Raw genomic sequence first — 144,179 nt, 5'->3', positions numbered from 1 at the left:
GTGGAGAAGTCCTGCAGTGCTATATGATATGTTTCATGCAGTTTACAAAAAGAATTACCTGCTATTACGCACACAGTAAATCCAGAAGGAGAGCTGATATTGCTCATGCAAAGAATTTTAAAGAACATGTCGCACTGCAATGCAACATACACGGAGCAGGACACTTTGTGCCCTGCTTTCTGGAACCCAATGACGATGCAAGTAGAAAACAGCTTCATAATTAAAACTGAAAATTTACATGAGTATGAAGAAATTCTTGTGGTGTTTCATGTTACCGTTGTTTCAGAGCCAGAACATGCTCATTTATAAAAGTCACATGTGCCGTGTTCAGTCTGATGCGGTTAGATGTTGTTGGCGACCACTTTTCGCATTCATGTTAACAAAATATGAGTCGAGACTGCGGCGCTTTCGTCACCTGTCTTTGTAATGATAAAGAAGGCAATCACAGTTTGTTGACTAGTTTTTGTTGCTAATTATATTAACAATCTTTCCTTGCTAGATGTCAAGGCTTCATATATTTATAGTGTATGTGTGATCCACAAATGAATAATATAAAACACAATTTATTCCACTTAAAGAATAATACCTTTTCGTAACTTGTCATATGCATAGCAGACATGTAGGGCTATGTAATGATGGGTGACATGTACTTTTGCGCAGGCCACCAAAGCTAACTTGTTCACCTTCAACATGAAGTTTTTTGCAAAACATTTGAACGTTACAGTTTCTTTAGGTGATCAGCTGAACCTCCAAGGCTTCAAATATTTTGCAGTTAACCAGGCTGCGATTCTATATTTATTTTGTACCTTCTTTATTTCCCTGCGTTCGAAGAAAGAATTTCAAACTTTGCAATTTGGCCAGTCACAGCACTTCAGTCTCTTGACATAAACACCCCCTCAAGATATCTGGACCATAAACTTTCCTTTTAAAACGAAACACCGAACAGTGCCTTCTAGCTTAGCCGGGCAAGAACACTCAATTTTTGCGAGAATTCTAGAAAATTTTGGGGAAGCAAAATAAATGGGGAGAAAGAATTCCGAGCTTCAACAAACGCATCGAAAATTTTAAAATATGTCGGTGATGGCAAAAAAATACGCTGTTTGGTTGCCCTGGAATCACTCAGGTGTATGGATGAATACAAATTTTTTTCAAGAATTTTCTCATTGCACTTACTTTTGAATATCAAGCAAACTTGAAATGATTTGCCATAATGGAACAGTTCTTGACAAAACTGGGTGGTTTGGCATGAAGTGACTGAAGATACTTAAAAAATATAATAATAAGAAAGCATTATCCTTGCTGGAAATATATCAAAAACTAACATAAGAATGTAGTGAAATATAACAAAGCCCAGCACTTGTGCTCTTGGTTGAACAATCCAATGTAGTCTTCTCAATAGACTAGGTTGATTAACATAAATGAAATTAACTTAAGAATGTCAAGGCATATAAAGGCACAACATTTGTACATTCATTTGGGAAATCTGAATTGGGGTTTTCAGGCGACTAACATAAACATACAAGAACATAAAAATGCAGAGTTACAAAAGCACAAAACTTGTGGTTTGGTTTGAGCTGTCCAACTTGGGCTCTTCAGAGGCTTTTGGTCCCATGCGAGAAGCAAGGCCAGAGTTCTCTACATAGGGCATGTTGGTACGAGAAATATTGTGAGACGTGAAGCCTGCATGAACAACAAAAAGCAAGATCAAGTTTTAAAAAGCAACTTCAACATGCAAGAGTGTAGCATAGTGTATGTTCTCGTTATAATGAAATCGATTTATGTATTTGTCGTGCTTGATTCCAATTTTCCGCGGGTACAGCTTCACAGCATGATCATTTAAATTTATTCGATGTGGCAGAGGATGCCACTAAGTGAAAAATGCAGAAAAAGGCAAACAGGAACAACACACTGTAGCAAAATAAATTTATGAATATCCTCAATGTCGACGATGTGCACTTTGCTTAGAAACAAAATGGTGAAAAAGAAATTGACGTTGTTCCTAAAGAAACCTAAACTACACACAAATAAAATTTTATCTTGTAACATTTATAATTAAAATGTGCAGCGCTTCACTGTGCTTTTCCATGCTCCAAATACAATAATATACAATACTGTCATGTCACTAGAATTGAGTGTGGCTTCATATGAAGTTAGGTTTCACGAGTTCACATGCAATTATACTCCACTTCTCGCCTTACAATGGCTAAGGACTCTCTACTTTAAAGAAAATACCGCTTACAGCGAAGTGTGTTTTCTGGCTCAACGACTGAACGACTGCTATGAGGATTCTCTGTAGTTGTGCACCAAACTGGTCACCATAACACATGCAGAATGTGACAGATACGAAGAAATGCTCAGTCTTCTAAGAACCATACGCCAGAGAACTCACTTGTTTAGCCCTTTGAGGTTCCGTGCCATACATTTGTGGCTGCGCTGGAACATTTGGAAAAAATGTGCCTTTTCTGAACAAAGTGTTGCCTAGCATCACCATGTAAGTGTTGCAACCTCAGGGAGTTCTAGAAAATATTCTTGTTGTGCTGTCGCCCCTTGAGTGTCTCCAAAACTGATTTCTCACTTAGCTCCTGGGTGTCTGTCATTGCAGTAGTTTGGGAGTGTTGCCACTTCACCTAGTTTGCTATAACGCAAGTTTTTGTAAGTTTCATTAGAAAAAGATCATGCGGATATATCCTGTATAGAAAAATAAAACATGTAAAACTGCGAATACTAAAAGGGTTTCCCCGCTTTATTGTCCTTAGAACAATTATTTACCAGTTTCTTTCCGGAAAGTCACTCTGAAGAACTTAAATCTGCAGTAAAAATATTAGAGATGTGCCAATAGTGATTTTTGAGACCGAACATAATAATGCCAGAAGCAAATCGAATATTAGCGAGCTTCTGAATAATGAACAGCTGACATCACAAATAATGTAAAATGATGTTCACATCCTAGTATTATTAAAGTTTGGAAGTTTCTGTAATTGCATACTATGTTATGATAACTCTATATTAAAATCACAAATGGAGCAGCAAAAAGTTTCTTCACATGCACAGGATTCTTCAGTAAGCATGAATGATTGCTGCACAGCCTCTAAAGTAAAGCTGCTTAACTAACGTAGCCTGGTCAGCTATTCTTAGAAGTTCTGGGTTTTTATGTCTATACTATGTTCAAGGACGTGAAAATTTACGGTACTTTGGCTCAAATTTTACGTTTCATTGGTCTTTTGAAATATTAGAATACTATTCGCATTTACATATAGTGATCATTCAAGCACCAAATGGAATAGGACATCATTCAATTCGAAAGTCTCGAGTATTTGCATGTCACTAAAGAATATATAGTTCCTAAATTAGATAGATATTTTCCCCCTAAATGTGATCCTCAACGGGCAATGAACATGAGCGATGGGAAAAGCCGCTCATCTTTTTGGTAAATTTAAGCCCATGATCTGCTTAGCAATGGTTCATAATAACCCTTTAAACAGGCAAGTGAAGTAAGGAAGCAGGAAACAATTCCAACAATTGTATAATGAGAATAGTGGACATGTCCGATGGTCTGCAAGAAGCTTTTTACAGTAGTCGCCAAGGGCCTATTCTCAAATTTATTTAAGCATATCGGGAAAAGCCATATAAATGTATTTTTATTTCAAATCTTAGAATACAAAGTGATAAAGTGGATGTAACTAAGTAGGTTAGGTGCTTAGAATGAGTAAGCGTTCACTAAACGCAGTACTGTTGACAGTGACGCTGGCTACCTTGTGCCTGTTGTTCCTTTGATTGAAACAACCAAAACAAAATTACCCCACAACTCATGTTCTCTCTTTTCAAAGGCTGCTGTCTGGCATCCTATGGACTTCCTTTAATATAGGAGCAACTTTATTTAATGTGGTGAAACATGAAAAATTGAATGTGGTGAAAAATTGGTGAAACTACTGTTTCAGATGACAGAACCTGGAGAGCTGTTTTGATTGCTGAAATTTCGTGAACTTGCTGCTCGTCGAGCTGCGCAGTAACCAAACCTTAGCATAGCTTCGCCGCGATTCGTCTATTAGAATAACACTTTCAGGCTACTCAGATATGTCCTCCACACCACTAGATTTGGAGCGTGCTTCACAGACAACTATTCATTGCAATGACAGCCAAGTAGCACTGCTAATGTGTAAATGCAGCTCATTTGATCTGGTGGGGCCACCAAAAACTTGTTCAAGGCAGCGTTTAAATTTAGAAGCACTTGAGTGGGGTGGCATTAGGCACTTAGATCATATGAACAGTCATTCCAAATGGTAGGCTATTGTAGCACACAACTGCACACACGGGCTACATGAAAAAATTGTTATGCCAATGGCAAGTTGCTAATTTTAGATACAAAGCGTAGATGTAAAAATGCAATGGGAAAGGATATACGGTGCTTGCCGATAACAGCGCTGAGCCTGGTTGGGTCAGGAGCCTCTGTTGCTCCTCGGTTTAATTTCCAAAGAGCAATGTGCTCGTGAGCTGCTCCTCTGTGAACATATGGTGAAGCAAGGCCAACTTTTGTGGCCCAGCATGGCAGGCCATGGTAAGCTGTGCCATATTAACCTTCTCAATGTGCACTCCTCTAACCTATGTGAACATGCATGTTTAAGTACATGTTTACAAAGTAGTTTTAAGCCTTTCAAGCACATTTACACAACATCCCAACTTCAACTAAATCACAACAGTAGGGGTCGCAGATCTACAATGCAAAGTTACTTTACTCCTTACTAGCTTCTTATGCTGTCTGGATGCCACATGTTTCAGAAATAAAAGGAGTTATCCAGCACAAACAATAATAACAAGTAAACCAAAATATCCAATATATACAGTATTAATTAAGAGCATTAGGATTCTTTGGGTACTTCATATTTTGGGGTGTTTGTATCTAGTTTCCAACCCATTTGTGTCAGTGGGTGGCCCATGGTCTAATGGGAAGAGACTCGGCTGCTATGTTGAGGGAAGTGGGTTCATGATCAACCGTCGCGTATCAATGGGTGTGTGACCCTGGGCATGTGCGAGTTTTCAATGAGTCTATTTCACGCCATCCTTGGCTACTGCTGCTGCTTGTCTTGGCGAGCGGCATTAGGAGCTCGAAGAGGGACATGACTGTCGATGGTTTCTAAGATCAACACTACACAACAGGCTCGCTTGCTGTGCTCCAGAAGTAATATGCGAGATTCCACTCTGCTGTATGAAATGTACATAAGTCACAAAGTCAGTATGTGCCAAGCACTACGTCATCAATTAAATTAATCGACTCGCAAAGCACAGACCGCACAAGATCACGGAGTGAACTCAGAAGTTTGTGGACAGTCAGTTGATGTCCATCTCAGGGGCCTCTAGGGATACTCAGTCATTTGCCCGACGTGCGTCATCGTGCCCTCACACACTGTGTTACAATTCGGTCTGCCTCGTTAGTGCCACCGTTCTAGGAATAGGCATCACGTATCTCCACTAATTAAAATTTAAGTAGAGGCTTATATCTATTGTTTATTAAGTCTTTATGGAGAATATTTCGAGCATGAGTTTTTTTCAGAGATAATGAATGCTACAGCTTAAACGAGCACTAAAGAAAAATTAATTAAATTCTGCCGTTTTACGTACCAGAACAACAATCTGATCTTGAGGCACGCCATAGTGGCGAACCCTGGATTAATTTCGGCCAACTCGAGCTGTACGGTACACGGGTAGTTTTGCGTTTCACCTCCATCAAAATGCAGTTGTTTGATCCTGTGACCTCGTGCTTAGCGGCGCTGTGCCAACGCCGCTAAGCAACAATGGCTTGAAAGCACTAAACAGGTAAATAATTTCAGATGTACCTGTAAATGACCTTCCTACAGTTCAACAGATTCACTCGTACCATGACAAGAGGCTGAGTAAACTGAAAGGTGCAAGAGGAAGGATTGGTGGCATTGCTACCTTGAAGTTGCCGCACTAGCTTGCTGTCACGTCATGGAATTTGATGGTGTCTGCTCAGGTGTAGCAATTTTTTTTTACAAATAAGGGTGTTTTTCATTGTAATCCAAAATGCCAAAAAACCCAAATTAAAAAGCTTCAGAAACATTTACTGAACCAAACGACCTAAGTTTGTAAAAATAATTGAAATTCAAGAAGTGACAGTGAGGTATCAACATCAAGATTTTGGGGCGATACTCAGAAAATGGAACTTTGAGCTTTATTTTCTCTAATGATCAACCAAATACTAAGGAATTACCAAAAGTAAAAGTTCAAAACGGTGCTTTTTTATTTCAAATTGGTTTAGCGTTTGATTAGTGTTCATTTAACACAAAACAAGGAGCGCAAGTGGCTGCAAAATAGGATAACAAGCGTCAGTGGTTCTCATTATGGTAGGACTGTCAGTATAGCAGAGGGCATGCACTGGCTTCTCCAGAGGGGAGCCCTGCCACTTTCCCTCAACCTCTCAATTTTCAATTCTTTTATAAGCAGTGATATAAATTCTGCATCCTAAAGATAGGCAATACCAAGGAGATTCATGCAGCACTGGCTACAGCACACGGTGGCCGACACTACACACCGTCTAGTTCGGCATCAATATTTTTAGAATTTGACCCTTGAAATGCCGAAAGCCCCAATCACTGCTCCTTCTTCAACTAACTTTCTCAATGGGTGCTGCTATTTTCGTTTGATACCCCTGGCACTGCACTGCCGTATGACATAGGTGATACGGCAGGACCCAATGAAACATGGGCAGAATCCGAGGAAAAAATAAGAGGTATTGTTCAAAGGAACATGTCCTTAACCTTAGCCGAACTGGACATTGAACGCGCGCACAGGATCGGTAAGGCTGTAACGGGAAAAAAGCGACCAATAATTGTGAAATTCACGCACTACAAAACTAAAGAACAGGTCATGGGCGCAAAAAGCAAGCTAAAAGAGTCCGATTTCTCGATTAATGAAGATTTCGCTCCGGACACCAGGCATGCACGGAAAAAGCTTGCTGAATTCGCAAAGCAAACTGAGCCCGGTGAACCGTTTAGTCTTCGTTTTAACAGGCTTATTCTGAAGAAGAAATGCTATACCTACTGCCCTATAACTGATAGCGTTCAAGAAAAAGATGAAAAACGTGTTGTAACTAACTCTGGTCCTTTGTCTCCTAGATAGCTCAACGAACATGAGCACCGACCTGCGCAAGCACCACATAACGTCTCAGTTCTTTTTACTAATATACGCAGTGTCATTGGCAATCGTGATAGTTTATCTTGCACGGCCGATACTACAGCAGCCGACATCATTGTACTAACAGAAACTTGGCTCAATGAAACTGTACATAATAATGAAATATTTTCAACGGAAAAGTGTTACCGTGTATTTCGCTGTGACCGTTCTTTTGGTGGCGGCGGTGGTGTATTAATCGCTATGTCCGACCATCTAGAATGCTTTGAAGTTAGTGTTGATACTACACTGGAGTTCAAATGTGTACAGGTAACAATTAACCATAAAGCTCTATTATTTTGTGCATGCTACCGCGCACCATCTACGCCCGTCGGCTTTTCTAACGACCTTCATGATATTCTGAACATAATTCAAACAAAGTTTCCTGGTCGTCCTATCTTTATTTTTGGTGATTTCAACTTCCCGAACATTAACTGGTCTAGCCCTGCAGTGGACTGTGACGGATCTTCCGAGTCGGCAGGTTTTTCAGCCCTCTGCTCCTTCTTCTCGCTAACACAAATGGTTACTCAGCCGACAAGGACGACGGCTACCAGTTCTAACGTATTAGACCTTTTGCTAACGAGCGCCCCAGATTTTGTTTCCGAGGTAAAATACTTGCCAGGCTTAAGTGATCATTGTTTACTGCACATCACGTTGAACTTACCGTCGAATAAAACGCCAAATAAAACGAAAACCATTTACAATTATGCTAAAGCAAATTTTTCTGCAATTAATGATGGCCTCCAGTTCTTTCTCGACGATTTCGTCCTGGCATTTGCCGAACGATCTGTTAACGACAACTGGTGCATGTTTAAAGAAAAACTGCATGATTTAATCGAATTGCACGTCCCTCGTAAAATAATCACGACTAATCGTAGGTCCCCATGGTTCACTCGTTCCTTAAAACGCCTCGGGAACAGAAAAAGGCGGTTATATGTCAGGGCGCGGTCGTCCGGAAGATCGGAGCATTGGTCAGCTCTAAGAGCCGCAGTTGGCACTTATAAAAAATCGTTAAAAGATGCTAAACAACATTTCTTTAATGTCACACTGCCATCATTTCTTTTAACTGATACTAAAAAATTCTGGAACGTTGTTAATGGGTCAGATCAGCCATCAATCTCTCTCCTGGATTCTCAATCAAATCCCATCCCTAACAGTGATAGTGCTAATGTACTTAACGAGACTTTTGCTAATGTATTTTCTGTCCCTTTTAGCGCATCACCACCGGACTATACTCCCGATATCACATTTCCTATGGATCCCATTCGTTTTGACTTTGAAGGCATTATAAGTATCATAGATCGTTTAAAGTTATCCTCTTCATGTGGTGCCGATAATATCAGCACTAAAATCCTGAAAAACACTAAAGTATATTCTTCCATCATACTATCGAAAATATTTGAGCAATCCCTCCAAACTTGGGACCTCCCAGACGACTGGAAATTGGCTAAGGTAGTTCCACTCCATAAATCAGGCGACAAGCACCTATCACTCAACTATCGGCCAGTATCACTAACCAGCATTCCTTGCAAGATAATGGAACATGTAATCTTGTCATCCCTAGCAAACTTTCTTGAGTCATCATCCTTTTTTACTCATGCGCAGCATGGATTTAGAAAACACTTTTCTTGTGAAGCACAGCTAATAAATTTTACAAATGATATTAACTTCATACTTGATCGTGGCAGTGAGGTTGACTGCATCTATTTAGATTTTTCCAAAGCATTCGACAAAGTCTCTCACAGCTTGCTTCTTCACAAACTAAGTAAACTTAACATCGACCAAAATGTACTACGATGGATTGAATGCTTTTTGTCTAACAGGTTCCAGTACGTGCACGCTAACGGCATTAACTCATCACCGGTATCTGTGACCTCAGGCGTCCCACAAGGTTCTGTTATCGGTCCCTTGCTCTTTCTGGTATATATTAATGACTTGCCTAACAACGTAACATCCACAGTACGACTTTTTGCGGATGACTGTGTGGTTTACCGGGAAATAAAAAATACTAATGACACTGTACTACTCCAGGAAGACTTAGCTACTATATCTAACTGGTGTTCACAATGGAAGATGACACTTAACGATACTAAATGCAAAGTAATGCGTTTTTCGCGTCGCGTCAATCCGTGCCCCGCTCCCTACACTATTTGTTCTTCCCTGCTAACACCGGTAACATCTTACAAATACCTCGGTGTCATTATAACGTCAAACCTAGCTTGGAAGGCACATATCATTTCTATCATCGCGTCCGCTAACCGCATGCTTGGATATCTGAAACGGAATTTTTCCTTAGCCCCGACACCTATTAAACTTCTTCTGTACAAATCGCTTGTCCGCTCCAAATTAGAATATGCTAACTCAGTATGGGACCCTTTCACTAACTCTCTTATCGACGCCCTCGAAGCCGTACAGAACAGAGCAGCCCGTTTCATCTTTCGTAACTATGATCGTTTGTCTAGCGTCACAGAAATGAAAAACACATTGTCACTAACCCCTCTCTCAACGCGCAGAAAAATATCACGCCTGTGTCTGTTTTTTAAAATTTACCACATGAATTCCACCCTTAAAGATACATTACTCACGCCGCCAACATATGTTTCATCCCGCTTAGATCATCCATGCAAAGTTGGTGTTTCACAGTGCCGTACAACATCCTGCAGGAATTCTTTCATTCCAAAAACAACGTTGGACTGGAATCAGCTACCATGTGATATTGCACTTTCGAAAGATTTTGATGAATTTAAGAAGAAATTATCAACATATTATTGCTTGCCATAGTTTTGGTTCCATTTGCATTTTTCTTGTTATCATGCGCATCCTTCTGTATTTCCCCCCCAGATTGGCTGTGTTCATGTTTGTGCTAATGGTGACGTTTTTCAATTTTTGCAATTTTCGACTTTTCTGTGCGTGACTTAGCGTTTCTTGGTAATTGTATAATTTTGAACTCACTTCATGTTCCGGGCAGTGAATTATGTATTTGTTCCGGTATATATATATATATGTTTTATATATATGCGTTGTCTCCTTTTGTACAAATTTATTGAAATGTGTGTACCACTCCCCTCAATAATGCCCTCTGGGCCATGAGGGTATCTGAAATAAATAAATAAAAATAAATAAATATTACCTTTATTCTGGTAAAACTAGAAATACGTGCACTCATGTGGACGACTAATGTGCACACTAAGTTTCTGAACGCCGCTCTTATATTAGGCATATACACTGAAAAGGCACATGCTACGTATATTAGTTTAGAAGTGACACTGAAATTCACTTCTAGTGCCAGTGCCGTCGAAGAGTCAGCTGAGTGGTCAAAGGCACCATGTCTGCTACGGAAGGCATTCTGCACCAATTGATCACTGCAGGATATGCTTTCAGTTGTATCAGCGATGTTCTTTTGCTGCTCCCTGCATTGCATTTTCACGGCACCACTGCATTTGATCATGGTCACGCTACAGAATGAACGGCCAAAGATTCCCCTTTCGCGTTCCAGTGGGAGTGTCTGCAGCTCATTTTGAATCTGAAAAAACATCAGTATTAAAACGCGAAGCCACGATGCACTAAAAGCAACAATGAAAAGAGCTACATGGACCATTAGGCTGACATAAATGGACGGATATAAAGGACTGATTGAAAACACTAAAGTGTGGCTGCTCTTGCCAATAGCAGCCACACTTTAAAGCAGCTCCTTCATATAAAACTATAGTGTTGCATTTTCGTGCTCCCCGTCTTCCTAATGCTACTGAAGTTTTGCTTACTGTCAAAGAAAGTATGTCACAGAACTGCTCTATAGACAAAGCATTATTCAAGTTTGTGGCAAATCCTCATTTAGTTAACTACAGTGCGCTCCACTTCCAATCTGTTCTCTCTATGATACTCGAATTCAAAGCAAAAGAAAGCTTTATGACATAACTAGATACTTCTATGGACACAAGAAACTTTGCTAATGATGGACGTTTATGTTGCCGATAACCTATACGTGCCGCCTGGAAACACAGTGGGACTACAGGGCAGATATGCCCAGGCATCTCGTTCCTTTGCTGATCTTAAAACTTTGTTGAGTCAATCAGTTACTGAAGTTCGAAAAACTAAAATTTAAAGCTATTACATTATTTTCAATGTTCTATCCCTGTCAAGTAGGACCTAAAGTGCCATGGAATCTGCCTTTTCCCTGAAAGCAAAGAGCGCTTACGTGAAGCCGTTTGCGCGAAGCACTCGATGGCGTCGAACGGAGAAGCATAAAAAAGAAAGTTGAATGTGCGCTAACTGGTGGAAACCAAAACACAAGTCACTTGATCATTTCGCAGCGCTCGGTTGCACCTCCCTTATTTGATCTCGCCTATCACATAGAATGGGATGTGCACCTTTCAAATTCTTTATTATTGTCGTTCCATAACCTCCTATGTGTTTTTGATCGCACGCACGTCGGCCGCACGGCGTGTCAGGGCCTTGCAGCAACGCGGGGGCACTTTATCCTGAAGCGAACAGCGCAGAAGAGTACATTTTCGCCGATCTCACCATCCCTCGTTGCTACAAGCCCGATCACACGTCATGTACTAGACTGCGTGGCACAAGCGAGATATCTTCGATTACAATACAGTTCGGATGGTTTCACGTCGCATTGTTTTGCGCTCAATAATAAGGCTTACTTAATAGGAGCTCGAACACCGTACCAGAAATCGATGCGTAAACATGCCTTGCTGTAGCTAGCACCACAAAGCTGCCTGACGTCACCACAAGCAGAGTGTGAAGTTGAACCAGGGAAACACTCCATGTTCAATACCACAAACCTAATGTTGCATAATAAATTCTCGCAACGGAAGGATAGTGCTAGGAATGAAAATTAGAAAATAGGAGCGCGGCGGACACGCACAGGCGCTGTACGCATTTCCGCGCTTTTGTTGACCGCGTGGCAATGAACAATAGGAATTCGAAACACCCACTCACCTTTGATGTAGCCTAGTCGGAGGCGGTCATGGCGATCTTCGAGGCAACAAGGCAATAAAAAGCGAGCTACACGCAGGAATATTCCAAAGAAGTCACAGCGAAGCACACCAGGCACGTCTGCAGGGGAGGCCGGGGCCCAACCCCCGAAATTAGGCGGCGTACCTCCTCCCTCCTCGCACACGCCACTAATCCTCGCACACATTCCCAAAGCACCGCCAAATCAATGTTGAGACTTGACAGTTATTCAGTGGTCAACATTTGGTGCCTTTTTCACTCCTTTCGCATGACGGTATTTATCGGCATCTCCCGGGGTGTGAAGGCCAGTTTTCTCATTGATTCGGTGCCCGCGCGATCAACTCAATATGTGTTCAGTTGTCACCATCTATTCAATGGTCCCGCGCATGGCTGTTGCTTCGTGAGTTCAACCTTCTTTTTTTAGTCTGATTCAGGGACCAGGAAAGGGATTCGGTTCTTAGTGAGCTGGTCTCTATCCTTGAGGAACGAGTTGCAGCCGGAGAATTAAAACGCCAGTTGCGTTTACCTTTTCTTTTTGCTTCTTTATTTCCTCGAGTGGCGGCTCGCCGCGGCGCTGGCAGATCGTCGGAACCATATACCCGCGATATGGGTTAGATAAAGTGGAAATTAAAATAATGCGAAACAGCGTCCGTCATCAAACCTTACAATCACTCTTAAACCCATAAGCAATATGATTGTCACCCGTTACCTCGTCTGGTTTTTCCTTAATTGTACAGGACGTTTTGTGCGAAATTGGCAACTGGAAACGAGAGTCGCAAGGAATTAAGAAATTAAGCCAAGGCAACAGCCGAACAGGAAGAGGAAGCGAAAATTAACAAATTTAACCGTTGTTTATGGAAATATTTATGGATTAACATCTTTTTATTTAGAAAGAAGTAGAGAAAATGCTGCCGGAAGTGGAGAACAATTCTGTGTATTTTGAGTGACACTTCTATATTTACCAGTCGAGCCGCGTGACGTAGCCACTTCTCTGCTGTGCTTATGCACGTGTTTTTCCAACCTTCCGCGGTGGGTGCAGCACTTCTAGAACCGGAGCGTCTTGCGCTCTACGCGGTTGTACGGGACTGGCGGCCGCGCATCATTACGCAGCTTCCGAAATAACAGTACAAGTCGATTTTGGCACTTCACTTGGTATAGCAGCAAACGAGAAACCCAAAAGGACTGTGATTGTTCCGCAAATATATAGTTCTATATAATTATCTATCGTTAGCGCTAATTTTATACGCTTTCCCTTGCCTATTATAGTGGAATGGCGAAAGCCTAATTCTTATTGAAGTGAAATGAAATGCTGGCTTCGCTGCAACTATTTATTGTCAAGTTTCACTTCGGTTGGCAGTGAAATTTTGAGTGAAACGGGCTCACCCAGTCAAATGAATTGTACCGCACACTTTTTAAGATTTATTTACAATATAGGATTCTATCTGCCAAAACGACGAACTGATAATGAGGCACGCGGTAGTGGGGGACTCCGGAAATTAGGACCACCTAGGGTTTTTTAACGTGCACCTAAATCTAAGTAGCCGCGGGCTTTCGCATTTCGTCCCCATCGAAATGGGGCCGCCGTGGCCGGGATTTGATCCCGCGACCTCTTGCTTAGCAACCGAATAGCATAGCCACTACGCAAGCACGGTGGGTAGAATTTTGAAGAGTGTAATGCTCAGACTCTATACGCTTTGTCCATGTTTGTTGCACAACTGATTGCTTCCGTCGATGAAAAGGCTCTTCAAGAACAGCAGACGCTCCAGAGGTAACTAACGACGCCATTTTGAAAAGGCCGCATGACGATGATATTGTTTGCTTCTGCGATTGGCTGGCGGAGTGACACAATTCCGTGCGGTCCGTGGCACTAAGTTGCCAACTGCTGTTTTTTTTTTTTTTAAGTTGTACGATACTATAGAAATCTAGTATAGAGAGAGGTCTTCGTGCTGCAGTGATCATAAAATAGGCGGCTGCTAATGATGATAGAATTCTTTATTTTGCACTTTCGTTTGTTTACTTCTTCTTGGCAGTGTTCTTCTTGCGCTTGTTTGCTGCACGAGTCCATTTGATGTGGTGCCTTGCTTGCCAAGTAGAGAAGAGTTGTATCTCACAGGCGTACTACGTGTGAGACACACTTCATTTCATTTCTTCTTTGCGGGTTTACCCGTCGTTATGGGGAATGGCGGGCGTTATTTACATTTTACTAGTAAAGATAACGCCCCCCCCCCCCCCCCCCCCCGAAAATAAATCCTGGGTACGTGCCTGAAGCACATAAGGAACGCAGAAAACGCAGGAACCTCTCATGCAAACGGCACGCAAACGGCGGCCACAAACTACCGGAATGCGCCAAAGATTCAAGAGCGCAAACGCGCAATCATAAAAGTACACGCATACAAATACATGCCTATATCATCATGAATTGTAACATTTAATAATAAGTTTTGTCAGGTGCTGTTATTGCTGAACAATTGCTACGATTTGCAAGTGTATGAAAGTTTCCTGCTTCGCTTCTTTCATGAACTACTTTCTTTGTCGCAGTAACGCAGTGCACCAGCCGGAGCTAATGGAGTGCGCGGGAGAAGTGCAAAAGTCGCAAACACCGCGCCATGCGTGCGCGCGCAGTTTTCATCGTTTAAATTAAAAAAAAAAAGTAATGAGTGCAGCAACCAAGCGAACAGAGCTATTGACCAGAATAGTACAGAAATGTCGTTCTTTGTGCTTGTTAGTTCGACATAGTGGCAAACCGCAGACGATTTGTCGTCCCATTCTTTAAACATTAGTGCGTGTGCTTCTGCGCTATACGATTTGTCACTGGAAACATATAGCAGTGCAGACTGTATTTAGTGGCCAAGCAAATTCCCAGCAAATTGACCAGCACCCCGTCTATGTCACAGAGAAGACTTTGGCCACTATGTAAAGTATGAGCGGCATGCCGTAGATATCGGCGAGACTTTTCGCTTCGTTCTATTGTGCGCTAAGGGGTAACATCTAAGCGAAACGCACTCTTTAAACACTACACGTATGTTCACTACTTTCTCCGCGGCACCCGCCGTGGTTGCACCACGGCTCAGGCGCTGCGCTACTAACCCCATAGCACGGGATGGAAAGCCGGCCGTCGCGGCTACATTTCGATGGGGGTGAAATGCAAAAACGCCCGTGTATCGCGCGTTGGGTACAGGTTAAAGAACCCCAGGTGGTCAAAATAAATCCGGAGTCTCTTGCTACGGTATGGCTCATACTCAAAGCGTGGTTTTGGCATGAAAAATGCCAGACATGATTTTTGTTAACTTTCTCTATCACCTTGCCCATATTTAACATGGAGGCAATGCCGTTTGGCAACACACAGCCAGGGCGCTGGTCACTTGCTATGGCCGCCGATACGAATGCAGGATGCGTCCAATCATCGGTTGTTGGTCACTGCTTGTAGGGGCGTTTAATTGTCTGCTTCTCAAGTACGATATATATATATATATATATATATATATATATATTATAAGAAGCCAACAAACAGTGATCAGTGATACCACGGAGAACATAGGGGAATTTACTTATGCTTAATCAATGAAATAAAGAAACGATAAATTAACGAAAATTAAAGTGGGTGAAGAAAGAACTTGCCGCCGGTGGGGAACGACCCTACAACCTTCGCAGTACGCGTGCGATGCTCTACCAATTGAGCTACCGCGGCGCCGTTTGCCTGTCCACTTTCCTAGAATATATATATATATATATATATATATATTTTAGTGACGCTCTTACGTGCACAGTGGTTTCACGCCTCAACAAACAGTATGCGGGGGCACCGAAGAGTGGTGAACGAAGAAGACGACGGGTGGCTGGTTAGCTGAATCTCGACAGGCGCTCAGCTGATCAAGGCCATCGCATCTAACTCTACCCGGCTTCAAAGTAACGCCTTTTGTGGGCGTAACAGAGTGGTGGAGGTGCGGGGTACGACACAATGTACCACGGAGTCGCAACATCTAGAACTTCGCCGGAGTCGTCGTTTTGCCGGTCTCTTGGCAACGACCTTCCCTATGGCTCAGGACGGACGTGGACAAATGCCAGCTCTAGTTTCACTTCTCAAAGGTCAGCGCCAGTTGGACCTTTGCAGCACTACATGGAACCACGCTCGTTCGCGGGAAAAGTGGGCGAACACGTCGACCAGTGGCTGATGCAGTGCGCAAGGGTGAGCCGCTGCAACCGTTGGGATTCTGTCACTCAGCTTGAACATGTCGTACTCTTTCTGAGTGAGACAGCACTGATGTGGTATGAAAACCACGAAGACTCGCTAACAACGTGGGAGCGCTTCGTTGAGGAAATTAAGAAGTGTTTTGGCGACTCCTACGCCAAACAGAAACGCGCCGAGAGTACACTAGCTCAAAGAGCTCAAGCTCCTGCAGAAACATGCACTATATACATAGAGGAAGTCCTCAAGCTGTGCAATATCGTAAATTCGCAGATGTCTGAGGAAGACCGAGTCGGACATGTTTTGAAAGAAATTGCAGAAGATATATACAATTTCCTCATAAGCCGGGAACACGTTGATTCCGTCTCAGGTGTCGTGCGTCACTGCCGTGCGTTTGAGACGTTGAAAACACGTCGCATTGTGCCAAAATTTGGACGCCTGGCGAATGTGACAACCGTTGCCAGCGTCGACGAGAGCCCGTCTGCCGATCTTTTGTCTACCATCCGGCAGATCGTGCGTGAAGAACTGCTGCGGCACCAGGAACTTGCGCGCGACATCATACGACAACCTGATACTTATTACCCGCAACACATGGCGCCTGCCGCACCCTGCGCTTCCTGGCAACCGGCGGTATGTGTCACAGACGTCAACCGCAGAGGAGCTCCATGGCCACGTGAGGGCACATTTACGCCCCAACACCGACCTGCAGAACACCCTCGCCCCAGCAGCGCAGACCGACCGTTGCTCTTGCGCAGCCGCTTCGCTCTGATACACGACACCCCACGGCTGAGTGCTTTGAAGGGCAGTTCATTGATCGTCGTTTAACTGTGTGTTATAGCTGTGGCGACTTGGGTCACATTGCCAGGTACTGCCATCGCCGCCAGCCACCGAGGTTCGACCGATCGACGATGTCTAGGCGGTGCCGCGCTTCTCTGGGCGAAACAGATTCGCCCTCGCACACATATTTAGGAAGTTTGCCTGACCAGCACCCGGAGCCGCTGCGGAACCGTTCTCCAGCATCCGATTGCAGCTTGACACCACCACCCGCTCCTCGTGTAAGCCGATCGCCCTCTCCGCGGCGTCGATACCCGTCGCCACCTCCGGAAAACTAGCCAGCGCGGCCGTTGGAGGTGAGGTCGCTGTACAATCTTCGATGACGACAGAGATACCTCCAACCATTTGTATGTTTAAGAGTAAGGTGTCTGTATTAATTGACGGGGTTTCATCCATGGCCTTAGTGGACACGGGAGCAACCGTTTCAGTGAGGAGTCGCGTTCAAAAGACTCCTAGGACGAAAAGTGATGTTTCGCTGGGACCGTGCCGATACGTTTCGCGGAGTGAGTGGGGAGTGGTTGTATCCTGTGGGCGTGTGTAATGTAGACGTTACCTTGGGTGGTCAAATATTTAACGCGGAGTTCACTGTTCTACCTCACTCTACGCATGACCTAATCCTGGGTTTTGATTTTTTGAAACTGTGTGGTGCCACCGTCGACTGCAAAACGGGTGAAATCAGTGTAGGTACGAGCTTTTCTGCTGCGTTTACGGTAGGCCTACCGTATCGTGAAAGTGTGCTTTGTTTATCCCGGGATACCGTTGTGCCTCCGTTATCCGCAACGTGTGTTTCAGTCGCCTGTTTCCCTACCACCGACGAAACGTTTGACGCTACCGTGGAGCCCGGTCTTCTGAGTTGCATCAAGAGGAATGTACTGATACCGTATTGCACGCTGTCTGTTGTTCAGGGACGCACTAACTTATGGGCCGTAAACTGTTCGAGTGAACCTGCAATACTGCCACAGGGTCTGAAGCTTGCCGCCTACCATGAAGATCAAGTGCTATCGCTCGACATTCTTAGAGACGCTTGATTCTGCGGACGAGCGCCATTTCGTTAATGCCTGTCCAGTGGCGCACTCTTCATTTCTGACTATGGTAAACAAATCACTCAGCACTAAGCAGTGTCACGAAGTGGCGAATATTCTGCTAAAACATGCCCGACTGTTTGACTTTTTCCAGCAAGAGTGGCCACCATTGTTTCCTCCTTCTCGTATACACCATCGCATAGATACGGGATCTGCCCAACCGTTGCGACAGAAACCATACAGAGTCTCACCATCGGAACGCAAGGTGATCAATGACCAAGTGCACGAAATGCTAAATAAGAATGTAATCCAACAATCCTGTAGTCCGTGGGCAGCGCCAGCGATTCTGGTAAGAAAGAAAGATGGTACATGGAGATTTTGTGTTGACTACCGCCGCCTCAACACCATCACTAAAGAGGACGTATATCCTCTTCCGCGTATTGATGATGCTATCGATTGCCTCAGCTTCTTACTTTTCGTTTGTTGACTTGAGGTCGGGGTACTGGCAGATTCCTATTCACAAGCCAGACAAGGAGAAAACGGCATTTGTAACACCAGATGGACTTTTCGAATTTAATGTGATGCCGCTCGGGCTCTGTAATGCGCCTGCAACTTTCGAGCGCTTCATGGACAACATCCTGCGTGGTTTGAAGTGGGGAGTATGCATGTGCTATCTAGACGATGTAGTGATTTTCGGGCGCACATTCAGTGAGCTCAACGCACGTCTCGATCTTGTGCTAGATTGCTTGGACAAAGCGGGTTTGGTGCTCAACTCGAAAAAGTGTCATTATGGAGAGCGGCAAACACTCGTTCTGGGACACCTAGTGGATAAGGACGGTATACGACCTGATCCAGCGAAGACAGCTACGGTGGAAGCCTTCAAGCAACCACGCCATTTAAAAGAGCTACGCAGTTTCCTAGGGCTTTGCTCGTACTTCCGCCGGTTTATTCATGGATTTGCCAACATCGCGTATCCGCTGACATGCCTCCTCCAGAAGGGCGTTCCCTGTGAATGGACTCCTGAATGTGAAGCTAGTTTTCATTAGCTGAAGTCTCGTCTGACGTCACATCCCATTCACCGGCACTTCGACCATGGGGCTCCCACAGAAGTTCATATGGACGCTAGCGGTATTGGCATCGGCGCTGTCCTTATTCAACGCGTCGACACCAAAGAACACGTCGTCACCTATGCGAGTCGCTCTTTATGTAGGTCCGAGCGTAACTACACCGTTACAGAGCAAGAATGTCTTGCAGTTATTTTCGCAGTACAGCGCTTCCGGTCGTAGCTGTATGGGCGCCCCTTCACTGTGGTGACAGACCATCATTCTTTCTGGTGGCTGGTTAATCTCTGTGATCCGTCGGGCCGGCTGGCGCGTTGGACACTTCGTTTACAGGAATAGAACTTCACCGTTTCTTATAAAAGCGGCCGCCGACACGCCGACGCTGACTGCCTCTCGCGCATGCCGCTTCCAACGATGGAGTGCGACGCGGACAACTTCGACTGCTATATCGCATCACTGGAGCCGGGATTTCTTGATATAAATACCTTCAAGGTCGAGCAACAAAAAGACAGATCTTTAGAACCACTGCTCATTACTGCAAGGCAATCAGCACCATCCACTCGTTTCTGCGTTGGCGATGGGGTTCTTTACAAAAAGAACTACTCTGCTACATGCCCACGATATCTTCTAGTGGTCCCGGAGAGTCTCCGTGTCTCCGTCTTGCGCGCTATGCATGAAGATCCAACATCTGGTCATTTGGGTTCTGCGCGAACTCTCTACCGCCTTCAAGAAAGGTTCTACTGGTATTAAATGCGCCGTATGACCACCCAGTATGTGTCCAGCTGCAGCGAGTGTCAACATTACAAGCGTCCGACGAGTGCTCCTCCTGGTCAACTCCATCCAGTGCCACCCCCCAACACTCTTTTTGAGCAAGTTGGCATCGACCTCCTCGGTCCTTTCCCGCGTTCATCCGACGGGAATCACTGGATTATCGTGTGTGCCGATCACTTAACACGCTACTGTGAGACAGCTGCAATATCATCGCCTACTGCAACCGAAGCGTGTATTTGTCTGCTGCGTTTTTTCATTCCCCGACATGGACCTCCCAGAGTCATCATCAGCGATTGTGGGCGGCAGTTCACTGCTGACGTATCATCCCTAAACAATTGGCCTTACGGAACGCACGAACAGAACTCTTACTAACATGCTGTCCATGTATGTTGCGTCAGATCATAAGAACTGGGACAGCGTGCTACCTTTTATTACGTACGCATTTAAGACCTGAAAGCATGAAGCTACGAGCTACAATCCCTTCTTTACGCTCGTCCGCCTCGTTTTACAATACACACTATCCTCCCGTTCTCCAGCCACGATACTCTTTGTATATCAGAGTCAGTCTGTCTTGCTGAAGAGGGCCGATGACTTGCTGCTTTACGCAATCTTGTTTCACAAGACCGTTCGATGGCACGCTGCGACCGCCGACGCCAACACGTGATATATGACCCTAGTGATTTAGTGCTGCTCCGGAAACCAACCAGGAAACGTGGATTGTGTGAAAAACTGCTGGCCCACTATGATGGACCCTATGTTATTACTGAGCGTATCAGCGAATTAACCTACCGCATAGCACGTCTCACATCAAATGGCCGACGGTCAGCAAAGACTGAACTTTCGCACGTCGTCCGTTTAAAGCCCTTTATTTCTCGACAGCCTGTTTGACTTGCCCGGCGGGCTTAGTCTGCGCGGAGAGAAATGTGACGCTCTTACGTGCATAGTGGGTTCACGCCCCAACAAACAGTATGCGGGGGCACCGAAGAGTGGTGAACGAATAAGACGACGGGTGGCTGGCTAGCTGAATCTCGACAGGCGCTCAGCTCATCAAGGCCATCGCATCTAACTCTACCCGGCTTCAAAGTAACGCCTTTTGTGGGCGTAACAATATATGGGCATGGCGGCACTACTAGCATGCGGTGCACTAATCCTCTCATCTTCGTTGTGCAGCTCACCCTTGGTCTGTGTTTTCATGGCGCCAAGAGCAGCATCCACCATCCCGGGATAACCTTTGCCACCCCACCGGTGAATGAAGCGCTCGTGCACGTGTGGGATACGCTGACGTCATCAGACCATCATCGGCCAAGTCACCTTGGGACGGCAACGTGCGCAGACTGTTCGGCGCATAAGCCGCTACGAGTGCCACCACAGGAGAGGACCATATATATCCCGCACGGGCACTACATCGGCAGTGGGCACGGCGGCACTACTAGCATGCGGTGCACTAATCCTCTCATCTTCGTTGTGCAGGTGAGAAGGCCTTTTGGAAAATGCTTCCGCTCTAGCGACCGTTTTTTGGTAGTGCTGCCGTGCCCGCAGGTATGTCACGGGGTGTTTGATGTGGCTGTATTTCTGTGGAAGTTGTTACTGTTATCAGGAGACGTCGAAACGAACCCCGGCCCTGAACTAAAGGACATCATAAGCAACTGAAGGAAATTGCTGCTGATATCAAAGAATTAAAGGAAGAACGTCTTGCAGCTATAGAGACCAAATTAGATGCCATAGCACTTCTAGAAAGCAAAGTACAATCTTGTCAGACCGAGATTTCCCGCGTGAGTCGCGTAATAGAATAAATGGAACAAAAAATCGATGATCTTGAGAACAGAAGCAGGAGAGCTAACTTAATAGTTTATGCCACACCGGAATCGGAAGAAGAAACGAGCGACAGTCTTTAGCAGATAGTTAGCAGAGATGTCATACAAGATATCCTAGAGCTGGACCCAGTTACGATTGAACGCATACGCCGGTTAGGCAGACCGCAAGCGAAAAAGACTAGGCCGGTAATTTTTAAACTTCTAAATTCCCGCGACAAATCAGCAATATTGAAAAAAAGGTTTTAAACTTAAAGGCTCAAAATTTGCCATTGGGGAAGATTTTTCTCCTAAAATACGGGACATTAGAAAGAAACTGTGGAACAGTGCCAAAGAAAATCGCGACAAACACGAGAAAGTCTCCCTCGTCTTCGGCAAACTGTACATTAACAGTCGCGCCTTTGTATGGGACGACGAAACTAATGACAAAGTACCCCTTAAAAAAACGAAGTGGAATCAAGCAAAACAAACAGCCCGCCAATGACGCGGAGAAGAGCTCGATAAGACAACAATCGTAAATGTGAATGCAAGAAGCTTACTAAACAAAATAGAATCTTTTGAAAACCTGTTAACTGATCGCGAACCTGATATAGTCACCGTCACAGAAACGTGGCTTTCACGGGATGTTTCCAACCGTGAAATCATTCCACCGAATTATTCAGTCATTCGAAAAGATAGGGGTTCCCGTGGGGGGTGGCGTGGCTCTTGTGATAAAGAAAAACCTTCCATTTGTTTTACTGCCAGATGTATCAGGTGCTGAAAGCGTGTTTTGCAGGATTCTTTGTAACAATACTACTATTTGTGTGGGTTGCTTCTATAGAAGCCCCTCTTCGGGTGATGGGAGCATTTCTGCCATTCATGAGTTTCTACACCGATATGCTGACAGCTGTAGAATTATCCTTATGGGAGACTTTAACCTTCAAGACGTAGACTGGGTAACTATGCATCACACATCATCTTCTTCAGAAATTCTGTTTGACCTAATGTTATCATTTAAGCTTCACCAAATAATCCTAGAACCGACGCGTAAACAAGGTTTAGCAAACAATATCCTTGACCTTATACTAATCAGTGATCATTTTTCAGGGCACCAAGCACAGACAGAAATTATTCGAGGCATTTCAGATCACAACATACCGCTATGCTTGTTGCCTCTGGAGTGCTCGATAAGAACGCGTTGTAGTACGTCTATAGTACCCAACTTCGAGAAGGTGGATGACGCCAGCATACTAACCCACCTTGCGCACGAATTTCAAGCCTTTACTGAAATAACCTCCGACCCGTCAGTCGATGCGAACACAGCCTGGCTTCATTTTAAGAGTATGGTTTGCTACTGTGTAACTAACTATGTTCCGTTACAAAACAAGCGACCACAAAGAACAAGCCCATGGATAACTCGGGAAGTCATCCACGCAAAACGTCATGTAAAAAGGATACGTAACTCTGTTAAAAAATCATGGACCATGCCCGTCCAAAACTAGTAAACTAGCATGCGCACTAGCACATTTTCGACAGACAGCCAAAGAAGCTAAGGAACATTATTTTCATGTAACGCTGCCTAACTTTCTGACAAACAACCCTCAGCGATTCTGGAACCACTTCCGCCCTACTAAAGACACGTTATCGGACTTGTCTCCTGAGGAAAAAACTTACAACGCTAATGCGTACAATAACTATTTTCACTCCAACTTCACAAAAGATGACGGTAACCTATCAGACTTGAATAGCAGTTCAACATCGCGCATCGATCCTTTAATCATATCTGACGCGGGTATCCTTAAAATGTTGCTCACCCTTGACCCTAAAAAATCATGCGGACAAGACGACATTCCAAACCTTTTTTTAAAGAGATACGCAGAGTGGTGCAGCCGATACTTGGGCCTCATATTTTGAAAATCCCTATCACAATCATCCTTACCCGACGACTTGAAAAATGCGAAAATCATCCCAATACGCAAAACACTAGACACCTCATTGCCCTCTAATTATCGGCCAATATCTCTTACTAGCACCGCTGCCAAGATGCTCGAGCAAAACATCCTTAACCACCTAACAAACTTTCTTGACACTCACAACTTATTAACGCCACACCAGCACGGATTCCGCCAGGGATTGTCAACCGTCACGCAGCTAAAGGCCGATCCACACGACGGACCAAATTGCTCTTTTCGGACCACGGTCCGCGCATCACGTGATACGACGTCACCAGTTCGTGCGTACCGTCGTTAGCCCGCGCAAGACCGCGGCCCTCGCGGTCCAACAAATCGCCGAGGCTTTTCCCGCTTCCGTTTTGGCGGCGGACCGCAGCAAACCGCAACAATTTTGGCTTAGCCAACGAATGTTGTCCGGCAACAGAGTGTCTTCAGCCAAATCCAATCTAGTTTTCGGCTCAGCAAAAGCCAGTCAAGCCAGTCGTTTCATGTCCGCCGTTCCGCCCACACGTTCGTGCAGCAGATATATTTTTTAAACACCGTGTCCTCTTGGAGTGACGAGGAGGTTTCTTTCATTTTGTATGCCTCGTTGAGCAGTTCCCGGCTTTGTTGGACTCGAGTCGGAATGATAACAATGATAACACTCTGGCCGGGAATGTAGCTGGTTGGTCTGCTCTGCCGTCTGCTATGGCGGTCCGCCGTGTGGATGTGCTCTGCGCCGGACCAGATCGCGCCGGGCCGTGACGTCGCATCAGGTGACCGAGCGGCCCGCGGACTTGGTCCTTCGTATGGATCGGCCTTTACGGAAGCTGTGCATGACCTCGCATTTAACATCAACTGTAGCCAGACTGACATATTATTAGACCTTTCCAAAGCATTTGATCGCGTATGCCACAGTAAATTATTAACAAAATTGCGCGGGTTTATTGGGGGTGGGGAAATTTTAGACTGGGTAACATATTTCTTTAAAAAACCGGACACAATTCGTACTATTTCAGCATGTGGAATGTGCGACAGTGCCTGTCACATCAGGCGTGCCCCAAGGATCCGTGTTGGGGCCACTGTTATTTTTATTTTTCGTTAACGACATAACCAGAAATATTGACTGTAACATCAAACTGTTTGCTGATGACTGCATCCTCTACCAAACAATTAACACCTACGAAGATCATGTTTCGCTTAGCAACTCACTAGACCAGCTAAAGGAATGGTGCAAAAAATGTCAAATGACGATAAACACAACTAAATCAGTTTGCATGACGGTAACAAGAAAAAAACAACCTTACGACTTTCCATACTTTATTAACGGCACAATGCTAACGAAAGTTTGCCAGCATAAATACTTAGGCATCACTCTAACTTCTGACCTGAGATGGGACGCGCACATTGCCAACGTGACCTCGAAGGCATTACGCAAGCTACTTTATCTCCGAAGATGTGTCCGCCTTGCACCAACGTCGACTAAGCTTCTCGCGTATACTACTTTCGTTAGACCGGTTTTGGAGTACGCTAACACAGTTTGGTTTCCCCACTCAGTAACTAACATAACGAAACTGGAAAAAGTACAGCGAAAAGCGCTGCGGTTTATTCACAACTAGTATAAGCGTACAGATTCACCCAATAACCTAGCGGCTATATCGGGTTTAGCGACGCTCCCATCAAGGGCGAAGCAAGCACGGCTAAAATTTTTATTTAACTTGATTCACAACTATTATAAGATCACCCGCCGTGGTTGCTCAATGGCTATGGCGTTAGGCTGCTGAGCACGAGTTCGCGGGATCGAATCCCGGCCACGGCGGCCGCATTTCGATGGGGGCGAAATGCGAAAACACCCGTGTACTTAGATTTAGGCGCACGTTAAAGAACCCCAGGTGGTCGAAATTTCCGGAGTCCCCCACTACGGCGTGCCTCATAATCAGAAAGTGGTTTTGGCACGTAAAACCCCATACATTATTGTTAACTATTGTAACATTGACCTAACAAAATACATATGTTTTTCGCAGTCATGATCATCGAGACATAAACATGCACACGCTTTAACAGAATATTCATGTCATAATGACACATTCAGACAGGCCGGACAGGCCGCCATTGGAATATGAACCTGGCAACGTTTAACGCAAGAACATTATCTAGTGAGGCGAGTCTAGCAGTGCTATTGGAAGAATTAGAGGGCAGTAAATGGGATATAATAGGGCTCAGTGAAGTTAGGAGGCCAAAAGAAGCATATACAGTGTTAAGGAGCGGGCACGTCCTGTGCTACCGGGGCTTAGCGGAGAGACGAGAACTAGGAGTCGGATTCCTGATTAATAAGAATATAGCTGGTAACATACAGGAATTCTATAGCATTAACGAGAGGGTGGCATGTCTTGTTGTGAAACTTAATAAGAGGTACAAAATGAAGGTTGTACAGGTCTACGCCCCTACATCCAGTCATGATGACCAGGAAGTCGAAAGCTTCTACGAAGACGTGGAATCGGCGATGGGTAGAGTGAAAACAAAATACACTATACTGATGGGCGATTTCAATGCCAAGGTAGGCAAGAAGCATGCTGGAGACAAGGCAGTGGGGGAATATGGCATAGGCACTAGGAATAGCAGGGGGGAGGTATTAGTAGAGTTTGCAGAACAGAATAATATGAGGATAATGAATACCTTCTTCCGCAAGCGGAATAACAGAAAGTGGACATGGAGGAGCCCGAACGGCGAGACTAGAAATGAAATAGATTTCATACTCTGCGCTAGCCCTGGCATCATACAAGATGTGGACGTGCTCGGTAAGGTGCGCTGCAGTGACCACAGGATGGTAAGAACTCGAATTAGCCTAGACCTGAGGAGGGAACGGAGGAAACTGGTACATAAGAAGCCGATCAATGAGTTAGCGCTAAGAGGGAAAATAGAGGAATTCCAGATCAAGCTACAGAACAGGTATTCGGCTTTAAGTCACGAAGAGGACCTTAGTGTTGAAGCAATGAACGACAATCTTGTGGGCATCATTAAGGAGTGTGCAATAGAAGTCGGTGGTAACTCCGTTAGACAGGATACCAGTAAGCTATCGCAGGAGACGAAAGATCTGATCAAGAAACGCCAATGTATGAAAGCCTCTAACCCTACAGCTAGAATAGAACTGGCAGAACTTTCGAAGTTAATCAACAAGCGTAAGACAGCTGACATAAGGAAGTATAACATGGATAGAATTGAACAAGCTCTCAGGAACGGAGGAAGCCTAAAAGCAGTGAAGAAGAAACTAGGAATTGGCAAGAATCAGATGTATGCGCTAAGAGACAAAGCCGGCAATATCATTACTAATATGGATGAGATAGTTCAAGTGGCTGAGGAGTTCTATAGAGATTTATACAGTACGAGTGGCACCCACGATGATAATGGAAGAGAGAATAATCTAGAGGAATTCGATATCCCAGAAGTAACGCCGGAAGAAGTAAAGAAAGCCTTGGGAGCTATACAAAGGGGGAAGGCAGCTGGGGAGGATCAGGTAACAGGAGATTTGCTGAAGGATGGTGGGCAGATTGTTCTAGAAAAACTGGCCACCCTGTATACACAATGCCTCAAGACCTCGAGCGTACCGGAATCTTGGAAGAACGCTAACATAATCCTAATCCATAAGAAAGGCGACGCCAAAGACTTGAAAAATTATAGACCGATCAGCTTACTGTCCGTTGCCTACAAAGTATTTACTAAGGTAATTGCAAATAGAATCCGGAACACCTTAGACTTCCGTCAACCAAAGGACCAGGCAGGATTCCGTAAAGGCTACTCAACAATAGATCATATTCACACTATCAATCAGGTGATAGAGAAATGTGCGGAATATAACCAACCATTATATATAGCTTTCATTGATTACGAGAAAGCGTTTGATTCAGTCGAAACCTCAGCAGTCATGGAGGCATTGCGGAATCAGGGTGTAGACGAGCCGTATGTAAAAATACTGAAAGATATCTATAGCGGCTCCACAGCCACTGTACTCCTCCATAAAGAAAGCAACAAAATCCCAATAAAGAAAGGCGTCAGGCAGGGAGATACGATCTCTCCAATGCTATTCACAGCGTGTTTACAGGAGGTATTCAGAGACCTGGATTGGGAAGAATTGGGGATAAGAGTAAATGGAGAATACCTTAGTAACTTGCGCTTCGCTGATGATATTGCCTTGCTTAGTAACTCAGGGGACCAACTGCAATGCATGCTCACTGATCTGGAGAGGCAGAGCAGAAGGGTGGGACTAAAAATGAATCTGCAGAAAACTAAAGTAATGTTTAACGGTCTCGGAAGGGAACAGCAGTTTACGATAGGTAGCGAGGCACTGGAAGTGGTAAGAGAATACATCTACTTAGGACAGGTAGTGACTGCTGATCCAGATCATGAGAGTGAAGTAATCAGAAGAATAAGAATGGGCTGGGGTGCGTTTGGCAGGCATTCGTAGATCATGAACAGCAGGTTGCCATTATCCCTCAAGAGAAAAGTGTATAACAGCTGTGTCTTACCAGTACTCACGTACGGGGCAGAAACCTGGAGGCTTACGAAAAGGGTTCTACTTAAATTGAGGACGACGCAACGAGCTATGGAAAGAAGAATGATAGGTGTAACGTTAAGGGATAAGAAAAGAGCAGATTGGGTGAGGGAACAAACGCGCGTTAATGACATCTTAGTTGAAATCAAGAAAAAGAAATGGGCATGGGCAGGGCATGTAATGAGGAGGGAAGATAACCGATGGTCATTAAGGGTTACGGACTGGATTCCGAGGGAAGGGAAGCGTAGCAGGGGGCGACAGAAAGTTAGGTGGGCAGATGAGATTAGGAAGTTTGGAGGGTCAACATGGCCACAATTAGTACATGACCGGGGTAGTTGGAGAAGTATGGGAGAGGCCTTTGCCCTGCAGTGGGCGCACTCAGGCTGATGATGATGATGATGATGAATGACACATTCATGTACTCTTATTTCCCCCTCGTGATAAGAGAATGGAATCGCCTCGATCCGTCAGTCATTTCTGCAGACTCATTATCTCAGTTCACATCTCGGTTAGAATCCACATCTAGTATTCAGTAACGCAGTCTTATTCACATAAAATGCTTTGCAATTCTTGTAAGCCATGCTGATTATCGTGAAGGTGTTTACTGTTATTTTTGTTCCCTTTTGTTGTTCTTTTCATGTATGATCTGTATTGCTGCGCATGTCTCCTAGAAATGCGATATCTATATTTGTTTTTTTATGTATTCTTACCTTGTTCCTTCGCGTTCCTTGTTTGGCTTATTGACACGCAATTTCTATGCGCACGTTTATTATCATGTCTTTCAATTCTGTGTGTCCACCTGCTATGGTCCCTGATGGAACTGGCAGTATATACATACATATATATATATATATATATATATATATATATATATATATATATATATATATATATATATATATATTAATATATATACATATATATACATATATATAAGTTGATTTAGACTAGAGGAAGACGAAGTCTGGCAGTTGCCTGACCGCCATATACCTTAGTTATAAATATACCTTCTTTTACACTCGTGGGCCTGCTTTCTTCCTTCCACATTTTGGTGGAAGGTGTGGGGTGCAATCACGGAACTTCGCAGCGGACGTCATCTACGTGCCGCCACAATGGCAAATCAACCGACACAAGCTACAACACCTCAGCAGCCCGTGCCGACGGTCATCCTCACTCATCCACGGGACCCAGGGACATTTTGTGGCACGGAAAACGCCGATGTCGAGGACTGGCTTACGCTGTACAGGCGAGTGTGCGACAACAACAAGTGGGATCCAACAATTATGGTCGCAAACGGGATATTTTTTCTAAGAGGAACTGCGAATCAGTGGTGCGACACACGACGCTGACCTAACGAGCTGGGATACCTGCAAAGAGAAAAATTCGTGACCTGTTTAGCAGACCTGTCGGCCGGCAGCTGGCAGCAAAAAAAAAAAGAACTTGCGTGCCGTGCTCAGACGACCACAGAATCCTATGTCACCTACATACAGGATGTGCTGACTCTCTGCCGCAAGGCTGATAACAACATGACCAAGGCAGACAAGATTTGTCACATACTGAAGGGTATTCCAGACGATGCCTTCAATCTACTGATGTGCAAGGATTGTGCCACTGTGGATGCAATCATAAAGGAGTGCCGGCGCTTCGAACAAGCTAAGGGCCGCCGCGTCGCTCAAACTTTCGACCGATTGCCCAATACCGGCGCGACATGTTCTTGCGAAGACCCGCTGCGGTTCGTTCAGCCCACAGGCGCGGAGGATATCACGCACATCGTTCGCCGTGAGCTTGAGGCCATGGCTCCAGCTCCAGCTCGTTCCGATTGTCGGGAAAGCGTGCCCGCTATCTCCCTTATACAAGCGTCGTTCGGGAGGAAATGGCAAGTTTGGGCATTCCGTCTCTCTGCTCGGTCCGCCATACAAACACCTGCTATGGCGAAGAAATCCGACACGGCTGTGGGCGACACGAAGGACGCGGACAAGAAGACGCAACAGCGTAGGCTTAGCCAGTCTAAAACCAGGAACAGCGTCTAGTCCGAGCCCCACTTCAGTAGCGCTGGCGATCCGGCTGCGGAGCTCGGCACGGCGCACTTCTTTTCCTTACATCTTCCCCCCTCGCTGAAGACGGAGCCGCACAGGAGGCCTAAGGCGTCGTGAGGACGAAGGGCTCGTGATATGGCTTGAGCCGATCTACGTGCACAATTTCGCGGCCTCGGCGGCGCAGGTCCGTAGGGGGCGTCAGAGGTTCGATAACGTAGTTCACCGGAGAAGTTTGGCGTAGAACCCGGTAAGGTCCATGGTATCGGGATACAAATTTGGAGGAGACACCTTGTGTCGAAGTAGGAGGCACCCACAACCAAACAAGAGCGTCAGGCGAAAACTGGTGGTGGGGGCGCACGTCGTCATGACGAAATTTCTGTAGCGCTTGTTCTTGCGTTGTAAGGGAGCGAGCTAGTTGCCGACAATCTTCTGCATACCAGGCGGCTTCGGAAGCCGGTGTACCCTCTGATAAATCGGGACGCTAAGGGAGAATAGTGTCAATGGAAAATGATGGTTCGCGGCCATATAGAAGAAAAAAGGGAGAAAAGCCCGTCGTTTACAGGGGTGCCGTGTTGTAGGCGTATGTGACATAGGGAAGGATGAGGTCCCACTTGGTGTGGTTGGAGGCGACATACATCGAAAGCATGTCGCCAAGAGATCGGTTAAAGCGCTCTGTCAATCCGTTTGTTTGCGGGTGATATGCGGTAGTACAGCGATGAATGACGCGGCAGCCAGCGAGAAGTTCTTGAATGACGTCGGCGAGAAAGACGCGACCTCGGTCACTCAGGAGTTCGCGGGGAGCGCCGTGCCGTAGAACGAAACGGTGAAGCAGGAAGGAAGCAACGTCACGAGCCGTCGCGGCTGGTAGAGCGGCCGTTTCTGCATACCTCGTGAGGTGGTCTACAGCTAGAATGACCCAGCGATTGCCAGCAGCTGTGTATGGCAGAGGTCCGTATAAGTCTATCCCAACCCGGTCAAAGGGCCGCGAAGGGCATGACAAAGTTGCATTGGTCCAGAAGGGCGGAAAGAATCAGGCTTGCGGCGTTAAAATTCTGAGCAAGAGCGAATGTACTTTTGCACAAATGTGTACATACCACGACAATAAAACCTATCACCTAGTCTGGTGTAGGTCTTGAAGAGACCAGCGTGTGCGCACTGAGGGTCGGCGTGGAAAGCGGCGCATACATCAATGCGGAGCTGCCGAGGTATTACAAGCAGCCATTTGCGGCAGTCGGGACTGTAGTTACGGCGATAGACAATTCCGTCGCGGATGGCGAAGTGCGAAGCTTGTCGGCGTAACGCTCGGGATGGTGGGCGTGTAGGTGAATTAGAGATGTAATCTATCAAAGATGAAATCCAGGAGTCCTTGCGCTGCTCCAAAGCCATGTCGACAGAAGCGAATGGGAGAAGTGGGTTGTCTAGGACAGACACACTGACAATGTCGGCGTAGACAGGCGAGCGCGAAAGAGCATCGGCATCGACGTGCTTCTTGCGTGAGCGGTAGACCACCCGGATATCGCACTCTTGGAGCCTCAGTGCCCACCGGGCTAGGTGGCCGCAGGGATCCTTGAGAGACGACAACCAGCAAAGTGCGTGGTGATTGGTCAAGACATCGAAGGACCGGCCGTACAGGCATGGGAGAAATTTTGTGATGGCCCAGATGATCGCGAGACATTCTTTTTCCGTGACGGAGTACGCTTCAGCTTTCGTCAGAGTACGGCTTGCGTAAGCAACAACATATTCTTGGCAGCCGGGCTTTCGCTGGGCGAGCACAGCGCCAAGACCAACACCACTAGCATCTGTATGGATTTCCGTGGGAGCACTTGGATCGAAATGGCGCAGTATCGGTGGTGTTGTGAGCAGGCGACGTAGCGTCGCGAAGGCATCATCGCAAGTCGGAGACCACGCGGAAAGATTGGGGTCTCCCCGAAGAAGCTGTGTCAGAGGTGCCATAATCGAAGCGAAATTTCGAATAAAGTGGCGGAAGTACGAGCAGAGGCCAATGATACTGCGCAAGTCTTTTAGAGACGTTGGCTTCGGGAATTCTTTAACAGCACGGAGCTTAGCGGCATCAGGGAGAACGCCGTTTTTCGACACGACATGTCCGAGAATTGTCAGCTTGTGTGCCCCAAAGTGACATTTTTTCAGATTTAGTTGGAGGCCAGCGTCACTGAGACAGCGTAAAACCTGAGTGATGAAGGTGAGTAGGAAAATCTGGTGCGAACACTACTACATCATCCAAATAACACAAGGACGTGTTTCATTTGAGACCTCAAAGAATAGTGTCCATCATCCGCTCAAAAGTCGCGGGCGCGTTGCAAAGTCCGAATGGCATCACGCGAAATTCGTATAAGCCATCTGGTGGGATGAAAGCAGTTTTAGGCTTATCTTCTGCAGCCATAGGTACCTGCCAATAACCAGAGCGTAGATCGAGGGAGGAAAAGAACTCTGCACCTTGTAAGCTCTCGAGGGCGTCGTTGATCCGCGGCAATGGATAAATATCCTTTCGGATTATCTTGTTTAGGCGACGGTAATCCACGCAAAAGCGGATCGAGCCATCCGTCTTTTTAACTAAAACAACTGGCGATGCCCATGGGCTGTCGGACGGTTCAATGACACTACGCTTTAGCATGTCACCTACTTGCTCATCAATGACGCGTCGTTCTGTCGACGAGACGCGGTAGGCTCGCTGCCGTAGCGGTGAGTGAGAACCGGTGTCAATACGGTGACGTAGAGTCGTCGTTCGGCCCAGATAAGTGCTGTGGCTGTCAAAAGCAGGGCGAAATTTCTCGAGGAGACGTAGAAGGTCATGGCGTTGCGTGGGGCTTAAGGCGTTGCCGATGAAGTGGCTGAAAACGTCTTCAGGCGATGTGGCAGGTACGGGACTACAGTAGAGGGTGTTGACCTCTGACGATCCAACAGGAAGTTCCGACGTGGTAATGGTGTCGTAAGGCTCCACAGAGCCGAGAGATTCACCGCGAAGCAACGCAATCGGGAATGGGAAGTGGTTGTGTATAGGAAGGTGAGTAGCACCAGCTTGAAGGCTAAGCAACACAGTTGGGAGTGGTGAGAGGTGGCGGTGAACGAAAGCAGTGCAAGGCGTGAAGAGTACGGTAGAGTCGGAAGCAACGGAACAGGATGCAGGTGCCAGAACGGATGCGTGCGGAGGTATGTCGATGTCGTCAGTGAGGGACAACTTTGTGCAGGAAAGCGAAACGTCATCAGATATGGCATTGCCAAGTGAAGAGAAGGCGACTTCTGCACGGGACCAATCAATAACAGCTTGGTGACGGGAGAGAAAGTCCCAACCTAAAATATCCTGGGAACAGTGGGAAGGAACGGCGAACTCGACTGTGTAGAGCACTCCTTGAATTTCAAGTCTGGCGGTGCGCGCAGCCATCGGCTGGACGTGCTGTGCTGTGGCCGTGCTGACCGAAGAAAGGCGTCGTGACTTTTCGTATTGAGCGGCATAGTTTTTCGGCAATTATAGATATGGCGGCACCTGTGTCAATGAGGGCAAGCACAGAGACTCCTCCAACAGCGACATCAATACCGTTGGGCGGCGAAAGAAGAGGGCTTGAGCTTTGTGACGATGACGCAGCTCTTGCCTCGGGAACTGCGCCACTTAGTTTTCCGTGTCAGCGGCAGAGGGAGGTCGACGCATCGGGGAGAGCGAGCGATGACGAGGACAAGGAGAACGGCGGTCGGAAACTGGGCGAAGGCTTGGGCGGGGAAGGGGTAAATCGCGGTCTGGAGCGTAAGACGACGGATGGTCGTACGTGGCTTTGCGTGGGTCGTCCCGTGGATGAAGTGGATGGCGGTGGCGCAGGCATGCGACGTGTCCGGGAATACCGCACGAATAGCAGATGGGCCGATTGTCCAGTGTGCGCCAGGGATTAATTACTCGATGGGCTGGAGGTCGTGGCGGCGTGGAGGTAAAAACAGGGCTATGCATCGGAGGCGAAGCCCGGAAGGTCGGTGGTCGTGGTCGTGCGACGGCGTCGGCGTAAGTCAATGGGGCGGTGAGTTGAGGCGCCCGTTCCAGAGGAAGGACCTCGGACACTTGTTTTTCTATAACGTGTCGTAGGGTCGGACTAAGGGACGAACTTGACTCCGGTGGGTTGGAGATGAGGGAATGCTGGCGAGCAACTTCTTCCCGGAAGAAAGCCTTGATTTGCGAAAGGAGGTGGCATCTGGAAAAGGAGAGGTCAAGCCGGACAACAATTCATGGTGGGGAATAGGACGGCGGGTGAGGAGGCGTTGACGGTGGAGCTCGTCATAGCTTTGGCACAGTTCAATAACTTGGGCAACAGTAGAGGGGCTCTTTGAAATGAGCATCTGAAACGCGTCCTCGTCGATACCCTTCATGATATGCTTGATTTTATTGCCCTCAGTCATGGATGCATCGACGCGTTTACAGAGATCGATGACATCTTCGATGTAGCTGGTAAAGTTCTCACGAGGCTGCTGAGAGCGCGAGTGCAGACGCTGTTCGGCACGAAGCTTTTGCACAGCAGGGCGGCCGAAGACCTCGCTGAACTTTGTCTTGAACACCATCCAGCTTGGGACTTCGCTTTCGTGGTTCCGAAACCACAAGTGGGCTATTCCGGTGAGGTAGAAAGGGACGGTGGTCAATTTCGGGATGTCATCCTATTTGTTGTTCCGACTGACGCGTTCGTATGATGAGAGCCAGTCATCAACGTCTTGGTCGTCAGTGCAGCTAAATATAGGAGGGTCCCGCTTGGGGAACGTGCCGGGGCATACGGTAGACTGGGGAGCAGCTGGTGGTAAGCTCGTGGCGCTTTCGGTGGTCATGATGGCAGGGAGCGTCCGGCTGCGCAATTCCAGGATTGCAGGAGAGCCAGCAAACCTCCACCAATTATGGCAAAGTAGTCCGACACGGCTGTAGACGACATGAAGGACGCGGACAAGAAGACGCAACAGCGTAGGCTGAGCCAGTCCAATACAGGAACAGCGTCTAGCCCGAGCCGCACTTCAGTAGCGCTGGCAATCCGGCTGAGGAGCTCGGCACGGCGCACTTCTTCTTCCTTACACTACCAGATTTTCCTTGCCGCTGGCTCCCAGACGCAAAGCTTTCCGCCACTCCATCGCAACCCAGCTGACCGGCGCACAGCGGATGATAAACCCATCTCTTTTAATTGCTCCGGTATTGGGCACATCGCCCGTCATTGCCGCAGCCACTGGTCGTCGCCTCCTCGGTGATCGTCTCCGAGTCACTACCGCCAAGTACCAGACAATCGTACTTTCTCGCCCAATACGCCGAGTAGGAACATCAACGCCGACAGTGATCCACCAAGATCCAGCCACTCCCTGTCTCCGCAAGATCTTAGGTCCCGTTCGCCTCTCGTTCACTGCTCTTCGTGCCCATCTGCAACCGTTTGCTTCGCATCGGGAAACTAGGCGGTGCAGCTCCCGGAGGTGAAGCTGCAACTCCAAACCGGCCCACAAATCCTCTGTTGACCTTGCCTACACGTGGAAACTTACTGGACATTGAAGTTGATGGCGTTCCTGTTAGATCTATCGTTGATACAGGAGCGCAGCTTTCAGTTATGAGCGCTGCTCTCCGCCGAAGGCCCAAAAAGGTTCTGACACCCGCCGTACCGGGCACTGTGCGAGTCGCCGATGGGAGTACTTCACCTGTCCTTGGAATGTGCACAGCACGTGTAACCATTGGGGATCATTCTACAGTTGTTCTCTTTATCGTCCTTGAACACTGTCCGCACGACCTAATTCTCGGCCTCGACTTCCTTTCGAAACACTCTGCCCAAATTGACTGCTCCGCAGGTGTTGTACAGTTGGATCTGCCGCTTCCTGCCGACGCAACAACCTGTGCTTCACACCGCTTATGTTCTGCCGAGTTTGCAAGGCTGTTTCCACAGGCGGCTACAAATGTCCTTCTGACGCCCTTGTCCTCCCGTACCTGATGGCGAGTATGTCGTGTCGCTGCGCAATATTGCCCTACCGAACACCTTAATCCGGATCCGCGAGAACTGCGCTGGCGTGCCTATCCTCAATGTTCGATTTTCATCGCATGTGCTGCCACAGGGTATTGTCATAGCGCATATCACTCCTTTGGAAGAATTTGAGATTTATTCTTTGACCTGTGAATCCTTCCTCAGTAGCAACGGACCTTTGTCACCCACTCCTCCATACTCGACGCCTGCAGATGATGCGTCTAAGATGATCGTTCCTGACCTTCCGAGCAAACAGCAGCTCTTCGTCACCTCCTGTCATCTTATCGGGACATCTTTGATTTGGATGACCATCCACTTGGTCAGACATCTGTTGTCACGCATCGCATCAACACCGGTGACGCCAGCCCCATTCATAGGCGGCCCTATTGTGTCTCCGCAACAGAAAGGGCCATCATACAAAAGAGGTAGACAGGATGATGGACAAGGACGTCATTGAACCTTCCAGTAGCGCGTGGGCATCACCGGTTGTCTTAGCAGAGAAAAAAGACAACTCGTGGCACTTCTGCGTTGACTACCGTCACCTCAGCAGGATAAGAAAGGATGTTTATCCCCTGCCTCACATTGATGACGCTCTTGACTGCCTTCACGGATCCCAATACTTTTCATCAATTGACCTCCGCTCCGGCTAAAGGCAGATTAGCGTCGATGAGATAGACCGCGAGAAAACCGCCTTCGTCACACCGGATAGTCTGCACCAATTTAAAGTTATGCCCTTTGCATTATGCAATGCGTCAGCTACATTCGAGCGCATGATGGACTCTCTCTTGCGCGGCTTGAAGTGGTGTACATGTCTCTGTTAGCTCGACAATGTGATTGTGTTTTCGCCACCTGCGGCGCCTCACAACCATACTCTCCGTGTTTCGCAGGGCTGGCCTTCAGCTAAACTTCTGCAAGCGCCATTTCGGTCGCCGTGAAATTAACATGCTCGACCATCTCGTAAACGCCGCCGGAATTCAACCTGATCCACAGAAAGTTCACGCACTGCGAAATTTTCCTGTACCGTGTTCAACAAACGATGTCCGCAGTTTTCTTGGCTTATGCTCTTATTTCCGGCGATTTGTGAAAAAGTTGGCCGAAATCGCTCACCCTCTCCCTGACTTTAAGAAGGACGTCTCTTTCTCTTGGGTGGTCATGGCATCGGCGCTGTCCTCGCTCAGCGTCAACAGGCCAAGACCGTGCCATCGCTTACTCTAGCCGCCTTCTTTCCACGCCCGAGCGAAATTACTCCATTACTGAGAGAGAATGTCTGGCGCTCGTATGGGCGCTAGCGAAATTTCGGCCGTACCTTTTCAGTCGGAGCTTCTGCGTCGTAACCGATCATCATGCCCTCTGCTGGCTTTCTCCTCTGTGAAGGACCCAACTGGACGACTTGCACGTTGTGCATTGCGTCTACAAGAATATACATTTTCTATTATGTATAAGTCAGGGCACCTGCATAAAGACGCTGACTGCCTGTCCCGCAATCCCGTGGATCAATCGGACGATACCGATGCAGAGTCGGACATCGGTGCTCTATCCCTCTCCGGCTTCCTCCATATTGGCAAGGAGCAGCGCAAAGATCTTGTTCTTCGAATACTTATGGAACGCCTGAGCTCCTCGCCCAATGACCCGTCCCTCCGGATGTTCACCTTGCGCGATCGAACTTTATACCGTCATAGCGTTCGTCCTGACGGCCCGGAGCTCCTCCTAGTCGTTCCCAAGCACCTTCGACTCGCCGTGCTCCAGCAACTTCACGACACTTCTACTGCGGCCATCTGGGCATCATTCGTAGATACGACCGCCTGTGGCGCCGCTTCTTCTTGCCCGGCATTGATCGCTCTGTGCACCGTTATGTTGCTTCTTGTGACCTGTGTCAGCGCCGCAAGACGCCTGCTATGCCTCCCGCTGGTTAGCTGCAACCGGTTGATATCCCTACAGAGCCTTTCTTCCCTGTGGGCCTAGACCTCCTTGGCCCCTTTCCAATTTCCATCAAAGGAAATAAATGGATTACTAGAAACCGATTATGCCACGAAATATGCCATCGCACGAGCGCTGCCAACCAGCTACGCTACAAATCTCGCCGACTTCTTACTATACTACGTCATCCTGCACCACGGCGCCCTTCGCCAGTTGCTGATGGATCGCGGCCGCTACTTTCTATCGAAGGTCGTCGATGATCTGTTCCGCTTGTGTTCCCTTAAACAAACGGCCTCACCGGGAGACTCAACCGCACGCTAACTGAATGCTGGCCATGTACGTTTCCGACGATCACCGAGACTGCGACGTCGCTTTACCATACATCACTTTCGCATACAACTCGTCCCGTCGCGACACTGCCGGATTTTCTCCATTTTACCTGTTGTATGGCGGCGACCCCACCTTTCCCTTTGACTCGTTGCTACCTTTTGCAGTGCAATCATCCAGCACTGGCTACGGTCGCGATGCTATTGACTTAGCCGCCCAGGCCCGAGAAGTCGCCCGTCATCGCCTTACAGTCTCGCAAGCTTCTCAAAAGCGACGCTACGACCTTCGGCATCGAGACTCCCATTTTTCACCTGGTTCTCTTGTCCTTCTCTGGACGCCTTTGCGTCGCGTCGGCTTGTCGGAAAAACTGCTTTCCCTTTATTCTGGTCCGTACCAGATCTTACGCCAACTGCCTGACATGACATACGAGATCGCCCCAGTCGGTCAGCCTTCAGTGCCTCCCAACGTCACCAGCGATGTGGTTCACGTCGTCAGGCTCAAGCCCTATGTCCCCTCATTAAGTGAGGCTGTATAACTTGCACTGGGACGGAGCTACTCCGCCGGGAGGGGGATGTTACGGTGAAGAGAAGGAAAAAGTTGGTTTAGACTAGAGGAAGATGAAGTCTGGCAGTTGCCTGACCGCCATATACCTCAGTTGTAAATATACATTATTTTACACTCGGGGGCCTGCTTTCTTTCGGCAACAATATATATATATATACTTATATATATATATATATATATATATATATATATATATATATATATATATATATATATATATATATATATATATATATTGTGAGCATTATTCATACGCTTCATATTCTCACCTGTACATACTCATCATCACCGTTTTGGGGCCTGGTGCTGGGGCTCTCTCTCAAGAGAATAAAGAAGAGACTGGCTGCCTAAACCCCGTCTCACAAGTGGTACAGTGTGCTGTCCGGTTCCTTCGCCCTCTCGCTCCCGGTCTCTCTCCAGCTTCACCTACGCTACATCCCTGGAGCTCCGCTCGGTTCGCCGCCTCTACCAACTGCACTCAACCATGTCGCAAGACCAGCAGACCAGTACCATGACATCCACCTTGCCTACTCCTGCGGGAACCCCTTCTTGGACAGTCACCACCCCTCAGAAGGATCCACCGGTATTTGCTGGGCTTCCAGGTGATGACGTTGAAGACTGGTTGGAGCTATACGAGCGCGTGAGCCACTTTAACCACTGGAACGAATCAGCAAAACTTGCTCACGTCGCCTTCTACCTAACCGGAGTTGCGAAAACTTGGTTTTACAATCATGAGCTCGATTTGGCCAACTGGAGCATCTTTAAACACCATCTACGCCAGATTTTCGCGAACTCCTCTGTCCGCTCCGATATCGCTAAGAAGAAGCTTGCAGAGCACGTTCAGCACTCAGGCGAGTCCTACACTTCGTACATAGAGGACGTCCTCGCCCTCTGCCGCCGCGTGAACACCTCGATGGCAGAGAGTGACCGTGTACGCTACCTGCTCAAGGGTATTGGGACTGCGGCATTCAATGCTCTTGTAGTGCTGAATCCCACTACCGTCGCCGACATCATCAGTACGTGTCAGCGTCTCGATGAGCTTCATATGCTCCGCTTGCACCCTGACACTTCTGATTTCAAGGCGTCCAACGACAGCGAGCTACGTGCCTTGATTCGCTCCATCATCCGTGAGGAACTGCACGCCCAAGCTTCGTCAAACCCTCCTGAGGTCCATCTGACGCCTCCTGGTGGCGGCCTACGCCATATCGTGAGGGAAGAGATAGCTGCCGTGACCTGCCTGCGGATGACGAGCCCGCACCCTATCCATACGCCAACGTACGCTCAGGTTGCCTCCATAGTGCCACCCTCCCAGCAGCCACCACAACAGGCACCTGCACCACACATGTCCCTGAATCCTACCACTGCAAGACCATCGCCTGTTCCGTCTTATAACGCATGGTGCCCACCTCGACCGGTTTGTTACTACTGCGACATCCGTGGCCACATTTCCAGGTTTTGCCGACGCCGTCAGCAAGATGAAAGACGTGGCTATGACGGCTTTGAAAGGGATCAGTTTTCTGGCCCTGTACCACGACGCCGGCATTCTGACTACGATTATTATCCACGACGTTCCCCATCTTCACAGGTCTTCAACACTGCCGGTTCATTGCGTTTCCCGCGTCGTCGCTCTCCATCACCGATGCGGCGCTCTTCTTCCCCTCTACGACCGGCTACTTCGTCCTCCGATCACCACCCGGAAAACTAAGTGGTGCAGCTTCAGGAGGGAAAGCTGCATCTGTTAGACAACGTGAAACTCCTCCGGAGCGCCCATCAAATGTACTTTTGGTGTCTGTTGAAGGTGTCCGAATCGAAGCCTTGGTTGACACAGGTGCATCGCTTTCCGTTATTACTGCTGACTTGTGTTCTCGATTGCGAAAAGTGAAGACAACGTACAATGGCCCTCCCCTTCGTTGCGCTAATGCAGTTCTTGTTCAGCCCTCCGGTGTTTGCACTGCGCGCGTTTTCATTGATGGCATCCTTCACCACATTCAGTTCGTCGTGCTGTCTTCGTGCACTTACGCGATGATGTTGGGATGGGACTTCCTGTCCTCCGCCTCAGCTTTCATCTCTTGCCGTCAGCGAACTATTCATATGACGGACACTGAATCTTCGTCCGCTGTCAATGCTCATAGCCTGCGTTTTGTCACGTCTACCGACTGTTTCATTCCCGCGGGCAATGAGCATATTCTGACTCTGACTTCCGACACTATTATTAATGGTGATGTGTTCCTTGCACCGAGCGGTTACTGCATTCCTGGTGGGCTCAGCCTTACTCCTAGCCTAGTACTATTTCAGGACGGTAGAGCGTTAGTCGCTGTTCATATCCCTACTTCTTCGCCAGTTGTGCTCTCCCAGGGCTCTACTGTGACATGCTTTACTGACACCGAACCTCTTTCGCTGGTACCGCTTCACACCGAATCACCACATTTGTCTACCACAACTGATTATCACACTGCTGCCGCTGCTTTAACGGCCGCGATAAATCCCGATTTGACCACTGCGCAGAAAGAAGACCTTCTGGCACTCCTGCACAAACAGAGCCTTATTTGACGTCCACTCCAAGCTTCTGGGGCACACTTCCGTCGCAGTACATCGCATCGAAACCGAAGGCAGTTCGGTTGTACGCCGCCGCCCGTATCGGGTGTCTTCCGCAGAACGGAAAATCATTGCGGATAACGTTGATGACATGCTCAAAAGAGACATCATTCGGCCATCCTCTAGTTCTTGGTCGTCTCCTGTCGTGCTGGTTCGCAAGAAAGACGGCTCTGTACGATTCTGCGTCGATTATCGAGCCCTTAATAAGATCACGCGCAAAGACGTATATCTGATGCCAAGAATTGACGATGCCATTGACTCCCTCCAGGGTGCAGAATATTTCTCTAGTCTAGGCCTCCGATCCGGATACTGGCAAATCCCCATGCACGAAGCGGACAAGGACAAGACAGCGTTTGCAACACCAGACGGACTTTACGAGTTCAATGTCATGCCATTCGGTTTATGTAATGCCCCTGCAACATTTGAACGAATGATCGACACAGTTTTACGTGGCCTTAAGTGGAAGACCTGTCTGTGCTATTTAGATGACATCGTTATTTTTTCTACAACTTTTCGTCAGCACCTTGAGCGCTTGGACGAAGTTTTCACGTGCATTTCCAACGCTGGACTCCAACTCAACAAAAAGAAATGCCATTTTGCCAGAAAGAGCATCAAAGTATTGGGCCATCTTATCAGCAAAGATGGCGTTCGACCAGATCCCGAAAAGGTTGCTGCCGTGCTTCGCTTCCCTCGCCCTGAAAACCAAAAGCAATTAAGAAGTTTCTTGGGCCTGGCATCCTACTTCCGCCGCTTCATCAGTCATTTTGCGGCCGTGGCGTCGCCGCTACACAAGTTGCTCACGTCGGGCACTGCTTTCCCTTGAACAGATGACTGCGAACTTTCTTTTCAAGCCCTCAAGCAGGCATTAACCACCCACCCTGTCCTCTGTCACTTCGATGAGAACGCAGCAACTTGCTTGCACACCGACGCAAGTGGCCATGGGATCGGCTCTGTACTATTACAGCGTGATACCACCTCACGAGAGAGAGTTGTTGCCTATGCCAGTCGCGCACTAAGAGCTGCCGAAACGAATTACTCGATCACAGAACAGGAATGTCTCGCAGTAGTTTGGGTGATCCGAAAATTTCGACCATATCTTTACGGACGCCATTTCACGGTCATAACCGGCCACCACGCCTTATACTGGTTGTCGTCAATCAAAAATTTGTCCGGACGACTTGGTCGCTGGGTGGTACGCTTACAAGAGTACTATTTTGACGTTGTCTACAAGTATGGGAAAAAGCATCAAGATGCCGACGCTCTCTCTCGCTGCCCGCTGCCACTATTAGCTTCGAGTACATCTATCCATTGCTCGCCACTTGATGATGAGACGAAGTCGTCACTCCCGTTATTACCGTTATTACCTCTATCTGTTACTGACACGTTATCTTCCAATCGCGTCACTCACCTCGCCTCGTGTCAACGTTCTGACCCCTACTGCAACAGCATTATCCAACGCCTGTGCGGAACTACATCTGCACCAAATGCCAGATTACGTCGACAACTGCGACTATTTAAGCTTGACAGCAATGTGCTGTACCGCTACATATACAACTCCGACGGACACCGCTGGGTACCTATTCTTCCACGTTCGATGCGCACACAAGTCCTTGAAGCCTTGCACGACGACCCATCTGCTGGCCATTTGGGATTCCACAAAACATACCACCGCATTAGGAGCCGTTTCTTTTGGCCAGGCATGTCTACCTTTGTGGCCAAGTACGTCGCTTCTTGCGTTCAGTGTCAACGGCGGAAACGACCAACTTCGCCTCCTGCTGGGCTTTTACAGCCCATCCCATGTCCCGAGACACCGTTTGCCATCGCTGGGTTAGACCTAGTCGGCCCTCTGCCCATTACGCCAGCGGGTCATCGATGGGTCGTGACAGCTGTTGACCAGCTCACACGTTACGCAGAGACCGCTCCTCTACGCTCTAGTTCGGCCTCCGACGTTGCCACCTTCTTTCTAGATGCCATTGTGCTGCGCCATGGTGCACCTCGGGTACTGTTAAGCGACCGCGGCAAGACTTTCATGTCAACAATGCTGACAGAAGTACTCGGAGCTTGTGGCACAGCTCGTAAGACGACATCCGCATATCACCCACAAACAAATGGCTTAACCGAGCGATTTCATCGCACACTAATAGAAATGATATCAATGTATATCGGGCCAAACCACGACAATTGGGACAAACTTTTACCTTTCGTGACTTTTGCTCACAACACCGCTATCCAACGAACTACGGGATACTCACCTTTCTACCTAGTTTACGGCCGTTCACCGACATTCACCATCGACGCCGCTTTCTTCAATGCCCCAACTAACACCTCGGCCAGTATACTCGAACAGTTCGTCTCGAGACTTGAGGAATGCCGTCAACGTGCTCGCTTCAACACAGAAGTCAGTCAGCTAGATCGCAAGCAACGTTAAGACATCTCTCGTAGCGACGTCTCCTTTCGTCCTGGAGAGGAAGTGCTCCTTTGGAGGCCTATTCGTACACCCGGTTTGTGCGAGAAGTTTGAATCCCGCTTCCTTGGACCCTATATTATTAACGAACAAACATCCCCCGTGAACTATCGCGTTACTCCCGTAGACGTTTCTTCCGACCATCGTTGTCGTGGTTTGGAGATCGTTCACGTTTCGCGCCTAAAACGATTCGTTCGGCGTTCCCCTCCTGGCTAAGTCGCGGCCTGGCTGGCCGCTTGCGCGTGCGGGGAAGTTAGTGTGAGCATTATTCATACGCTCCATATTCTCACCTGTACATACTCATCATCACCGTTTTGGGGCCTGGTGGTGGGGCTCTCTCTCAAGAGAATAAAGAAAAGACTGGCTGCCTAAACCCCGTCTCACAATCTATATATATATATATATATATATATATATATATATATATATATATATATATATTGACACGTCTACTTGTTTGTCTTTATCGGGCGACACGTTTCACCGCCTAACAAATGTTGTCGCACAGAGTAGGACGCGCCTGCATGTATGGAAAGTTTCTGGAATATTATCGATGCTTCCATCCTCTGTCTGTGACCGAATCTTTTGTACTCTGATCACATGTGTGCGCGACGCGAATAATGTAGAACTTTGTGGAAGGCACGCGGGTCCCAGTGGTTACTCTGCAACATTCGACGACTGATGTATAAAAGCCGACACTCTTGACCCGCTGATCAGATTTAGACGACCGTAGATCGTGCTCGCCGCTACCGTTGTTCAAGTTCAAGTTTATTTACCAGACAATATGCTGGAAGGTCCGCTGGGCTAAAAGCCGTAAAAACGGCTTGATGGGGCCCAGGTAACCATTACATGGCAGTAGCTATACAAGGTGCGGAGGAAAAGGACTAAGATACATTGTTACAAAGGCAAAAATGAAAAAGACGCAGATTACAATGCATAATGTAACATTCATAAATCACACAAATACACTTGAAATACGATGCACATGAAAATGCATATGCAAATTTCGACACATAGTACCGCATATTTACACTCACACCAACACACTAAAAATGCTGCAAAAAAATTAACGTTTTTAGCAACCGATTTGCGAGCAGCATATATATTATATATAGTAGATATTTATAGATACTGAATCTTTTACTAGCAAACAATAGAACAAAAGAAAGAACGTAACTGTTTTTTACTGCAACTGGTTGTGTTTTCATGCGGGTTCAGTGTTGTTGGGACGTTGTATGCCAAAGCTTGATATTTATAAGTTGTACGAAATCGGGTAAGGACCATATATGGGTGTTTCTTGTAGGTACTGTAATAACACGACGCTCTAGACATGATAAGGCAGTAATAAAATCCGAGGGTTCTCTGCTTGAAAAGTAGAGTGTGTTCGACAAGCGCTATGAGTAAATATTGTCAACCCGAACTATACTGAACCTTTCAAATGATTTGCATGTGGTTCCCAGACGTTCAATGTTTCCAACGTAGCGGATTATCCTTTTTTGTAGAACAAGTATTTTATTTATGTTTTATTTTGTTGTTGTGCCCCAAATCAACATACAATAATTTAAATGTGAGTTAAATAATGCATGATATACTTGAAGTTTGGCCTTGAGTGGCAGCAGACTACGGCAGCAAGACACGACTCCTGTTAAAGATGATATTTTCCTACATAGGTAATTAACGTGAGCATCTCAACTTAAGTTCGATGAAAAGTAAACCCCAAGTATTTTATGCGTATCAACAATATCTTTTTGCTGTGAATCAAGAATTAACGGCTGGTGAGTAGGCACTATTGTATGTTTAGCATGAAATATTACAGGTTTAGTTTTATTTGGATTAATCTTTAGTCTATTGATTTTTGACCACGAGGAAATCTCCGAAAGTACGTCGTTAGCTCTGGATATTAGATGAGGCAGGTTAATGTCAGAGATAAGTGTCGTTGAATCATCTGCGTATATTACGTACTTAACTGTTGTGTCCGTGTTCACGATATCGTTGATATAAACATTGAACATCAGGGGGCCCAGAATACTCCCTTGCGGTACACCGCAAGTGATAGGTAAGAATGACGAGCTACATTTATTAATGTGTACAGTCTGGAATCTGTTTTGAGGATAACATTCTAGTAAAGATAAGCAACTACCACGAATGCCATTTGATTCTAGTTTGTGCAAAAGAATGCTGTGGTCGAGGGAATCAAAAGACTTGCTGAAATCTAAAAAAAATACCGAGTGTGAATTTGTTTTTTTCAATGCGATGAACTATAGCTTCTTTCAGTGTCAGCAGTGCAGTTTCAGTAGACCTGCCGCTTCGGAAGCCAAACTGTGCGCCTGTTGGGACATTAAATTTATTTAAGAAGGGCGTAATTCGAACAAAGATAATTTTTTCTAGGCACTTAGAGAAGAGAAGAAGGACAGAAATAGGTCTGTAATTACTTTCTATGTTACGATTTCCTCCCTTAAAATGACTGATACTCTGGCTCTTTTCATAGCTTCTGGAAAAACTCTAGATTCGATAATTAAGTTAAAGATATGTGCAAGAACTTCTGTGATGAAATGTATAGCGTGTTTTATAGGAGAGATCTGCAAATTATCGGCATCAAGTTATTTAGCATTGTTTAAGCACATAAAAGTGTGACACACTTCATTTTTACCTGTTGGATCAAGAAAGGTGCTCTGCTTCATATTACCGCGTCCTGTAGCCAATTACATGTGTTCATTGCATAGAGTTACTGCGTTTAGGAAGTGGTTGTTGAAGTGATCTGCTAGTGATGTGCCAGTTAAATCGCGACCGCCAAATGTTGATCATTCAGGCAGAGCATGTTTATTTTCACGCCCAAGTATATCATTGATGAGCTTCCAAGTGGCGTTACATCGTTGTCGACCAGCATTTTCAATAATACGACGATAATAGGCTTCTTTAGCACCTCTGAGTCCTGCATTTAGTCGATTTCGAAGTTTCTTAAATTCTTTCAGCACTTCCATAGAGCGTGCGCGCAAGAATGAATGATAACAGGTATTTTTAGTTTTTATCATTTTCAGATGCTCACGGGTGACCCAAGGTTTTTATACTTTTTTAAAGGTTTGAAAGTTTTGAAAGGAAAATGTTTCGCGTAGATACGAATGAAAATTTTAATGAAATCATCATAATCGTCATTTGCAGTTTTCTTCTCCTTTACAGTGGACCAGCTTTGATTCATTATGTCGTTTTTGAATAATTCAATACTCTCAGCTGTTATTTATTGAATTAGCAGCTGCTCCTGTCGTAAATCTTTATTTAGTGGTTCGTTATCGTAATTTAGAAAGACAGGACAGTGGTCACTAATATCAGATATAATAGTACCTGCGACAATAGTGTCAATATTTGTCACAATAAGATCTAAAGCCGATGCTGTGGAGCATGTAATACGAGTGGGCGTCGTAATTAGGTTAGTAAATCCAGTGGAATTTAACAGGGTGTTTAGTTCGCGGGTGACATTAGTTTCTTCCATCATAATAATACTTAAATGTCCTGCAGAAACCAGGTGTAAGCTGTTATTGCAAACATATCCGAAAAAAGTTTCAAAGAACTGCAAGAAATTGGCAATACTTCCACCTGGGGGTCGATACAGTACAGAAAACCGCTCAAGCTTGCAATGAATTGTTAGTATTTCATAGTCATCAGTTACTACAGTAAATTTAGGGACAATATGGCAATCCTTTTTTGTTGTAATGAGCAGGGCCACACCCCCATCTCGTTTGTTTGGACGATTTAGGGAAAATAAATTGTAACTGTCCAAATTGAATGCCTGATCATCATTTCTTCCCCAAGTTCCCGTCAACATGATAGCGCAAAAGGTTAACTGAAATTGTTCCAGAAGAATCGCGACATCATCCTTCTTGTGGTTAAGTGATCTTGTATTAATATGTAGAACTGAGTCACTTTTTTCCTGACGTGAGCTAACGCACTGGGGAAGGGCAAGCTCCAGATAATCCATATCAAGAAGAAAAAAAAGTTACTATAAATACAGGCAAGCACGTTACTCTAGTTCAACAACCGCCCTGCCTTACAAAAATCTTATCGATGTCGCGCTCGCTTGGTATGTGCACAACAGGTGTTGCGTCGGACTGTCTAGCATATATCTTTCCGTTAAAGGACCACACTGATTTCCATTTCATTTCATATTTATTTTTCACCGCAAGTGACAGCAGCCTTTTCAGCGTCGGGCAAAGATGCTCATTTACGTACACAGGCGGCGAAAAAGGTGTTGAGCTGCTTATGCCCAAGTGTGCATAAGTGAGGCGTGCCTTTTTGGCTTTTCTCAGTACATTATCGCGCTGTACACGAGACTTGAACTGAGCAACAATGTGGCTTTTGTTCTCTATTCTACTTGGTACGCGGTGACATGCTTCCATGTCACCTCTAGCAATCGGCTCACCGATGGCTGCACCAAGTTTGCACAGCAGGTCATCGACACATTCGTTTTCCTTCTTAATGAGACCCTGTAGCTCCAAATTTCCATTCCTAGAGCGCTGCTCACTGCTAGTTACTCGATGCTCTAGATCATTCAAAGAGTTTTTTATGGTCGCGTTTTCTTGGCGCAGAGTGGCATTTACAGTTTCGAGCTGGACGTTTTTGGCGACAGCTTCGTCCAGTTTGTTCTTTAAGTCCACGATTGTGTCATGAGCATAGTCGATACTTTTCGTCATGTTTCTTTGCTCTGTTTTCAATTCTCGTATATCATTTCTGAAATCTCTTTCTACAGTCTCGCGGAACATCTTATGTTCCTTCTGTATTTCTTCCTTAAATTTCAGGCATTCCATTTTCAATTCCTCTTTGATTTTTGCCACAACAAATCAGTTACTGACTTTTGAAACGGAGGTATGGAAATGACAAACAGATGCGGCAACACACAGAATAGCACTGACAACTTGGCAGCAGCGGCGGAACACTGAACAGAAAAATTCGCTAGAAGAAATGCAATTCGCCTATACACTGACCTGTACAGAAGCAGATAAATTAACACGACGTTCACAGTTCCGTCGCCACTGCCAAGTGAAGCAGCCGCTGACGGGAATGCCCCTCTTGTAGACTGTAGCTTGTCACGTGGCATGAGGCAGTAGCAGCACGCAGGCGCCCGACGCAGGCGCCCTCTCAGTGTAGCCTGTTTTTGAGGGCACAAGATCGCCCAATAAAACACGCGTTTTGTTAATCACAGTTTTGCTACCTTCTTAAACGTCAATACCACGTGACGTGTGGTAGAGGTGCTTGTGCGTTCATGTACCCAACGGCCCCGCAAAGCCGCGATCCCAGCCCGAAGGCCGAGGACAAAACCAACATCGCCCAAAACCAGCGTGCTAGCCACAGACTGCGAGGACTGCCCCCAGAGCACGGACTTCTACCTGAGACGACAAGGAACATCGTGGTGAAAACAGCCCCTATGGCTGCCCCAGCGTCCCCCGTTATCCTACAACAACCTTCCGTGGAGTAGCGACTGAAGACCCGGAATCCTGGCTGGAGACCTACGAACGAATCGCGACTTTCAACAACTAGGACTCCGACGGCAAGCTGCGGCATGTATACTTTGCCTTAGAAGACAGCGCCAGAACGTGGTTTGAGAGCCGGGAGTCGACCTTGACAACATGGGACCTGTTCCGTAGCGGCGACCTGCGCACCTTTACGAGCGTCGTGCGCAAGGAAAGGGCCGATGCCATGCTGGACGCCCGAGTGCAGCTACATAACGAGGAGATTGCCATCTTCACGGAAGACATGAACCGTCTGTACCGCAACGGCGGCCCGGATTTGCCCGAGGAGAAGAAAGTCCGCCTTCTCATGCGGGGTGTGAAGGAAGAACTTTTCGGCGCAATGATACGAAGCGCACCGAAGACTGTAGAAGAGTTCCTTCGCGAGGCTACCAGCATTGAAAGGCGGAAGCGGCAATTCAACCGCCGCACGACCTCTACCAATTACGCAGGAATTCAATCACTGGCCACTGACGATCTGTGCGAGACTATCAGAGTGGTCGTACGGGAAGAGCCGCAGAGGTTGTATCCAAAGTCAGAGCTTCAAGTAGCCTCAATCGCCGAAATCGTCAAAGGTGAGCTTGAGCGATCGCTTGGAGTTCCTGAGCTGCAAACAGAATCACTGCAGCCCCAGCCGGAAGTGATGACCTACGCCGCCGTCGCCCGCCATCAAGGCGCCCCTCCACGACCAGGCTAGGGCCCTATAACGCCGCGATTCCGTTGTCCACCGCCGCCACCGCCAGCCCACCCGCCCGTCGCCCAGCGCCGCTACGCGAGGAAGACGGGCATTTGGCGCGCTCCTAACCACCGCCCGGTCTGTTACCACTGCGGAGAAGCGGATCACGTCTACTGCCGATGCCCATACCGGGAGATGGGACTGCTAGGGTTTGACGTGAACGCGCCGCGACCACAGCTTGGTGAACGAGCTCGTGATATCGCCGACTACCTCGCCACCACTCAGTGGAGCCCTCGACGACCGCCCCGTTCGCCGTCACCAGGCCGATACCTGTCACCGCAGCGCCGACCATACACTGGCCCAGCCCGGGGCATGTCTGCGAGCCCATACCCGGAAAACTAAAAGCAGTAACCAATGGAGGTGCGGTTGCTGTTCGTCGAACTGACGAAGATCCTCCGCCGCTGACGAACACGCCAAAGAAAATACCTCGACGACATAACGACACGTCGCCGCCACGACGAAGTCTGAAAGCAAAAATATACCGACGAAAGGCGACCTGACGACGCCACGTATCAGCCACAGGCCAACGCGACGCAGCCGTGATCCCACGCCAAGACCTAACTGTAACGCAAGACAAACAACCACGGACCTCGACGTGCTTCTCGACGGCCACACAGTCACCGCCTTAGTAGACACAGGAGCCGATTACTCCGTCAAGAGTGGACACATCGCCGCTTAGTGGAAGAAAGTTAAGACTTCATGGGAAGGCCCTCCAATACGGACCGCTGGAAGACACCTCATCACGCCGACTGGAATCTGCACGGCAAGAACTACCCTTTATGACCGGACTTACACTGCCACCTTCGTTATCCTCCAGCGGTGTTCACGAGACGTCATTCTCGGCATGGACTTCGTGAGCGAACACGGCGCAATCATCGACCTGAAGTCGAAGTCGATAATGCTGTCGGAAGATAGAGCGATACCGCCGGAGAGCTCTCGTAGTCACCATGCCTTAAGCGTGCTCGAAAGTCAAGTCAGTATCCCGCCTCGCTCCAGCATTGTCATTTCCGTCGGCAGCAAAACACCTGCCGATGTTGAAGGCGTCATTGAGGGAGACCAACGTCTTCTGCTAGACCGTGAAATTTGCGTCGCAAGAGGCATCGCTCGACTGCACGGAGAAAAAACTGAAAGGTTGTTGACAAAGTTCAGCCAGGAGTTCAAGCACATCAACAAGGGCACGACGATCGTGTACACCAAGGAAATTCTGGGAACCAATCATACGTTTGCCCTCTCGGATTCCGCCGCACCTACCCCGGCGACCATGGTTCCCGAACGAGACTACGACATTAATCCAAGTCTCACCGTGATTAAGCAACAACAGCTCAGAAGTCTGCTCCGACGATACAGAGGCTGCTTTTCGACGTCATCGAGGATTTGACAAACACCAGTCGCAAAGCATCGCATAATCTCCGAGGAGTGCGCTCGACCACTCCGCCAGAGCCCTTACCGAGTTCCGCCGCAAACACGTGAAGCTATAAGAGAACAAGTCGACGAAATGCTGCGCGACATCATCCAGCCGTCGAGAAGCCCGTGGGCATCCCCTGTTGTCTTGGTGAGGAAGAAGGACGGAACCTTACGGCTCTGCGTCGACCATCGTCGACTGAACAAGATCAGAAAGAAGGATGTATGCCCCCTACCACGGATAGACGACGCATTAGATCGGCTCTTCAACGCAAAATACTTCTCCTCGATGGATCTCATGTCTGGCTACTGGTAAATAGAAGTCGGCGAGAGAGATCGCGAAAAGACCGCCTTCATCAGCGCCAGACGGCCTCTACGAGTTCAAGATCATGCCATTCGGACTGTGCTCGGCGCCTGCAACGTTCCAGAGCGCCATGGACACGATGTTAGCAGGATCGAAATGGCAGACCTATCTTGTTTACTTGGATGACATCGTCGTCTTCACCCGGAAAGTTCGACGATCACCTTAGGTGGCATGTGACAGTACTAGAGGCCATCAAGTCATGAGCGCTCACTCTGAAGCCAGAAAAGTACGGCTTCTTTTATGATAAGCTTCTGTTCCTAGGCCACGTCATCAGCAAATTTGGAATCCGCACCGAGCCGCAGAAGACTGCTGCCATCGCAAAGTTCCAGCGGCCCGTCGACAAGAAGGCAGTGCGTCGATTCCTTGGGATGTTTGCCTACTACAGGTGCTATGTCAAGGACTTTTGACGAATCGCTGAGCCGCTGACACAGCTAACTAAATGTGACGGCGAGTTGAAGTGGCAAATGCCACAGGCAGACCCATTTCAGGAACTCAAACGACGCATGCAGTTGCCGCCCGAACTTGCGCACTACGACGAGGACGCCGATACCGAAATCCACACTGACGCCAGTAGCCTAGGCCTCGGTGCCGTCCTAGTCCGGAGAGATGGACATGAACACGGCTTAGCTTACGCTATCCCGTCGTTGTCAAAAGCGGAAGGCAATTATTCTACAAGCGAAAAGGAATGCCTCACCATCGTTTGGGCTACAGCGAAATTTCGCCGTTGCCTATATGGCAGGCCGTTCAAAGTTGTCAGCGAACATTACGCCTTCTGTTGGCTAGCAAATTTAAAGGATCCTTCAGGACGGCTGGCGCGGTGGAGCCAAAGACTGCAAGAATATGATATCGCTTTAACCTATAAGTCCGCACGAAAACCTTCTGATGCCGATTGCCTATCACGCGCCCCCACTGACTCATCACCGCAAGATGCCGAAGATGACGACGCCTTCCTTGGCATTTTAAGCGCGGAAGATTTCGCTGAACAGCAACGAGCAGACCAGGAGTTGAAGAACCTCGTTGAGTATTTGGAAGGGCACACCGACGCCATCCCTAGGGCATTTAAGCATGGATTGTCTTCGTTTTTGCTTCAAAACAATCTACTCGTAAAGAAGAACTTCTCATCAGTGCGCGCCAACTACCGTCTTGTCCCGTCAGGACTGCGTCCAGAAGTATTGCACGCCCTATATGACGATCCGCCCGCTGGACACCTCTGATTTTCTCGGACACTATCGAAGATACAGGAAAGGTATTATTGGCCGCGCCTGACCCCCGACGTCGCCCGTTATGTTAAAACATGCCGAGGCTGTCAGCGGCGCAAGACACCACCGACAAGGCCAGCGGGATTACTACAGCCAATCGAGCCGCCTTGCTGACCATTCCAGCAGATCCGGATAGATTTGTTGGACCCTTTCCGACGTCAACGACCGGAAATAAGTGGATCGACGTGGCGATGGACTGCCTCCCTCGCTTCGCTGAAGCTAAAGCACTTCCGGAAGGTAGTGCAGCAGAAGTGGCGAAATTCTTTCTTTGAAACATCCTGCTGCGACATGGCGCCCCAGAAGTCCTCATCCCCGACAGAGGAACGGCTTTTACAGCGGAGCTCACCAAAACCATTCTGCAGCACAGTCAGACAAGGCACATGAATACAACTGCCTACCACCCACAGACGAATGAGACCCTCGCCGACATGCTAGCAATGTACGTCGACGTCAAACACAAGACGTGGGATGTGGTCCTGCCGTACGTAGCGTTCGCTGGTGCAATAAACAACACAGATCACGCCATTCAAGCTCGTTTAGGGCAGGAACCCGACGACGACGCTCGACGCCATGCTGCCGCACGTCACTGACGAGGAGGATCTTGACGTCGCTACCTATCTCCAGCACGCCGAAGAAGCCCGACAGCTCGCCCGCCTAAGGATCAAGAACCAGCAGCCAACCGACAGCCGACACTACAACCTGCGACGACGCTTTGTCGAGTACCAGCCCGGGGACCGTGTTTGGGTATGGGCCCTGATACGCCGACGAGGACTGAGTGAGAAACTATTGCGACGCTCTTTAAGACCCTACAAGGTCATCCTACGTATAGGCGCCCTGGGCTATGAGGTCGTGCCAAACGGCATTTCGCATTCACAGCGGCGCCGCGCACAATCTGAAGTGGTCCACGTGGTGCGTCTTACACCCGCCATGGTTGCTCAGTGTCTATGGTGTTGGGCTGCTGCGCACGAGGTCGCGGGATCAAATCCCGGCCACGGCGCCCGCATTTCGGTGGGGGCGAAATGCGAAAACTCCCGTGTACTTAGATTTAGGTGCACGTTAAAGAACCCCAGGTGGTCGAAATTTCCGGAGTCCTCCACTACGGCGTGCCTCATATTCAGAAAGTGGTTTCGGCACGTAAAGCCCCATAATTTTTTTTTTTTTTGGCGCGTGTTGAGCCCTTTTACGGACGCTGACGAACTTCGTTGTTTTGTTGTTTTCATTGCTACGAGTACTTTTCTTTATTACTTTCGTTTGTTTGCAGCATCGGGTCGATGCTTTTTAAGAGGGGGGTATCGACACGTGTACTGGTTTGTCTTTATCGGGCGACACGTTTCACCACCTAACAAATGTTATCGCACTGCGCGGACGTGCCTGGATGTATCGGAAGTTTCTGGAATGTTATCAAGGCTTCCATCCGCTATCTGTGACCGAACCTTGTGTAATCTGATCGGATGTGTGCGCGACGCAAATAATGTAGAACTTTGTGAAAGGCACGCTGGTCCAAGCGGTTACTCTGGAACATTCGACGACTGATGTATAAAAGCCGACGCGCTTGACCCGCTGATCACATTTCGACGACCGTAGATCGTGTTCACCGCTACCGTTGTTCTCTGAGTGTAGCCTGCTTTCGAGGGCACAAGTTCACCCAATCAAACGCTCGTTTCGTTAATTACAGTTGTGCTGGCTTCTTAACCGTCACTGCCACGTGACAATATATATATATATATATATATATATATATATATATATATATATATATATCGAAATACTGGGCTTCATCAAAGGTCAACAACGTCATGGGCTCCAGCATGTAAAGTTGCTCGCGTACCAGTCACTCAGCATAAACGATCTAGAGTCGGTGCGAAATCGCCCCACCTCATTAATTCACTACCTATACTAATACAATATCAGCGTTTCCTCCTTTAAAGCACAATCTGGGTTATAACCCCTCTCTGTTCGCCGTCCTATATGCAGCCTTTCCCTCTTCAATAAAATTTTTTATTCGTCACTCAACCTCGAGCCTTACATCATCCCCCCGACATACATTTCACACCGGACCGGCCATCCACTTCGATTGTCCCATTTTCGCACCGGAACTGTCACTTCTTCCGCGACTTTCTTTTCCACGTGCTAACAAAGATTGGCGCGACGCTCTCAGCTCTATTGTTTCCATCACCTGCCCACTAGCTTATATTGGAAACTTAACAAATAACCTCTGTTGTTAAAATGAATGCGTCCTAATGTATCTTTTTATGTACAAGCCACCACTTATGAAATACCCCGAATCATCATCATCATCATTATCATGAGCCTGGTTACGCCCACTGCAGGGCAAAGGCCTCTCCCATACTTCTCGATCTACCCCGGTCGTGTACTAATTGTGGCCATGTCGTCCCTGCATACTTCTTAATCTCATACGCCCATGTAACTTTCTGCCGCCCCCTGCTACGCTTCCCTTGCCTTGGAATACAGTCCGTAACCCTTAATGACCATCGGTGATCTTCCCTCCTCATTACATGCCCTGCCCACGCCCATTTCCTTTTCTTGATTTACACTAAGATGTCATTAACTCGCGTTTGTTCCCTCACCTAATCTGCTCTTTCCTTATCCCTTAAGGTTACGCCCACCATTCTTCTTTCCATAGCTCGTTGCGTCATCCTGAATTTAAGTAGAACCTTTTCGTAAGCTTCCAGTTATCTGCCCCGTAGGTGAGTACTGGTAAGACACAGCTATTATACACTTTTCTCTTCAGAGATAATGGCAACCTGCTGTTCATGATCTGAGAATGCCTACCAAACGTACCCCTGCCCATTCTTATTATACTAACTAAATTCCGTCTCATGATCCGGATCTTCGGGCACTACCTGCCCTAAATAGATGTATCCCCTTACCACTTCTAGTGCCTTGCTACCTATTGTAAATTGCTGTTCTCTTCCGAGACTGTTAAACATTACTTTAGTTTTCTGCAGATTAATTTTTAGACCTACTTTTCCGCTTTGCCTTTCCAGGTCAGTGAGCATGCATTGCAATTGGTCCCCTGATTTACTAAGCAAGGCAATATCATCAGCCAATCGCAAGTTACTAAGGTATTCTCCATTAATACTTATCCCCAATTGTTCTCAATCCAGGTCTCTGAATACCTCCTGTAAACACGCTGTGAATAGCATTGCAGAGATCGTATCGCCCTGCCTGACACATTTCTTTATTGGGATTTTGCTGCTTTCTTTATGGAGGACTACGGAGGCTGTGGAGGCGCTATAGATATCTTTCAGTATTTTCACATACGGCTCGTCTACACCCTGATTCTGTAATGCCTCCATGGTTGCTGAGGTTTCGACTAAATCAAATGCTTTCTCGTAATCAAATGAAAGCTATATATAAGGGTTGTTTATATTCCGCACATTTCTCTATCACCTGATCGATAGTGTGAATATAGTCTATTGTTGATTAGCCTTTACGGAATCCTGCGTGGTCCTTTGCTTGACAGGTGTCTAAGGTGTTCCTGACTATATTTGCGCTTACCTTAGTAAATAGTTTGTAGGCAACTGACAGTAAGCTGATCGGTCTATAATTTTTCAAGTCTTTGGCGTCCCCTTCTTTATGGATTAGGATTATGTTAGCGTTTTTCCAAGACTCCGGTACGCTCGAGGTCATGAGGCATTGCGTATACAGGGTGGCCAGTTTCTCTAGAACGATCTGCCCACCATCCCTCAACAAGTCTGCTGTTACCTGATCTTCCCCAGCTGCCTTCCCTCTTTGCATAGTTCCCAAGGCTTCCTTTATTTCTTCCGGCATTACTTGTGGGATTTCAAATTCCTCTATACTATTCTTTCTTCCATTATCCTTGTGGGTGCCACTGGTGCTGTACAAATCTCTATAGAACTCCTTAGCCACATGAACTATCTCATCCATATTAGTAATGATATGGCCGGCTTTCCCTCTTAACGCATATATCTGATTCTTGCCAATTCCTAGTTTCCTTTTCACTGCTTTTAGGCTTCCTCCGTTCCTGAGAGCTTGCTCAATTATATCCATAATATACTTCCTTATGTTAGCTGTCTTACGCTTGTTGATTAACTTTGAAAGTTCTGTCAGTTCTATTCTTGCTGTAGGGTTACAGGGTTTCATACATTGGCGTTTGTTGATCAGATCTTTCGTCTCCTGCGACAGCTTACTGGTGTCCTGTCTAACGGAGTTATCACGGACTTCTATTGCACACCCTTAATGGTGCCTACAAGGTTGTAGTTCATTGCTTCAACACTAAGGTCCTCTTCCTGAGTTAAAGCCGAATGCTTGTTCTGTAGCTTGATTTGGAATTCCTCTATCTTCCCTCTTACCGCTGACTAATTGATCGGCTTCTTATGTACCAGTTTCTTCCTTTCACTCCTCAGGTCTAGGCTAATTCGAGTTCTTACCATCCTATGGACACTGCAGCGCACCTTGCCGAGCACATCCACATCATATATGGTGCCAGGGTTAGCGCAGAGTATAAAGTCTATTTCATTTCTAGTCTCGCCGTTCGCGCTCCTCCACGTCCGCTTTCGGCTATCCCGCTCGCGGAAGAAGGTATTCATTATCCGCATATTATTCTGTTCCGCAAACTCTACTAATAATTCTCCTCTGCTATTTCTAGTGCCTATGCCATATTCCCCCACTGACCTGTCTCCAGCCTGCTTCTTGCCTAGCTTGCCATTGAAGTCGCCCTTCAGTATAGTGTATTTTGTTTTCACTGTACCCATCGCCAATTCCACGTCTTCATGGAAGCTTTCGACATCCTGGTCATCATGACTGGATGTAGAGGTGTAGACCTGTACGACCTTCATTTTGTACCTCTTATTGAGTTTCACAACAAGACCTGCCACCGTCTCGTTAATGCTATAGAATTCCTGTATGTTACCAGCTATATTCTGAATAATCAGGAATCCGACTCCTAGTTCTCGCTCTCCACTAAGCCTCGGTAGCACAGGACGTGCCCACTTTTTAGCCCTGTATATGCTTCTTTTGGCCTCCTAACTTCACTGAGCCCTATTACATCCCATTTACTGCCCTCTAATTCCTCCAATAGCACTGCTGACTCGGCTCACTAGATAACGCTCTAACGTTAAACGTTGCCAGGTTCAGATTACCATGTCGGCCTGTCGGTACATTTGTCCGTATTGCCAGTGGGGTCCTTAAGGAAATAAAAATGAAATGAAATGAAAAGTACAGTTCATGAAGACAGTGTTTTTCTGTTACTAGTCGTGCAATCTTTTTCGAATAGGTTTTTGTCGTGTCTGCGTGTCATCGAATGACGGGCATTTTCCATATCCATGGTTTGCGGCGCTGATAACATCAAGCAGTTATTGGCCATCCGTAGCGCTGCATTTGGTCGCATCGTACTGCTTTTTTGCAAACTTCCGAGCTTACACCCTCCTATATTGTTTCTACGCAGCGCTGAGGTCTGCCAAAGAGAAATTTCTGAATTCGAAAATTTAACTCCCATGTAGCCCACAGGATGGGTCCGTGAGACTTATCGTCGTGTTTTGGAACAGTGGCGAAAAATACCAAAATAAATATTATGAATAATTATTCTCGACACAGACTGCAGAATAGCCTTGTTTCAGCTTCGTTTACTTTTGTTTGCGTGACCGCGATTGCGAGAGCAATCGTACAACTGTTTAAGGTTGGAATAGCTGAAATTTTGTACGCATTTGTATCGAGGTTGGGACACACGCTGCACAGTATGGCGGGCCACACTGCTGAACTTTAACATTCTTGTCTTCAGGGCTGCTATATTAATCTTCCCAAACAGTGCCATGTACGTTTCTTGGTGTAACAAAACTTTTTGGGGACTTGTTAGATTTCTACTCACTTACACATCATCGCATGCTTGCAGGGTGGTTACACGAAGTGACGTGCACTCTGCAACTGTCTGTGACGAACGAAACGCTTGCGCCGACTTAATTGCTCGTTCGCACGGGGTCGTATTTTTCACTGCGTAACAGCGAAACCTTTTCTCAGTGAACTGTTTTTTTCACGTGCTCGTTGTAGTAACCGTGTCGCCTAAACTTCACCACGTGTGCTGTTGGCGTTTTGTTTGCGTAGCCGCGATTGCCAAAGTATTCGTAAAAAGGTGTACGTTCGGAATAACAGAATTTTGTTGGCGTTTGTATCCCGATTTGATATTGTGCTGCCTGTGAATAACCGGTCGCGCTGCTGAATTTAACCACATGTGTATTTAACGCTGGTATGGCTTCTGGCTAAGAGTGTCGTGCACCTTGTCGTAATGACGAAAACTATGCGCGACTTGTAAGACCTGCTTATTTAAACGTGAACGAATGCATGTTAGTATGGTGTTAAGGATGTGACCTTCACGTCTCCGCTCTGAAATGACGAAAGGTGTGCGCTCAATAGCTCGTTCTCAACTTGTCGAACTTTATTTTTATTATTACAATTTGTCAGAGTTGACTCTGTCACTCACTCGTTGTGATTAACCATGTCGCTTAAGCGTCGTCTGCCTTTGTCGTTTTGTTCGCGTAACGATCGCGATAACAATCGTAACAACTGTAACGATGGATTAACTTATTCTCCTTTATTTTTTTATTTGAATACTCTGAATGTCATGTGGGGCGTTACGAAGAGGAGGGGGACGATATACAAAAAGTGTAAATTGTGGTTTCGCAGCATGATGCAACAGCTTGTCGCTAGAATAGCAGCTTGTTGGTTTTCTATCCTGGTGTTAACAGCGCAAAACATAGACCTGACACGAGACGAGAAGGCGACACCACAAGCGCTGTCCTTGTCGCTGTCCTTCTTATGAAGGAATAAGCATGCAGGTTTTGTACGTGACCATGTAACGTGGAATACAGACGCAGACATCTCTATCATGACCGGAGCCCTGGCTGCACGTGATGGTTAAATGGCTGGCCGCACTGCTTAACTTTACCACGCTTGTATTTACGGCTGTTGTATTCGTGCCAAACAGTATCATGCACATTTCTCGAAATAGGGAAACTTCTGGAGGACTTGTTGGGCTGCTGTCTCTTTACGTGTGGTCGCATGAATGCTATTTTGATAGTAATAAGGACAAGCTTTAGACTCAGCTTCCTGTAATGATTAAAATAGTTGCGCTACTTTGAATATAGCTCCTTCGCACGTGGGTGTATCGTTTATTGATAGTAATGGGAACGTTTGTCGATATTTGTTGACTGCTAAGCTTGTCTCACGCGCCCGCCCTCACTGATTAGCTGTGTTCCTTGAAATCTTTCTGCCGTTTGAGTTTTCTTTGCGTATCCGCGATTGCAAGAGTGACTGTAAAATGGCGTATGGCTGAAATAACTAAACATTTGTGGGAATTCTTATCGCGATCGCAGCACTTGTTGCATGTGATGATTGTCCGGCGGCGCTACTGAACTGTCTCGCGTGTTATATTGACCGCATATAAGTACGGGGACAATAGAAGAGAGCAGAAGAACAGGCTTGTACGCTTTTGTGTTCTCTTCCGCTGCCCCCGTCTTCATTTGCGCTCAATATGATACGCAGTAAACACCAACTAGGTCAAACTGAAGTTCTGAATTTTTCCACGCCTTTCTGTCACACAATGCGATAGACGGTCGTTTCTGGGAATAACGAAAACTTGTGAAAAACTGCATATTTACACGTTGTTGGGTGCATGCCAGTATGATTGTGAGGTCAAGCTATTACGTCTCAGCTGAATGTTACAATCGAAATGTTTACGCTACCTAATAGAGTATTGATCGTTCGCACGCTGTTATATATTTATTAATGGGGAGCGTTTGCCTGTTGACCATTAATTCAGTTTCTGTCACACGACTTCGCTAGTTAAGCGTGTCGCTTAAGCTTTGTCTGCTGTTTGAGTTTCCTTTGCGTCACCGTGCGATTGCGACATCAATCTTAAAACAACGTAAGATTGATATAACTAAACTTTTGTAAGCACGTGTATCGCGATCCGAGCACTTTCTGCACGTGATGGTTGGGGGGCCAAGCTGCAGAATTCTGACGTTATATCTAGGCCGGTGTATTGCTCGTATCAAAGAATGCCGTACACTTGCTTTTCTGTAAACAAAATTTTTCGGTGATTATGAAAATGCTGCTTATTTACACTTTCTCGTGAACATGCTAGTATGATGGTGAGGTCGAGCTTACGTCTCAGCTGTCTTTAACGATCGAAACATTTACGCTCATTAGATTATTGCTGCTTCTAAGTTGAGGCATCTTTGTTGTTGGAGTCCCAGCGACGGCTCCCGCATTTCGATGGGGGCCAAATGCGAAAACCACGTGTACTTAGATTTAGGTACACGTTAGGTGCCCTAGGTGGTCCAAATTGTTCTGCAGTCCTACACTATGGCGTGTCTCATAATCAGATCGTGTTTTCGGCACATAAAACCGAATAATAAATTTTGTTAGCAATGAAGAACGTCTGTCCCTGTTGACTGTCATTTAAATTTCTGTCATATCATTTACGGTGTCGTCGAAGTTTCGTCTGCTGTTTGAGATTGCGGAATTGTGATTGCATGAGAAACGTAAAACTAGGGAATGGTCGAATAACGGCAATATTGTACGCATTTTTATTTCATTGGCAGCACCTCTCACATAGGGCGGCTCAACAACCGTGCTGCTCCAGTTTTCTTTCCTCTCGCATTTTCTATCATTTGGGCCAGTGTATGTGCTGACATGTGTGCGCAGTGCGCTGGACAAGTTTGCGAGACTCTTGCATCACCATATTGCCATTGAATTAGTGAAGCTGTTTGTCGACATTCGCCTGATTGTTTTACTATTATTGCGGAAGAAATGGTAGGGACACTCCTGACCAAATTCCGTTTATGCGAACGTGTGCCGTGGTGAATTGTAGATTCGTGAGTGGCTGTTCCCGCGCAGCCGTAGTGCCGAAGGTTGCATAAACCTCGCTATGGAAACGCATTGCGGCTGGAAGCAAGAACAAGCGATCGCTTGTCGCTGCCGCCCCGCTTCATCACGCTAGCGTTCCTACAGCGTTTTTACCGTCAGTGAGATGTGCTCATGTTTGGTTTTGCGCACGACACCATGTTCGTTAATTTAACAAAGAAGCGAATGTTTACTGTAATCTCAACTGGCGATAACACGTACCGATGCTTAATTACAGCTGTCTGGTAATTTCCTGTCGCAATCACTGCTTCGCTTTTCGGGCGAAATTGCTGCATTTTTTTGCTGTTATGAGCGCGTTCGACAAAGATACGCGGACGTATAGACTAGGAGAATTCATTCCTTTTATCTTTGCACAGAGTTAAAATTATTACAACTTCTTTTCTGATGAATGTAGCTCTGTAAGTTTGTATAAAGCCACAAGGAAGCAATGTTGCTGTCGGAATCAGCAGATTGCTGTTAAAAGTGCAGACTGTTAGCATGCACATAGTGGATAGTAATTTTCATACAAATTTCTGACACTTTTCTGTTCTATGCGTTACAGGTATGCTGTGTTCCTGCAATCAGCCTGGTGTCATTTGGTTCGACATCATTCTTCGTTCTTCGTCAGCACAAGAAGACTCCCACAGAAATCTGCTAACTTTCTTGGTACCTCTGATATTACCAGGGCATTTTTGTACTTTCGACTGCTGGAACTGATCCTGCAGATGACTAGTAAATTGTGTAGCGTTCCCGCGATCTCTTCTGCATGTGCAACCATGGATGAAAGGCTGCACCCAGCGTGTGGCAACTTCCTTATGGGCCGACGTACCTTTAAATTCTGGGTTAATTTTGGTCTCTGACACTGTTCAAGCAAGTCCACAGAAATGCCCGGCTAAATCTCTTAGTACATGTGAACTGCAATGTAACTGTCTGCTACTGCTGAAGCCAGCCTGTCTTTTCAGAAGTATTTGTGTCTGCTACCATGGAAGAGCAGCCACGTTCTGCCTCCAGTAATTTCCATCGAGGCTGTCCAATGCCATCAATTTTCAGGAGAAACTTGTTTTTGTGTGACCGCTGAAGCAAGTCCACACAAATTCCCTGTTAACTTTTGGTACAGGTGAACTCGTGCAATGCATTTTTGCGTCTATGGCTGCCGAAACGAGCATACTGCAGGCCTTTAGTTAATTGTGTAGTCGCCAAGTCACCTGTGACGGCTTCAGAAATATTTGGTTGCGACCATGGAAAGTTCGCATTCCGCTTATGTTTACTTACTTAGAGGCCTTCGAGCCTGTGAATACTTCAGGAGAATTTGTATCTGTGTCCATTCAAGTACAGCAAGTATCCTGTAACTTCTAAGTACCTGTGAAATCAGTTTGGATTTGTGCTGAAGCAAGCATCTTGTAACTGCTTTTGTAGCTCTGAAGTCTCCAGTAATGTTCGTGTCTTCAACCGCTTGAGTTATCTTTAGGTAATTATATAATTGCCCAGTGTATCTATCAGGTCTTTAGCTAGTAATTTTACTGTCTGCCACCACTGGAGCCGACCAGCAGAAAGTATGGAGTAGCCTTCCTTCATGGCTAAAACGCCCGGGAATTCTGCAGCACGTATTACATTTAGGTGCTGCGACCGCTGAAGTGAGTCAGCCTGCAGAAGGCCTCCTACTAACATCCTTTGTACCCCATCCTTGCTTTTACAATTCTTTTACTGGCAGAGGTGCATCTATAAAATTTTAGCTCAACTGCAGTGGTCTCGTCATTACACGAAGGTGTCAAGGTTTGCTCTGATAACTTTTCCAGAATTTGTTGTGTATACGGAGTACATTTGTTACATAAATGGATGATCATACAGCAGCTGTTTTTCTATGTATGACCACTGAACTAGTCTCATGTAATTTGGGTAATACCTATAGTAGTTGGGACGTCTATAGGATAACTGGTGTTAGTGTGCGTAACTACTAAATATGACCTAGACCAAGGCTCTGGTAACCTAAAGTGGCTAACATTTCTGAACTGTTTAGCAAATTTTGCTTTGATGTGCCAACGACTACGAAAGTGAGCCCACAGCAAGCCCCCTGGTAACTTCCGGAGTGGCCCCACTGCGAATTCTGAAATTCTTTTGCGACCTAAAGTACACTTGTAAGCAGTTTCATTCATGCACACTTTTACTAACCATTATTCAACATAAATAACACCTAATGGCTGACCTTGTGTGATGAAATTATTAAATTTTAATTGTTTGCACTGATCCGCCTAACGCAAGACGGCTGAGTGCATTTGAGAGTTGAAGTTGTGATCTTCCTGCAACTGCTTTATTCAAACAAATGCTGCATTTTTAATGACATTCTCAAAGGTTTCAGCAGCCTACAGAACTTTGTTCTGTAGCTTCGTTCCTGTTAGCCCCAAAAAGCACAGTGTGCATGTCTATATGTTTAAATTTAATGCACTTTTATGAAGTTTTCTGCAATGTGTTAGGTTACCATATAAGGGAATTATGTGGCCAATGCTTAGCTGCACCGCATCCTTCTTCTGCATGATTTGAGATGCGGTAGGTTGTATTCCTGGCCTGTCTCCTTGTACTTAAGCTTCTATATGACAAAACTGTTTGGTCGCGTTATCGGATCGCTGGGATGGATCTTCAAGAGTCATGCAATTCCTTTTCATCGTTGCCCCACAGGCCAACACAAAACCAGGTCATGCTTTCTTAATAGCATGTATATTGCAGTAAACGTGCTGCTAGGCCACATTATCAGGAACGTCCCTATTATGTTCATTTATAATCAGAATGCACGTCCTGTAGATATTCTAAATCCACAAATTGATGTTCCACTAATTTATTACCTTTTTATTTCATTTATTAAGCACAAGTGGTTTCTCCTATGCTGTCCTTAGTTTCAGTGTTTGCTGGCTTCTTATTCTTTGGACGATAGGTAACACAAAATGCTCCGGAAACGTCCTACATCCTGACAAAAATGTCCTTAGGACGTACTCAGGATTATGCAGTAAGAATAATTCATATTTAGACATCTTTTGGACGTCCTAATATCCCATTAGGACGTTCGTGGGACATTTCTATGAACGTCAATTTGTTTGCATGAGACGATCCCATGGACTTGCAAGAATGATCCACAGGCTCCTTACATATGTCCTAGGGACGTTCGAATGTCCCGCTTTAGAATTATGCACAACATCTGTAGGACATTGGTGGTCCAATGGGTATGGGGTACGTGGTGGTGCCGCGAAACCGTCCAAATTATCGGGCATACGGAGAGTCCGTCGCTGACTGTACACTGGCAACTCCTCCAATTGATGACATCGAAACTTTTATCTCGGCTCATTGGGCATATCGTGTCATTAGCAGCCACGAGGGCTCTTTGTACGTGGCTTCCACGTACAGGTACCTCCGGCACCGCGCACACCACAGTCTGCACCTGAGGGGACAGCTCCCGCAAGTCGTCTCCCTCCTTCGCCAGGCTCTGGGCTAGTTCCGCTCCTGTTCTGTACAGGACGTCATTTAGCCCGCCTGCCACTAAGACAACGTTGCGTCTGTGGGCATTTTCCGCGAGCATTGGTTTTGCTCACTTCATGACAGCGCCCAATGTACGTCCTGGAACTGTCCCTGCCGCTACTCTTGTATCACTTTTCACCCTACCCGCAATTGCCTATGAACACCCAACCAGACTTGAGTCGCTGAAGATAATCACCCTTTCGCTCTCTGCTACTGCCGAGGCCTCTCCCTGCTTCCCTTTGCCATACTTTTCTGTGTAATTTGGATCATTTGGGCTTGACAAGGGGCATTGACTCCTGTGTTCCTGCTTTCCCGTTGTAGTGTCATCAAGGTAGGTGCAACTCTTTCTTGTTACTCCCTCCACACGTTGCGCGCATTCCACGTGCTTTGCCTATGCTCCCTCTTCTGTCACGTCGGGAGACTGTTCCACTGTCACAACCATTCTTGTTCACAATGGCGGCCCTGTTCAACTTTTCCTCAGCTCGCTGAAATATTTTTTCAACTGCCTTCTGTGCATGTCCCTCCATGGGCCCTATAACGTAAAACTATTCCAATATATTTCTATTCCAATCTCCTGACGTCAAATTTGCGTATCCGCCAACGCAAGCACCGGGCGGTCACCCGCAGGGTTATCTGAACAGACCAATCAAACGCTCTCCTCGTTCATAGGAGGTCAATTTTGTTTGCTTGAAAAGCGAATAACATTCCCTACACTGAGCGGCCTGTCGTATCTAATTGGCTGACAAGAGGCAAGGAGAACGCTCAAGTGGAGAGGGATTCGATGGGGCCGAGCCACTGCACTGAAAGTCGATAACCGGACGAAGAGGGTGGTGCCGGTGTCTACGATTGGTCGGCTTTTTCTTACTTAGCTTGCGGTGGCTGGTCGAAAATCGCGGTGGCATGCAACGGAAGCTCAAGAATGACGCTAAAACGGACCCTCAGCAAAGAAGAGTTGGCAGAATGAGGGGGTAAACGTGCCGAAAGTACTCGAAAACGTTACACGGCCACGCAAAAAGTTATATTACACGCAAATACACCCATGCTCTCCGGCAGGTGCGAGTAGCCAGCGTCTGAGCGATCGGCGGCAGCTATCTTCTATTCCTTTCGGAACGGGGCAGCCTGCGGCTATTCCGAAGAAAATGCAGTTTTGTTCGGCATAATAATGCATCTTTATCGCCTACACGTCACTTTGACGCGTGAGTTCTTGCGGTTTTGTGGCGTCGCGTGACAGGCAGGTGAAGTGGGTGCAGCCCGAAAACTTTTTACCAATAGCCGAGGGCTAATGGCGAAAAGGAGTCGAATCAGAAATAACTGTTTTTCTTTTTTCTCTCAAATCATGCATAATCAGTGTGTACACATCATATCAGATAGGGACGTATCACGGTTTTCGTGACGTCGCGTGACAGACAGGTGAAGTGGGGGTGGTCGAAAAACGTTTTTGACCAATCGTGGAGGGCTGATAGCAGAATTGGAATAGAAAAGTTTGGAATAGTTTTACGTTATAGCAACCCATGTCTAGCTACTTTTTGAGCTCTTTGACCTGTTTGAAAAGCTCATCGCATAAATCTTCCATTTTCATTAGCCTAGCATCGACATCGAAGCTTCTGCGAATTGGCTAAATTTCCTCTCCATTCTCATCCGTCCCCTCGTCTACCTTGAAGGACCCTCCGCACACTGCACGCTTTACTGTCGTACTTGCCATGTCTTGCACTTGGTTCTTCTAATACAAACACCGAAGCTTTCAGAGCACGTGCCTTCTAACCAGACCGACACGCACAGAGTTTAAATCATTAAAATGCTGCAAAGTAATTATCTGCAATGATTGAGAAGTATTAAAGGCCGCACAAACTTAAGGTAAGACACGTGTTCACACGATTTCACACGTGTTCAAGAACGCGGCTGCGCTCTTAATCTCTTGCCAAAGCTACATTCCGGATATCAATGCACACACACTACAACCACTAATAGCTAATAGTCTTGCGACTTCTAAAGTACTTTTTAAAATCTATAAACACTTAACGTCCCACACGGTTGCATGTGCTAAAACACGTGGCGCGAAAGACGCTGTGAATATCCTGCAAAACTAATTATACACGATACCCCCCCCCCCCCCCATAGCCGCGCACTCGAAAAAGAAAAAGGAAACTAGCTAACACTACTTAAAGGGTAAAAAAATCAGGAAATCAGAAACACAAGCAAGCTCAAAGCATCAACAAAAACTAATATTTTAGTCACTGCCACGGAGCTCTCAAAAACAACATCCGTCCGCCACAAACCTCACCGAAACTTGGGAAGGATGGATGGATGGATGGATGGATGGATGGATGGATGGATGGATGGATGGATGGATGGATGGATGGATGGAAGGATACATGGATGGATGAATGCTATGAGTTGAGTACTGCTGAGAATTGCTAAGGTGAACTGCCCGACCAATCTCTTGTTATTTAATTGGCTAATGTCCTACATATGTTAGAAACGAAAAAAAGATCAAAACACGATGAATTCTCATAAGCAATGTTTCTGTACCCCTATTGTGAACCTTGTTTTTGTACGCCTCCGTTGTTTGTCGTTTCGCTAATTTTCTTCCACCAATCGTCCGATCGCCTCTTACTAATCTTTATTGCGGGCATTTTTACTTTCACTCCGCACTCGCTGAACTCAAGGCTTCAACGAGGCCAGTCATTCATAAATCGACCGCTGTGCAGATAACATCACGTTCTAATGCAACATGCTCCATCGTGTCTCTAGCTTTACCGCAGCAAGCACATGCTTCTTCCTTGATATATCTCGCTTTGTAAGTGCGTGTTCTAAAGAATCATGATCTGGTTTCGAAAAGGAATGAGCTTCCCTCCGAGTTATCATAAATAATCTCTTTCCTGATTTCGTTTTTTTTTCCTCTTAAGAAGTTACTCATGTCAGGTTTTTTTCCATTACCACCACCCATGAGATCATCTCAGCCTGACTTTCCGCTTCGCTTAACGTTCTTCTTTGGTGTGCTGCTCACAATGCATGCCTCATACTTGCTGGTAGGCTTCCTAGTTCTTTTCGTCCACTGGAAACCAATGTTATTCCTATACGATTACCTGAACACTTTTTTCCCAGCCCATTTACCTTCTTTTATATTCCTTGGTAGTTCTTCCTAATTAATTTCTGTGTGAGCTTCCCTCACTTCAAAACTTTTCCAACCCATATCATCCTGCATCGTCAAAGCGCGCCTCTAGGGCTCACTCCTGCCTGCTTGCAGCTATTTTATAGGAGAACGTCCTTTTCCGCGAATAAATAATCATACAAGCCAGCTTTCAAATTATTCTAATGTAATTAGGCTCTACGTGCTTAGCCCTACATCTCAAGCAAGCGATACCGTTATACCGTCCAAAATGTGTTAAAAAGAGAGGGCGAAGTTTCAAGTATTGAAGGCTATGGAAACATTTCTGCTTTACAATTTCTGCAGTATTTTATCCAAGCAAGATGATCTTGCCTGTTTCTATGACCGCGCGTGGAACGGATATTTTAATAGGCACTGAGAGATGGCTGAGTAGTGACGTACGCGACTCTGTATTGACTATTCATTCTAATTTGAACATATGCATAAAAGACAGACATACAGCACAATTTGGTGTTCTTGTGGTTGTTGCAAAATCAATTCATTCTTAAAGTGTGCTTGTTCTATTATCTTCCATTAAATCTGTCGGGGTCAGTGTACGCCCCTGTCCATCACATTCCTCCGTTCTTATCGGTGTTCCCCGCTATTGCTCTACAGTCCTCGATTCTAATTCTATTACATACTTGACCTCTGAAATAGAACTCTTTGGAAACAGGTTTCCTCGCGTCCCTGTAATTTTAACAGGAGACCTTAACTACCCTGGAATCGATTGGCGCAATAATTCCGTTTTCAGCTCTAGCTCGAACAAACAGGAATGTCACAATTTTCTTTACACTCTGAACCTGTTCTCATTACATCAGACCGTGAAAGAACCCACACGCGGCACCGCCATTCTTGATCTTTTTTGTACCACCCATCCAGACGCTATTTCTGCTAATGTTCTAGAAGATATGAGCGATCACAAGTAAATACACACTATGAATTTAGCACTAATTTCCACAAGAAAGTAATCCAGCGAAAATATGTCTATGACTATTCTAAAGCAAATATCTCCGGAATCAGTACATTCCTTAACAATTCCTTGTCACCATTAGAACATGACTTTAGAGGCAATTTTGTTGAATAAAAGTGGCCACTATTTAGGCGCATGATTTTGCGCGCAAGGAATAAGTTTATCGCAAAACTTTGGATTTCTACCAACCTGAAAAGCCCTTGGTTTACCCGGCATTTTTGAAACGCTTAATAGGAAGAAAGAACGCGCTTGCCGCACTGCTATGTATACTTACAAGGTTGATGCCAGGGTTAAGTATACAGATATTGCACATCTTTGTAAAGCTGAAATAAAAACGTCGAAGGATAGATTATTTAATACCTCACTACCAGGAATTCTATAAACTAATCCCAAGCACTTCTAGAAAACAGTTAACCCTGGAAAGCCTAGAGCTTAGCCAAACTTACAGGACGCAGGCCAGCAGCTTTCCCCCGTCAAGACCGCTAAGCAACTTAAGTCATTTGCCAGCGTATTTACTGCTGAAAGGAACATGCCCCCATCATGTATCCTGCATCATTATCAGTGTGTTATTATACCGAATGTGAGTGTGACTCCGGAAGGAGCTTTAAAAGCATACACCGTCTGCCTAATAAATGGAGTCCTCGTCCTGACAGTACATGCTCCCAATTACTAAAAATTTCTGCTCCCCCCTCATCCGCGTTTCTGGGCATCTTTTCAGCAGTCTATAGATAACGGTATCCTGTCATACGACTGGAAACTCGCGCACGTCATTCCCACATACAAATGCGGCAATCGCGACGAATGCGGTAACCACAGACCGATATCATGAACCTCAATACCATGTAAAACCTTTGAGCACATTTTTTACAGTAACATTCTGCAACACATAGTGAATAACAATCTGCTTTTTCCGAACCAGCATGGCTTTAAGCGAGGGAAATCCTGTGAAACGCAGCTTTTCCAACTCATCATTGATATCCACTTCGTTATTTACTAATTAGGCCCAATTGGTGCTGTGTTCATTAATTTTTCTAAAGCATTCCGCCAGGTTCCTCATCACCGCGCAGATGCAAAACTCCAAACCGTTATTCTTAATGCAAGCATCTTAAGTTGGAGTCATAATTTTTTAACCGATAGGTTACAGGCTGTCCTTCTTGATGACATTGTTTCTTCACCTACTGCTGTTAAATCTGAAGTTCCTTAGGGGTCCGTCGTAGTACCACTATTATTCCTTTTGTGCATTAACGACCTCTCAAATAATATCTTGTTGCAAATTTGTCTTTATGCAGATGACTATCATGTATCGTCAGATTAATTAACCTAACGATTCTCTTCGTGTGCAGGAAGATTTGACTACATTATCAGCATGGTGTGACGTGTGATAATGCTCATTATTGTTAATAAAGTCAAGGTAATGACATTCACTACATGTCGTTCGAAATTATCGTTTTCTCGTAACATAAGCTATGATGCCATTCAGCAGGTAAATCCGTTGAAATACCTTGGTGTCATCATGTCAACTAACATGGAATCAGCACATAGAATACATCACGAGCAAGGTGAGTAAAACACTAGGACTAATACGTAAACACTCTACCATAGCGACACCTGACACAAAACTTCTTGTGCACAACACTCTAATCAGACCGCAGCTAGAATATGCCTGTATTATTTGGAATCCGCACCAGGGATGCTTAACGCAGTCACTGGAATCATTACAGAATCGTGCGATTTGTTTTATAACAAGGAAATACACACACGACAGTATTTCACACCTTCGAAACACCTTGAATCTTCAAACACTTCTGCAACGAAGGCACATTTCGTTACTTCATTATTTCTTTGAACTCTACCACAGCACATCCACTTTCCGACTAGAACATATTCGCCCTGCTTCACACGTCTAACAACGCACTGATAATCCAATCAAAGTATACCTACTCCATTGCAGGACTAACATGATAAAATTTTCTTCTTTGCTTTTAGCAAATAAACTTTGGAATGAACTGCCGATAGACGTTGCGTCTATAAAAAATTCTGACGCCTTTCGTTCCACTGCATCTTCTGCGTGAGCCTGCACTTTTTCTCTTGTTTTTGAGTTATCTTTGAGTGTGCAATAATGTCCCCTCCCCCTTATGTAATGACCCTGTGGCGTCTTTAAGGGTACTGTAAATAAATAAAAAATAAATAAATTAAGAAATGCTAAAAGTCATGATATCTTCTTAGCATGACGCACCCAAAGTAGTATTGAAAACTTTATGCAAAAAGACACAGGGACGTGTTAGTATAGCCTCTCGTGCAAAGAGAGGGAACGATTGCATGTGCAGACCTTTGTTGAGCTATGCCAGCTAAGTTATGGAAGAAGACCTTGACCTCGCCTACAATCACAACAGACGCAATATCATTCTACTGTTCAGTTCTTAACTCACTCTATTGCTGAGTCATGTTGCAGCACTGTCCTATAACCACTGGTGCAATCTCCCGTTATTCTGTGAGAATATTCATCTAGCCTAAATTTAATGTGTTTGAACAATTGGAGAAGCATGAGGAAGCATAGCGAGGGTTTGTTAGAAATGTTCTCTCAGAATCGTTTACGACCCATATTGATAGGGTTGTTTCGTCATGAAAACGCAAGTGCCTAATAAGCACCACGTAAATTTTTTCAACTGCCTGTAAATAAAATTCAAAAGTAGTGTTTGTTGTGCCTGAGTAGCACTATGACAGCTTAATCTTTAATGCGATCCCACTAATCCACACATGCCCTCTACTGCCATGTTGCCTCAAGACATGTCAATTTCGCCATAGGATTCCGCCCTTTTAGTTTCCCAGAAAGGATACCCAGGAATTATGGAGACATCGTTCTGGTTCATTTTTGCACCAGCCCGTGGCGTATCGATCTTAAAAATATCCAAAATCGCGACATTACATATGCTATGGTACACATCTAAAGAAAACACAATAAAAAGAAGCACACTCTCACACTGTCGCTTCCCCGCGGCACGTGGAAACGAGTGCGCCTATATGTCAGCGCTATCTCGAAGACGCTCAGCTGCTTGCTCTACTTGCAGTGAATGATGATTTTGCTAGGCACCTGCCCAGACAGCTGTTCGTCATTCCGGAGAGATGTCTGGCCGAGATGACGGCTCCCGCTAAGCTTCCGGTGATTGTTTTCCTTGGGCGATCGTTTTTATTTTTCTACCACAGTGGCCACAGGCCTGCGGATACGCCAAGCTCCTGTTTCATTCTTTTCCCTATAGAACCGGCGTGACCCATTGCTTAAGCATAACCTTTACCTCGGGCCTTTTTCCGACGCTGGTTACTCAAATACAAGTAAAAGGGAGGAATGATTTTATGAGAAAGTCCTGAATCAATTTGAACAAAACTTATTGCATTTAGGAGACAAAGTGAAATTTCAGCGATTGCGGGAAACAGAATTTTGATATAGGCAACGGACGTTTTCACTCGAATTGCAGGAAATTGGGAAGCTCGAAAAAGAAAGAATACAAGCGCGCAGTTTACAAATCCACAATTGAGCCATGTAAAACAACTACGCATTTCTATCAAATGCATCCGTTGGAGCAACATGACAGCAGCGTTCGCGTGATAACTGACGTGAATATCTGCACGAAAAAAAAAAATATCGGGTTTTACGTGCCAAAACCACTTTCTGATTGTGAGGCACGCCGTAGTGGAGGACTCCGGAAATTTCGACCACCTGGGGTTCTTTAACGTGCACCTATATCTAAGTACATGGGTGTTTTCGCATTTCGCCCCATCGAAATGCGGCCGCACTGGCCGAGATTCGATCCCGCGACCTCGTGCTCAGCAGCCTAACGCCATAAACACGGAGCAACCACGGCGGGTTATCCGCACGAAAGCGGTTTAGGGGACAACATCGTTGCATTGCCCCCAAGCGGAATCACCTCAAGAGACTGGGTGTATCAAAGGACCATTAGAAGGTCCAGTAAATCATCCTGGCGACATGCACTTGATTAAAATCGGAGGACCTCCCTTTTAATGAAAGCTTGAATGGGTGTGAAAAAGAACCTGCGAAAAGTACACTCTTTTATTTAGAAGTGAAAGCTATTACTTCATTGTAATTTTTTTGACCTCGATCTTACTGTTTACTGTAGATTTGGTAATATATTGTTACAGCAACACAGCACTGCAGCAAGGTGAGCACAAGTAGTCGTGCATGTCGTACACTTAGAAGTATTGTATTTGCACTATCATAGTAAATATAAAAAGGAAGTTCTAATCTTTGTGAGGATACATACGGGTGAGGGAACAAACGGGAGTAAATGACATCTTAGTTGAAATCAAGAAAAAAATGGGCATGAGCAGGTCATGTAATGAGGAGGAAAGATAACCGGTGGTATTAAGGGTTACGGACTGGATTCCCAGAGAATGGAAGCGTAGCCGGGTGCGGTAGAAAGTTAGGAGGACGGATGAGATTAAGAAGTTTGCAGGGATAATATGGCCGCCATTAGCTCATGGCCGGTGTAGTTAGAAGTATGGGAGAGGCCTTTGCCCTGCAGGGGGCGTAGCCAGGCTGATGATGATGATGAATATTTTCGAGGGTCTGTACTCTCGCAGGTCATGCAAGCTCATTCATCTTGTATGCGCTCAGCTCGTGCAAACTCGCTCATGATCTACGGGAATCACCATCAGTGAAATGAACGTGATCTCGTACACAGTGTAGAAGGACAGTTCATTCAGTCTACGAAACATCGTACAATTTAAAAAGGAATGATGGCACACAACGTTTCCGGTACATTCTCGTTTACATATCTTTTTTTTTTCAATTGGGTAGCTTCAGCTGCAATGCCAGTACAGGCGAAGTAGGTATTAAATTCATACCTGCAAATAATATAATGGGGAGGGAGCAAAAACGGCACATGCAGTAAAATGATGTGTAAATGACACGTCGGTATCCGCGTCGAACGAGCAATTGTGCTATTGGGGGACTGAGCGAAATAAATGTACATGCATGCTTGCCGAAGTATGCCTCTTTTTGCATCTTAGTTGTGAATCAGATGCCGGTAGAAATTTTATTTGTTTCGTGTTGTTCATTTATTCTAAGGTGTAGCTTTTCCTTTGTTAACATTTCTTTGGATTTTTATTATTTGATGTGCACATGTCATCAATATAGTAAACTGGAAGTTAGTGGTTGGTCATGTTTCTTGTCCACTGTAATGTGTTCAATTTGCATGCTGGAGTCAATAGAGCACAAACCAGCATAAACCTGTAACGTGGAAAGTTGGGCAAGTTGGTGACTAATCATCATGCGGCATGGGTGAAGCAACGCATTCGACAGGTCAGCGTGGAGAGACACAAGAATACACGACACTCCATGCACTAACAGCTGCTTTATATCGCAACGAACACTTCATGTTTGCTCTTGTTATACCTGCTCACCCTCGGATGTCAAAGATATTCAAAACAAGATTAAAAGCACATTTAAACTAATAAACTGGCGCACACTAGGGTGCCAAACCTTCTTCCACGATGTGCAATTCTAACCTAATTGTTGCAACCCTAAACTATTTGTTTTGTTATCAATAAATTTATTCGAGTGCACTTCTAAAATAATGATATCATAATGGCTCAGTAGAACAGATGGTTCACTGATACAGCCATTTTTTGGTAATGGAAAAATATTTCACTATTTCCTGTTAGGCTAATTCTTATGGTAAACACGAGACTTCTAGAGCACTAAAAGTCACTGGGGGAGGCATTAAATCCCACATTAAAGGGCATTGTTCAATGTGTGAACGCTTGCCATTTTTCAGTGACACCACAGTTCTTTCTTAGCATAAGCATCAGCTCATCAGGCAAGCAGAAGTTTTTCACATTAACAAAAGCAAAAAAAGGCTGTACCTGTCAACCATTCGTTCTGCTGAGCCATCGTGAGGTGACCTTTTTAGAAGGGCTCAAGAATAAATTTGTCATTATTCCACGATTTCTCTAACTAGTGTGTGTAGTAAAACACTGGAGCACATTGTATGCAGTTCCCTAATAAAACATCTAGAAAACAATAATTTTTTAGCAAATATCAGCATGGTTTTAGGTCTGGTCGTTCTTGTTCGACCCAGCTCCTAGAATTCAGCCACGATCTTTTTCATTCATTCGATCTCGGTATACAGACTGACTGTATATTTCTAGATTTTAGAAAGGCATTTGATTCTGTTCCCCATGTTTTACTGTTGTATAAGCTATCATCCCTCGGTATCTCTCCTTCATTGCTTGATTGGATTAAATGTTACCTACAAGAACGCATGCAACGTGCTGTAGTTAATGGCTCACAATCTGATTATGTTGATGTTACATCGGGAGTTCCCCAGGGATCTGTTTTAGGGCCATTGCTGTTTTTGGCCTACATCAATGACATTGCTCAGGTTGTGTCATGCAAAGTGCGCCTGTATGCGGATGATTGTGTGATTTATCACTGCATTAGGTCTGCCACTGACCACGAGTGTTTGCAATGCAATTTGGACTGTATAACACGCTGGTGTGTTAGGTGGCAAATGTCTTTAAACCCCAGTAAGTGTCAGTACGTGTCCTTTACACGTAAACAAAATCCACATCTATTTCATTATACATTAGACAATGTCTAGCTATTGCGAGTAACTCAGTATAAGTATCTTGGTGTTTTTTTCTCATCAAATTTAACTTGGACTAAGCACGCTGAATATGTTACAGCGAAAGCCTGTAAAATGCTAAATTTTGTTAAACGGAACTTCCGGCTAGCTCCTCCCAAAATTAAAGAACTACTTTATTTTTCGAACGTAAGACCCATATTAGAGTATGCCTGTATGGCCTGGGACCCGCAAACCAAAACTCTGTGTAATATGCTCGAGCATGTACAAAACCGCGCAGCCCGTTTTGTCTGTAATAACTATGACTTTACTTCTAGTATTACAGCACTTAAGGACAACTTGGGGTGGGAATTCTTAAGCACACGCAGAAAAAACATGCGGTTGGAAATGCTTTCTAAAATTTGTTTCGGCCTGGTTAAAATAGATAGAGAAACTTACCTTTTACCTCCTCATTTCTTATCTCACAGAAGGGACCACTATTTAAAAATAAGAGAACTCATTTGTAGAAGAAACGTCTTCAAGCATTCATTTTTTTCCACACACAATATCACAGTGGAATCAGCTACCGCAGGAAATTGCTGATTGTCACACTAAAGCATCATTCAGAGCATTTCTGCTGAGCATATAGTGGCGTGAATTTTTCTATTGTTGTGTTATTTTTTGGTTGACCAGTTCTGTATTTTGTCGAGCTTATGTACACTGTATATTCCCCCCTGCAATAATGCCTTCGGGCGCAGCAGGTACTTGAAATAAATAAATAAATTAAGATAAAGCTGTTAGGGTTACAACGAACTGGTTAGCGTTGCACACAGTGTTACCTTTTATCGTTGACACCCGAGTGTGCACCGGTGTATGAATTCAAAAGTGCTTTGAGTCTTTTTTGCATATCTTTGACAGCGGATGGTGCGCAGGTGTATAACTATGAAGTGTTTGCCCTAAAATAAAGTAGTTGCTAGCGTCATGTACTCTTGTGTCTCGCCACCTTCTGGTCAGTGCGCTGCTTCACCAAAACGGCCTGATAAAGCATAAACATGCGGATTGTTGAATTTGTTTTCTTGTTCTACACGAATGATCTGACTGGGTATGCACAGAAAAAGAAAAACTATAAGCAATGAAAAAAATTGATTAGGGAATGTGTTTTGTTTTCAGTGTAACTACGCTATTTCAGCTGCAGAACGTACATAATCTTGTATGTAGATTTAAATAGAGCTGACGTTTCTGATATTATTGTTCTTAGGCAGGTGAGAAAATGCAAAGGACACGAAGCGAGTCCACATAGAGAAATGACCAGTTACACTGTCTGAAAACCGATCTGCTTTTCTAACCGACAAATAATTAAATGTGCAGGAAGGGGTCATTAAATCCATGAAGCCACAGAAAGCGTGAGGGCGTGGTGACCCAGAAATCTACCGTGGTCGTGGGTTTGCAAAAAAGCATGCCATTTGTGCTTGTAAGTTAGGAAAACAGGGGCTGCACTGGCACATATCCCTTTTATTTTGTTATTCTGTGGAATTGCAGAAATTCCTGGGATTTTTGGTGGTTCTCTTTCCTACTACTTGGCACTTGTGAACTTCAGGCCAGCATCTGCACTGCTTACGTTGTATATATCCAAATGGTGCGTTAAGGTAGTGCTAGATTGTGAAGGCTTTCATGTAATATCGGCTTGCGTGATCTACACATGCTTTTTCTTGGTGCTAAAAAACTAAAATATACAACATTTGTGTCAAAAGGAACAATCTGAGATTGGTGTTTCTTACTGAGTGTAAATTTACGCGTAGTTTTGTTAACATCTTTGCATAGTCTCGACTTATTCGGCACAGTTAGATTTACACGCTTGATTATGCACTGAAATATACGGAGAATGGCGAAAAAATCTTCCATTACAGTGGATATAACTAAATGGTTTCAATTCTTGCTACCTCCTTGGCCTTGTAGCTTTTGTGGTTTTTTTTAAAGGCATGTGTACAAAAGCACGTTTCGACCAAATAAGCCGATCTTTGCGAGTCTGCGAACACCACTATAACGTGGCAAAAGCAGTGTATGGCCACTTCGTTAGGCCAGTTTTAGTGTAATGGCATGACAAACAGAGAATGAAGAAAGATATGTACACAAATGACACAAGCACCAGCTTTGCCCTCAAGCTTTTATATTAAGAAATAGGTAATTCATAATAAGACGTTAGCACTTGATGTGGTGTCGTCTATGAAAAAAGAATTTTCGTGCAGTTCAACTGATGCATAACCGATGCTTTTGTCATTAGTTGTAAATGCTGGAAGCCTCAATTATCTAGCATGTCGTCAGGTCAAGATGCCTGGCTACAACGCGAATTTTGTGGAACACAGGACCCCAGCCACCTTTTTTGCAGTGTTTTCAAATGCACGAGGAAGGGCTGCCTCACGTAGATGACTCAGGCTCCCTGAATCTCCCCAATCTCGCAATTATAGGGCTTCCGATCTGTCCGATGTAAGCACGACCTTGTGGTGGTAGCAGACTGTACGCAACACGTAAGGCCTAGCTCACCGAATGCATAATATGCCATAAGCCACAACCAAACTTTTCCATTTTTGGCTTCGGTCTTTTATTGTCACCGCACAAAACCCTCCTCGGGTCTGTGAAAAAAAAGTATTTGCGCAACTAAATTAGTCATGAAACTGCGATATAATGAAATAGATCACAGTAGTAAAAAAATTGTCGCCGTTGTGTCGGATGCTAGCGTGTTTTTTCATGGTCAATAACGCACATATTTATTTATTTATTTAAATTACTTCAAATGCCTGATAGCATTACAGAGCGGAGAGACGAGTCATTACACATTGTTAGAGATAGCAGCCTGAAAGGAAGAATGAACCGTATTGCTGGCGACCGAGGCTGTCGGATGCTGTCTTGGGTAGAAATGAATTGAAGAAAAGGTACATGCGATAACTTGGTAATTGCATCTTGACGTTGTGGTCGACTCGCGATCATATATGACGGGGTGATGTAAAAAGCTCATTTTTTAAAATTCTGTGTTAATATAGTACGTTTTATGAAAGAGTGATAAACGGGCGAGTTTCCTTCTTGGTCATAGGTCTGGCAGATGAAGGCTAGTTTTGATGGTGGATACACTGGCACTGCAGGAATTTTCGCACATAATGAAACGTGCAGAGTGGCTCTGAATGGCGTAAAGTATGCTAGCTGTGCTGTAGAGAGATCCTAAATTGATAAGCATACTCTAGTTTAGACCTTACTAGTGTTTGTATAAAGGAAGGTTTAGAGAAGGGGGTGCGCGAAGAAAATTAGGACCTAATAAAGCTAGTGTTTAATTGGAAGAGTTTGTCCAGTATTCAATGTGAGTTTGTCATGACAGGTTGTTAGTAATTTGAACACCTAAATATTTATAGGAAGGGGCAGAGGACACAATAGAGTTGTTAATTTTGTATGAGGATGTAGAAACTGCATTACCGCGAGAAATTTTCGTCATCTTAAATTTATTGACGTTTAATTTTATTAACCACTGGTTACACCACGAATAAATGGTATTAAGGTCAGATTGAAGTAAAAAGAAATCATCTTGGTTAGTTATTTCCCGATAAATAACACAGACACCAGCATAAACACGGTTGTTAGACGTCAATTTCTCCGGCAGATCGTTAATATAAATAAGAAATAAAACAGGCCCAAGGACTCAGCCTTGTCGCACACCAGAAGTTGCGAAACAGGTTGGTAAAACAGAATTGTTAGCAGATACGAACTGATATCGTTTATCTAGAAAGCATTCAATGCACTTAATTACATAGGGGTTAATCTGAAGTCTGCCTAATTTCAGAAGAAGGAGACGATGGCATACTTTGTCAGAGGCTTTTTTCAAAGTCTAAAAAGATACAATTAATGCAAGAACCTCGGTATAGAGATGTGAATAGGTTATTACTAAGCATAACAAGTTTTGTCTCACATGAAAAGTTTTTTTCGGAAGCCATGCAGACATTTACTAAAGAAGTTGTTAGATTCAAAGAAAAGCACGAGATTAGACAAAATGATGTGTTCCAGAAGTTTCCCGGGAATGCAGGTTAACGAAATGGGTCTGCAGTTGATAGCACATGAAGGGTTACCTTGTTTTGAAATAGGCACCAGCTTCCCTGCCTTCCAATCATTTGGCAGCACACAGAATTGTAAGGACTGCTTGAAAAATTCGGATAAAATAATACATGAGTGGGTTATAGCGCATTTCAAACACAGCAGTTTCTTCATCAGGGCCCGGACCACATACCTTTAAGTTCTCTTTGAGTTTTTTTTTATGCCAACCCAGTCAATGATTATAACATCCATCATGGAAAGCAAGGGGTTATTAAATACGGGTGATGAACAAGACTGATCATCAGAAAAGGAACACTTAAATACGATATACAAAGCAACACAGTACATATCAGACGGTATGACGTTAGCCGTTTCATCAAAACGTTAGATATCTTGTTTCGGTTTACCGCTAACCACTTCCCCAAATTTACAGTTTATTTTGAAGAAGCGAAGGAAGAGAGCTTGAAAATAAATTGCACTTGGCTGTATTAATTTCACGCTTGTAATCAGACACGCAGTTTTGATAAGCTGCCTAGCGCTCAGCTTTATGACTTCATACTGGCTTTCGGTAAATTAGTTTGTTTTTGTTTCGTAGACGGCTGAGCAGCGGAGTGAACCAAGGAGAGCGAAACTTGGAATGAGTTTTACGCAAAAGCGCATATTTCTCGATAAGCGAAAGCATTCTTGTTTTATAAATTGCCCAGTTCTCTTCTACAATATTATACGTGTAGAAGCGCAGGAACGATTCGCAGAAGAATTGCATTTCGACGTCGATAGCGGCGCTATTCGCTCTAGCATGATCTCTTATGATTTTGCTGTGCTGTGACGCTCGCTCGAAAGGAAAGTTGCAAAGAAAGTAAAGGATAAACGGTCGCTTATCCCAAATAAATATGTAAATGATATGTACACATCTGGTACTGGAGTAAGGACTAAATATAGCACGTTTGATTAGGTAGTAGTAATTCGAGTAGGTATCATTACTAATTGGGTTAAATTGAAATCATGACAGAGATTACCAATGTTCGAGCGTTCATTATTATGTGTACAAATACAGCCATGGTTCCTATCCCACTAAATATCTGGGAAATTAAAAGCCTCTAAAGCTAGAAGGCGAGAATTTGGGTATCGTACTAGAATTTTATTCAAAACGTCATATAAAGAATCACAGAACGTAGAACAAGGCTGAGGTGTGCGGTAACAGGCACAAATTATTGCTTCGTGAGGTCCGAAGCGATCGCATGCGTACACAACTTATAGGGGAGATATGACTGGAATAATTCGACAGAAATGAGGCGTTGATACTGCAATAAGCACACTACCTCCTGTTCTTAAGCTTTGATTATTTCTAAATAATTTATAAACATTGTGAGAGTGTAAAATTTCATTGTCAGCGATTTTACTTGAAAACCAAATTTCAGTTAGTACAGCCACATCTGCGGCACAATCATCAACGATAGAAGACAAATCATCTCATTTGTGAATTGCACTTCTAATGTTTGTAAAGACAAAATATATGTTGGCCATGGTAGACACGTCCCTTTTAGAAAACTTGTGATATCTCTTTGGGGGATTTTCCTGTCGTGACGTAGAAAAAATTGACGAAAGTGGAGAATGATCTGCATTCTGGAAAATTTCATACACAGTGTCGGTTTGCGAGAAGTACATGAAGCATTTTTTTGTTTATGAACATCCTATTGTGTCGCAAGGAAAACAGCTGTCCGCTTGCCTTGCCATACTCGGTAAGTTTTTTCGTCAATAACGGGTTGCCATGCAAAAGTCAGCAGAACTGCTCGCACGTGATCATTTAAGTTTGCCCGCATGACAAAATACAGCATCTTTTGTTTTAAAGCTTGTAAATTTTTCAATTATTGGTCCATATTTAGCAGATACGTATGCTTCCAATCTATGGGCTCGAGATATACTGTCCTGTCAGATGATAACTGTATACTTAGGCTACTGCATACAAGAGCTATAATTTTTTCTTCCGATTGAGCCCAGGATTCACTTGGCGAGTGAGCAAGACCATAAAAAATTATGTTCTCCTTACGTGGGCGGTCTTCAAAATCGACTAGCCTGCTCTGAAGCTCAGCACTTTCTTCGCGAACTGTGTCCACAGGTACTTGTTGCAGGCCATTAGTTTGCCACTCATCTAAATTGTTTACGCGGTCCTCTCGGATGGCAAGTCTAGCGTTAATGTGAGACAGTTTGTTCTAGGGTGGTTTGACTTTTCTTGAAGTCGTCAAGCACTATCCTTAGTTCATCGTGAGGCAAGTCATCATCTGCAACAATTGTTCTAACAACAACTGCTAGCTCCGGCGGTAAATTCAGGGCATCACGTCCAGGATTTTATTCTATGTCTCCGCAAAATATTAGCAGTTTGATAACATTGAAACAATCAGAAGTAATGGTGTAAAACACTGGGGCATAGTAGTAGCAGCAGAAACACATTGTTCAATATTTACAAATATAAGAAGCTTTACCAACCTGGACAAGGAAAAGGAGCCGGTTTATGGCCGGCTGCATCCTTGCTGCCCCAACATGCTCACTAGAAGGTTCAGCAAGCCACTAGGGTTTTAAAGAGTCCAGTAGGGGTGATGGCACTGAAGATAGTGAAGTGGCCAATATGAGGAAGCAGAACTCGTGCGTAGATGGCCAGTTGCTGTACCGCGCATCGAGCATTAGACGCAAAAGCTGGACATTTGGTATCTGACAAGGAATCAGATGTGGATGACGCACTTGCAGTTGCGTGAAGTTGGTCCGGCGACGCTGCGCAGTGCAAAGCCGAAAGCGCCACGGCGACTTGGCTGGTCTACGTCGGGCATATGTACGGGCAGGTGGTCCACCCTGATGCGAGTGCAGCGAATTGTCTCATGAAAAAAAAAAAAAAGCACTGAAGCCAGGAAAGTCAATTGGTTGTCGTGTGCGGCACAATTTGTGGGCGATGCACTGTACAGCGGGGGTTGTGGACAATCTGTAATTGCCAATGTGGTCATGCCTACAGAATGTAGGCACGACCATATTAGCAATTGTGCTAACTTGTGCTAAATTGTGCTACTTTGTGCTAACTTGAAGTTGGGGCGAATCCACTTGTTTGTGCAGAACAACTCTCATTCACACGTCACAACGCACTCCGAAAAATGGGTTATATTGTATTCATTTTAATTTTATTTTCACGCTCTCCGGACCAGAGGGCATTACAGAGAGGATTCTTCTAGCAATAAGTTGTTAATTACAACATTAAAGGGGGCGGTTTCATTCTTGTGTTGCACAAAACTCGTTGCAGAGAGAAATCCTCTGAACGCACTCTGGTCTATGTTAAGCCGTCTACAAGACGGCTTGGAAAGATCACCAAGAGGTCTTGAACATCATTGTAAACGTTTACAAGACATCTTAAAGACGTATCGGCAACATACCTAAGACTTCTTGAAGACGTCTTACCAAAACTTTCTCGGATGCCTTAAAGCGTTATGTAGCCGTCATGAAGACCGTCTAATGTTCTGTGAAATAAGGGATATAAGGCGTTTTGCAAGACATCTTGTAGCCGTTTTAAAACAGCTATAAGATGTTTGCGATACGTCTTGTAGCCGTTTTATAAACGGCTATGAGGTGCCTTGCAGGAAGTTTTGTAGAAGTCTTAAAAATGTTCTCGCGAGGTGTTTGACGAGCAAGGTATGATAACCCCTAGTCAATATTTGTAACGTATCCCTATAATATTGTTACGGGAATGTTAGGAGTATAAGACTGTATTTAAATGTAGTTACAAGGAGAGTCAATTGAGTCAAAATGGCGGACTCGTAACAACACGCAGCAGCCAGCGTCTAGCGATCTTCTTCTTCCTCTCTCTCTTCTTTCACCCTTCAGTAACAGGACCCCCGCGTGGTGAAACGCCGTCTCGGCACATGACAGGCGAAGAACTGCGAGCGAAGTATGGCTTCAGCCGCGAAACGTGCACGACGTCAACAGGCAGCGGACATGAGGATGGATAAAACTGTAATGGTGCGATCGCGTAATTGACGTCGTTAACTTGACGTAGGACTTCAAAAGGCCCTGCGTAGCGAGAATGAAGCTTCTGGGAGGGGCCGACCCGACGACATGGTGACCAAAGCAACACCCAAGCACCTGGGCCGAACTGAACATCGCGATGGCACCGGTCGTAACGTTCTTTTTGCAGATGCTGTGAGGGTAATAAGCGAGATCGGGCGACTTGACGCGCCATGTGAGCGCAATCGATGACTTCACAAGCGTACTCAGTGGCAACACGGGGCACAGAAGGTAGGCTGGTGTCAAGAGGCAAAGTGGGGTCGCGACCACACAAAAGATAAAAGGGTGAATATCCTGCGGTGTCATGTCGGCACGAGTTATACGCGAATGTCACGTAGGTCAGCGTGGCGTCCTAGTTGCGGTGATCATTGGAAGCGTACATCGGCGACATCTCTGTGGGTGTTCGGTTCAGACGTTCCGTAAGACCATTCGTTTGTGGGTGGTAGGCGGTGGACAGCTTGTGCTCAGTGGCACAAGAGCAGAGGAGGTCGTTCGCAACTCGAGACAAGAACGAGCGGCCGCGGTCTGTAAGTAACTGTCGGGGTGCACCATGCTGGAGAATGACGTAGTGAAGAATATCGGTGACGTCAGTTGCGCAACGCCTTTGTTATCACGTAGGGTTTCGCGTAATCAGTAGCGACAGCGAAGCACTTATTCCCTCTAGTCGTCGTCGGAAAAGGGCCAAGCAGGCCAAGGCCTACGCGAAAGAATGGTTGAGAGAGAACTTCAATTGAATGGAGTTGGCCGACAGATGCAAGGGGAGGTTTCATCTGGCGCTGACACAATTCGCAAGTTGCGACATAACGACGCAGAGAGCAGTATAGCTCCGGTCAGAAGAACCGCCGCGTACGTGGTCGTATGTACGCAAAACGCCAGGGTGTCCCGCCGTGTGTGCATCGTGAAGTTGTTCGAAAGCGACGGATCGCAGATGAGGAGGAAGGACAAGGAGCAACTCAGGGCCGTCACACTTGATATTGCGGTGGTACATGATGCCGTCATGCAGCGCGAACATGCAGCAAGTGCCGTCAGTGGTGCCAGATTGCACTCCGACGATGATGGACTGTAAGGATGCGTCGCGTTGTTGTTCAGCGCGCATGTCAATCATGTCAGTCAAAGCCATCACGCAGGTCACCGGATCATGCGCAACAGAATCGGGAGGATCCACGGGCGGATGTGAAAGGCAGTCAGCGTCTCTGTGCAGATGTCCAGACTTATAGTTGGGAAAAAATGATAACTCCTGGAGCCGCAAAGCCCAGCGACCAAACCGCCCTGTGGGAGCCCGGAGGAAAGACAGCCAGTAGAGGGCGCGGTCGTCTGTAACGACCGAAAACGTGTGGCCGTACAAATATGGCCGGAACTTTGCGACAGCCCAAACAAAAGAAAAGCCAAGCACTCCCGCTCAGTGATGGAGTAATTACTTTCAGCAGGTGAGAGCAGGCGGCTGGCGTAAGCTATCATGCACTCGGTACCATTCTGCTGTTGGGCGAGAACAGCGCTGATGCCGTGGCCGCTTGCATCAGTGGGGACTTCGGTCGGTGCAGATGGATCAAACTGGGCAAGTATGGGAGGCATAGTCAGAAACGCGATGAGAACGGCGAACGCGGAATCTTGCCCAGAGCCTCATGAGAACGGCGTGTTCTTTAGAAGATCTGTCAAAGGCCGAGCAAAGATGACGATGTTTTTTACGAAACGGCGAAAGTAAGAAGACAGGCCAACGAAGCAGCACACGTCAGAAGCAGAACGTGGCACAGGGAAACCGCAAACGGCGCGAACTTTTTCCGGATCTGGTTGGACACCGGATGCGTGAACGAGGTGCCCCAACACGGTAATCTGATGATGCCCGAATTGACACTTCGTGAAGTTTAGTTGGAGGCCGGCTTTTCGGAAGACCGCAAGAATGGCAGCGAGTGCGGTAAGGTGGCTGCCGAAAGTGGGAGAAAAAACAATAACGTCGTCAAGGTAACATAGACAGCTGGTCCATTTGTAGCCTCGCAAAAGAGAGTCCATCACACGTTCAAATGTCGCAGGAGCATTGCATAGGCCAAAGGGCATGACTTTGAACTGATATAAGCCATCCGGCGTGACGAAGGCAGTCTTCTCGCGGGCCATTTCATCAACTGAAATCTGCCAGTAGCCGGATCGAAGATCGATGGACGGGAAGTATTTAGCTCCGTGGTAGAAGTATTTATTGATGCGTGGTAGTGGGTAGATGTCCTTTCGGGTGATCTTGTTTAAATGACGATAATTGAGGCAAAAACACCAGGTTCTTTGTCTTTTAATTCAAAAGTACGTCAAGCGAAGCCCAAGGGATGGCTGATGGCTCGATGGCGCCTTTGCGGAGCGTTTTGTCCACTTCTGAATGGATGACTCGACGTGGTGCATGCGATACCTGATAGGGACGCCGACGAATAGAATTCATGTCTCCACGATTTATATTGTGGTGAACAACAGATGTTTGGCCTAACGGCTTCTCACCGAAATCAAATGTGTCAAGTTACGATTCGAGGAGGAGACGTATGTCCGTGGCATGTGCAGAGGTGACCTCAGGTGCAATCATCTTCGCCAAGTCTTCCGTTATGGAAGCAGAGCTTTGAGCTGCAATTAGTGCTAAGAAACCGATCTCGGCATTCAGTCTTGCAATGTCAAATTCAGAAGTATTCGAAACGTTGGCCATGCCGGATGGAAGCACTTGAGGGCACAGGCTGAAATTTAGAAGCGGAAGAACGACGTTGTTATTAGTAATCGTCACCAGCGCATGCGGAAGAGCAACGTTCTGATTCAAAAGCACGTCGATGATGGGGCGAAGGACAAATTCACAGTCGGGAATCTGTGGCTGTGCGGTCGAAGCGACGTAAGTGACTGCCTCAGGTGACAGACGCACAACTTGAGGCGAACACAAGGGCGGTGGAGCGGTGCTCGCAGCATCGGTGACTTCAGGCAATTCCAACTGAAGAAGGCCGGTTGCGCCGTCGATGAGAGCGGAATGATGGAATAAAAAGTCCCATCCAAGAATCATGTCGTGAGGGCAGTTGTGGGTCATTGCAAAGAGAACAGAAGTAGGGCGTCCGGCTATACTTATACGCGCAGTACACATTCCAAGTACAACCAGCACGCCACCATCGGCCACAAGAAGCGCTCGGACAGCTGCCAGGCTGAGTACCTTCTTTAACCGTCTACGTAGGCTAGCACTCATCGCAGATACGTGGGCTCAAGTGTCGACGAGAGCTTGGACAGATAAGCCATCTATGTTAACGTCAATTACATTTCTCTTTGTGGGCACAGACAGAGGATTTGCTGCAGTAGTGGGCAATGCAGCACCACCTCCGAGCGTTGCATTTCTTAGTTTTCCGAAAGGGTGCAGCCAAAAGCCACATGGGACGAAAGACGACGTAGCTGTGGCGAACGGGAAGATGGGCGACGTGTTTGCGGTGAACGAGACTGGTGTCCGCGCAGTGATGGTGAGCGACTGTACCACGTGTTCCTAGCAGAGTTGTCGGCGCTGTTAGCCTCGGCGGTGGGCGAAACATTGCGGGCATTTCCATTAAAACGGCTCAAGTTTGTCCGCGTGCGAGGTGTTGAGGGCCGCGAGTTGCGACAGTATCTGGAGACATGACCGATGCGGCGACAGGTGAAACACATCGGCTGGTCGTCCGCGGTTCTCCACTCAGTCGGGTTGTGATAACGCGGAGAGAAGCGTCGGCGTGGAGTGAAAATAGTAGAAGGGCTTTCGTTGGCACTGGGGTCGGTGACAGTACGGACAGAATGTAGGCCAAAGTATTCAAGTTCCTGTCGAACAATGGTTTGTACGAGGGAAATTGAAAAGGGGGTAGTATCAGGGCTACGCGAACAGAAAGCCGCGGGCGCCATCACGTCCAGTTCACCTCAAACGATTCGCACCACGTCCTCTTTTGGCGACGCATCCTGCTGTACGGGCTGATCTTCACACGTCGACGTTGCGGCAGTATTGGGAAGTCTGGTGAATGGGTGCAGGACGCGTCGGCTTTTGGCCTGCTCGAATCGTCGGCACTCTTTGATGATAGCATCAACTATACAGCAGCTGTTGCACATTAGCAGATTAAATTCATCGTCAGCAGTTGTCTCAAGCACATGCTCTACCTTCTCAGCTTCTGTCATGTCGTGATCGGCTTTACGATTAAGCGCGAGTACGTCCTGGATATGCGAAACGTAGGACTCTGTAGAGGATTGGGCACGAGAGGCCATTTCCTGCTTTGCGGCAATTTTATGGCCGACTGGTTTGCCAAAGAACTCTGTTAACTTCTCTTTGCATTGGTCCCAGCTGGCCCGCTTCTCTTCATGGTTTTCCAACCACACCTTTGCCGTGCCTCTTAGGTAGAACAACAAGTTAGCTAGCATAAGCGTAGGGTTCCATCTGTTGATTACACGCATACGTTCGTACATAGCCACCAACTCTTCAACGTCGGCGCTATCAGTCCCGCAGAAAGTTCCTGGATCCTTGGGTTGCACAACCAAAACTGAAGGGGACAGCGTCGTAGCTTTAGATGGCGACGTTGGAGGCGGCAGCGACGTTTATCCTGAGTGCTTACCGTCATTCACGGTGATGCGACGTCCACTGCGGAGCTCCGTTTCGAGCCGTGGTACGCCGCACCTCCCACGAATATGTTACGGGGTTGATGGAAGTAGAAGACTGTGTTTACAATGTATATAGGAGGAGATTCAATTGGCTTAAGATGGCTGACTAGTAAGAACACGCCGCAGCCAGCGTCTCGTGATCTTCTTCTTCCTCTCTCTCTTCTTACAGGTCATTAAGGCCACAAGGTAATGTACGTAGTAATCATTCAAAGCTCTCTTAAAATGTCGCGAAACTTCTAGTCGGGAATGTCGGGAATGTCGGGAAGTCGGGAATTGCAAGCGTCAGCACGTTAAAACTGTATCGAAAAGCATTTGTTTATAAGGCTACGGAGTAGTCGCAAAAACGACAGCAAGAGCTACCAAACCTGTCGATTTAGTGAAAGCACTCTTCTGAGGGGAAGCAATAGTGCAGATTACACGTTAAATAAGGTCTATACGCTAAAATTCAGTCATAACGTTGAAATTCACAGTGTCTCCTTGGAGATCAACTGTCCAACGAAATGTTGCTGAGATTCAGCGATCTGGGTAGAAACGGCATGCACTGCACATATGCGACGGTAACACTAATCAATAACACAACTACATAAGCAATAGGTTTTTAAAGCACTTTCTAGAGATTTTCTTTGTGACTGTGTTATCCCACATCGGTCATTTCATGATTCAGGGAGCTGGCTTGGACAGTTCCACAGACTGATGCACCCACAGACAATTTAGCTGATTTATTCGTAATGTTGCTTGAGCTCAGATTTGTCACCTGTAACTAAAAGGTAAGACAAGGTAATAAATAGAAGTTACAGTGAACCTTTGTTATAAAGAAGGCGGATATAACGATTGTTGGATGTAACAAAGTGATATCCCCCACGAAATTTCCGTAGATATCCATGTTTTGTATCTTCTTTCAACGAAGTAAAATTATCCGGCCAATAGATTAGCCGAACTTGATTTGTCCCCGAAATACAAACTTGATTTGTCTCCTAAACAAGAAATGCCCGACGTTTGCAGTGTCAATCGCATTTTGCGGAGCTCCGCCCACTTTGAGCGCCAAAACTTGGGCATTTGCGTTGAATGCACTGTCGAACTGTTCCTTTTCACCGCTACGCGTAGCTGAGCATAAGGAGAGGCTAAATGTCGCCACCGCCATTTCTGCGACTGCGGCACCACGCAGGCTAGTGCAGTTGGCGTGGTCTCAGAGATTGTACCGGTGCAATCTCGGAGACCACGCCTCCCTGTGTGGCACGTCTGCATGAACGCGACAAACGTCGTTGGCGTCGCCATTTCGCGATACTACCAAGCCAACTGAAAGCGGAAACAAAAGACCATCGCATTGAAACAGAAAGTAGCTATCGCAAAGGTAATCGTTTCTGATGCTAAGGTGTGTGTTGAGAAAGCCGAAACTTCTGCTGTTTTTTGTTCTGCGCACGTGGCCATGTAGTGATCCGACTGGTCGCAAGGCCGTCTTCTCTGCAAGTGCAGAATTGTGCCCTTCATTACGCATGCATTACAGAGAAGGACACTAATGAGTTTAATGAATTTCGGTTCCCCTTCAACGTCGTTATAGAGAGATTTGATAGCATATGACTGATAAGAGCTTCCACTCATTTGTACGGAAGCTTTGGTTGCAAGCAAACAGTACTAGGAATTCGACCAAGGCATCTGGCGTAGGCATAGGGAATAATGCCATCGCTGGGACTCAGCCTTTTGTGTAGTCTTATAAGAAGCACCCGAGATACTGACATGAAATCCAGATTCTTGGCAATAACAAAAGCCGTATCAAACGCCAGTACCGTAGTTAGAGGCTGCCACGTTCTCCGCAAGTACGTCGCAAGCGACATTTTTCTTTTTCCATCACACATGCTGCTTCAAGCGGTTTTCCAGAATGGATCTTTGGTTCAGGTAAACGTAACGACAGTTCGCGCACGGCATACCTATACCAGGCCGAAGAACACATTTTACGGCAAGTCCTTTACATGTGTCAGTTCATGCTGCAACGTGCAGGCAGCTACTTCATGATATGCGTCATATTGACTTTTACGCTCTCAGAGACCTCCATATCGCGCATATGAGCGCTCTGTCATTAAGCTATGTACGCCATAATAAGGGGTTGTGCGTAGTTCAAGATGAGCTCGCAGGCCTAGTAGTGCCTGCGGGGTCCATTATTTCTTGGTGGTGCGTCACACATTCATACTTCGTACTGGCGACGTTGCCTTGGTGGGAGAGTTGTTCGTTAACCGATGACGCGCACATCGCACGTTCAGCATGGCAACTGTATCATGGTGCATTCGGCAAACTGAAACTTCCTAGCTTGTTATCAGCTGCTTTGTTGTGTTGCATTTATCTCTGTGCGGTCATAACAATGCGGACTTGTAGTTCGGCAATTTTGCTAGCCTAACAACACTAGGACGAAAGTGAAACGGCTTCATTGCATTGCACGTGACTAAGCTGCGTTTTTTTTTGCGCCTTTATGTTCCTCGCTTTACCGCTCCGGACGCGCAGTATACTTTTTTCAGGATGCGCTGTTTGACTCAGTGTGGTCGGGGATGGTTGTAATTTGGTCGTGAGTGGTGGCGTACGTGGATTACCTTCCTCAAGAATAATAGCAATGGTGCGCGCCGGTACTGTACAACGATTTCTTATGCGCACGAATTGTGTCCGACCGATATACATTCGAAATTAGTGATGACTGCTAGAAAATCAGCTTCAAAAATCTTGGCCATTCCCACCAATGCACATAGAAGGCAGCTTATTAACGTAATGGTTTGAAACAGTGATATGACTGGCCCATCGCGCATGTGCACGTTTAGACTCAATTTAATTGAGGGTGCTGCTACCGGAAAGCTAAATCTACCGCTAAGTAAGTTGAGCTTACCGTTGTGGCGAGGATTTGAGGAAAAAGTAAATACATCATTGCGACCTCGATAATTGCGGCCTCAATAACGGGTTGTGTGGAATCACACAACGCGTTATTATGGCACCCAGAGCTTAATGGTGGTGCTGTCATATGAGCCAGCACGTACTGGCACGTTGTACTGCATTAGATTAGCTCAGTGACTCGTCAGATGATTAAGCGTTTTGAATGGCAGATGTCACGACACTCTTCGCATCAGGTGGCAGCGACTGCCATCTGGCGCCGACCATAACTATCTTTGCTGTGGCTTAAGAGATTGCGCGGGAATCCGACCACAGCGTGTGTTGTCATTCTACATGGCAATCATTTAACTGAACACTTCTTTTAAATATTCTTTGTGGCAGGTAGCACAATCCTAACCCTTGTACCAAAATATTTGTTGAGGCGGCGTAATATTCTCAACATGCTTAATTGAATCATTGACATAATTACGCTAGTTAACTTTTTATCAATTACTTCGCTGCTCATATTTCAATCTGTGAAATGCAGATATTGAGTATGCGAGCCATATCGACTTGGAACAAATTGTGAGGATGGCGCCGGCTTCAATATAGGCGCTGTCAAACTTGCGGTAGCAATGCACTGTTTGACTTGCTTTTTAAGGAAACGCTGTTTCTTGCACTGAAGCACAAACTACTTGAAGCGGCAATGCATTTCCTGGTATTCCTAAAATCATCTGGAATGGTTTAGAATTGTGCTATCGGCCACACGCAATTATTATAAGTTTGGTGCAGCTGAAGATAGAACATCATGTATATAGGAACACATATATGCTTTGCAACTAAAATATCACATCGGGTCAACAGGTAGCACAAGCATGAACTTAGTACTTAAGCATGAGCCAACTAGCCCAAGCAAGAGTTTTACTTGAACATAAATACGTTGCCTGATGAAATGCAGACACTTATATATTACTCTTCCGGATGTCTATGGCCCAAGAGTATTAAGAAATGACCTTTATGCCTTGCAAATAATTAGTTTTCCGATAAGACTGCCCTATCGTTCCTATCGTTATGGGAACATCACGCATAGTTTCTGTTTACCAGCGCTCGAGGTTGCTGATCGCACGCTACAACCTACTGATATTGCTCATCGCTTGAGGCTACGTGCGACTAGGCACAGATGCCTCAAGTTATTTATTGTTTAGATACCTCACATGTATATACACCAGCTACCAGCTGCTTCCGTGTATTACCTAAACCGCGAGCATGCACCGACCGGATTTGCGCTAAGGTTACTGCTTGGGCATGATGGTAGGACATGAATGCAGCATTTTGCGCACAAGACGAGGACAAAGAAGGAGCTCAGACACACGAGCGCAGATTTACAACAATGGTTTATTTTGAGGAAAGTGACCACATACACATCCGAATACACAGCCAGTGGAGGTGCGGGGATGATGAGGTCGAGCCATTCACAGTGGAAGATCATGACAACTCAGCCCATACCGTGACGTCATCGCACGGTACTGACGTCGACATTGAGAAGATGGTTTCCTCTTACCTTACACCTGCTCAGGCTGAAGTCCTTTGCCGCGTTTTTGAAGGCTATCGCGAAACTTTTAACATTGACGATCGACCCTTAGGTCAGACGTCCGTCGTGACGCATCACATAAACACTGGCGATGCGAACCCTTTTCACCGACGTCCATATCGTGTTTCTGCGTCGCAACGAGCTGTTACCCAACAGGAAGTAAAAAAGATGCTTGAAAAGGACATTATCGAGCCTTCCTGTAGTCACTGGGGTACTCCCGTCGTACTTGTCAAAAAGAAGGATTGAACGTGGGGCTTTTGCGTAGACTATCGCCACCTGAACAAAATCACAAAAAAGGACGTGTACCATTCGCCACGTATTGATGACGCTCTAGACTGGCTGTACGGTGCCACTTATTCTTACTCTATCGACTTACGGTCCGGCTACTAGCAGATATCCGTCAACGACATGGACCAAGAGAAGACTGCATTTGTTACCCCTGACGGTCTTTATCAGTTCAAGGTGATGGCCTTCGGTCTCAGTAACGCACCCGCCACCTTCGAACGAATGATCGCCTCTTTGCTTCAGGAGTTCAAGCTGTCCACCTGTTTGTGCTATCTGGACGACGTCATCGTTTATTCGCCCACATGCGACACGCATCTAGGCCGTCTTACAACGTTTCTTGACGTATTCCGCCGCGCCAGTCTCCTGTTGAACTGGTCAAAATTTCACTTCGCTCGCCACTAAATCACCATCCTTGGATACCTTGTGGATGCCAGAGGCGTGCGACTTCATCCGGACAAAATTCGCGCCGTTACAAACTTTCCTGCTTGGAAGTCTACTAAGGACGTTCGTAGTTTCGTAGGGCTGTGCTCTCATTTACGACGCTTTTTGAAAAATTTTGCGACCATCGCACATCCCCTTACGGACTTCCTGAAGAAAGACGCCCCATTTTCTTGGGGTCCTGACCAAGCCGCATCTTTTTCGCAGGTCACTACTCTCCTTACCACGCCTCAAATTCTAGCCCATTTTGACCCTTTTGCCTCAACGGAAGTTCGAAATGATGCCAGTGGTTACGGAATAGGAGCACTGTTAGTACAAGGCCAGCGTTGACATGATCGCGTTATAGCCTATGCCAGCCGACTTCTATCACCCGCCGAGCGCAATTATTAAATCAAAGAGCGCGAGTGCTGCCTCGCTCTTGTGTGGGCTATGGCGAAGTTTCGTGGATACTTGTACGGACGCCGATTCTGTGTCATCACTGATCGCCACGCTCTCTGCAGCCTATCCTTGCTCAAGGGCCCAACGGGACGACTCGCTTGCTGGGCGTTAAGCCTGCAAAAATATACTTTCTCCGTGGTATATAGGGCGCGGCACTTGCACCAGGATGCCGATTGTTGGTCCCACTACCCCGTCGACGAGCCGGCTGATGCGGATGCGATCGCTTGCGTTTTTTCTCTGTGTCCCAGTTGCTTCAAATCGGCAACAAACAACGCCGCGATCCTTCATTACTATCCCTCCTAGACCGTCTGGAGTTTCTCCTCAAGGAGGGGGCGTAATAACGCCGCAATTTCGATCCACACGGCCCTGACCTTCTGCTCGTCATTCCATCGCACTTGCGTTCGACTGTCCTCCACAAACTTCACGACGCTCCCTTGGCTGGACACTTGGGCGTCTCGCGCACATACGACCGTGTACGCCGTCGATTCTTTTGGCCAGGTCTCGCCCGCTCCGTGTGGCGCTACATCGCCGCTTGTGAGCCCTGTCAGCGCCGGAAGAAGCCCTCCACACATCCAGCTGGATGTCTCCAGCCGATCGACATCCCACCCGAACCCCTCTTCCGTGTTGGCCTAGAGCTTCTTGGACCATTTCCTCTCTCGGGCTACGGAAATAAATGGGTCGCCGTCGCTACTGATTGTGCTACGCGGTATACGCAATCACCAGAGCCCTCCCGACAAGTTGTTCCACTGACGTTGCTGACTTTCTTTATGACATCATTTTAGTGCACGGCGCTCCGCACCAATTACTCACTGACCATGGCCGCAGCTTTCTTTCAGCAGTCGTCGAGGACATCCTCCGCTCCTGCTCGACAAAGCACAAGTTCACCACGTCCTACCACTCACAGACCAACGGCCTCACGAAGCGCCTCAAACGGACCATCACCGACGTGCTTTCGAAGTACGTTGCTACCGACCACCACGACTGGGATCTTCAGTTACCATATGTGACGTTCACGTATAATTCATCGCGAAACGACACCGCCGGCTATTCACCATTCTATCTCCTATATGGCCGAGAACCCACGTGGCCCTTGGACACATTGCTGCCCTCACCCGCACGTTCAGCCACTGTATACGCCCGCGACGCGATCGCACACGCCGACCACAAGCGCCAGCTCACCCGCACACGCCTCGAGGCCTCACAGGAGCATCGGAGACGCCTCAATGGTTGCCACCGTGGCGACGTGCACTTTTCTCCTGGTTATGTGGTGCTTCTCTGGTCACCCATTCGACATGTGAGCCTTTCCGAAAAGCTGCTGTCGTGCTACGCTGGCCCATACCGTGTGGTGGAACAAGTGACCGATTTCACTTATGAAATCATTCCCGCCGACCTCTTTGCGTCATCGTCCGCTGCAAGTGACATCGTTCACGTGGCGAGACTAAAGCGATACCACGCACGTTTCACTGCGTATGTGTAGATTAAGCACGACGGAGCTTCTACGGTAGAAGGTGATGACACGGAACAGCCGCCACAGTGTGGCTGCACTGAGGAGGAGGAAGACGACGTGTGTGCCCGTTTGATGTAGCATCGCCATTTTGGCCTCCGTTAGCTCCCCTGTAAGTAAATTGTAAATAGCATTGGGCCTCAGCTACACGTGACGGTATCACGTGTACGTGCGCCGCCCGAAAATATTCCTACCTATATGCAAGGCTAGCTCCTTGCTGTAAAGGGCGGTAGACAGTTTTGACACGTGCACAGGTGTGACCACACCTGTCAGTCAATTCTGCTTCGATGTTTTCTCGGGTTAACTGAGTACTTTTTGTGCTGACGATTTAGCATGTACTGTATACCCGTTTAGACATGACCGTCTTTGTGGTGTCTGCCATATTAGGCATACAATTCTACAGCGGGCGTCCAAAAACCACCCTCTCATTTGGGTGCAACTATGTTGGTCAGAGTAAACGATGTCTTAATGACAGGCTACGGCAGAATCGCTACAATGGGAAAGAGATGAGGGGGGCGATTTAGGATGAGCACTGTAGAAACTGTATGTGTAATCAGGCAGACGCCACAAACATGGTCACGTGTGTAGCGGTATATAGTGCATGCTCAATTGTCCGCAAAAATCGTCATCAGTTAACCCGAGAAATCATCGAAGCGGAAATCATTGACTACTGCGGCGACTCCTGTGTGAAAACCGTCCATTGCCCTTTCCAGCACTTAGCTATCCTGCTTGCATAAATATAGGAATTTTGTGCGGGCGGCACATACGTGATGTACCGCACATTCTGCTATATATGTGGCCACTTTTTTAAAAATAAAACACTGTTGTAAGTCGGCGCATGTGTGCCTCAGCCACGTTTTTGTCATCCTTTGCGCAAGAAGCTGGATTTAGGTATAGAACGATGCATAGCGCTACACTAAACGTTTGTAACAATCCTAAAATTGCAAGTGCTGTCCACAACCCTCCAAGAGCTTTGGAGGAAACCGCTACAGGAGAGTAACACTTCATCGGTGATCCCATGAAGCACTGATAAAATAAAAGGCAAACTAGAAACGAAGCAGCAATTAACAACAGCGTGGAAACGCGTAGCTCACTTGGCGGGATTTTTTTAACCAGGGAAACCGACACGGGCACAAGGGCCGTACAAGGGGGGGGGGGGGGTGAAGTGTACGTCCGTATGTGTGCACCTCTTCAAAATTCACAGATCAAAGTGCCCGTCCGTAAGATGATGGGGCATGTATCGCAATTTCTATCTGGCGACGGCTAAACCGTACAGTATTATAATGGTTAGGATCGTCACGTTGCAAGGCGCGTGACGTGAGGAAGATGGTGGAGACGGTGCATGATTAGGAAACATACGAAAATTATATTATATGGCATGTGAACATGAACATTATCTGCAAGTAGAACCACGCATGCAAGGTTCTTCGTAAACAGGAAAAAAATGTACTCTCACGAGGTTGCGGTTGCAGTACGGGGCAAGATGAAACTCGTAGAGTCTGAGGGGGAACACTCGTTGGTAGAGGGATGACCAGCGTGGGAAAGTAGACGCAGCAGTACGAGGCAGGAAAAGGTGGCGGCCCACAGCTTCGTAGACGGCAACAGGCCGCGCCGAGATCTCGTGCAAGGCGACGGCCCAATGCGCTCGTTTCGATGACAGACTCCCGGTCTCCTGAAGCTCGCACGTAGATGCGGGTTCAGAGATGTCAGCAGGCCGATCTGAGGCCTCGTGCAAGGCGACGACCCGAGGCGCTCTTCGTCTCGATGACGGACACCCGCTCTTTTGAACCTCGAGGGTAGATGTGGGTCCGAGGTTGCAGCAGGCTGCTCCGAGGTCTCGTGCCGTGCGGCGACCCGAGGCGTTCTCTGTCCCGAACACGGACACGCGGTCAAGTGAACCTCACACGTAAATATGGGTTCCGTAGGGCCTGCGGCCCTAGTCGTGCCAGCGTTCCAACGAAGCATACACGCACCACAAGACTGCACCACATTTCCGAGCACCGCACAGTCGGTACATTTGAGTACACATAAAAATTACCACAGCACTACAGTTCTGAGCACCGCACACCCGACATAACGACAACATATACAAGTCACAACACCACGAGATAGGGTGAAAACAAAACAAAACAAACCATAAAAGTAACCTGCCAGGAAACGTTGCTCGACATTAAAGTTACATAGGTTTGAAGTAGATGCTTTTAAAACACCATGTTTACGAAGACATACTCTTCATGTGCTTGGCATATAGTCTGCGCCCACATTCTCGCTGCCTTTATTACACTCAACCGAGAAGTCATACTCCATAATTATAAGGCTCCAACGTGAAACACGGCTGTTGATGTGTTTGGCCCACTTGATAGGAACAAGGGGCTTATGGTCGCTCTGTAATATGAACTTCCATCCAAACAAGTAAATGGGAAACTTTTGAATGTTCAATGTAAGACCTAGGGCTTCTCGCTCAACTGTTGAATATGCAACTTCTCGTGGTAGTAGGCGGCGGCTTTCATATGATACCGGGTGCAGAATTCCTTCATGACGCTGCATAAGTATGGCACTTATACTAGTTGATGATGCGTCGGCGCGGAGTACGAAAGGTTTGAAAAATCCGGTGCTCTCAATACAGTTGGTGTAGACAGGAAGGTGTTGAGTCCATCAAAGGCTTTTTTTTTTCACGTTCTGCCCAAATTACTTTATTGGGGCCTCTTTTCTTGTTCAGTTATGTGAGCGGGTAAGAAACCTCGGAATAATTGTGGACGAAGTATCGACAATACCTCGTAAGTTGGAGAAACTGGCATACTTCTTTTTTCGTCTGTGGACGCTCCGCAGACTGTATGTTGTCCAGTATTTCGACCTGCGGTCGGATGATACCGTTCCCAACGAGGTGGCGGAGGAATTTCACTGATCTTTCACCAATTTCACTTTTTGTTGGCGGAATCGTCAACCCAGAATCTCTCACTCATTGGAGGAATGACACAAGTGTACCCACGTGTTCGTTCCATGTTTCAATGGGAGTGAGCCTGCCATCGAAGTAGTAGTGAATATGGGGTATCTCTGCTACCACTTTTCTCGTGAGGTGGTTGAAAACAGCTGGGGCGGTTTTAATGCCGAACGGCATGAAGCGGAACTGATACAGGCATGATGCCCTAGCAAAAGCTGTCATTGGTTTCGACTTTTCATGCATGGGCACCTGCCAGTAACCCCTAGCAATGTCAAACTTTGAAAAATACTGTGCGTTCCCAAGTTGTCTAAATATAATATCCACCCGAAGTACAGGCTCGTTGTCATTGACCAGTATCTTGTTGAGTTGCCTGAAATCAGTGCATATACGCATTGTCCCGTCTTTTTTCTTCAAGACAACTATAGGTGACTTGTAGACTGACTGAGATGCCTTGTCGTAGCATTTCTCCAATTTTTTTTTGTACCGCTTCTTGGGTAGCAAATTGCATTGGATACGGCTGCATGTTTACGGGTGTATTCGTGGTAAGTTTCAGCTTACAATAGACGAGGTGTGTCTTGCCGGGAACATCGGTGAATACATTCTGCTATATGCTCAGTAGACCCGTGACTTGAGCACGCTGGTCAGGAGAGAGCGATTCCGATAGACTCGCGTCGGCCGCGGATTCTTTTCCTTGAAACGGTACGCTTGGTAGATCGTCATTTTCTGTGTCATCAGTCTGACAAGCAGCTGACGCTTCCGGTAATGGCAGTGATTTAGGTGGCCATTTCTCATACTTTTTCTGTAGATTTACATTGATTAGCGTCGTCCTTGTCCCTAGGTCCATAATTTAATCCACGTCATTTCTCCTCTCAAGTAGAGTGAATGGCCCTTTCCACGTAAGAACCAATTTCTTCTTGTCCAATGTTGTCTATGTCAATGTCAACAATGCTGTCAATTTGGTGTTGTGATATCTGTTGACTTTGTCTCCGGCAAGCTAAATGACGTGGTCTGGTCTTCCGGTCGTAGTGCTTCTTCTGGACAAGTTTTGCTTTCTGAAGCTCCTGCTTGGCTAGACGACAAGTGTCTTCAAGACACTTGCGTAGCTTCACCACATACCCGTAGAGGTTTTCGCGTCATCATAAACACCATCACCTGCCCATAATTCTTTCAGTATCGTCATGGGCCCTCTGACATAACGGCCATACAAGTCAAAGTCAATTTTTTGGGCTCTCTTGACACATTCGTCTTATCACTTGTTTAAGGGGGCCTTTGAATCTCTCCACAAGGCCATTTGCCATCGGAAGATATGGAGTTGCTGGCAAGTGCGTAAAAGAGAGAAGCCAGCTTAGCTCGTTTATCAGACGTGAAGAGAATTATGTGCTTCTGTCGCTAATTACCTCATGTGGGACTCCTACATGAGCGAATATCTCCAGGAGCGCCTCAGTGATTTTTTTCCGTTTCGATGCTAGGCAGTGCCACAGCATGGGGATATGGCATTGCCATATCGACCATGGTCAGATCGTACTTATTCCCTTTCTCTGACATGGTAGATAATGGTCCCACAATGACAATGGCAACTCTCTTAAACGGGCTATCAATGACGGGAGCATTTCCCAATGGTACTCTACCTATTAAATGTTTGGGAAAAGTCCTTTGGCACGTACCGCACGACTTCACAAATCGCGTGATGCCTTATTGGACTCCAGGCCAGTAGAACTCTTCGCACACACGGTCTGTGGTTCGCTTTATTCCTTGATGTCCTGCAAGGATTCCTTCGTGAGCCATTTTCATCACAAAATGACGACGGCTTCTGGGCACGACAAGCTGTTCCATTTGTTTCGTTGACCACAGTGTGTCCTTTGCGTAAGGAATTCCTTCCTTCACAAAGAATCAGACGTCGGCGAATCTAGTCTTGATATGTTTGTCCACTGCTTCAAAGCATTTACGTAGACTGCCGTCATCCGTTTGCCTGGTTCTGAAATCAATTGGGCTGATTCTAGGGGTTTATAGCTCGTACTGATAAAGTATGCGAACTTGATCTTGTGTGTCTGGTTGTCGCAGCCACGTCCGATTTCTCCCTGGTTTCTCTAGCAGCCGATGATAAAGTGTGAGCAGAGATGGATTCATTGGTAGAACAGTTTCCACCTTCAGCTGTAAATGTTTCATCCGCAGCGTTCAATGTATAAAGATGTGTTTTCCATTCATTGTCAGGATTTGAGACATTCCGCACACTTTCACATTTCCCAGGACAACGTCATATAAAGTATTGTTCATGCATAAGACCCGAGTCTTGTCTGTGAAGAACGGCGACGCGATCTCCACGTTTGCGGCCGCCGTGGCTGGGATTCAATCCTGCGACTTCGTGCTTAGCAGCCTAATGCCATAGCAGCCTGTTCTCATAGACAAAAATACCGGATGTCTTATAATAAATTGCCTATGGCATGTAGCACTAAGTTACTTATTCTGCTGGATTAGCCGAAGAGGCGGACGGTCCTACCACTACAAATTAAAATGAAAATGAACTCAACAAAAATTCCATAATCAGCTTTAGAACTAATCACTTTAGCGTTCCTACCGCAATACAGGAACTGTAGGGAGTGACTTCACAAGACTCATATTCTTCGAGCAAATCTTGAAGGTAGCAGCAGTTCTGAGATGCGCGCCGTCACACTTAAGTAAAAATGCACTGTTGTTCCGCTTACCTTATTAGGAAAACGGATTTTATATATAAAAGAAAAATAATTTACGGTACACCAATGCATTTCGTTGCAAACACTGGGAACGCATATCTCTAAATTGAAGTCATCCGCATAACTCGTTTAAAGTCAGTATGACATGCAAAGTAAAAAAAAAAACGAAGGAATCATTTGGTTTTACGTGCAAAAACTACGGTCAGATTATGAGACATGCCGCAGTGAGGCACTCAAGAAATTTTGACCACCTTGGGTTATTTAACGTGCATCTATATCTACGTACACGGGTGCTTTCGCCCTCATCGAAATGTGGCCGCCCAAAACCATAGCCCTTAAGCAACCACGGCGGGTAACATTTAAGGACACCGGCTAGAATTTCTAAATTCCGACATGTGCCGTAAGTAATTCGCTTAAATGGTAAATAAATAGTTAATTAGTGAAATATTATTATTTCTCGTGCAAATAATGTCCGCCACTGAGTACTTGAGATCAAGAAGTAGAATCGCTCTACATGCCACGAGTGATAAAAAAAATAGCACGCCGTATATTACGTACGAGAGCTCGCAGGTCGGCACGGCACGATTAATAAGCATTTCGTCGGGAGAAGCCGCTGTACAAGATAGTAGCCCCTCAGCTGATCTTACTACGAACTCACCTAAAAGACGCAGGGTCAAATCCTGAGCACGGCCATCCTATTTCTATGGGCGCGAAATGCAAAAAACGTCCGTGTGCTGTGCATTGGGTTCACGTTAGAGAGTCCCAGGTGGTCCAAAATTCCCCCACTATCAAGTACCCTAAAACCATATCGTGATCCTGGCACGGAAAACCTCATATTTTTATTAACTATGAGTTCGCCTATAGTTTTGTTATCCTGAGCCCGCAAGATTGAGGAGATTTAGATTCATGACTTGCAGTACGTACGCCGATGCCAATTAACGTAGGCCAACCACAATTAGTGGCTCAAATGGGTGGCGCCAAAGAAAATAAGTGGCGTGCTCTCATCAACCTCCTGAGAATGCAGTCATGAGCAGCCAGCCACGAAGATCGCAATATTTTAGTAATGCCGACCAGCAGAAGAATGAGTGGAAACGTGACCGTATCTCGACCAAATGGCAAGTGCACAGTCAAAATAAAACAGGTGTCACAAGTCACTAGCACAACCTGAAACGAAACACTGTGCCGTAACAGCACTAGTGGGAATAAGCGTGAACTCGAAGGCGAATTACATTAGAGGCGGGAATGTTTTTGAATGGCACTACCGCGCCCTCCAGATATTGATGAATAGTAAACGCGCCAAACAGATTATTTCGGCTTCGCGAGTTCGCCTGATCGCCTACGCGATACTAAACGCGCAAATGCGGTCCCGTGGAAGCGGAAACAACGCTGTTTTATGACTCCAAATGACCGATACTGGTTGAATCCTTAAAATTTCGCAATGCGTTCTGGAACTTCTGTGGAAACACTGTGGTGAATAATTAACTCTCCCTCGTGCCACTGTATATAGAGGGTTACTAACTCTCCCGTACGCATTGCACGGACCATGGATGGCTGCAATTAGGCATTAAAGTTTGTTTGAGCACTACATTTTGCAGACGTGTCAGGGTCACAGAAAAAGACATCATAACGCAGGAAATAGTCCCTCCCAAAGTGGGAAGAAAACCACACATTTATCTCTGAAATTACATGTCTTAAGGTTAGATTGGACACCACGGCAAGCTCACAGTATACCTTTCGAGCACGACGCGCAAGCGTGCCATGTCCATGCAAAGAACATTTCGCGGTAACACTTATCAAAAATAAGGCGCTTTCATGTGGTACTCACTTTTTTTTTGTCGGTGAAACGCAGGCATCCACGAGGCCGGATCCGCTTTCGGAGTCAAAGAAGGGACACCGCGTACTCCAAGGGTGAACAAGGGTCGTTGGTTAGCGCTTCAAAACCCCGAAATGGAGAGCTTGCTCCGCGAGCGTTATAAATTTAAACAAACAAAATGCGCCTACCAACACAGGCGCCAAAGCGAATCAAATGCCAACGGACTGCTGCAACCAGCTCCGCTTCGCGCCGGAAAAGTGTGGAAGGGTGAAAAGATTGGAAGGGAAGGCTGGGAGAGAAAATGTACAGACAGAGTGAGGGCGAGGTAAAGCGACGCCCTCCCTCAAGGCTTTCGGTCACGTGATAGGTTGAGGAGTCGTGTTGCCGCCAGGGCATGAGGGAAAGTACAAAATTTCAATCTTATCCCAGTGTTGCCAGGTTTGGTTATATGTAGCCAAATTGGGCTACAGAAAAAATGTCTGGTGTTGACTTGGGCGAGTTGGCTACGTGGCTATATTTGGGCTACTGAAAATCTGCGGCTTGGCTTTGTTTGGGCTATAAGTGGCGCCCAAATCCACGCTCCAGAGGTGGCTCTCATCGAGTAAAAACAAATCTCGAAGGCTATGTTTTAGCTGGCTGAGCCGGCAGTACTGCTGTGCGTGTGTGCGTGCGCGAAATGGCCCCATCGCCGTAGTGCACCGTTCACTAAGTCGGTGGCTTTCACCTTCGATACCCTTAGAATTTGCGCCGCACTTCACCGTGCTAATATTTCCGCCAGCAACGTCGTCTCATCTTATCCCGATCAATGGGCATCGGGATGAGCCTGGGAGTAGAGGGTTTTTGACAGTACACTCTACTAAAATCCAACATCAAGACGTGTCAAGCTGGGGCCAACATCCTTATGAGGTAACCAAATGGCTCCAGCCTAGACATTCCTTGTTTAACCAGACGTCGCGTTGTCGAAACGCTTGGTTTAGCTTGAGACATACATCCCCAGTTTGACCACCCTCGTTCAACAATCCGCCAATAGAATGGGCATCCCATGGTAAAGTCACACATTCGAGTTCAAGGAAGGGGAATGCGGTGTGTGCCCTGCAAGGTAGCACGAACAGTACGTGTTGAACGTAATTCAGCTTTACTTTCCAGTTACTTCGTTTTTTATTCTCATGTTACATTTGGAAAGCATGGTTTCTCTTTTATGCCGGTTTAAACTGCCATGTCGGCTACTCAGCCAGCGCTGTCTGCAATTGCATAACAGTTTGTTGAGTATGCAGCCAACTTCAAAAGAAGAGTTAAGCTTTCTCATCAGATAGTCTGCTGCTGTTTCACAGCTGGATGCAAACAAGTACTTTATATTTGGACGGTCTATATTTGAAAAAGGACAATGGGATGTCCTTTTCAATTAAGAGAGATATACTACTTGAAGTGTAATTAAGAGCAATATTAAATGACCTCAACATGGACCACGCCATTAGAGGGCAATATGAAAAGGAGGATTTGATGTCTGAGAACAAGCAACTTGAACATGAAAAAGTAATACCTATTTCATCTAAAGTTGCTGCTATTGGATATGATCAGGAAGTGTGCATTTTCGTGTCTCCATTAGCCACATCCTGCATTGCTGGCTTGACATACAGACTGCTTCCATGATATTCAACTAAACATGGTAGCCATGCAAAGTGTTGTTTTTGTTCACACCCTCATACACAATAATGCTTATTAACATAAGGCCTTAGTGCGCTGTGCTCAGTGGCAATAATTATTGCTTTCACACTACTGGAAACGGCCAGGCAGTCTTTACTGTACAATGCTCATTTGCCTGACATGTTGCGCAGCTACACTACATAATGTATAACCGTACTTTTGCGGCTAATTGTGTTGGAATGTACGAAGATTTGATCCGGAAGCTGCAAACATGATTATAATGGCGTGATGGTAGCCACCTCATGGTAAATATTATTTTAAAGAAACTTCCAGTTGTAGCAGTATAAGTTCTAGTTCAAGACAAATTTTTCGAAAAGTTTTCCTTGTTTTGTTGGGGCATGGAGAACACAACTAGTTCACCATTATAAAATACAGAGTTATATATAGGGGACCCTGTTCGGAACTTTCACAAATTTTATCGTGAGCAAAAGGGTCAATGATTGCCTTTTGGAAAATGCCGTGCAATCAGTATACCAAATTATTTAGCTCATTCGTGTGACGAGTCGCAATTTCATAATTTAGTACTCCGACATGAATCACTGTATTTTTTGTCCCATTCCATGCAAAATACCACTGATTGGACACTTTAACAATCCGCTGTAAATTTTGGGAGGCTTATTCTTTCAAGCACAGTATACTGCAGCCTGTTCGAAAGTATGGAATGTTTGTACGAAGCAAGAGTTGAAACGCCTCGTTATATCTTTTTACAGTTCGATATGGGGCAAGATCAGATTTCTTAAGTAAACATTTCTTTCTTTTACTAATTTTGTTGTGTTCGGGCATCTAGAATATAAGTGACTGGCATGTTTACAATGAAGAGCAATTTATTTAAATATACAGTTTTCCACTTCTACGAGAGATGTATTTCTTACAAGGAAGTTAATATAAACATTTGAGTATGTTTACATTTCTCGTGTGTGATATGTGTTTCGATCATTCAATGTATGTCTCGCGTATTTTTCCTTGCAGTGAGTAGCAACTGCTCTCGTATGGGCTTTCTGGCCTCGGAGGCAATGTGGAGTGCTTGCATTTCTGCGAGGACGATCGCGTGTCGGCACAAGGTATGCAAGGTACGTGTGCGCGTGATTTCGTCAAATTAGCCACGGAGAAAGGAAAAAGATACGAGGGAGCATTACGTCACGCAGCCAGCCTTGTCAAGCCATCCGTGAAGCTACAGTGGTGGCCCACTATGTCACTTCTTGCGTCGGGATGACGGAGGAAATTCGACATTTGGCAAGACGTTAATTTTTATTTTTGTTAGCTTTTATTTGGTACGCGCTCGGCCGGCCACTGCTAGCTGTACAGATGCAGGCCTCCGTGGCTCCTCAGCTGCTCTGCCTATTTCTCTGGTCACAGTTTTCTCTGGTGCTTGTTCCACTTCGGTCGTTTCTTGCAAGGCATAGTGCCGCATTGGGCGAGTTATGAGAGGTTGACAATGCAACGTCAGCGCATTCAGGCCACAGGTACACTTCGGCCGAAGTAAACAGACCACTGTGAACGATGAAAAGCGATATGTATTCGTCACATTTTTGGCCGAGGCCTTGTCTGTGTGTACTTTGCCCTGTTATGCTAGCTTTATTGATATGCCTTGTCGCTTGATCAGTGGTAACTTACGCATGAAGGTTTCGATGCGTGCGATTAATCGCATTGCGGGAGCGGAGTCATCTTTGCAGGCCAAAGGCAGTGGAGCTTATTGCCTCACCTTGGCGGTGAAATGCAAGAAACGGCGACTTGCATTTGCTACTTACGCCCTGTGCCCTTTTCTCGTGAAACGCGGTGCGTTGTCAATTTATCTGCTCCCAAGAAAAGCCCCAGCAACTGTAAACAGCGCTTGTTCCAGCTTTGGGAGTTTGATACTCATATACGGTCGGGTCATGCGTTTTCCGCTATGTTTCGAAACAATGACCCTGCTTCGAACACTGGATACTGCGAACACGAACAAGTGGTAGGTCATCGGACGCGTACAATCTTAGTACAAAAGATTATGGGGTTTTACGTGCCAAAACAACCATCTCATTATGAGGCAGACCATACTGGAGGACGCCGGAATAATTTGAGCTACGAGGAGTTTCTTAACGTGCACCTAAATATATGTACGCGGGTGCTTTCTCATTTCTCCCCAGTCTAGATGCGACCGCTGTCGTCGGATTTTCACCTCACGATCTCGTGCGTAGGAGCTCAACACCACAGCCACTAAACAACCACGGCGGGTGAAACATAAGTATGATCAAACGAAAGAGAACGGTGCACTCCAACCCGTAAACTAAATTTTGCTTGATCCCTCACGCGAGAACTTACCAGTTTACAAAACAGTTTTAGCCTCCATATATAACGGCAGGATGTGCGTACTTAGCTTCTGAACTTACACCAGACATTACTATGCAATTTACTTCAACCCTAACCGCAGCGCAGACTTACCGAAAAAGCAGTCAGCAGTGTAGAACCGCCGCGCACCTTTCAGAGAGGCCTGTAACATTTGCCTTCATCTTCGACACAATCGAGAGTGTTTCTTTTCTTCCTGATGCGGCTCGCCGAACGGACACACATAGAGGAAAAACGCGATTCGATGCCACAATCCAGCAACTTGAGCATGGCATAAAGCGTAGGTGCCGCGCTGGTAGTCATGTTTTTGTTTATTTGAGGAGCCTCAAAGGATTTCGAATTGTAAGGAGAAAACAAACAAACAAACAAACAATATCTACCGGGAGAACTAATACCTACAACGCGATCAGACGCTTTTACGACGTGTTGGGCCGCCACGTCGGCTTAAATCGCGTTGCGGCATGCTCCCGCCTTTTATTTCCTTGCTCCGTGAAATTAATGATGCCCGTGTGCCATCCTCGAGATGCGTTATTCCTCGACTTGGGCAGGTGTGGCGAGAGCGCGGCGACATGTTCTGTGGCGGGACGCCGCACCTGCACAGAGGCTGACGGAATAGAGCAGGTCAAAGTGTCTGACGCCGGCAATCGCTCCGAGCTGCGCTATTCGCGTTGGCGAAACGCCTGCTCGGGCCGAAGCTCGACGAACAGCCACATTTCCTTGATCGCCGGCGTCCGAAATTTCGGCTTGCGGTTTTCCGTCTGGTGCAGTGTAAGCGCGTGACGCGCACCACCAAACATTTCGCTATGCGCTCACCTTAAGTAAGCTAAAATTCCTTTAAGCCATACCCTCTAATTAAAGCAAAAAGCGTCGTAAATGCCGCTTAACTTTCATTGCAAATGCACTGATTCGGAAATCATAAACTGTCATTCTGGCCTGCGTATCATCCAATTCAATTGGGGGTAGAGTGGGCATATTAAGGAACGCCCGATGTATGCCGAAAAAAATGGCTCCCTATGAGAGTTTTATTGTACGCCCGTTCGATGGGGAGCAAAACATGTACAAATGGGAAGGCGATAGAGTGCAGGCAAGAACGCCTATATACCATGGTGCTTTTGTGTTTATTGTGCAGCCTATTACGTACTAGCTTTAGTAAGTTCTAGGGTTTGATTTTTGTCTGTCCTCTCATTTCTTTCATTTGCGGCGTAGCATAATTGCGCCAGCATGGTCCCGCATCTTTGGAAATGCTGGACGAGGTTTTCCAAGGTTGCTGCTGGCCACTGAAAAGAAGACTGCTTTTCCAAGTGTCATCAGAGAAACAACAAATTGGTTGATGGCAGTCGCGCAACCACCATTTGCGCCGAGAATGACAATGATGACAATATTGTTTTTGTCACTAACATTTTTATTAACACTTTCACTTGCGTTTGCTAGATGGCGTATATGTGGTGACCTCTCGACACAGAGGGTGATCAAGCAGGAGCACGATATTGGAACGCTTTTGCATTTGATCTAGCTTGCACGGTGATTGCTTCTACTGCTACATTCGGTCACGGAAATATTAAACGTGGCGAAGCGAGGGCGAAAACGTTGTCATGGCCTCCTCCCACGTGAACACCCTCTGTTTCATGATGCCGCAACATAAACCCCCCAAGAAAAAGGAAACTAAAATTGTTTCGTAGAAAAACTAGTACTGTACATTGCCTAGTGTTCTCTGAGGTCTGCAATTCTTTTTATGCTTTTGCGTTACAAGACTTTATTTTAATGGAAGAAAATGAAGGTAAAAATGTTCGTTCTGTACTGTTTAAATAGGTGCGCGGAGCGAAGTGCCACAGAAGTTTCACGATGCTCAAGGCTTCTTCAAGAACCAGCTAAGCGCTGGCGTTCACTTTCTTTTTTCTTGCGGCGAACTTATTTCGGGGGCGCCACTATAGGAGCATAGGTGGCGGAGACGGGCATGTGATGATCAGCACTAGTGCAGCAGCGCCAATCACTGTCCGGAGGCTGGCCGACGGTGCACCCGACAAAGTGCCCGCCAGTTCACGAAAGAGTTCCATTTTGGTCCTTGTGGAAGGTATGGTTATGGTGAAGTTGACCGGCACGCTCGGTTTTGACCTGTTGGTGCACCAGACACATTATAGTGTTTTAGTTGAGCGTTTGTGGTACGCCCCGCCAAGACCAGCATATTGATACGTGTAGTTGTTTACCAGGGAACCGCGTTTCACCGTCTAACAAATGTTATTGCTCAGTGCAGAACGCCCCTGCATGTATTGGAAGTTTCTCGTACATCATCGATGGTTCTATCCGCTGTCTCGCGTCACCGAACCTTGTTTGTTCTTATTGCATGAATGCGAGTTGCGAACTGTGTAGTGCTTTATGGAAGACATGTGCACCAGCGATTATTCTGGAATCTTCCATGCCTCATGTAAAAAAGCCTACGTGCTTGACCCGCTGATTGAATTTTCGACAATCACTGAGTGTGCTCGCTGTTGTACTTTGAGTGTGGCCTGTGTTTCAGGGCACAGGTTCGACCAATAAAACGCTAGTTCTGCCAATCACAGCCTAGCTGCTTTATTCATGGTAACTACTACGTGGCATCTAGTAGTGGTTCTGGGCACGTTCATGCAGCGAACGCCCACAAAAAGCCGTGGCCCAATCCTGAACTCGGAAGACATCACAAATGTCGCCCCGAACCATTCAGCAAGCCGCAGGCTACAAAACTTGCCTCCCGGAGCCCGGTCCTCTACCCGTGCAGAGCAGAAGTATCGACACCAAGTCAGCAGCAACGACGATAACAGCGTCGCCATCAGCGGTAGTGCTTCAGCAACCCAGGGAGCCACCTATATTCCGCGCAGCTTCATCAGAAGACCCGGAGACCAGGCTCGAGACATGCGAGAGGGCGACAGCCTAGAACAAGCGGAACCTTGAAGACATGTTTCACCATGTCTGGCTCTCATTGGAAGACTCTGATAGGGCTTGCTTCAAAAAAGGAGAGTCCTCGTTTACGTTATGGGACATGTTCTGCAGCGGGATTCTGAAGATTAACCGGCGTCGTAAGTATAGAAAGGGCTTAACTTCTACTGCGAGCCCGAGCGCATCTGCCTAACAAAAACGTCTCAATATTCATAGAAGAGATGAGTCGTCTTTTCCGTCGCGCCGACCCGCAAATCTTTGAGGAGAAGGAAGTACGCCCTCTCAGGCGCCGTGTAAAACAAGAACACTTCGCCGGCTGATGTGCAACCCACCCACGACCGTAGAAAAATTTCCGTCAGAAGCAACGACGATTCAGACGACGTTACAATTGCGCAACAGGCAATTCCATCACCCATCAATGCTGGACTCTATAGAAGTTCAAGCCGTCTGCTCAAACGACTGGTGAGAGACAATCAGACGAGTTCTGTGCCAATAACTCTGGAAGATGTTGCCAGCGTCTCAGACACAAGTTAATTCGATTGCTGACGTAGTTCGGGATGACCTTCAGCGGTCACTGGGAGTATCTAAAGCACGGCCAGAATCGCCATAGCCTGAGCCTGAAACGATGACCTGCACCACTATCCCACGCCGTGCCGTTCCCCCTCCGCGCCCGCGTCAGGGCGCGGTAATGCCGCTGTTTTGTCGTCCACCGCTGCCGCCGCCAGCTCGGCCACCCGTCGCCCCGCGCAGCATGCCAAAGAAGACTGACGTTTGGCGCGCTCCGACCCCGTCCGCTCTGCTACCACTACCGAAAAGCGGGTCACGTTTACCGCCGGTGCCCATACCGTGAACTGCGACTACGAGGGTTAGCCGTGGACGCTCTTGCGATATCAGTTGTTCCACCCCTCAATGGAGCACTCTGCGACCGCCCCGCTCACGATCACCAACGCCGGCCTTACACCTGTCCGTTGCAGCACCGGTCTGCAAGTGCATATACGAAAATATAAAAACAGCAACCGATAGAAGGGCCGTTCCTGCTCATCGAACTAAATAGGATTGTATGATTACGAATGAGTTTTATATTCGGAGGTAAGTTCTGTTAATGATAAGCAAAAGTTCCAATCAGAGGTATAGAAAGTGATGCATTGGTGTGGGCCGTTGCAGATGTGTGTTAATTACCAGAAATGTGTACTTATGTCCATATGTCAGAAGAAACACCTTTTGACCTTTTCTGAGACAGCAAATGGCAAAGTACTGCCTTCCGTTAGGGATTTTAAATCCTTTGCTCTGACTTCTAGAATGATATGAAATGGGATTGGCGTATTACACGTGCGTTTAATAAGGTAATAAAGAAACTTTATTTCCTGAAACGTTCTCTCGTGATGCTTCAGGCCCCACTAAGCCTGTTGTATTTAACTTTTTATAATACCAACTGTCGATTGCTTAACCGTTGCTGTGGACCCCTTTACAAACGTCAATGTTAAAAAAGAGCACTAAATAAGCCATCACGGTTCATTTTTAATAGTTACGGAAGAATATCAGTTTCACAACAAGAGGCGAAAGCTAATGCTAAGCGTCTATAAGAGTGGAATCGTGTGGGATGTTTGACTTTTATGTTCAAGATAATCAAGGGTCTGCTGAACAGCCAGACAACGTACTAGGGCAAATAATCTTCGGGGTATGCTACTCGGCGCCGACATCAATTTACACTTGCTCCCTTTAAATGCCGAAACAATACCTTAAACACTTCGAGTTTTAAGTTGCGTTGCCTCGCCCAGCAATTTTTGTTGCTAGATACATATCGACTTTTTTCATGGTTCTTCATTTGTCTGGATGTGGCAACACGGCACGCCACCAAACACGTTAGACCATGCCTATGTGACAAGCAATTTAGCTAAGCATGTCTCACAGTCTCATGTGATAATTTTACCTTCATCCAGTTCTTATATTTTCAATCACAGAAAAATTATGTGTGAAATTTCTTTCCCTACTTCATCATCGGTAAAACTTTGGCACATCGGCATACGCGTCCTTCATGACGCGGGCTCGCGCTCTTGCTTGTCAAGAGTCTTGCGCGCCTCTCTTTGTGGATATGACCTGGAGTCATGGGACGCGCTCAAGGTGCAATGGCGTCTGCATTGTTCAGTTGAAGGTTGTGCACAGACACGACATATGGGAGAACTGTAGGATACTGCCACGAAGCTCCATATTGGCCTTCGGGTCAATCAACTGACTCGGCTCATGTGGTCATAGCAACATAAGCTACGGAGGCATTTCCAACGCCTCCTCGTAGCGTCGTCTTTGTCAGCCGCTGCTTGGCAATGGAAACGTAACCAGCGTGCACACCCTGATGTTGTGCGCTCTGCAAAAACTCGCTCTTTATACAGCTGTATGCATTCGACTCTGCGGCCCGAAGAGCACTTCCTGTTATGTCGCCTCCAGTGCGTTATTATTCACTCTTTGAAGCACATTTTGAAAACAAGGCGCGTACTACTATGCCAATGGATCATGGAAACGTAGAATTGCTTAGTGAGGAGCCTCAGGTTCCACGTGTAGTCACCGACCGTCTTGGTGCACGACCGTCACCTGACGAGCCTGGCTCGGCCCAAGGGCCGGACGGATTACCCATTGAGTTTTATCCAATATTCTAGGAAGATATTAGTGGCACTTTCATGTCTGCTAGCAGCTGCTGCTTTGAGAACTTTGAATTACCATCTAGTTTTCGGGACCATCGCATTGTGCTTATACCTAAGCAGGATCCATCATCAGTTCGTCCAGAGAATGCATGCAAATCACGCTTCCTAACGTTGAATACAATACCTTCACAGCTGTTGTCACTCGACGCTTGAGAAGCCTGATGCCTTCCTTAATATGACACCATCAGGCATGCTGAGTCCCTGCCATTGAGATTCATAGTAGCTCGTCTGTTACGCGTGACCTAATGACGCACACACTGATCAGGTCAGCACGTGGTCTCTTCATTTCACTAGATCAAGAAAAGGCATGCGATCGCCTTGAACACAGCTACATATTAATTTACTGACCTCGTACGGCTTTTCGTCAAATTTTGTTGGAATTATTTGCAATCCTTATTCAAACATTCGACGTAGATTTATTTCTTGATGGTACGGAAAGTGCACTATATTGCGTTACTCCTGCTGTTCGTCAAGCGTGCCCTCTCGCCAGTACTATTTGTGCTCAGCCTTAAGCCATTTCTGCGCTCGTTACTGAGATACCCTTAAGTGTGTGGTCTCCTACTGCCTCGTAGCGGTGTTGTGAAGGCGACAGCCTTCGCTGATGATATCACATTGTATCTCCAGAATTAAACCTAAACCCGCAGCATTTGAATTTTACCTAAGAACGAAATTAGTTCAGGTGCTGCGCTAATTTTTTCGGTATGGCGTTTTTTTTTTCATGTGTTGCCTACAGACCGGCTAAAGGATCTTTTCCGTCTTCAAAAGAGCGACGCTCTTCGTATTTTCGGCCTTTGTTGAACCTATAACGACATATCAGACACTGTGTCGCGTGCAATTATTGAACATAAGGCAAAATATTCAGGACGTTCAAGGGTATGATTTACCCCTATTAGAAAGAAGCTACTTAGCACAGTCTGTAATTTGTGGTCGAGTTTAGTACGTTTGTCACGTTGTACAGTCATCATTAGAGGTTACTATGTCCTTGCAGTATCTTGGTTATTTCTTTTGGTCGGGCGGTACAGAACTGGTCTGTAGCGCGGCGCTTGGGCAACCATGCTCTCGCGGTGGGGTCGTATTCCCATCTTGTCTGCTGCAGGCTGCTTGGTCTGCGATTTCTGCTGCGCCTGTTACAGCGTATTAGTGTCCCGCGCGCGAACTCGCCTGCTATTTCTCTGGCACAAAAATTCTTTACATAATACCGGGTGTGCTATTAACTCGCGGGCCACAAAATATAAACGCCGCTGTATTTTACTCTACAGCCATGGCACTTATTGCCGCGTACAACAGGTACGTCCTGATGCAGGCGTTCTGGAATACCGTGTTGTAGATACAATGTCAGCTTTACCTCATCGTCTAGTTTTCCCAGCACGCGGCGTACGTTCCGATAATGTTTTCGCGGGCGCGAGAACGGCGTCCCTTCTACCTGGTCACCTCCACGATTTGGTGTTCCGCCTAGGCTGGCAAGTGCTTCCAACGCGTGAGAGACTCGAGGGCTGGGGCATAGTCCCATCTTCATTGTGTCCCAATCTCCCACTTCAAGAATTCAACAAAACATGTGCTGCTGCTGTGCATCGTTGCTGGGGCATTTTGGATGGTCATGTATGCTGGTTTCCGAGAACTTGCAGTTCAGTGCTTTATTTCATCGGCTCGCTGGTCACGTGGCAGCTTCGCCCGACCTTTATTTGCTGCGAGGGCCTTTTGTCTACGGCGTAACCATTGCAGGGTAGTTGCCGCGGGACATCGTCGCCGCGCTGTGTTTCCCCTTCTGGATAAGCCCTAGTATGAGCTACTGTCGTTTCTGTCACAGGAGTTGTTCTTCCTTGGAGAGGAGGACGTCCTTTGACAGTGGTCATGCTGTTTCCTGTCGGTGGCTGATGGACGCGTATGGATCAATTTCGGCTAGCGTATACAGGATCATTTTTGTAGATACACAGCTTATAGCATTATTACAAAATTGTGTAAAGTGTCTCTGTCAGATCAGCATTGTACATAACCATTGTTTACAGTATATATTGAACATTATTGTATATAGGCGCCAATTAGTTTATGAGTAACTATGCCTTCTCGTGGGTCTATGTGGGTATATATTATTTAGTGAGGACACTATTTTCAAAACGTGCCGTGTGCCCAGTGCTTCATACTTTGTATATTTGATTGTCTTGGTAGAATTGTGCCAGGAATGTGACTTATTGTTTGTATCATTTCTTGTTGAAATAAACTTTTTCTAAACACAGTGCTCTTTCTTTCTATGACCAGTATTTGAGTGGAATGATCTGAGGGCTGTATAACCAAACAAAATAAATTAGACATATTTCAGGACACCTTGGAACCATAAGGTATTTTGCTTGTTTCCCTTGATATTTCTATTGTTTTTCTTGCCGAGAATGGTCTTATATTGCAAATGACCTCGTCAGCATCGTAATCATCATTCTCATTTTATTTCATGTCCACGGCAAGACAAACGCCTCTCTCTGCTATCTCTTTACCACTGTCCGGCGCCAACTAATTCTAAGTAGCACCTACAATTTTAATAATTTTATCACCCCACTCTTCTGCGTCCTTCACTGGATTTCTCTTTTCTTGGCACCCATTCTGTAACCCTAATGGTCCATCTAACCTGCGCATTGCATGACCTGCGCAGATTCATTTTTTTTTCTCTTAAAGCGAATTAGAATGTCGGCTATCCTCGTTTGCTCTCTGATCCAAACCACTATCTTCCTGTCTCTAGAAGATGCGCCTAACATTTTTCGTTTCATCGCTCTTCGCGCGGTCTCTAACTTGTTTTAGAGCTTCTTCGTCAGTCTCTTATATGTTTCAGTATATGCATGCATGTGTACGTATGCGTTGAGACTGGCTAAAGCGGTGCGACGGACGGCGGTGCGTCTGCTAAAGTAGTCAGAAATGAAAGAGCTGCGAAGAAGGTTGAGGAATCAATTACGGGAAAATGATACGTCCACCCAGTCGTACTTAACTGCTGCAAAGGAAACCTATACTGGTTTTTCGACAGAAAAGTCTTGCAGTTGAAGAAAAATTAGCCTGGTCTAGAAATCAAAGCTGGCACCACCGCCTTTCTGGGGCAGCCGCTCTACCATCTCAGCTAACCTGGCGGCTTGCAGATGCCAAGGCCAAGTCGAACTTTTCAACAAATCGAAGCAAAGGCAAAGGGCCACAATAGTTAGGGAGAAATGTGCAAGGTGGCGAGAAGTAATTAACGAGGGCGAAATGACATGTCCGCCCAATCGTAGCTAATTTCTACATACGAAACCCGTGCGGGCTTCTCCAAAGATAAGCCTCGCAGTTTAGGAAACATTCGCCCTGGTTCGGCACTTTTTCTTCAACTGCGAAGATTTACTTTCGGTTTCCTTTCTAGCAATTAGCTGCGATTGAGTGGATGCATCATTTTATATTGTTGCGTGTGGAAAGACACAGGCAGAAGAGGCTATTTACAGGCTATTTACACTGGAGCCAGGCAGCCAGGCTGACACTCACTCGCGCTAAGCGCACCGACCAACATCGTCGTCGTTCTCGCGGCGGCTCATTTCTTGAGCATCGCTTGAGCATATCGTAATACTACCCCCCGGCGGCAAAAGCACCGTCATGGTGCTGTTAAATATCCAAGGCGCGTGGAGAGTTGTAGGGCTTGAGTCGGGCGACGTGGACGATGTCCCTGGTTGTCACAGCGGAGGACGTAGTGGGCGTGGCTAAAACGATTATATAGGTGACATCGGTCACTTTGCGGAGCAGGCGATATGGGCCTGTGTAACAAGAAATGAGTTTTTCACATAGGCCAACTTTACGCGAAGGTGACCTAAGCAACACGAGGCTGCCGGGCACAAAATGGACATCACGGTGACGGAGGTCGTAGCGTTGCTTCTGCTTGTCTTGAGACACTTGTACACGACTGCGCGCAAGTTGGCGAGCGTGGACAGCATGGGCGATTGCATCACGGGCATAAGCGCTAGTTGAAGCTGTGGCGGACGGAAGCACAGTGTCCAGTGGTAGCGTTGGTTCGCGGCCATACAAGAGGTAAAACGGGGAAAAGCCAGCAGTTTCGAGACGGGAAGAGTTATATGCAAAGGTAATGTAAGGTAGAGCCAGGTCCCAGTCACGGTGGTCGTCGGAAACGTATTTGGATAGCATGTCTGTAAGGGTGCGGTTCAAGCGCTCAGTGAGGCCGTTCGTTTGGGGATGGTAGGAGGTGGTAAATTTGTGACGTATTGAGCAGGCACGCATGATGTCGTCGATGACTTTGGCCAAAAACGTACGGCCATGGTCTGTTAGCAATTGACGCGGAGCACCATGCATCAAAATAATATCATGTAGGAGGAAGTCCGCAACATCAGTTGCGCAACTGGTCGGAAGAGCACGGGTTACGGCGTAGCGGGTCGCGTAGTCCACCGCGACTGCAACCCTGATGTAGATTCCGGAAATGGGCCGAGAAGGTCTAAGCCGACACGATGAAAGGGCTCGGCAGGAATGTCGAGCGGCTGCAGGTAACCAGCGGGGAGCTGGGAAGGCTTCTTGCGTCGTTGGCAAACTTCACAAGCGGGGACGTAACGTCGTACGGAACGGGCAAGACCAGGCCAGAAAAAACGGCGACGAACACGGTCATAGGTTCGAGATACGCCGAGATGTCCTGCCGTTGGTGCGTCGTGGAGCTCTTCTATAACGATGGAGTGGAGGTGTTTAGGTATCACAAGTAGGAACTCAGAGCCGTCCGGATGAAGGTTACGACGGTACAGAGTACCGTCGCGGAGGACGAAGAGGCGTAGAGTAGCATCGGCCGGAGAGTGCCCAAAACGGTCGATGAGTGCTCTGATGTAGGCGTCACGGCGTTGCTCGTCGGCGAAATGAAGCAGCTGCGACACAGAGAATACACTAGCAGCACTGGTAATATTGGAGGAGTCAGGGTCATCAACAGGGTAACGCGACAAGCTGTCAGCGTCTTGGTGCAGGCGGCCACTCTTGTACACCACGGAATATGAAAATTCTTGTAGCCTCAAAGCCCAGCGACCAAGCCGACCTGTAGGATCTTTTAGCGAAGAGAGCCAGCAGAGAGCATGATGGTCAGTTACTATGGAAAAAGGGCGACCGTAAAGGTAAGGACGGAACTTCGCAACCGCCCAGACTACAGCGAGGCATTCTCGTTCCGTAATGGAATAGTTGCGCTCCGATGGTGTGAGGAGGCGGCTCGCATAAGCAATTACGCGATCCTGGCCACGCTGACGCTGGGCTAAGATGGCACCTACGCCATGACCGCTGGCATCTGTATGCAATTCTTTAGGGGCATCAGGGTCGAAGTGGGCGAGAATGGGTGGTGAGAGAAGAGTAACCAGACGAGAGAAGGCGGCGGCTTCTGCAGTACCCCACGAGAATCGTACGCCTTTCTTCAAAAGATTAGTGAGGGGTCTAGCAATTGCCGCAAAATCTTGAATAAAACGACGGAAGTACGAGCATAGCCCTACAAAATTTCGAACGTCTGCGGCTGTCTTCGGAACCAGAAACTCTCTGACAGCGCGAGTTTTGTCGGGATCAGGCTGTACTCCGGAAGCATAAACGAGATGGCCCAGAAGAGTAATTTGCCGGTGGCCAAAACGACATTTGGACGAGTTAAATCGTAGCTTCGCCTTTCGAAATACATCAAGTGTAGTTGTGAGACGTTCAAGGTGAGTGTCGAACGTCGGCGAGAAGACGATGACATCGTCGAGGTAGCAGAGGCATGTGGACCATTTGAAACCCTGGAGCAAGGAGTCCATCATACGCTCGAAGGTGGCAGGGGCGTTGCATAATCCAAACGGCATTACTTTAAGTTGGTATAGGCCGTCAGGTGTGATGAACGCGGTTTTTTCGCGGTCCATATCGTCAACAGCAATCAGCCAGTATCCCGAACGAAGATCAATAGACGAGAAATAGCTGGAACCGTGCAGGCAGTCAAGGGCGTCGTCTATACGTGGGAGTGGCTAGACGTCCTTTTTTGTAATGCTGTTCAGGTGACGGTAATCTACACAGAAGCGCCACGTGCCGTCCTTCTTCTTAACCAACACCACAGGTGACGCCCAGGGACTCGAAGAAGGCTCAATGGTGTTTTTATCGAGCATTTTGTTGACTTCATTTTGAATTACTCGGCGTTCCGACGCAGAAACTCGATACGGTCGTCGGTGAATAGGCGTAGCATCGCCAGTAAGAATACGATGCTCGACCGCGAGCGTCTGGCCTAAAGGGCGATCGTCGATGTCGAAAATATCTCGGTAGGACGATAATACTTGGCAAAGCTCTTCAGCCTGCGCCGAGGACAGGTCCGTTGCAACCATTTTCGGTATATTGGGATCGGCACGCGAGGCTGGCGCGAGGGGCCTGCTAAGCTCGCGAGAATCATCGGCCGATAATGCTGCCACGTATCGGTCGTCGAGACAATCAACGGTGGCAAGGCAAATACCTTGCGGTAGAATTTGCTTTGCCAATCCAAAGTTACAGACAGGCATTCGAGTGCGGTTCCCAGTAATATTAAGTATACTGTGGGGCACTGTAACGTCATACCTTATTGGAATGTCGGGCAGAGGAGTGACGAGGTACTCGCCATCAGGAATTGGTGGGAAAGACAACAGTTCAATGTAGGCTATTGACTTTGGCTGCAGGCGAAGAAAACCGGTGGGACGTAAGCGGCAGTGGGGTGCGTCAGAAGGGTCTGCGAGCATCGGCAACTCAAGGCGAAGGGTACCGGAAGAGCAGTCAATAAGAGCAGAATGTGCGGAGAGAAAATCGAGGCCGAGAATGAGGTCGTGGGGGCAATGAGCAATTACGGTGAAGAGGACAGGAGTGTGGCGGCCGGCAATGCTGACGCGTGCTGTACACATGCCGATGATAGGCACAGTACCGCCATCCGCAACGCGTACGACGCGGGCCGACGCTGGGGTGACGAGCTTTTTGAGTCGTCGTCGGAAGGCAGCACTCATAATTGAATGATGTGCTCCTGTATCGATGAGTGCCGTGACAGGATAGCCGTCAACGTCAACGTCAAGAAGGTTTCGGTTCGTGGGTAACGTGAGCAGAGGATTTGAGGGCAGGGTCGATAATGCAGCTTCACCTCCAGAAGCTGCAGTGCCTAGTTTTCCGGCTGGATCCGGGAGGCGATAGGCGGCGAAGAGAAGCGACGGGGTTGGGGCGAACGAGACTGATGGCGTCGAGGTGAGGGCGAGCGGCTGTACCGAAGGTTCGGAGCAGGAGCATCAGCGGCAGTGGATTCATGGCGGCTGGTATAGGGAACGGAAGGTCCAACGGTGCGGGGATAAGCGGCGGTGTATGTCCGAGGAGTTGGTGGGCATCGGTTGCGGCAGTGACGAGCGACGTGGCTGATGCGACAACAGTGGAAGCAGATCGGCCGGTCATCAGGGGTACGCCAATCGGACGGGTTGCGGCGAGATGTGGCGGAAAAAGACTGCCGAGGACGAAGAGGGCCGCTAGAGAACCGGGAAACGTTGGGTTGAGACGTGGAACACACAGAGTTCAGACCCATGTTCTGAAATTCCTGTCGGACGACGGCCTGGATCATCGCAATGGTGGTTGCTGGCGGATCGGGAGGCGTCGTGGAGAAAGCTGGCGAACAGGTGGCCTCGAGTTCGCGGCGAACAATACTGGTGACGTCGTCAGAGGTGGTGGTCTGACGTGGTCGACCCTCACATGTCGACGTAGCAGCAGTGTTGTGTAGCCGTGTGATGTGGTGTGTAATACGGCGGCTCTTAGCTTGCTCAAGGCGACGGCATTCTTTGATGATGGCGTCGATAGTCGAGACGTTGCCGAAAACAAGCAAATTGAAAGCGTCGTCGGCGATGCCTTTTAGAATATGTGACACTTTATCGGCTTCGGACATACCATCGTCAGCTTTGCGGCACAGAGCTAAGACGTCGAGGATGTAGGAAACGTACGGCTCCGTAGATGACTGTACACGAGACGCAAGAGCCTTTCTCGCGGCAGCCTTGCGCCCAATGGGGTCGCCGAACTGTTCCCGTAGCTTCTCTTTGAAATTGTCCCAACTGGTTATCTCGTCGTCATGCGTTTGGTGCCACACGAGTGGGGTGCCGCCGAGATAAAAGATGACATTGGCGAGCATAATCGTTGGGTCCCACCTGTTATTAGCACTGGCGTGTTCATAGAGTTTGATCCAGCCGTCAACATCCTGGCCCTCCAGGCCAGAGAACACACCTGGGTCGCGATGTGGGGCGACCGTGACGATTGGAGCAGTGGGACATGCCGAAGCCGTTGCAGAGGTGGGCGCGTCACCGGGAAGCATGGTGACAAGCTCGGTGTGCCGACCACTTCTGAGTTCCGTGGTGAGGACGGGGATCGCTGACCTCCACCAGAATGTTGCGTTTGGAAAGACACAGACAGAAGAGGCTATTTACAGGCTATTTACACTGGAGCCAGGCAGCCAGGCTGACACTCGCTCGCGCTAAGCGCACCGACCAACTTCGCCGTCGTTCTCGCAGCGGCTCATTTCTTGAGCATCGCTTGAGCATATCGTAATAATATTTACTGGTTACTTAACCCCACCTTGCGGCATTCCTGCCTTTGTATCGAGTTCTTCATAACCCAGACTTTGCCTTGCGAATGCAAGCCACCTGGTGAGCTCAGATGCTACAGCGGCTGCCTGAGAAAGGTGGTGGCCGCGGGGTCGGGTACCGGACCAGGGTGAGTTTTTATTGAACTGCAAGGCATCCTTTCGGGCAATCTCTATAGGCTTCGTTTGTAGCGATTAGCTAGGATTGGTATGACGTATCCTTTACCGTTTAATAATTACTTCTCTCCACCTTGCGGTTTTCCACACAATTTTTACATCAAGGTTCAGGATTCCTGCACGAGCCTGACCCGGGAGTATTGGTTAACATGCACCGTGACCCAGCGCTCCTGAGGCGTTAGGAGGATGACGCGGTTATCGAGCGCGCAGCGTCGGCTCGAACGCGAGTGGAAGATGGCAACTATAGAGAAGGGCAAGCACGTTCCTCAAGCCCTAGTGGTGCCGCTACCATACGGCAGTCGCTGCATTGAGTGAATGCTGCTGACTTTCGGCACCCGCCGGTAAGCGCCAGGCTCCAGGCGTCCTTTCACTACCATTATGGTGGCATTTACTGCGCCTCTTCATGCGTGCACTCTGAATATCCGCGGATTAGGCACCAGGCGCAAAGAGTATCAGCTGACACATTTCGCACGCTCATTTCGCCTTGATGACTATTGGTCCAAGAAACAAAATGGGGAGACCTAGAAGCATATTGACAACTTGCTTGCACCCTTTAGAGTCCTTTAAAAAGAGTATGAGCCATGTGGTTGGTACCTCCGCATGTGATTGGCACCTCCTCAAGATGTTGCCTACTCCTGAAAATTCCATCAGCATTATACCAGAAAATGTGTCCTGTGGTCGTGGAAGGTGTGGGAGTTGCGACTACAAGAATGGTGAATGTGCTTTGTGTGTGGTGGGTGTTTATGTCCCGAAGAACGCAAAGGCCGGCTACAGTTCGAAGATACTTCATGTTTCTCAAACTGTGGTAGATCAGTCATGCTGCTTGGTGATTTCAAATGTGTTTGTCAAACTAGCATCTGTTCTGGTGAGTTATGTGCCAGTGATTCCAGTGCAGCGTGTGTAGCATGGTTGGCAATCTTGAGATGATTGATGTGGCCCACATCGCAATCGCTGTAGAAGGTCAAGACTTCACTAATTTCCAATGTAGCAGCCAAACATGGCTCGACCTATCTCATGTTAACTGAGAACTGACTTCACATTGTAAAAACAATGTTAAACACATGTCGTTTCGTGACCACAGTTTGGTTATTTTTAGGATAGGGTCGAATATGTAATAGAAAACTGAATGGGAACATTGGAAGTTTAATTCAAGTCTGCTCGAGGATGAGAAGTTTCTCTACAATGTGAAGAGTGAAATGAAACGTTTGATTCATAGGCAGAAGCAAGACGGTCTTTATGAATCAGGAAACCTAAAAAACATTAACATGAAAGCAGTAGAAACAAGTTGCCAGTTGAAGTTTCATAGCGCTTTGAAGAGAGATCCTTGCGGTTCCATCTGGAAAATTTAGTTCAAGAAGAAAAAAGTAACCCTAGGTTATGCATAAACAAAGTAAAAGAAACAAACACAAAATAGAAGCTATAGAGCTAGAAAAATACAACGGTGCAATCATTCATGCTAGATCTGAGAAACTTTTTGAGAGTGAAACGCTGACAACATGTGTCCTCTCAGACGGGAAGACTTGTGAATGAGGCAACGAACTAGTAGAGATAGAATATGCCGGCAGTATGGCTCGTGAAGCTAGTCTTTCCACATTTCTACAAAAACCAATTTTAATGCATGTCTAAATCCCAAGGATCCAAACATTCGCAAAGATTTCTTACTTGAAATACCACAATGAGACAGCGAACAAACCACCTCATTAGCAAGATATATCGACGTCAGAGAAGTGGAGATGGCTATTGACGATCTCTATAAGCGAAGATCCTCTGGTCTAGAAGGTTTAACGGCCACCTTCTTCAAGGCTTTTATGCCGCGATTCCAACTGATCCTGCAGGGTGTATTTATTACGGCTTTCCAAAGAGCGCGATTACTGTCCTCGTTCGCACGAACACACACTGCGGCGATTCTGAAGTCCACTGACGAAGTTCAGCTATAGTCATTGCAAGGTTACATGCCAATAACGTTAGCAAATGTGACCTACAAGATACTTATGAAGCTTTTAGTTTGTAGGCTGCAAGGTGCCGTTACAAGTATAGTTGGTCACCATCAGACTTGCGGGATGAAATGCAGACATATTTTTACAAATATTCATGCGGCAAGGAACATTGTCCAGTACTGTCGCGCTCAATTAGAAAGTGCAGCGATGATGTAGGCGTATTTTTCGAAGGCCTTTGACAGGGTGTATCGTGACATTCGTTTTAGACTATTGCAGGTTGGTAATTTAGGTTCTATCTTATGCGAAGAAGCTCCGATGACGTCTCGAAACTTTACGAGAATTCTGGTTGTGAATAGAGAGCTTACAGAGTGCATGTACGTTCATTCTTCTGTAAGGCAGGTTTATCCTATGTCACCACTGTTGTTTGTATTACTTAAAAAAAACCTTATGTCGATAAATATGTCACATAGATAGATTAGGCGCTTTTAGGCTGCTGTCCCGTAAAGTACAATTCTGGCCTACACATATAATGCTGCAATCGTATGTACAGAAAGGAAATTCTTGACAGGGGCACTTTGAGTTCCGCAGAGTTTCAGTATCGAAACTGAAAGCCTGTTAAACAGGGACAAGAGTTTGTAATTATGGAATGGCTCATAATATCAGTCGCCATGGGACTTTCAGAAGAGGCAGTGGATAAGAATATACAAAGGTGTCATCATTACAGGGTGTATTTGATGACATAACGAGAGGCTCGAATCGGGTAACATTCATGCCTTCAGGTAGCACGTCTGTGTTAATGGACCAGCTGGCTTCACCCGAAAAAAGATCATGTACTCATGACGCCTGCGGCAGAAAGGATGTTCCGAATCTGCCGCCAAGGTTTGTGAGTGGTGGCACTGGCTAACACTCCCAGGGTTAGTTATAGTAGTAACACATATATACCTCGGAAAGTGGATGGGAAGACTGCGCCGCGGTAGGTCAATTGGCAGAGCGTTGCACACGTAATGCGAAGGATGTGGGATCATTCCCACTTGTGTCAAGTTATCTTTTCATCCACTTTCGATTTCGTTACCTTTTACTTTCTTTATTTCAATTAGTAAGCGCAAGTAATTTCACCTGTGTTGTCCTTGTCTGCTTGTTGACTTCTTCTGATAAGATTAATAAAAATCGGGGTCTCGGTTAACCCCCTTTTTTCATGTTCTATGAGAAATAGAAGTGATATAAATTGTCTTCAGGGTTTCACTTACCCTAGGCTCACACCATCTCGAACGTCTCGAGCCAGTTCGCTGGGTCTTCCGATCAAGCTGCACGAAAGTAGGTGTCTTCTTCGGTTCCTGAAGCACTACCGTTGATGGCGGAGCTGTTGTAATCGTTCCTGCTGACTTGGTGTTGATCCTTCTGCTCTGCTCGGGTAGGAGACCGGGATCTGGGGGCAAGCTCTGTAGGCGGCGGCTTTCTCAATGGTCCGGGGCGACATTGGTGCTGTCTTGTGGATTCGGGATTGGATCACGGATTTTCGGGGGCGTTCGTTGCATGAACGTACCTAGCACCTCCAGCAGATGTCCCGTAGTAGTGACAGGGACTAAGGCAGGAAAACTGTGAGTGACAAATTTGCGTTTTATTGGGCGAAGTTTGCCCTGAAAAACAGGCTACACTCAGCTGCGAACACAGTCGCCCTACGTCGAAAATGTGATCAGTGGGTCAGTGGCGTCGGCTTCCATAGATAAGTCATGGAAGCTAGGTTACAGAGTAATTTCTGGTGCCACGTGTCTTCCAGAATGTATTACGCAGTTCGTGTCGCGCAAGCACGCAACTAGATTGTACAAAATTCGGTGACGAGAGACAGCAGATAGAACCACCGGTGACGTTCGAGAAACTTCCGAACATGGAGGCGCGTCCTGCGCTGAGCGATAACATTTGTTAGACAGTAAAAAGCGACCACCTGAGAAAGATAAACCAGTGCACGTTTGAATATATATAGGTAGTTTACTCAGGCAAAATTAGGAAACAATGTTCCGAAATGAAACTTCACACAGACACACTGCCAGCGAAAACACGGTGCGAACGACTAAGTATGACTAGGTAGCATGTTTTTATTGACAATTGGGACTCTGTCTTCTACTAGAATGTCCTTTAAAGGACGCGTCAGAAGGACCTTGCACACAGACTCGCACGGCAAAACGTTTCTGCTTATTCAAGGAAATAGCGTTCCTTATGAGGTATTTACGCATCACGGTCCTTCTAGGCTTTGCAGGTCTTGTATAGATGCCCAAAACGCTGATTACCAAGCACGATCAGTTAACGATAATTTCGTTGAGAATGTCAGGAAACTCAGAGATGTGCTGAAAGACAAAGAAGCTCAAGTTGAAGTGCATCAAATATTGGATATCGTTACACATTTGAAAGTGTATAAATACGACTAGCCTTACGCAGGCTGGGGAGTGCTTTGTTAGGTATGGCATTAACGAATGAATGCGTGCGTGGCGTAATGGCTCCAATATAGTGCTTCTATGTTAGCTGTCCTGTTTTCATATATTGCCGTGGGACAATTATAGTAACGTTCAACTATGCATTACGCAGTACATTGTTGAAAATTACGAATTGACAAAGTCGTTGAATCGTTTCAAGCCAAAAAAGCGAAGTTTAGGCAAATTCATGTTGTTCTTATAGTTCCCATGCTGGCTCAGTCATCCCCATTGCAGACTCCCGTAGACACTAGCGCCAGGGTTCCTTCTTGTAAATATTGTATAAACCTAAGGTTATAACGCGTTAGCCTAGGCCTAAAGGGTTGTACACGTGGGGGAAGCACATCAAGAGGCATATTTTCTAACAAAGAAACCAGAGGCTTGTGGTTGGTTTCGAGGGTAGCTTGAATTCTCCTGATGTATTCATCCGATCACTGACCAGCCCACGTCAAGGCTAAGTCCTCCTTTTCCATTTGCGCGCAGGGCTACTCAGTTTTCGTGAGCAATTGCGAAGCACTGGTCATCGCTCGCCATTACAGTTTATTTGCAAAAGGACAGCCCCAAGCGCAATATATGTCGCATCTGCTGGAAGAACTATTGAAAGCGCAGGGTCATTCATTGCCATACATACACTTAGCAGAGCGAACTAGGACCTTCGGGCCCTTAGAGGCGGTGTACGGCGCAAGGCCCCAGACCCATACAGCTTCCTTTGTCAACAGCGCCCTGAGGGGGCCTTACGTGTGCTAAAAGTGGCAAAAATTGTCCAAGATGATGGGCTATGCCCAGAACACTGCGTAACTAATTGACTTTACCTGGAGATATAGTTATTTTAGGCATCTATTATTAAAAGGTCAGGTTCTACGCCGTCTTTACTCAGGAGATGACATCAAAAGTAGGTTTCGTTTACACCGAAAACACACTTTGGTATGTTTAGTGTGACATTGTGAACCAATCTAGCTAGACTATTTGTCAACCTCAAATCATTCTGCTCTTCAGTGTCACCGAACACAAGGACGTCGTCCGTAAGTTTTGCTACACCAGGAAGGCTCTCGAACATTTCGGTAATGCGTTTTACAGCGGCGCTGTCTGTGGCTAGGATAGAAAAAAAATGTCTCAAAAAAAATTAAATTATGGGGTTTTACGTGCCAAAACCACTTTCTGATTATGAGGCACGCCGTAGTGGGGGAGTCCGGAAATTTAGACCACCTGGGGTTCTTTAAAATGCACCTAAATCTAAGCACACGGGTGTTTTCGCATTTCGCCCCCATCGAAATGCGACCGCCGTGGCCGGGATTCGGTCCCGCGACCTCATGCTCAGCAGCCCAACACCATAGCCACTGAGCAACCTCAGCGGGTAAAAAAAATGTGTCCAAGATGCTGACAAAAACAAATCATGTGGGCCGATCCTGATGCTAGTGAATTATGGGTCTAAAATAAAGTTAATCTTAAGGCAGAGGTTACCGCTTCCTAGGGTAGGGTCTAGACAGACACCTGCACGAACCTACACATATTACATCCCATACGTCCCACAGCCTACAGGGACGAATCCCCGTGGTGTGGGGCCACATAAATCCTACACCACATTACGTGGAAGTGCACGCCACACAACATAACACACCACGACACGAACACCACGAGGGAGCAATGGGAGGCATTGCTGTCCAGCTCGGCCCTCGACAACCAGCTCAAGCCGATACACAGAGCCGAGAAGATAGCAAGAGCCTGCTGAGCCCTGGACTAGGGGCCCCGATCATTAGCGATTCTTATGATTATTCTTTTAAGAAGTCTGTCTGCCCGTCTGTCGGTCTGTCTGTCTGTCTGTGGGTCCAAGCTCAAGAGACCATACCCATGTAGGCTCGCTAGTCTATGACGATGCGTGTCGAAACTTCATTGCATATGTATAAAGCAAAAAGAAAATAACATCCAAATAAATCTAAATTATGAAAACAAAAATAAACATAGGTAACGCTGTTGTCCAAACTCCTGTCTATGACGATGCCTTGAAACGTCAGTGCATATGTGTAAAGCAAAAATAAAATAGAAGCATAAAAATTAAAGAAATAAATGAATAGAAATAAATAAAATAAGATAGAGAAATAGAAAATACCAAAGGAATACGAAACAAGAAACTCAATTATGTTTTTGTGCCTTTATTCACCCAATATAGCATAACCACCATAGATGAGTTTGTATAGCTACTGAGCAATTCGGCTTCGCTGGTCTTCCATCTTCACTTAGTTCCAGGGCTCTGAACGTTTTTGAAAAAAGAAATCATCAGGCGCTGACGTAAAGTTAAAAGGTAGCCTCGTAAAACAATCGCAGGCAAATGGCGTTAATGTGGTTAACTCCTCCGAGTCCTTGGTGAGTGGGACATTAAAGGCTGAACTCGCTTTTTGTTTCGAGAACCACTTTGGGCCAGCTAGTGAACCTAGCGCTTCATCGACCGCACGTAGCGACAGCCTTTCTCTCGACACTGATTTGTTTACCTGCAAGTTTATGCCTACCCTGACGTCTTCTATAGGTCTTACGAGCAGCACAATACGGGTCCACAAGTCAGTTGGCCCGTCATCTTTACGAGGGACGCCCATTCTGTCCATTTTCTTAATTTTTTTTCTCCCGGTCCGTCAATGAAATTAGTATCTGGCGTGGTGCACATAGATCCAATGGAACGGCTCCCAGCTTTAGTTTCATGCCGATACGCGCATGCATTGTGTCGAGGTTGCTGAAAGCTTTGGAGATGAAGGCCTCGTAATCAGTTTGCTGGCTTAAGGGCTCCGCGAGCCTAATTAACCCTAATACTTCAAGACTTAGTGCACTTGGCGACAAATTCTCTTCTATTGAACTTCTAACTTGAATTGGCCCAAAACATACAGATGAGTCCCGCTTGCACTAGTCAGACCCTCGACGACACTCATTACTCTAGTGCGTAAACCTGGAGAAGCTGGCGTTACTACTGAAACTTGTCCATTTTACCAAAGCCTGGCACGTCGCTTGTCCATTTTACCAAAGCCTGGCACGTCGCTAATTCATACTTGAACAAATCCCGGTGAGGGCTGGGTGCATTGACATGGCCCAAAAATATCGCCTGAGTTCATGTGCACCGGAGAGACCCGTACGTGTCGCTGTTCAGTTCGCTTGAGGCACATCTTGCTGAAGTGTCCATTCGTAGCCGATCTGTCGCGCTTCTCAGCCTTCCCTGGGCAGGCAGCCTTCCAGTAGAAGTTGCCAGCCCAGAATTTGCAGTGTTCATCCGGACGTGCTGAACCTTGGCTTCCGAAGATTTTCCGCCACTGTTTGCTTTGATGTACTATGGCGTTTGCGCCAAACTTGCAGTATTCCTGGGAAGCGTCGCTGACACCTTTTCATCTGTGAAAGTCCTTTTGCCCCTGTAGCGTTTCCTACGGCCGCGCTTTTGCTTGAGCTGTTGAAATAGTCAGCTTGATATCCAGTGGAAGAGATTCGCAAAGCTCCTCGTCTCGTATAACGACGAAGCAACAGTTCCTGACGAGGCGTTCGTGGGAGTTGCACAAGTCGCACAGGTCCGCCAAAACGTGTAGCGCCGTCATTAAGATGTCGACAGATTCTGCGGGTATTTACTGCCTCTTGTGGAAGTAAGCGCTTTCGTTGCGCTCCTTTATGAAGCACTGGTGGAACGCCGTTTTGATGTTGAACTAATTCGCATCGTCGACCAAAAGATGAAGCGCAGAAAAAGGAATCAGCCCTTGCACACTGTGAAGAAGGATGAGGAGCGAAGCTGCGGGGTGTTATAACTCAGTCCGCACATCTATGTATATGTAGGTGTTAATATCATTATTATTATTATCATTATTGTTGTTGTTGTTCTTGTTGTTGTTGTTATTATTATTATTACTATTACTACAGTTATTGGAGTACACAGAGAAGGAGCACATTTTTTGGCTGGCGAGTGATTTATTCTAATTGTTTTCTGAAGTAGCGTCGTGTGCAAGTACCCGTGTATTGGAGACGGGAATTCGGCAATATTGTCACGTGGTAATGACGGTGAAGAAGGTAGCAATAGTTTGATTGAAGAAACTAGCCTTTTGTTAGACGAACCTGTGCCCTGAAAACCAGGCTATACTCAATGAACGATAGTGGTGAATACACTCGGCGATCGTTGAAAATCGGATGAGCGGGTCAAACACCTCGGCTTTTATACACCTGTAGTCGAATGTTGCAATGTAATCGCTGGGACCCGCATGCCTTCCACAAGGTTCTACATTATTCGCGTCGTGCTCACATGCAATCAGATTACACAAGGTTCGGTCACAGGCTGCGGATGGAACCATCGATAACATTTCAGAAACTTCTGACGCATGCAGGCGCGTCCTGCGCTCTTGGAAAACATTTGTTTGGCGGTAAAACGTGTCACCCGATAAGACAAGTACGTGTCAATACCCCCCCTCTTAAAAAGCATCGACCCGATGCTGCAGACAAACGAAAGTGATAAAGAAAAGCAGTCGTAGCAAAGAAAACAACAAAATATGGAAGTTCGTCAGCGTCCGCAAAATCGGTTTAAGACGCACCACGTGGACCACTTCAGATCGTGCGCGGCGCCGCTGTGAATGCGAAATGCCGTCTGGCACGACCTCATAGTGCAGTGCGCCAAGGACGACGACGCCAAGGAAGGCGTCATCGTCCTCGTCGTCTCGCGACGGGGGATAGTTGGGGGCGCGTGATAGGCAGTCGGCGTCAGAGTGTTTTCTTACGGACTTGTAGATTACCGTGACATCATATTCTTGCAGTCTGAGGCTCCACCTCATCAGCCGTCCTGAAGGGTCCTTTAACTCAGCTAGCCAACACAACGCGTGATGGTCGTTGACGACCATGAATGGCCTGCCATGTAGATAAAGGCGAAATTTAGCTGTAGCACAAACGATGGTGAGGCATTCCTTTTCGGCCGTAGAATAGTTGCCTTGCGCTTTTGACAGCGACCGGCTAGCGTACGCTATCACCTGTTCGACTCCGTTTCTCCTTTGGACTAGAACGGCACCGTGGCCTAGGCTTCTGGCGTCAGTATGGATTTCTGTATCGGCGTACTCGTCGAAGTGCGCAAGTACCGATGGCGACTGCATGCGTCGTGTGAGTTCTTCAAATGCGTCGGCCTGCGGCGTTTGCCCACTTGAACTCAACATCACATTTAGTTAGACGTGTCAACGGCTCAGCGACGCGTGAAAAGTCATTGGCAAAGCACCTGTAATAGGCACACATGCCAAGGAATCTACGCACTGCCTTCTTGTCGATGGGTTGCGGGAACTGTGTGATTGCAGCTGTCTTTTGCGGGTCTGGACGGACACCAGACAGATTCGCTGATTACGTGGCCTAGGAACAGAAGCTCATCGTAGGTGAAGTGGCACTTTTCCGGCTTCAGAGTGAGCCCTGATGACTTGATGGCCTCTAGTACTGTCGCGAGCCGGCTGAGGTGAACGTCGAAGTTTCTGGCGAAGAGGACCACGTCATCCAAGTAAACAAGACAGGTCTGCTACTTCAATCCTGCTAAAACCATGTCCATCACTCGCGGGAACGTTGCAGGCGCCGAGCACTGTCCGAATGGCATAACCTTGTACTCGTAGAGGCCGTCTGGGGGGATGAAGGCGGTCTTTTCGCGATCTCTTTCGTCGACGAAGTACGTGTCAATATTTACAACTTGACTGTGTAGTAGGGGTTGAGTAATAGTAGATAAAACTCGGTGTAATGATAGAATCGCCTTAGCGGCCAATTTCAGTCAATTTTTTTTCCAGGACACCTTCAATAGATGGAGAGCTGGAGACGAGGAACTGGAGGCGAAATTTTTTTTGTGTGTTGACGCGACGTGTAGACAGACGGACATCAACCAAAGCCGGCTGTATCGAGCTTGTGGACCCATGGCGTAGAGCAAGGCAGGTACTTGTGCCTCCTCCAAGCGCTCGTTCAGGCCCGATGCGAAGCGATACTTGTCAAATGCATGGATTCCCGCCCACGTCTCCGACATGTTGTAGAAGTCAGGCTGCAGGGGCTGTTGAAGACCATGCATTCTAGAATTCATGGCGCTTCCTGTTTCGCGACGTTTCTTTTCCGCGTGGGCGTGTGTGGATAGCTAAATTTCTGACTTTTTGTGTCGCTGAGTGCTATGGCAACCCAGCGACCCTGGTCTCGGCGATGAAAGAACACGCAGGTCACGCCCAACCCGAAGGCACGCAAGAACGACCATGACGGTTAATTCAAGGCGTATATATAAGCCCCGTGACGTCACGGCCCCGCGGCTTCCGTATGCACTGATACAAAAGGAGCAATAGCGCAACTCCAGTTCATGCGCCATAACAGAGCGCATGCACTCATAGGCAGGATATTGGTGCCTATGAGCTCGGGCACTGGGGCCCGAGCCTCCTACGGAGTTTTCACGGGGGAAGAGGGCTCTGCGGAAGCCCCTATTACGACTTTGAGGTGGTCCCGTAGCGCTCGTCACCCGTTTCGTGACAGAGCGTTGCCAGCTCGTGTTGCGACTCTGAGGTGGTCCCGTAGCGCTCGTCACCCGTTTCGTGACAGAGCGTTGGTAGCGAAGACTCCGATTCAGGCCTCGGTGAGAATAACAAAAGGGACTTTATACACTATATAGAGGTCAATATACAGGACAAGATCGGATCGGCACTGGGGCCGAGAGCTAACACCAAACGCGACTGTTCGCGCACGGCGACGTCCGGTCAGACTCCAACGCGTGACACATCTCACTCCGCTCGGCAGCGGCACTCGACTCCCGGGTGGTTCGGCGGATCCGGTTCTCCCGGCGCCGGCGTCGGGGCTTATAAAGCCCCGAGAAACGATTGTCACTCAAACGGCCCAATACAAAGCCAGCACTTGACGGTCGTCCGAGAGGTCCAACCAGCGACCACGCTGGCCACCCGCTTCAAAGTTACTGCGCGCGGTGGCCTCCAGGGAAAAGAAAATACGGCGCCGTGAGGTCTAGCACTTTGTTGCACGTTTGTACATGTCGCTTGCCGATGCTTCTCCTCAGGACGTCACTGTCTGGGGGCTCAGCATCTAGACTTGTCAAGGGAGAGTTAGGGTGCCGTGCCTTTCGGCGCGGCCCCGGGTTTGCCCAAAGGGCGTTCGCAGGATAAATTCTGCATCTTGTGGATTTGGAATCCGGGTTGGTTGTACGGGCACAACAGCATCCCCACTATCAGATAAGGCGCCGGGAAGACGAGCTGCCTCCACGTGGTTCGGATGCCAGGCACGCACGTTGGTCAGGCTCGTCCAAGTGCACGTCCAGTGTCCGGCCGCCAGGTAACTTCACGTACCCAGGTGCCACTCGCCAGGACAGGTGCTCTGCTCACCACGTTGTCGCCAAGGCACCTCGACCAGCTTCGCTCAGGTCATTCCGAAACCCTTGCTTCTCGCCACTGGTCATGGTTGGTCGTTCTGCAGCTTGCAAAACCGACCGACAAAAGGCAACACCTAACACGAGCAAGTGCCCTCTGTCTCCCGTCAAATACCGAACAAGGCCATAATCCAAATCAACCTAATTAAATTGCTAGCCCCCTTTTTGTGCCCGCTGCAAGAACAGGCAGGTGTACGATTGGTATACAAGGCTCAAACAACCATTCTTCAAATTAACAGCACACCAAAATATCATGAACGATTGATAATCAGCAGTAATAATGAAAATTAGAATGGTCCCCTTGAAATCACTTGGACCGAAAACATACTGCTGAGAAAGTAAATGAGGTCCTCAAATTTTTTTTTCGGTTATATTTTCGAGGAATCAGAAGCTGCTTATATTTTCGACTCTGCTTATCCGTGTAGCGGCGGTACAATAAGCCAGATTCCTCGTAAAATGAAACCCTCTTTTTTTTCACTCCCCGTTTGACGCTCTTCCTCATATCGGCTATTGAACAGTCTTCCAGTAGCTCGCGAATCAGAGTTTCCCTTTCAACTGCAGCCAGCTCCTGCCAGCTGGCGGAAACCGGAGCGAGCCCGCGTCGCCTAACTGTAGCGTCGCGTCCATATAGCTGCTTGCACTGTACGTGTCACTCCCACTCACTTCCAGGACACGCTCACCCAGGCCAGCCTCCGAGCTCTGCCTATCCCGTGCCTGCTCGGCACTCAAGTTACCTTGATCAGTCCGTGTGCCGCACCGCTGTTCGCTCACCGACTCAACGTCAAGTTCCCTCGACAGCTGGCGCGATTTGGATCGCGTGAGGGCCATGTACGCCACGTCGGCAAAGAATGATTTGCCCTGATCCTTCAGCAGCTGCACCGACCTATTTGAGAAGAGGTAGGGAAAGTGATCCGGGAGGGCGGCAGACACAGCGGCTTCTGTGTGAAGTTTCCCAAAGTCTCCTTCAAAGATAACCGTTGTGATCGGTAAACAAACACTCTCCTCCTCGGCCACTTGCCGTATCCTAGCGCACTCTCCCGTAAAATCACTCGAGGAGACGAAATACGGGTGGATAACCTCCATAGTTGCTGCAGAGTCCCGAAGAGCTCGGAACTTCTTACTGTTTACCTTAATTTCCTGCATATATGGCTCCAATAGTCGTATGTTTTTGTGAGTTTCCTGTATTGTTGCAAAAGCAATTTTCTCTTGGCAGTTCGCAGCGATGCGCCCTTGCGTTCTGCAATTGTAGCAGGTTAACGGTTTCCGTTTTTCAAAAGAACGCGTCGTATCGTTTCGCTCTTTGGGACCATCGTTATCATCCTCCGATGCATTCTGTCCTTCTCTTACAGTTTCTTTGGTAAGGTACTCGTTTTCCCGAAACTCGCGACGCGTGATTTGCTTCCGTTCGTCGGGCTTCCCGGAAAACCCATCTCTCCTATCTGCTTTTTCGACGCGCACTGCCTTGCGGTGCAAGCTGCGGCAGGTGTAATACTCTTCCGCTAACGCTGCTGCCTTGTTTAGCTTAACCTCCTTTAGCCTGTCTTGCAGCCAGAGCCTGACATCCTCACCAATGCAACGGTAGAACGGCTCCAACGCGATGCATTCGACGGTTTTGTCGCGGTCGTCATAAACCTGATCGCCCTTCAGCCATTCCACCAGGTCGGCTTTTAGACGAAACGCGAAGTCAACATTCGACTCCCTGCCCTTTTTTGCATACCGGAACCTCTGCCGGAAAGCTTCGGGCGACAATTTGTACTTCCGCAGTAGCGCTTCCTTCACATCACTGTAGCTCTCAAACGCCTCTTCCGGTTAGCAAGTTATTACGTCCAATGCCGCCCCAAGAAGCAAGGCTCACAGATTCTGTGCCCAGAGGGATCGCTCAATGCTATTCCGTTCGCACACGCGCTCAAATTTCACGAGGTATTTGGCCATATCCTCTCCGACGACAAAGGGTGGAAGTTGATCGCATATTCTTGGACCGTTAGAAGTGAGACTAGGCGCCGGCGAGCTATTTCGAGTCTCCAACTCTTTCATTTTAAGCTCGTGCTCGCGACGTTCCTTCTCTTTCATTTCCCCCTTTTCCTCCTCGCGACGTTCCTTTTCTGCCTGCCGCTCCCGACGTTCAATGATATCCGCCGAACCCTCTTGGGCTTCCTCAGCCGTTACGTTCCCAGTCCTCATGACCTCAAGGATTGCATTCTTTCTTTTGGTTGAGCCCAACTCAATGCCCAACTCCTCACAAATTTCGAGAAGTTCCTTGACCCTGTACTTCTCCATCGTTCACACTGTCCTCCTGCTGTTTACCCTTTTTGAATATACCTGCCGTACGCTACTATAACGCTACTAGTAAGAAATCCGCAAGTATTTCACACACTGCCCTGGTTACCCCATCAGCACCACCTGGTTTTCAAAACACTCTCACTAGGCTTGAAACACACAAGGTTAACACAATGCAACACCAAATCCTTCCCTAAGCTACTATAACCTGTGTCAGAGAAAGTTTGGTGTTTGAGGTAAACTTCAGGCACTCACCGCGCCGAGGTAGCCGATGCCGGTCAATCCCGTAGCTGCCATCCACTATTACGACATTGAGGTGGTCCCGTAGCGCTCGTCACCCGTTTCGTGACAGAGCGTTGCCAGCTCGTGTTGCGACTCTGAGGTAAACGCGTAGCGCTCGTCACCCGTTTCGTGACAGAGCGTTGCCAGCTCGTGTTGCGACCCTGAGGTGGTCTCGTAGCGCTCGTCACCCGTTTCGTGACAGAGCGTTGCCAGCTCGTGTTGCGACCCTGAGGTGGTCTCGTAGCGCTCGTCACCCGTTTCGTGACAGAGCGTTGGTAGCGAAGACTCCGAGTCAGGCGTCGGTGAGAATAACAAAAGGGACTTTATACACCATATACAGGACATTATACAGGACAAGATCGGATAGGCACTGGGGCCGAGAGCTAACAGCAAACGCGACTGTTCCAGCACGGCGACGTATGGTGAGACTCCAACGCGTGACACATCTCACTCCGCTCGAGAGTGGCACCCGGCGCCCGGTGGTTCGGTGGATCCGGTTCTCCCGGCGGCGGCGTCGGGGCTTATAAAGCCCCGAGAAAGAATTGTCACTCAAACGGCCCAATACAAAGCCAGCACTTGACGGTCGTCCGAGAGGTCCAACCAGCGTCCGCGCTAGCCACCCGCTTCAACGTTGCCGCACGCGGTGCCCTCCAGGGAAAAGGAAATACGGCGCCGGGCTGTCTAGCACTTTGTTGCACGTTTGAAAATGTCGTTTGCCGATGCTTCTCCTCAGGACGCCGCTGCCTGGCGGCTCAGCATCTTGACTTGTCAAGGGAGAGTTAGGGCGCCGTACCTTTCGGCGCGTGCCCGGGTTTGCCCAAAGGGCGTTCGCAGGATAAATTCTGCATCTTGTAGATTCGGAATCCGGGCTGGTTGTACGGGCACAACACCCCTCACCTTAAACCTTCAAACCCAGGCTGTTCTGTTACCAACATAATTTGAGGTTTCTTTTGAGTCACTATACCTTATTACTAAAAATTTTATTGCGGCTAAAAGCTTACTCCATCCTTGTTGGTGTGGGCATGCCTGCACGTCTGTTAATTCGTTTTCGCTTTATTATTGTGATAATAATTATATGAACATTCTAGGTGCATTTCTGCCGTGGGAGTTGCCGTTGCCGCCAGCGTGAGGTTCCTTGTAAAGTGCAAGGCAATCAAATCGTCGTCGCGCGGCGTGGGAGGGGGGCGTTTTTCTCCGTCGACTCCTGCTTACGGCACGGCAATGTGGCCGGCGTATCTTGAAAGCGATCTCCAACGCGGCGAAAATGGGCGCCCACATGGGCCTCATCTTTGAAGCGATCTGCGCTGTTTGTAGAGTTCGCGTAGTGCCGGTGGTTTCGCACGCGCTGCGTTTCGACGTTTCGTTTGCGTTGAAGCGACAGATGCACGAAGGTCAATTGGCTCGCTCCTGCTGACGCGCTTACTCACTCCAGCGTTTTGACAGCGTGTTTACCAGGTCATCGGGTGAGATGTGTTTATGTTTGCTTGTACGCCTGTGACACCATGCATGTCAAGTTACTCATAGTATGCCTATGTTTACAGTTTTATACGGCCTACCAACTACTATGCCTACTTAGTATAGCGGTCCACTAACTTGCAATCGCAGTCGATGATTCGCCGTTCCGACGAAACTGCGACCTAATGTGACACTCAAAGGTTAAACAATTGCAATATAGTCACACGATTACCGTGCGGCACTCCTTTTCCTACATGTCTTATCAGTCTAACTGCATCACACGCCATAATGTGACAATGTGCGAAGAAAATAAGCAAGTCATCATGCGTTCTCACGTGCGTCATTTCCACGCGGGCGGACTCAAATTCACCTGGTTGCGCATGAACCACTGTTTTCCCACTACAAGACAAACATCATTAAGCGTGCATTCAGCGAAGCTTTATATGTTCACATGCCTTAAATTGCACAGTAAATAGAGTTTTGTCCCTTCCACATGGCTGTATATGCAATCATGCCTGCCACAATCGCGTGACTGCAGCTGCCGCCGTGCGCCGAGACAGCGTCAAGACATAGCGCCCACAAATCATCAACCACGCATGATGGCCGATTTGTGTGCCCCCAGTCTTTCCTTACGTAAGCGTGATACGCATGGCAGTACCTGAAAGCGCGTGGCACAAAATGAAACATGCATGTACAACACGTAATTGTGTTTACGGTGTTATGATGGGGTATCACGTATATTTGGATATTATAGCCAAACCATGCCGCAATCACCTGCGTCACTTACCTACCTGGCGCACTTCACTTCGCCCGCAGATTCGTAGAAAACGCCTGTACGCCTTTTTCGCTTTCAGGCTGCAACTTGTACTCATGCTCACTTCTGCGCCCGTTCCAGTGCGCTACTTATCCATTTGACGCAAAACGTGTGTGTTCGGCTGCCCCTCTTCCCTGTAACTTCACACATTGCAATGTGTGACACACTGCACTAAGAAATACTTCAAACGAAGTCTTCACAACACTCCGCATCTTTGTTGAAATCACTATAGCGCGTTTACCATGAAATAATGCCGAAAATTACGCCCTACATACAGCTTCGAGCATAATTAATGCCAAGTATCGAAAATCGGCCTTCGTGGTTTGCCGCGCCGGAACGCTTGAGGCGGCGGTTAATAGCGGCTTACATGTACGACTCCAACCTGCTGCCTTCAATTTTCGCTTTAAAGAAACTGCATCGCCACGGAACTTATCCAGGTATTACACATCCATATTTGCAAATTAGATAACCAGCCACGCATCGAAGATGTCGCAAACAAACGTTCAAAATCGCCCTTCTGGCTACCTCGCTGACTTTCGAAGAGCTGTCACAGTGCGTTCTGTGGATAACGCATGTTTCATGGCAGCGCCACCGCATCTTCCTCGTCGTCGGTGAACGTCGTCTATGCAGACATCGCCCCCCTGAGCTGGCATTTGACCACTCGTTCCCAGTGGTAGCTGCTGAGTAGCCGGTATTTATACAGCGTAAGAGCCCGTCCCTCACATGTTGCTTCGCACTGTCATGACTCCGCCTGTTGTCAGAATAGCGGCCGAACAGCTCCAATGAAATACGTACTGTCAGGATTGGGGGCTCAATCCCATCGCTCGTGATCCATTGTCAAGATTGGAGTCGGGCATGAATTAGAAGGTAGCTGGCCCAGGATGACGTCCAACTTATCCACGCTGAGGACGTTGATGAAGGGGAGGACTGCTTCTCATTGAGAACGAGGAATATGGATTTATTTACAGTATTTATATCAGTCTAACATGACTGTTTGAGAAAGTACATCAGTCTAACTTGACAGCTTGAGAAAGAGTGTCAGTCCAACATGACTGCTTAAGAGAAGTGTGTCGAGCATCCGCACAACAGCAGTCTTTAAACACTCGGTCCTCCCGCGATACAAGGCGGCGAACGTTCGTTTAGTCCTCACAAACTAGCCGCCTCCCCGTAGGACGCTCTACGCACACAAAAGCACACACGTTCGAAGGTCCGGAACCGACGTCAGAGGGCCCCGTAGAACTGGGAGCCGTTCCGAGTAGCACGTTGGGGAGTTTGGGAACAATAGTTGGCCCGCCGAACTCATCATGTCACAAAGTTGATTTAGTCACGCTGTGGCTAGAAGTTGGCGGCGACGCTCCCGGTATGTTGCCGTCATAGTCGTAAGTGGGTGGCAATCTCGCACTGCAGCTCGCCGTTCTTAACAGCGCCAGGATGTTGCCCCCTATAGTCGTAAGTGGGTGGCAATCTTGCATCGCTGATGGCCATTCTTAACAGCGCCTCCATGGCCCGAAAAATCTCGACTGTCTAGCGTTGACAACCGCTGGGCAGGAAGAGAAAAGTTGGTGGTCAGGGGGTGATTGATGCCTTGGCTCGCAGCGACCACTTGTGTATTGATGTAACCGCCCCAAAACATCCAACAAGGACAGGTAACTGCAAAATGAACCCCACAACACGGCTCTGCGCCGAGATGACGTACATTGGCTCTCACCTTAGACCCGCTAGGCTTCAAAAAAAAGAAAACATAAGTGCAGAAACAAAAAAAAATGCTGCATTTCGCTATGCCAATTTCTGAAGCAATTTCGTACTGACAAATTCAGCAATCATGGAGGGAATCCTGCTGAATGAGAGGAGATCTTCTTGGCTTAAAAAAATTAACACTAGTAACCCTAAAATTTAGGCGGCACCCTCAAACGCAGAATTCAACTTAGCCTGCTCAAACCATCCGCATTGCTATGCAACTTTCCCTTCTTATATCTAACGGAGAAGTTGTACTCTTGGAGAGTGAGGCTCCATCGGAGCAAGCGGCCATTTTTGCGAGACATTTGATTGAGCCACGTCAGAGGACAGTGGTCGGTCTCGAAGAGGAACTTCGCTCCGTACAAGTAACACGATAACTTCTGGGTGGCCCAAACGAAACAAGCGCATTCCTCTCTGAAGCATTCTTGCGAGACATTTGATTGAGCCACGTCAGAGGACAGTGGTCGGTCTCGAAGATGAACTTCGCTCCGTACAAGCAACACGATAACTTCTGGGCGGCCCAAACTAAACAAGCGCATTCCTTCTCTGAAGCGCTGTAGGCTTCCTCTCTTAGATTTAGTTTACGGCTGGCATAGAGGATAGGATGCTCCTGGTTATTGTCGCCGACCTGACTAAGTACCACGCCCATACCTCTGTCGCTTGCGTCGCATTGAACTATGAATTCCTTTGTGTAGTCTGGCGCGCGAAGCACAGGACGAGAAACCAATAGCGTTTTCAAACTTTGGAAAGCGTTCTCTTTATCCTTATCCCAGTGTACGTTACTCGGTGCTCCCTTTCGGAGGGCGTCCGTTAATAGACTTGCCATTTGCGAGTAATTCGGAATGTACCGTTGATAGTACCCCACAAGTCGCAAAAATGAACGAAGGTCTGTTTTCGTGCGCGGCTGAGAAAATTCTCCGATCGTAGCTATATTCAGCTCGGCCGGCCATCTCATGACTTGGCCGACAACAAGACCCAGATAAGTAACCTGTGAACAACCAAACCTACACTTTTCCGCTTGCATCGTTAAGCCGGCTTCCCTCAACCGTGAGAACACCTGTTTGAGGTGCGATACGTGTTGTTCCAAGCTGTCCGAAAAAAATGCTACATCATAAAGATAGGGCAAGGCGAACTCCTGCAAGTTTTTTAGGACAATATCCATTAACTTAGAGAAGCTAAACGGCGCGTTCTTCAGCCCGAAGCTGATTGCGAGAGGGCGAAAAGTGCCTACAGGTGAGATGAATGCGGCATAGCGGCTGGCGCTTTCTAAAAGAGGAACTTGCCAGTACCCCCGCACGAGATCCATAGTTGAAATGTATTTAGCAGCGCTAACTCTTTCAATTCGTTCCGCAATGTTGGGTATCGGGTACAGCTGATCCCTAGTGATGGCATTTAACTTCCTGTAGTCAACACATGGACGAGGGTCCTTGTTAGGGGTTTCTACCAGTATTAACGGTGACGTATAGTCACTCTCAGCGGGCTCAATAACTCCCAACTCTAGCATGCGCTCTATCTCCGCCTCCATAATCTCTCTCTGTCTTGGAGACACCCGGTAAGGCTTTGATCTTACTGGTTTGGTTGATGTCAGCTCAATTTCATGTGTTATTAGTTCGGTTCTACCCGGCCGATCGCTGAATCTGTCGAGATATTCCCCTAACACCTCTTTTAGCTCATCTAGCTGCTCGGGTCTTAGAGCGTGCGAGCTTACCGAGTGTTCTACTATTTCTTCTAGGCCGATTTAAGAGTTGGAGGTCGCCCTATACTCTTTAAACTTGGTACTAGTGCCATCCACCTCTTTGATGGTATAGTAAACGACTCCGCTCCGCTCTATATACGGCTTCATCAAATTGCAGTGATATATCCTCACTTCCTTCCTGCAACCGGGCATTTTCAGAGCATATATATATAGTTAGTATCTGAAAGTTTGTGCAACACTTTAACGGGCCCGTCCCAGTGAACTTCAAGCTTGTTCTTTCTTGAAGGATTGAGGATCATTACCTGGTTTACGGCGTTAAACGTTCGAAGCCTCGCATTCTTGTCGTAATACAATTTGGCGTTCTTTTGAGCCACTACCATGTTCTTTCCGACTAGTTCTTGGGTTGCGCTTAGCCGTTCCAGCAAATTTAGCACGTATTCAACCACTGTTGGACTCTCCCCTCTTTCCTCGCACATCTCTCTTAACATTCTCAGTGGAGAACGGAGTGTCCTCCCATACACTAGTTCTGCTGGCGAGAACCTTGTCGCTTCATGTGGAACCGTTCGCAAAGCAAACAAAGTTGCCGGCAGACAGTTCCCCCAGTCCTCCTTGTGCTCGTAACAGAGGGCACGCAAAACTCGCTTAAGCACGGAATGCCACCTGTATACACTGTTTGACTGAGGGTGATAGACAGAACTGTGTAATAACTTTACCACGCACTTTTGCAAGAATGTGGAAGTCAGTGCGCTCGTGAATACTTACCCTTGATCTGCCTGAATTTCGGCTGGAAACCCAACTCGTGCAAACACTGTCAAAAGCGCGTCTACTACTTCGGTGGAACTGAGCTCTTTCAAAGGGATTGCTTCTGGAAACTTGGTAGCCGGACACCGCATAGTAAACAAGTACCTGTAGCCCGATTTTGTTTTTGGAAGAGGCCCTACCGTGTCTATCACAAGTTGTCTGAAAGGCTCTGTTATTAAGGGCACTACCTTCAGTGGAGCGGTGCATGTCTCTGCTGGTTTACCAGAACGCTGGCAGGCGTCGCATGATCTTACAAAGTTTGCTACGTCTTTGAAACAGCCAGGCCAGTAGTATTCCATAAGCAATCTTTCCTTTGATTCGTTTATGCCTAGGTGGCCGGACCACCCATTTCCATGACAGAGACTCAAAAGATCCTCCCTGTATTTAGTAGGTACGACTAAATGATCTAAAATCCTACCCTTTCGATTTCTGTAGTTCCGATACAACAATCCTCCTCTCTCATGCATCGTCACGTTGCGCCTAGCAATGCCTTCTTTAGCTGTGTCATGTAATTTAGCTAAGCTCTCATCATTCTTTTGCTCGGCTGCCAGTGACTCTCTATCCACACGTAAGAGCTGATCAAAGTTGTTTGAGGCCTGTGATAATAACGACCCTGTCTCGCTTCTGAGTGCGTCAGCGTGCTCTTCCTGCAGGCTAGAACTTTGACACTCTAGTGCTACGCTCTCATTGAGCTGGTCAGCTGGCAGGCTCTCCTCAACTGTTCTTTTGTCCCTCGGGCCTAGCTCGGATTCGGGTATTCAAGTTATCCCCTTTTCTACTTCCGCTGGAGGAGCTTGTGCACTTTCAGCTGAAAGCGACGCGATCTTACGAGCTTGGCCTCGGGTCAATGCCTGTACTATGGCCTCTCCCAGTTTGAGCCCTTTGTCACGCAGTAACTGATTCGAACGATTCGAAAAGATGTAAGGGTACTGAAGTGACAAAAATTTGGAAACTGCAGCCTCAGTCTCTAGCTTCCCGAATGGTCCACTGATTTTGACTTTGGCCATGGGCAGACAAACGCTGTGTTCTTCTACAACCTGTTTTATCCATGCTACTTCTCCGGTGAAGTCATCTACCGTCACGTAAGACGGATGCGCAATGTCCATCGTGGCGGCACTGTCTCTTAGCACTCGGCATGGTTTGCCGTTAACTTGCAGGTCGTGAAGATAGGGGCTTAAAAGTTCCATATTC

The sequence above is a fragment of the Dermacentor andersoni genome, chromosome 8 (assembly GCF_023375885.2).
Source record: "Dermacentor andersoni chromosome 8, qqDerAnde1_hic_scaffold, whole genome shotgun sequence".
Classification (NCBI taxonomy): Eukaryota; Metazoa; Arthropoda; class Arachnida; order Ixodida; family Ixodidae; genus Dermacentor; species Dermacentor andersoni.
This window is presented reverse-complemented; position numbering follows the sequence as displayed.